At 43.5% G+C, this 144,179-nt stretch overlaps 2 protein-coding genes and 1 long non-coding RNA gene across 6 annotated transcripts; 2 read left to right on the top strand and 1 right to left on the bottom strand.

Annotated features, from left to right (window-relative positions):
• Positions 1 to 37,463: 37,463 nt before the first annotated feature.
• On the top strand, positions 37,464 to 83,338 carry SMPDL3A (sphingomyelin phosphodiesterase acid like 3A). 4 transcript variants are annotated; one of them, XM_069726130.1, is made up of 10 exons: positions 37,470 to 37,612; positions 38,372 to 38,591; positions 46,960 to 47,123; positions 50,848 to 51,061; positions 55,067 to 55,211; positions 59,361 to 59,457; positions 62,414 to 62,592; positions 76,416 to 76,596; positions 80,815 to 80,939; positions 82,606 to 83,338. In XM_069726130.1, the coding sequence occupies exons 3-10, from the start codon at positions 47,069 to 47,071 to the stop codon at positions 82,942 to 82,944; spliced, it is 1,335 nt and encodes a 444-aa protein (XP_069582231.1). In that variant the 5' UTR covers positions 37,470 to 37,612; positions 38,372 to 38,591; positions 46,960 to 47,068; the 3' UTR covers positions 82,945 to 83,338. The 4 variants fall into 4 exon arrangements, with proteins under 4 accessions (XP_069582230.1, XP_069582231.1, XP_069582233.1 ...); XM_069726132.1 differs by lacking the exon at positions 46,960 to 47,123; XM_069726131.1 differs by lacking the exon at positions 38,372 to 38,591 and having other exon boundaries at positions 37,476 to 37,612.
• On the bottom strand, positions 76,055 to 110,668 carry LOC138637435 (uncharacterized). Its single transcript, XR_011312396.1, has 4 exons — positions 110,488 to 110,668; positions 78,768 to 78,813; positions 77,564 to 77,668; positions 76,055 to 76,175 (listed from the first exon to the last, which is right to left on the bottom strand). It is a non-coding gene; the product is annotated as an uncharacterized lncRNA (long non-coding RNA).
• Positions 110,669 to 134,952: 24,284 nt separating this feature from the next.
• Positions 134,953 to 140,489, top strand: FABP7 (fatty acid binding protein 7). The gene is made up of 4 exons (XM_069726128.1): positions 134,953 to 135,130; positions 135,340 to 135,512; positions 137,025 to 137,126; positions 140,250 to 140,489. The coding sequence occupies exons 1-4, from the start codon at positions 135,058 to 135,060 to the stop codon at positions 140,298 to 140,300; spliced, it is 399 nt and encodes a 132-aa protein (XP_069582229.1). The 5' UTR covers positions 134,953 to 135,057; the 3' UTR covers positions 140,301 to 140,489.
• Positions 140,490 to 144,179: the final 3,690 nt, after the last annotated feature.

The following is a 144,179-nucleotide window of genomic DNA, read 5'->3' as shown; positions in this document are numbered from 1 at the left end:
GCCTAACATAAAAAAAATTGGGCTGTAGGCACTTTTGAATTGGTTCCAGGGGTACACGGGCAGCATTGGTCTGGTCAGTGGAGTAGTAGTAGAAAGAAGGGACCGCAGACAGGCTTCGAAGGCCTAACATAATAAAATTGGGATGTAGGCACTTTATAATTGGTTCCAGGGGTACACGGGCAGCAGTAGACAGGTCAGTGGAGGCCTAGTGGAAGGAGGGACCGCAGACAGGCTTCGAGGGCCTAACATAAAAAAAATTGGACTGTAGGCACTTTTAAATTGGTTCCAGGGGTACACGGGCAGCATTGGTCTGGTCAGTGGAGTAGTAGTAGAAAAAAGGGACCGCAGACAGGCTTCGAAGGCCTAACATAATAAAATTGGGCTGTAGGCAATTTATAATTGGTTCCAGGGGTACACGGGCAGCATTGGTGTTGTCAGCGGAGGCCGATTGTAATGAGTGTCTGCCAGTTAGTAGTCCCAAACAATAAATACATGTTAATCTCTCGCATGACAACAAAACGAAACCACCAAAGGGTGCAATCATTCGGTACTGGGGTGGGCTCCACTGCGTAGTTTCAGACCTAGTAATTTGGCACAAAGTATTTACTTGGGTAAATATAGGACACTGCCCCTGACTATGTTAAGTACCATCATACATGTCAACACAATGGTATTGTCAGTGGCAGGAATTTACGGATGTCAGCGCATAGACTAAACATTGGTGGAACTGTGAGAGATAATTGTGCAAGTGGTTTAGCAATGTTTGAGCTGGGCGTGGGGGAACTCTCTTGTGGCCGGCGGTACAGGCCCAGGGCCCCTCATGTTACAACAGTGTGTCTGACGTTGGGTGCGCACCACCACCGCCAGAGACACTTTATTGTACTATGAGGGACCCAGTGGCAGTGCCGTCGACCAAAAGCGGGCACACCCACCTCTTCAGACAAACAGCACTCTCACGGGTGCTGGCGCCAAGTGGCGATACCACGGCCCCGTGTGGGGAGTTTGGCCATTTAGGGATTTGTAAACATGTCGTATGCTGGACAATCAGGTGTTGCAAATTATGAGATTAGAAAAGTCATTCAGAATAGCCCACAGGCAAGACCTTTTCATAGGAAAGCTAGGTGTCGACCGGGCAAGGTGGGGCAAAAGATTTCGAAATCTAGTTGTGGTTCATTTTAATGAAGGTTAGATCATCTACATTTTGGGTAGCCAGACGAGTCCTTTTTTCGGTTAATATTGAACCTGCAGCACTGAATACTCTTTCGGATAGGACACTAGCTGCCGGGCAAGCAAGCTCCTGCAATGCATATTCTGCCAATTCTGGCCAGGTGTCTAATTTGGATGCCCAGTAATCAAATGGGAATGACGGTTGAGGGAGAACGTCGATAAGGGATGAAAAATAGTTAGTAACCATACTGGACAAATGTTGTCTCCTGTCACTTTGAGTTGATGCTGCAGTACCTGTCCTGTCTGCGGTCATAGCAAAATCACTCCACAACCTGGTCAGAAAACCCCTCTGTCCAACGCCACTTCTGATTTCTGCCCCTCTAACACCTCTGGTCTGCTGGCCCCTGCAGCTCGTGTGAGAACGATCACGGGCGCTGTGTGCTGGGAATGCCTTAAGCAAATGGTCAACAAGAGTTGATTGTTTGGTTGCTAATATTAGTTCCAAGTTCTCATGTGGCATTATATTTTGCAATTTGCCTTTATAGCGAGGATCAAGGAGGCAGGCCAACCATTAATCGTCATCGTTCATCATTTTAGTAATGCGTGTGTCCCTTTTGAGGATACGTAAGGCATAATCCGCCATGTGGGCCAAAGTTCCAGTTGTCAAATCTGCGGTTGTGCTTGGTTGAGGGGCAGTTTCAGGCAAATCTACGTCACTTGTGTCCCTCAAAAAACCCAAACCCGGCCTTGCCACGCCAGCAATTTCCAGTGGCCCCGGAAAAGCTTCCTCATTAAAAATATAATCATCCCCATCATCCTCCTCATCCTCCTCCTCCTCTTCGCCCGCTACCTCGTCCTGTACACTGCCCTGGCCAGACAATGGCTGACTGTCATCAAGGCTTTCCTCTTCCTCTGCTGCAGACGCCTGATCCTTTATGTGCATCAAACTTTGCATCAGCAGACGCATTAGGGGGATGCTCATGCTTATTATGGCGTTGTCTGCACTAACCAGCCGTGTGCATTCCTCAAAACACTGAAGGACTTGACACATGTCTTGTATCTTCGACCACTGCACACCTGACAACTCCATGTCTGCCATCCTACTGCCTGCCCAGGTATGTGTATCCTCCCACAAAAACATAACAGCCCGCCTCTGTTCGCACAGTCTCTGAAGCATGTGCAGTGTTGAGTTCCACCTTGTTGCAACGTCTATGATTAGGCGATGCTGGGGAAGGTTCAAAGACCGCTGATAGATCTGCATACGGCTGGAGTGTACGGGCGAATGGCGGATATGTGAGCAAAGTCCACGCACTTTGAGGAGCAGGTCAGATAACCCCGGATAACTTTTCAGGAAGCACTGCACCACCAGGTTTAAGGTGTGAGCCAGGCAAGGAATGTGTTTCAGTTGGGAAAGGGAGATGGCAGCCATGAAATTCCTTCCGTTATCACTCACTACCTTGCCTGCCTCAAGATCTACAGTGCCCAGCCACGACTGCGTTTCATTCTGCAAGAACTCGGACAGAACTTCCGCGGTGTGTCTGTTGTCGCCCAAACACTTCATAGCCAATACAGCCTGCTGACGCTTGCCAGTAGCTGCCCCATAATGGGAGACCTGGTGTGCAACAGTGGCAGCTGCGGATGGAGTGGTTGTGCGACTGCGGTCTGTGGACGAGCTCTCGCTTCTGCAGGAGGACAAGGAGGAGGAGGAGGGGGTGTGAACGGCTACAGCTAACTGTTTCCTAGACCGTGGGCTAGGCAGAACTGTCCCAAAATTGCTATCCCCTGTGGACCCTGCATCCACAACATTCACCCAGTGTGCCGTGATGGACACGTAACGTCCCTGGCCATGCCTACTGGTCCATGCATCTGTTGTCAGGTGCACCTTTGTGCTCACAGATTGCCTGAGTGCATGGACGATGCGCTCTTTAACATGCTGGTGGAGGGCTGGGATGGCTTTTCTGGAAAAGAAGTGTCGACTGGGTAGCTCGTAGCGTGGTACAGCGTAGTCCATCAGGGCTTTGAAAGCTTCGCTTTCAACTAACCGGTAGGGCATCATCTCTAACGAGATTAGTCTAGCTATGTGGGCGTTCAAACCCTGTGTACGTGGATGCGAGGCTAAGTACTTCCATAGTCTCATGTAGGGTGAGCTGGACCGGAGAGCTGGAGATCGTGGAACTAGCGGGGGTGCCGGTGGACATGGCAGACTGAGAGACGGTGGGAGATGGTATTGTTGCCGCTGGTGCCCTAGATGCAGTGTTTCCTACTACGAAACTGGTGATTCCCTGACCCTGACTGCTTTGGCCTGGCAAAGAAACCTGCACAGATACTGCAGGTGATGCGGAAAATGGTGGCCCTACACTGCCGGAAGGGATGTTGCGTTGCTGACTAGCTTCATTGGCCGAGGGTGCTACAACCTTAAGGGACGTTTGGTAGTTAGTCCAGGCTTGCAAATGCATGGTGGTTAAATGTCTATGCATGCAACTTGTATTGAGATTTTTCAGATTCTGACCTCTGCTTAAGGTAGTTGAACATTTTTGACAGATGACTTTGCGCTGATCAATTGGATGTTGTTTAAAAAAATGCCAGACTGCACTCTTTCTAGCATCGGATACCTTTTCAGGCATTGCAGACTGAGCTTTAACCGGATGGCCACGCTGTCCTCCAACAGGTTTTGACTTTGCCACGCGTTTTGGGCCAGATACGGGCCCGGCAGATGGAACCTGTTGCGATGTTGATGCCTGCTGCGGCCCCTCCTCCTCCGCTTCAGAACTACTGCCACCTGCACCCTGTTCCCCCAATGGCTGCCAATCGGGGTCAACAACTGGGTCATCTATAACCTCCTCTTCTAGCTCGTGCGCAACTCTGTCTGTGTCACCGTGTAAGTCGGTGGTAGAGCGTTTGTGACAGGGCAACATAGTCTCATCAGGGTCTGATTCTGGATCAGTACCCTGCGAGGGCAATGTTGTGGTCTGAGTCAAAGGACCAGCATAGTAGTCTGGCTGTGGTTGTGCATCAGTGCACTCCATGTCAGATTCAACTTGTAATGGGCATGGCCTGTTAACTGCTTCACTTTCTAAGCCAGGGACGGTATGTGTAAAGAGCTCCATGGAGTAACCCGTTGTGTCGCCTGCTGCATCCTTCTCTGCAATATTTTTTTTACCACGACCACCTGATGCTCCACCACTACCACTACCCTCATTACCAGCTGACAAAGAACGCCCCCGGCCACGACCTCTTCCACCAGACTTCCTCATTGTTTTAAAAACGTAACCAAACTAACGGTATTTGTTGCTGTCAAACAACTTACACGGTGAGCTATAACTTCAGTATGATTTAGATACCCCTTTACAGGTGGGTGACACCGCAAGGAAAATCAGGCACAATGTTACACACTCTGTTTTCGGTGGCACCAAATGAGAGAGATGCCACACACGCAGGACTGTCACTCAAGCACAAATGTCAATATTAATCTCCCACTGTTTGTTTTTATTTTTTCAGGGAGAATTTAGAAACCCCCCCAAAAAAAGATTTTTTAAGGAAGAATTTAGAAAACAAAATAAAAAAAGTGATTTTTTCAGAGAGAATTTAGAAACCAAACAAACAAAAAAAAAATAGGCTTTCTATGGCCCACTATCTGAGAGAGAGAGATGGCATACCCAGGAGTCAGGACTGGCACACAAGCAGAAAGGCCAATATTAATCTCCCACTGTTTTTTTTTATTTTTTCAGGGAGAATTTAGAAACCCCCCCCAAAAAATGATTTTTTAAGGAAGAATTTAGAAAACAAATTTAAAAAAGTGATTTTTTCAGAGAGAATTTAGAAACCAAACAAAAAAAACAAAACAAATAGGCTTTCTATGGCCCACTATCTGAGAGAGAGAGATGGCACACCCAGGAGTCAGGACTGGCACACAAGCAGAAAGGCCAATATTAATCTCCCACTGTTCTTTTTTATTTTTTCAGGGAGAATTTAGAAACCCCCCCCCAAAAAAAAAGATTTTTTAAGGAAGAATTTAGAAAACAAAATAAAAAAAAGTGATTTTTTCAGAGAGAATTTAGAAACCAAACAAAAAAAACAAACAAATAGGCTTTCTATGGCCCACTATCTGAGAGAGAGAGATGGCACACCCAGGAGTCAGGACTGGCACACAAGCAGAAAGGCCAATATTAATCTCCCACTGTTTTTTTTTTATTTTTTCAGGGAGAATTTAGAAACACACAAAAAAATGATTTTTTAAGGAAGAATTTAGAAAACAAATAAAAAAAAGTGATTTTTTCAGAGAGAATTTAGAAACCAAATAAAAAAAAATAGGCTTTCTATGGCACACTATCTGAGAGAGAGAGATGGCACGCTCAGGACTGGCACACAAGCCCAAAGGGCAATATTATTCTCCCACTGTTTTTTTTTTTCAGGGAGAATTTATAAAACCAATGAAAAAATAATATATAGGCTTTCTATGGCCCACTATTTCACAGAGAGATGGCACGCTCAGGACTGGCACACAAGCCCAAAGGGCAATATTAATCTCCCACTGTTTTTATTTTTTTCAGGGAGAATTTATACAACCAATGAAAAAAAAATAAATAGGCTTTCTATGGCCCACTATTTCACAGAGAGATGGCAAGCTCAGGACTGGCACACAAGCCCAAAGGGCAATATTAATCTCCCACTGTTTTTATTTTTTTCAGGGAGAATTTATACAACCAATGAAAAAAAAATAAATAGGCTTTCTATGGCCCACTATTTGACAGAGAGATGGCACGCTCAGGACTGGCACACAAGCCCAAAGGGCAATATTAATCTCCCACTGGTTTTTTTTTCAGGGAGAATGTATAAAACCAATAAAAAAAAATAGGCTTTCTATGGCCCACTATTTGACAGAGAGATGGCACGCTCAGGACTGGCACACAAGCCCAAAGGGCAATATTAATCTCCCACTGTTTTTTTTTTCAGGGAGAATGTATAAAACCAATAAAAAATAAATAAATAGGCTTTCTATGGCCCACTATTTGACAGAGAGATGGCATGCTCAGGACTGGCACACAAGCCCAAAGGGCAATATTAATCTCCCACTGTTTTTTTTTTCAGGGAAAATTTATAAAACCAATGAAAAAATAATAAATAGGCTTTCTATGGCCCACTATTTCACAGAGAGATGGCACGCTCAGGACTGGCACACAAGCCCAAAGGGCAATATTAATCTCCCACTGTTTTTATTTTTTTCAGGGAGAATTTATACAACCAATGAAAAAAAAATAAATAGGCTTTCTATGGCCCACTATTTCACAGAGAGATGGCACGCTCAGGACTGGCACACAAGCCCAAAGGGCAATATTAATCTCTCACTGTTTTTATTTTTTTCAGGGAGAATTTATACAACCAATAAAAAAAAAAATAGGCTTTCTATGGCCCACTATTTGACAGAGAGATGGCACGCTCAGGACTGGCACACAAGCCCAAAGGGCAATATTAATCTCCCAATGTTTTTTTTTTTCAGGGAGAATGTATAAAACCAATAAAAAATAAATAAATAGGCTTTCTATGGCCCACTATTTGAGAGAGAGATGGCACGCTCAGGACTGGCACACAAGCCCAAAGGCCAATATTAATCTCCCACTGTTTTTTTTTTTTCAGGGAGAATTTAGAAACCCCACAAAAAAAAACTGAAAAAAAATTTAGGCTTTCTATGGCCCACTATGTGAGATGGCACACACAGGGATGGCACTCGAGCAGAAATGCCAATCTTAATCTCCCACAGCTTTTTTTTTTTAGGGAGAATTAAAAACAAAACAAAACACAGGGACTGTCCTACAATTACTATCTCCCTGCAGTAATCTCAGCCAGGTATGGCAGGCAGCAATAAGGAGTGGACTGCTGCACAAATGAAATAAAAAGTGTGGACAAACAAACAAGATAGCTGTGCAGAAAGGAAGGAACAACAGGATTTGTGCTTTGAAAAAAGCAGTTGGTTTGCACAGCGGCGTACACACAGCAATGCAGCTATCAGGGAGCCTTCTAGGGCAGCCCAATGAGCTACAGCGCTGAGGAAAAAAAAATGTTGCTTCCACTGTCCCTGCAAACAAAGGTGGTGTTGGACAGTGGAAATCGCTACAGCACAAGCGGTTTGGTGGTTAATGGACCCTGCCTAAAGCTATCCCTGCTTCTGACGAAGCGGCAGCAACCTCTCCCTACGCTCAGATCAGCAGCAATAAGATGGCGGTCGGCGGGAACGCCCCTTTATAGCCCCTGTGACGCCGCAGACTGCAAGCCAATCACTGCAATGCCCTTCTCTAAGATGGTGGGGACTAGGACCTATGTCATCACGCTGCCCACACTCTGCGTCCACCTTCATTGGCTGAGAAATGGCGCTTTTCGCGTCATTGAAACGTGACTTTGGCGCGAAAGTCGCGTACCGCATGGCCGACCCCGCACAGGGGTCGGGTCGGGTTTCATGAAACCCGACTTTGCCAAAAGTCGGCGACTTTTGAAAATGAACGATCCGTTTCGCTCAACCCTATTGGTAACCGTGTCTCCTATCTTTTTCTTCTGCAAAGAAAGGTGGGCCAAAAATGGCCAGTACATATGTATGTAATTTCATTTTTTGTAATCCAAAACCAGTAGTGGGTGATAGAGGCAGAGGTATTAGTTATTATTTTATTATCATAATTGACCTCTTATTGTTTCACTCCCTATTTTGGTTTACAAATAAAGATATCAAACACTGGCCACATACCGTACTTCTAATAATGGCAAACATGCTGATTTATTGGTAACCTCGTTGACGTCATTGCGTCGACACTGTGACAATTCTTGTCACGCTATCTATACTCATCAAGTAATGTGTCAGAAATAATGAATTCATAATAAATATATACAGGCTCATGAATTCACTAATTCTTACCCCTGGGCAGGCGAGCATAGATATGTAGCGTGTAACAACAATTGTCACGTCAATTGGTGTGAAATACCATAGGTAGAAAGAAGAGAATATGGTGAATATATAAGGCAGTTATCAACTCAATAGGTCAGGTGTCCTAACATTAGTTTTTTTGACACCTGACCTATTGAGTTGATAACTACCTTGTATATTCACCATATTCTCTTTGTACTGTCACACTATGCATATACAAAGACAGAGTATGGAAATAAATGTTATATTTTTTGTGCCACCTCATATCTCCATACAAAAGACACACATATAGCTGCTGTCTAGTATTTATAACTACTGGAGATATGTTGTGGCCCAAAGAATACGTGTATGGCGAAATTTCGTGGTGCATGGTTTGGATTGCCGGGGGCGATAGACACAATAAACCAAACATAATTGAGGCAAATCAAACTTTTTTTATTTATGCAACAAATAGTAAAACTTATTTTTTGGTACCGCGACGGCTTGTGCCGCGACGGCTTGGGGTAGAGTGATGTAAACGGGGGGTGTGAAACACTGAGGCCTGGCTAACCGTGGACGACGCTGAGGTGGCAGGAGAATGGGCAATGAAACTGGATGGGTCTGGAAGCTCGGGGATGGGACTTGACACATGAGAGACTTGAGACACACTGGAAGGGTGAGACAAAACTGACAATACAGAGACATCGGTAGGTGAAGGGGGAGGAATACTAAGTGTTTTTTTTTAATTAGTTTTTGTTTGGGTTTGCCTGGTAGGGGGACATCTTGGTGGGCTCATATGCTGTACCGTGGTGGCGGGAGACACATCAGGGGCCAGCTGCACTGTGTCAAAGTCCATTACACTTGACGATCGCTCGGCCTCGCCAGAGTCCTGCTGCGTCGTAGGGGGGAACATAAAGTCCTGCCAGGGTCCTGCAGCATCGTTTGGGGGGAACATAAAGCACTGCCAGGGTCCTGCTGCATAGTGGTGGTGCCGTCCCGATAAGCCATGCCTGGGTCATGCTGCATGGGGGGGGCCTGCCCGGAAAACCATGCCTGGGTCCTGCTGCATCGGGGGGGTCCTGCCCGGAAAGCCATGCCTTGGTCCAGCTGCATCGGGGGGGGGGGGGGTCCGGCCCGGTAAGACACGCCAGGGTCCTGCTGCATCGGGGGGGTCTTGCCCAGAAAGCCATGCCTTGGTCCTGCTGCATCGGGGGGGTCCTGCCCGGAAAGCCATGCCTTAGTCCTGCTGCATCGGGGGGTCCAGCCCAGTGAGACACACCAGGGTCCTGCTGCATCGGGGGGGTCCGGCCCGGTAAGACACGCCAGGGTCCTGCTGCATCAGGGAGGGTCCTGCCCGGAAAGCCATGCCTTGGTCCTGCTGCATCGGGGGGGTCCTGCCCGGAAAGCCATGCCTTGGTCCTGCTGCATCGGGGGGTCCAGCCCGGAAAGTCTTGCCAGGGTCCTGCGGCCTCGTGGTGTCAGTGGAGGAGGTCCAAGCCGGAGCAGCGGTTGCCACGGTGGTGGCGGTGGGATGTCCAACAGCACTGGTAAAGGTGTTGCCGCTGTAGTGAAGTCCACCTGTGGAAGGAATAGAGGTGGCCGTGCAGTGGTATGCAGCAGAGGTAGGAAGGGATGTTAATCGTGACAGTGACGGCACAGTTGGATATGACGCCACTGTCTGCTGTAAATTGCGACTCTGCTGCATAGCCTGCACAAAAGCAGCATTGCAGGCCTGCATCACACTGAGCTGGAGATCAGGGCTAAGGTGTTCTGACATGCCCTGTTCAATTTGGTTGAAAAAATGATGAGCTGGCCTCTGGAGGTCGGCTTTAACTTGATCAAGGCTTTTGGTGACATCCTGGATACGGCAATTTAACAGATTATGAGACACATTCATTCGGTCACCTAAAGCCTTGATTGCTTCGTGTAAAACCGAGCTCAAGTGCAAAAACTCGGGCATGAGTGACCTATCCGCAGCTCTCTGTTGCTGCCGGGATGTGACCGCAAAAAAGGGTGCAGTGGAAGAGGACTGCGAAAGGGGAATACCTGATGGGCCAGCTCCCTGGTCTCCAGTAAGTGTGGAAGGCCCACCTGCTGCTGCGCTGCTGGGTGGCTGGGACTGGTCCGTGGCTGCCGGCTGAAGGACCACTCCAGAACCTGGGGCGACAGTCGTGCTGTGTGTGCTGTGAAAAAAGGAAACAGAAAATTAATACCAAAAAATAACCAGACGCTAAATCCTGTGGAATTTGAAAATACATATTATGTCAATGCAATACAACCGAAAGCATGTGAGAAATACTTACGTTCTCATGAGAAGGACCGGTCTTAAAAAAGACAGCACACGGTGGTACTTGTACGGTCTGATCCTTGCTGCAGAACCACTCTCTTCGCGCAGGTCCTTGTTGAAGCGGTCCTTCATGGAACGCCAACGTGTTCTTAGTTTTTCCACTGTGAAATAAAAATAAAATATAATGATCAGTAAATGGACTTTTGGCCGCGCAAGGACAACTATGTGTGATGAAAGAAACTACGCAGAGTTTCTTTCATCACACACAGTCAAGAGAGCACGGCCAAGGTCTCTGCTGCTTCACACTGCATTGCAATACTTACCAAATGCACTACGGACCCGTGGCGGGGCATTGTCTCAGCCATCCCACAATGCTTGGGCCACCTCACTCCACAACCGATGGAGCGTACTGTTCACTGCGTGCTGTGGATCCCGGTTGTCCCACAACGGGACTCGCTCCTGGACAAGGGTTATCAGGAGGTCATTATCAATCCTCTCATCGTCCCGTCGTGAAACCTATAATTAAAAGAACATAATTAAAGTTTGCTAAATCACATAAGGAAAAGAAAGAGAACAGATGCTGAGAAAAGGCATGAATATAAAAGTCAACATACAAAAGGATTCAAGATGAAAAATTAAAAGAAATACGAGTGTAAAGAAAGGAAGAATCAAGATTATAACAATGAGGACAGTCAGTCTTGTATACGTACCCGCTGCCGTTTTTCCACCGGACCTTGACTCCGCTGCTCCGGCCCAGTCTGTGCCTCAGTAGAAGTGCTCTAAAAAAAAGGAAAAATTCAAATTGTCACATGTGTCGGTGTGACAGTGAATACTTACCCAGCTGATGAAGCAAATACTAACCTCACTGACATGCTCCACTTCCGATTGGCGTTGCTCAAACTCTTCACCAGATGAAGACTCCGAAGAAGACATTCTGACGCATTTGAAAAAAAATAAATGGAAGAAATTAGGACATGTAGAGCAAAAAATTACAAAATAAAGGCATTGGTTAGGATATACTCACATTGTCCTGTGTATTGCCCTCTAAAATGCTGTCCGACAGTGTCTTGTCTTCTTGGGAGTCTGATGAGAAGTGTGCTTAAACTTCCCCCAAGCTCCCTTTTATCTTCTTGAAGCAAGGGGGTGGCTTATCAGTGTCTAGACATCCTTATCTTAATGAAAATGCATGCGTTCAAAAATGCATGCAAACACATGTACATAAAAAACGCATGCATTTCCATTTACTCCAATGCATTTTTTTCCGCAAAAAAAACCGCATACAAACGCATGCGTTTTTTTGTGGCAAAAAAAGCCTCTTAAAATTACTACACGTTGCATTTATGCAAATGAACGCATGCAGAAAAAAAATGCATGCGTTCAAAAACGCGACCAAACGCGTACCAAAAAAAGCATGTGCTTTTAATGTTAAACATAGGCAAAAAAAGCATGCGTTTTTTTTTAAGTACAAACACTGCAGATGAAAACGCAAGTGTGAAACCAGCCTAATAGAAGCAAAAGGAACCCCAACCAAGTATTGAGTGCATTTACTGAACACGCATTTCAGTAGGCCAACATTTCGGATTTTAAAATTATTTTTCAAGCTAGTGTTATAAAGTATTCTAATTTACTGAGATAATAACTTTTGGGTTTTCATTGGCTGTAAGCCATAATCATCAACATTAACAGAAATAAACACTTGAAATAGATCATTCTGTTTGTAATGACTCTCTATAATACAGTATATAAGTTTCACTTTTTGTATTGAAGAACTGAAATAAATTAACTTTTTGATGATTTAGTGAGAAGCACTTGAATAATCCTTTATTCGGCTTACAATCCAAGTTACTTGCAATGTAGTTTATTTTATTGGTAACAATCCTAAATAAAGCTCAAAGGAGCCAGAATGCAGTACCACATTGCAACTATGAAAGCTTACAAGTTAAGGAGCACTTTTATTGAATCAACACAAATGCAGATAGAAGCACAATTAAACAGGATCATATGACACAGGACTAAATAAATGGCTGTCCAATACAATATCCTGATACAAGATATAAGAGAATAGATCCAGGTGATCAGTAGTCTAATCATAGCTAAAAGGCAAATAAACAGATTAGTGCATTAATTTATTGTTTTTGGGCTATAACACACATTTGACCATAAGTCACACAAGTTATGTTTTGATCACACCAGCTCATTTATGATTGTAAGCAGCACATGGTAAGAGGATAGCTGTCGGAATACTCACTGCTCCCCATGTCTAGGACACTGGGCATGTGGTGCAGTGAATATTCATCTTTAATAGTGGTACAGTGTTAGCAGCAGCCGCCATCTTCCTGCAGCTGCTTGGCGATCACGTATGCGCGCTGTTAAAAAAAATAATATTCACTGCTCTCCACTCCTATAGGTGTGGAGAGCAGTCAATATTCATTGATCTTTAATAGTGGGCACAAGTGATCGCCTAGCAGCTGCAGGAAGCTGGTGGCTGCTAACACTGTGCTGCTATAAACCCCTTAACCCCTGGAGCTTTTTTCGGTTTTGTGTTTTCGTTTTTCACTCCTCTCCTTCCCAGAGCCATAACTTTTATATTTTTCCATCAATATGGCCGTGTGAGGGTTTATTTTTTGCGGGACTAGTAGTACTTTTGAATGACACCATTGGTTTTACCATGTCATGTACTAGAACCTGGATGATGGTGGTGTATCATGAGCATTTGATAAGGGAAGTTTGTTTACAGAGCTCAGAGGTGCAGCATTCTTGTAAACAGTCATTTTCTCCGCCTAACTTTATGTTTGCACATAGCAGCTAGCCAATCAGGGCAAAGGAAACACCCACAATGTCCTAACACAATGGCTTGTGTCATTGGCTGCTGAAATCACATGTCCCTCTCCATATAAATAGCAGACATCTTGTTTTAGCACCATTTTGACACTGTAACAGCACAGAGAGGGTACTCCGGATGCTGGCACTGTTAGCAGCAAGATTTTAACTTGATAGCTAGGCGGTTGTATATCAGTCAGATAGTGTAGCTAGCTAGTGTCCAGTGTGGTTGTAAAATTTACCTTTCAGCACTTTTTTGGCCATTACTGAGGTCCACAAACAAAGCTAGCAGGGTGCATGTCCTACAAGTGTGTTGTGCACTGCTTTTATTGTGCTCCATGCATGAGTATAGCATTCTAAATAATAATTATTCACTAGCTAAATGTGAAACAGCCTGTTGTATTCCACATTTTCATTTAATGCTGTGGTGATATGAACCTGTCTGCAGACCTAACGAGCATTAAAAAAAAAAAAAAAATTCTGTTGCTGAATGTGATACAGCCTGCCATATCCCACGTTGTCATTTTGTGGTGGTAATATGAACCTGTCTGCAGACCTTCTCACGCATTAACAAAAAAAGTTGCTGAATGTGATACAGCCTGCTGTATCCCACATTGTCATTTTGTGGTGGTGATAAGATCCTGTCTTAAGAACTAAAACGCATTAAAAAAATGATAATTTTTTTCTGTTGCTGAATGTGATACAGTCTGCTATATCCCACGTTGTCATGTTGTGGTGGTGATATGAACCTGACTGCAGACCTAACATGTATTAAAGAAAATTCTAATATTTTCTGTTGCTGAATGTGATACAGCTCACCGCAGTAGCTACGCTACCAGGGGGGCAGAGGGTGCGGTTGCCCCGGGCCCGGAGCTCAGAGGGGGCCCACCTGGAGCTACGCTACCCTTAACTATATATGCCTACTGTGCACGCCAATATAGTTGAGCTCTGCGGTAGAGCAGGGACAGAATCTCCCTGCACTGCCGCGGTCTGTTCTGTAGAGGAGCATGTGCTGGGGGACGCTGGGTGCCGGCACTGTACCTGCTGCCTCCAGCAGAGCATGCTGCAGACACACACACATTGCTGGCTGCGTGGACTGTCTGCTGAAGAGACTCCAGGACGCTGCTTCTTCCCTCCCTGAGCCCTGCACACAGGAGCAGGACAGGAGATGGGACGAGGTAGGAGCTCAGGCTGCAGGGGGCTGGAGGTGACTGCACTGTGCAGTGAGGAGGAGGCAGGACATGGTTCCCCTCCTGACAAGTCCCTGAGGTTTCTTGCAAAACGGATGTTTTGCTCTGTCTGTCAGTCTCCCTCGCTCTCTGTCAGTCTCTCTCAGTCTCATGCTCTGTCTCGCTCTCTCTCAGTCTCTCTGTCAGTGTCTGTCTCGCTCTCTCTCAGTCTCTCTCTCTGTCTGTCTCACTCTCTCTCTCTCTGTCTCGTTCTCTGTCTGTCTTGCTGTCTGTCTCGCTCTCGCTCTCTCTGTCTCGCTCTCTGTCTGTCTCGCTCTCTGTCTGTCTCGCTCTCTGTCTGTCTCGCTCTCGCTCTCTCTGTCTCGCTCTCTCTGTCTGTCTCGCTCTCTCTCTGTCTGTCTCGCTCTCTCTCTGTCTCGTTCTCTGTCTGGCTCTCTGTCTGTCTCGCTCTCTGTCTGTCTCGCTCTCTCTATCTGTCTCGCTCTCTCTGTCTGTCTCGTGCTCTCTCTCTGTCTGTCTCGCGCTCGCTCTGTCTGTCTCGCTCTCTGTCTGTCTGTCTCGCTCTCTGTCTGTCTCGCTCTCTGTCTGTCTCACTCTCTGTCTGTCTGTCTCGCTCTCTGTCTGTCTCGCTCTGTCTGTCTCGCTCTCTCTGTCTGTCTCGCTCGCTCTGTCTGTCTCGCTCTCTCTCTATCTGTATCGCTCTCTATGTCTGTCTCGCTCTCTCTCTGTCTCGTGCTCTCTGTCTGTCTCGCGCTCTCTCTGTCTGTCTCGTGCTCTCTCTGTCTCGCTCTCTTTGTCTGTCTCGCTCTCTGTCTGTCTCGCTCTCTGTCTCGCTCTCTGTCTGTCTCGCGCTCTCTGTCTGTCTCGCGCTCTCTCTGTCTGTCTGTCTCTCTCTGTCTGTCTGTCTCTCTCTGTCTGTCTCGCTCTCTCTCTGTCTGTCTCGCTCTCTCTCTATCTGTATCGCTCTCTATGTCTGTCTCGCTCTCTCTCTGTCTCGTGCTCTCTGTCTGTCTCGCGCTCTCTCTGTCTGTCTCGTGCTCTCTCTGTCTCGCTCTCTTTGTCTGTCTCGCTCTCTGTCTGTCTCGCTCTCTGTCTCGCTCTCTGTCTGTCTCGCGCTCTCTGTCTGTCTCGCGCTCTCTCTGTCTGTCTGTCTCTCTCTGTCTGTCTGTCTCTCTCTGTCTGTCTCGCTCTCTCTCTGTCTGTCTCGCTCTCTCTCTGTCTCTCTCTCTGTTTGTCTCACGCTCTGTCTGTCTCGCGCTCTCTGTCTGTCTCTCTCTGTCTGTCTGTCTCGCTCTCTTCCTGTCTGTCTCGCTCTCTGTCTGTCTCGCTCTCTCTCTGTCTGTCTCGCTCTCTCTGTCTGTCTCGCGCTCTCTCTGTCTGTCTCGCGCTCTCTGTCTGTCTCGCGCTCTCTGTCTGTCTCTCTCTGTCTGTCTGTCTCGCTCTCTCTCTGTCTCGCTCTCTCTCTGTCTGTCTCGCTCTCTCTCTGTCTGATATACCCATGATTAAAGTGTGCCACCATAGTTGTAATCAAGGTTTAGGGGCCCACTCAGATGGTTCGCCCCCCCTGAGCTGAACCCTTAGCTACGCCTCTGGCTCACCGTATCCCACATGGTCATGCTGTGGTGATGATATAAACATGTCTGCAAACCTAACGCGCTTTAAGAAAAAATTATAATTTTTTATGTTGCTGAATGTGACCAAGCCTCCATATCCCACGTTGTCATTTTGTGGCTGTGATATGAAGCTGTCCTCAGACCTCAAGCACATTAAAATATTTATTTTTTTCCTGTAGAAAAACATAATTCAGCCCGTGATATCCAAACTTTTCATTTAGTGGCATTGAAATTGTTCTGTGTGCAGAGCTGTTGCACATTAAAATTAATTTACTTTATTTTTTTTGCAAACGTGATACAGCAGCTGAGATCTGAGTTTGAAATTGTTTTGAGCCTATCTAGATTATGTGCATCTTTGGCATCCAATTTCTCATGGGCATCATTTATACATAGCTTGAGATGCGCTTCTGTTACACCTATCGTCTGATGAGCATCAAACGCTCTCTGGCAGTTGGTGTTGGGTAAATGAGTAATCATTGTAGGCTGGATCCTGGATCTCGTAATTCCCATAGCCACCCTGTTATTGATCCTGTTGTACTTTCCCATTCCCGCCAGCGTAATAACCCTTTTCCTGATGAGTTTATGTATCGACATGTCAGCCATATTTATCCAACAAAATGCACCTTACCAGCAGCAACTATAGGAAAGAGAGCGATCTAATGCCATGGAAATCTTTTGGATTATACAGGCCTCATCCATACTTTAAAAATATATATTTTATGCTACTAACTGAATACAGAAGGGGAGATCTCTGTTTGAAAGTGTTTTAAGCATCTAGTCAATGTTATTCAGGTCTCATCGACTGGCCCCCCCAAAATTCTACTGTCACTGACATAATACAACAGGGGAAATCTAATTAAAAAATTGTTTGGAGCATATCTTTGTCATCCAGTCCTCATCCACACTTAAACAATTCTTTCTTCTGTTACTAACGTAATACAGTAGGGGACATCTCACTTAGAAATTGTTTGTAGCATCTAGTCAGTATTATGCAGGCCTTATCAACAGGCCCCCCCCCAAATTATTCTGTTGCTAATGTAATACAGTAGGAGACATGTCACTTTGAAATTGTTTGTAGCATTTAGTCAATGTTATACAGCCCTCATCGACAGGCCCCCCAAAAATGATTCTCTTATTAACATAATACAGTAGAGGACATCTCACTTTGAAATTGTTTGGAGCATCTAGTCAATGTTATACTGGCCTCATCGACAAACCCCCCCCCCAAATTCTTCTGTTACTAACATAAGACAGTAGGGGACCTCTCACTTAGAAATTTTTTGTACTATCTATTCAATGTTATACAGGCCTTATCGACAGTCCCCCAAAAATTCTTCTGTTACTAAAGTCATACAGTAGGGGACATGTCACTTTGAAATTGTATGGAGCATGTAGTCAATGTGTCAATGTTATGCAGGCCTCATCGACAGGCCCCACAAAAATTCTTCTCTTACTAACGTCATACAGTAGGGGACATCTCACTTTGAAATTGTTTGTAGCATCTAGTCAATGTTATACAGGCCTTATCGACAGTCCCAAAAAAATTCTTCTGTTACTATTGTCATACAGTAGGGGACATCTCACTTTGAAATTTTTTTGCAGCAGAATTTCTTTGTCATACAGGCCTCATCGACATTGAAACAATTCTTTCTGCTGTCAGTAACGTGATTAATCACGCCATATATCACCTTCTAATTTTGTGCCTCTGAAATTCAACTGTAAATCTCCATCTCTGCATGCGCCGTCCCTGGCAGCCAATTTCCCGGAGTCCACCGCATAGTAAACCATGTAAGTGCAGGGGCTCTAGGCTTTCACAAAATGTCGGCAGAGCCCCCGCACCACCGAACACCCAAAGCGGCGCACATCCGAGCACCCCTGCATCCCAGCCTGCGGCGTGCAGCAACGCTCAACTCTTGCCTCCCCGAGCAGTGACCCTGGGACCCTCCTGCACAGCGGTCGGTAATTTATATCCACATTATAAGACGCACCCCAATTTTCACCCCAAATTTGAAGGGGAAAAAAGTGCGTCTTATAATCAGAAAAATGCAGCAGTTTCCCATCAAACTCAACCAGGTCATTCATGTAGTACTGAAATTATTTAATTTTCTATGTGTTTGTATGTGTTTGTGTTTGTTTGCCATTGGTTTCAATGGGGTTCGATGGTGTTCGTCGAACGTTCGACAAACATTCGTCGAACACGTCCCAGTTCGACGAACCGAACCCGAACACTAGGGAGGTGGCTCAACACTAGCGGGGATATGGTTTCAGCCCCCCCTTCTCCCCCTTTTTTACTTTAATGTGGTTTCAGCCACCGCTCTTTATGTACGAAGCAGTAAACTGAAAGAAGCTGCTGGAAGGAATAAAGGTCATTTCTAAAGATTAGCAAATTTTTCAATGTTCAGTTCGGATTATGATTGCCGAATTTGCAATATTCGCCAACTAATTCATCGAACATTCACCAAACATAAGCAAACGCCATTCAGGTCAATGGGAGGCAAAAACACATGCATGCACAACGCCTTATAACGGCCCCAAATGTTGCTAAAACACATCAAATGAGGGACAGACAAAAGTAAAGTGGCCTCAATTTACCCACAGTACAAATTTTTGCATTACCCTGCAACAATCAGCTAGGCATGATAACCCACGTCCAAATTAATAAAGCTGGCACTTCCAAATACACTATGAAAAACAACGGTCACCCAGAAAGGTAATCACAACGAAGAGATCCAGAATAAAGTGAATTAAAGCTTTTATTGGAAAAATTGTAAAATGCATAAAATGCCCAAGCACCCTAACATAAGGTGGAGGCTAAGTGCAGTACATCATTCAATACTCCGCATTTACCCACCCTAGAGACGCCCGCGGAAGAAGCTTGTTGCGAAACGTGCGTTTATCTAGAATTTACGTGGGAATCAATAGCAAACTCTGCTACCTGTTTCATAGCTTTTATTGTATTAATGACCCATACCCGTTAGTCAGAGGCCAAACTAGGATTTCCTGGGCCAGATGCCGTTAAAAAGTAGTACTTAGGTAAACAGGTGGTGTAGCTTGCTTCACGGGTAAAGTACGCTGCTGAGTAGCACCACATTCTACTAGGCCCAAAAGGATTTCCTGGGCTAGATGCAGTTACAAAATAGTACTTAGGTAAACATTTGGTGTAGCTTGCCTCATGGGTTCGGTACTCTGGTGAGTAGCACTAAATTCTACTAGGCCCAAAAAGATTTCCTAGGCTAGATGCCGTTACAAAATAGTAGTTAGGTAAACAGGCGGTGTAGCTTGCTTCATGGGTGGGGTACGCTGCTGAGTAGCACTAAATTCTACTAGGCCTAAAAGGATTTCCTGGGCTAGATGCTGTTACAAAATAGTAGTTAGGTAAACAGGCGGTGGGTGGCTAGGCTACTCTGCTGACTAGCAGACACTGAAGCTTTGGAGCAGACCTCTGAATCCCAGGCCATAGTATGAGTAAACAACTCTGCAGACGACCCCACCCACCTGGAATTGACGATGGCAACATCATGTAAAACTCAGCAAGGGGATTAAATAAAGAATCTCCATTTTTTCCAAAAATTTGGCCACAGACACACAGAGACACAGAGTTTTTTAAAACAGTTGGTGAGGTGATATTCAAAAATCATCAAGCTTTTAGTCTCCCCAAGATGACACAGGGATAGAAAAGTCCTTGCGGATCCAGGATTTGTTCAGCTTGATGAACGTTAGTCTGTCTACATTGTCACTGGACAGCCGCGTGCGCTTATCTGTCAGCACACCACCAGCAGAGCTGAACACACGTTCAGAGAGAACGCTGGCTGTGGGGCACGACAAGATCTCCAAGGCGTGAGTGGCGAGCTCAGGCCATTTTTCAAGATTGGAAGCCCAAAATGAGCAAGGGTCCAGTTCCACAGTTATGGCATCGATGTTAACTTGGAGATACTCTTGTACCATCCTCTCTAGGCGTTGGCTGTGCATCAGACATCTTGTCTCTTGTGGCCTTGCAAAGGATGGTCTAAAAAAATCTTGAAATGATTGGAAAAAATTGCTGTTACCACCAGATACGATGTTACTGTTACGGTTTGAGTGATGACTCAATATTCCCACGGTTGGCAAGTTAAAACTCAGAGATTCACTACGTGCACCACTGGTGTTTTGTGGAAAAGCAGATGTTAGATTCTGTAACAGTCTCTGCTGATACTCCTGCATGTGTGAATCCCTTTCTATGGCAGGAATTATTTCACCAAATTTACTTTTGTAGCGGGGATCTAAGAGTGTGGCAACCCAGTAGTCAGCATTACTTTGGATTCTGACAATCCGAGGGTCTTGTTGCAGGTAGTGCATCTAGAAGGCACTCATGTGTCTTGCGCATCCAGGAGGACCAAGTCCTTATTGTCTTGGTGGTGGTGAGGTGAGAATCATGCTTCCTTCATCTGCCCTCTCCCCCCAACCTCGCACAACAGAAATTTGATCAAGGGCTCCCTCATCTGATGAGTCTTCCATGCCCAGCGCCAGTTCGTCCTCCACTTCTTACGCGCCTCCTGCACCTTCCTCAACAGTTTGGCTGCTACCATGCGCCCTCGGTAATCCCTCTCCCCCAGCCTCCAATGCCAGCCGCCTTGGTGCTACCAACCTTCTTGACCTTGGAGATATTATCCCTTCCGCATACAACTCCTCCTGTTCCTCCTCCTCCTCCTCTTGTTCCACCACCTGACTCCGAACATTGTTTAAGGTGTGCTCCAGCATATAAATAACCGGAATGGTCATGCTGATAATGGCATCGTCAGCAATAAACATCTTCATTGCTATTTCAAAACTGTGCAGAAGGGTGCATAGGTCCCTGATCTGAGACCACTCCTGCAGCGTGATTTGCCCCACCTCTTGATCTCGTTGGCCCAGGCTATACATCATAACGTATTGCACCAGGGCTCGTCGGTGCAGCCACAGTCGCTGCAACATGTGCAGAGTTGAATTCCACTGTGTGGGCACATCGCATTTCAGCCGGTGAACTGGAGGGCCCAACGACTTCTGTAGAGATGTAAGTCGATGAGCTGCAGGATGCGAACGGCGGAAGTGAGCACACAGCAACCGTGCCCTCTGCAGAAGCCCATCTAGTCCAGGATAGTGGGATAAAAATTGCTGGACAACCAGGTTCAAAGCGTGAGACATACAAGGCACGTGTGTGACATTGCCCCGGCAAAGGGCCGCACCCAGGTTTGCAGCATTGTCGCACACAGCCTTCTCTGGCTGCAGGTTGAGTGGAGACAACCATTGATGGAACTCGGTCTCCAGAGCTGACCACAACTCCTCAGCTGTGTGACTCACATTTCTCAGACATTTCAATATAAACACTGCCTGATGCCGTTGAGCCCTGGTGACAGCATAGTGAGGAGGTGTGCAGGATTCCTCCTGCGCAGTTACAACGCGAGTGGCATTACCAGACAGGCTTTGGGTGCAGGTGGAGGACCGAGAGGAGGTTGAGGAGGCAGAAGCAGTGGAGAAACTTCTAGATCCAGAGGATCGTTGAGCAACTCGTGGGGATGGCAAGACTTGGACAGCAGCTCCTTCTCCTGATGTCGCCGTAGTTACCCAGTGCCCAGTCACCGACATGTAACGCCCCTGTCCATGTCTGCTCGTCTAAGTGTCTGTGGTGAAATGCACCCTGTCACACACAGAGTATCTCAAGGAAGCAGTGATGTTGTGTGCGAAATGCTGGTGTAGCGCAGGCACAGCTTTCTTTCAGAAGTAGTGGCGACTGGGCATCTGGTACTGGGGCACTGCGACAGACATAAGGTCTCAAAAATTCTCTGTGTCCACCAGGCGGAAAGCAGCATTTCTGTAGCCAACAGCTTGCAGATGGAGGAATTCAACCTCTTAGCTTTGTCATGGCTAGGAGGAAATGGTCTTTTACTTGTCCACATCTGAGGGACTGGCTGCCGTGCTTAGACGGAGTTGAGTAGGGTGTCCCCGGCAAACTGCTGGTCTGTGAGGAAGCTGCAGGTGGAGATGTTATGTTGCCTTCATCAAAATGTGGTGTCGATGTCGGAGAGCGCTCAGCAACAGCAGGTGTTTCCACTTGCAAATGTCCTGACGACCTGCCAATCACACTGGCTGTTGCGGGGAAAAAGGTATAAGGTCTGCGTCCAAAACCTTGTGCGACTGCTGTCCCCACAGTCACAGAGGATGAAGAGGGTGCGAATGCACTTGATGGGGCAGACGGTGGTTGACCTGGCCCACTAGGCCGCATTGTAGCACAGTGAGCTTCCCACTGCAAGTTATGACTCATATCCATGTGACGGTTCATGCATGAAATACTCACGCTAGTCATTTTTTGTCCTCTACTGAGATTTTGTTGACAAATCTTACAGACAACATGAGTTGGGTCATCCTTTGCAATGTCAAAAAATGCCCAGGCTATGCAAGGCTTAGAGTCCGGGCGACCTGAAGAGCCACCACGACTTCTGGTCTGAGGCACAGTTGGGGTTGAGGATGCAGTTGTTGATGTGCTTCCAGTACTCCGTCTCTGTCTTGGAAGGCGCAACGTGACCTCATCGTCAGACTCGTCACTAGCATCCTCCTCCACCTCCTCTGCTGACCTCATGGACTGCCAGGCTGGGGGTTGACAGTAAGTGGGGTCTACAACCTCGTCATCATCATCCTGTGTGTTCTCACACCCGTCGTCATCAGAGCCAACCTCTTCCTGCCCTGACCGAAAAGTCAAGTTTTCATTCCAGTCAGGTATCTCAGTCTGATCATCATCTTCCTCATTGTCTCCACCAACAGGAGTTACAGTTTGGGAACGAGGGTCTACATTACGCTCAGAACCTTCTTCATCTGGGCCTGGATCCGACTCACAAAGATTCTGGGCATCAGTGCAGATCATTTCCTCGTCTGGATTCACAGAAGATCTGGAGCAGACCTCTGATTCCCAGGCTATGGTATGCGTAAACAGCCCTACAGACTCAACCATGTGTGTTACCCCATGCTCAGACGGGCAGCTGGAGACTTGGGAGCTGTGAGGAAGCAAGTGCGATTGGGGTGACGACTCTGAGGACTGGAGTAGTTGTGATGTTGAAGTTGACATGGAGGAGAGTCCACTTGAATGAGCACTTGATATCTGTTCAAGCACCTGCTGATTTTGTGCCTCATCTCGAATTTTTGGCGATGCTTGTAGCGATGGTCGTAAGAAAGGGATCATATCAGATTGTCCACGAAAAGAAGTAGACATCTTACTTTGGCTGGAAGATGGTCTTTCTTCTGCAGATGTTACTGTTGCTTTACCACCTACCCCATGGACACAACCTTTTTTTCCATTTCCAACACGCCTATTCCCCTAACTAATTGGCAACTCTGTATCTGTAGTTGCTGGCACAACAACTGATGGATGAAAACCGTGCAGAACTGAGTGGCCAAACTGTGGTACTAGGCCCAAAACTATTAACTGGATTAGATGCAGTAAAAATTGAGATACACAGGCGGTATAGTTAGTTTCACAGGTGGGTTACTCTGCTGACGAGCAGACACTGCTCCTAGGCCCAAAACTATTAACTGGATTAGATGCAGTAAAAATTGAGATACACAGGCGGTATAGTTAGTTTCACAGGCGGGCTACTCTGCTGACATGCAGACACTGCTCCTAGGCCCAAAACTATTAACTGGATTGGATGCAGTAAAAATTTAGATACACAGATGGTATAGTTAGTTTCACAGGCGGGCTACTCTGCTGACGTGCAGACACTGCTCCTAGGCCCAAAACTATTAACTGGATTAGATGCAGTAAAAATTGAGACACTAAGGCGGTATAGTTAGTTTCACAGCAGGCTACTCTGCTGACGTGCAGAAACTGCTCCTAGGCCCAAAACTTTTATTTGGATTAGATGCAGTAAAAATTGAGATACACAGGCGGTATAGTTAGTTTCACAGGCGGGCTACTCTGCTGATGTGCAGCCACTGCTCCTAGGCCCAAAGTTATAAACTGGATTAGATGCAGTAAAAATTTATATACACAGGCGGTATAGTTAGTTTCACAGCAGGCTACTCTGCTGACGTGCAGACACTGCTCCTAGGCCCAAAACTATTATTTGGATTAGATGCAGTAAAAATTGAGATACACAGGCGGTATAGTTAGTTTCACAGGCGGGCTACTCTGCTGATGTGCAGCCACTGCTCCTAGGCCCAAAGTTATAAACTGGATTAGATGCAGTAAAAATTGAGACACTAAGGCGGTATAGTTAGTTTCACAGCAGGCTACTCTGCTGACGTGCAGAAACTGCTCCTAGGCCCAAAACTTCTATTTGGATTAGATGCAGTAAAAATTGAGATACACAGGCGGTATAGTTAGTTTCACAGGCGGGCTACTCTGCTGATGTGCAGCCACTGCTCCCAGGCCCAAAATTATAAACTGAATTAGATGCAGTAAAAATTTGGATACACAGGCAGTATAGTTTTTTTCACAGGCAGGCTACTCTGCTGATGTGCAGACACTGCTCCTAGGCCCAAAACTATTAACTGGATTAGATGCAGTAAAAATTGAGATACACAGGCGGTATTGTTAGTTTCACAGGCTGGCTACTGTGCTGATGTGCAGACACTGCTCCTAGGCCCAAAACTATTAGCTGGATTAGATGCAGTAAAAATTTAGATACACAGGCGGTATAGTTAGTTTCACAGCAGGCTACTCTGCTGACGTGCAGACACTGCTCCTAGGCCCAAAACTATTAACTGGATTAGATGCAGTAAAAATTTAGATACACAGGCGGTATAGTTAGTTTCACAGGCGGGCTACTCTGCTGACGTGCAGACACTGCTCCTAGGCCCAAAACTATTAGCTGGATTAGATGCAGTAAAAATTGAGATACTAAGGCGGTATAGTTAGTTTCACAGCAGGCTACTCTGCTGACGTGCAGACACTGCTCCTAGGCCCAAAACTATTAGCTGGATTAGATGCAGTAAAAATTGAGATACACAGGCGGTATAGTTAGTTTCACAGCAGGCTACTCTGCTGACGTGCAGACACTGCTCCTAGGCCCAAAACTATTATTTGGATTAGATGCAGTAAAAATTGAGATACACAGGCGGTATAGTTAGTTTCACAGGCGGGCTACTCTGCTGATGTGCAGCCACTGCTCCTAGGCCCAAAGTTATAAACTGGATTAGATGCAGTAAAAATTTAGACACACAGGCGGTATTGTTAGTTTCACAGGCTGGCTACTCTGCTGACGTGTAGACACTGCTCCTAGGCCCAAAACTATTAGCTGGATTAGATGCAGTAAAAATTGAGACACTAAGGCGGTATAGTTAGTTTCACAGCAGGCTACTCTGCTGACGTGCAGAAACTGCTCCTAGGCCCAAAACTATTAACTGGATTAGATGCAGTAAAAAAAGAGATACACAGGCGGTATAGTTAGTTTCACAGGCGGGCTACTCTGCTGACGTGCAGATACTGCTCCTAGGCCCAAAACTATTAACTGGATTAGATGCAGTAAAAATTTATATACACAGGCGGTATAGTTAGTTTCACAGGCGGGCTGCTCTGATGTCGTGTAGACACTGCTCCTGGGCCCAAAACTGTTAAATGGATTAGATGCAGTAAAAATTTAGATACACAGGTGGTATAGTTAGTTTCACAGGCGGGCAACTCTGCTGACGTGCAGACACTGCTCCTAGGCCCAAAACTATTAGCTGGATTAGATGCAGTAAAAATTGAGATACACAGGCGGTATAGTTAGTTTCACAGCAGGCTACTCTGCTGACGTGCAGACACTGCTCCTAGGCCCAAAGTTATAAACTGGATTAGATGCAGTAAAAATTTAGACACACAGGCGGTATTGTTAGTTTCACAGGCTGGCTACTCTGCTGACGTGTAGACACTGCTCCTAGGCCCAAAACTATTAGCTGGATTAGATGCAGTAAAAATTGAGACACTAAGGCGGTATAGTTAGTTTCACAGCAGGCTACTCTGCTGACGTGCAGAAACTGCTCCTAGGCCCAAAACTATTAACTGGATTAGATGCAGTAAAAAAAGAGATACACAGGCGGTATAGTTAGTTTCACAGGCGGGCTACTCTGCTGACGTGCAGATACTGCTCCTAGGCCCAAAACTATTAACTGGATTAGATGCAGTAAAAATTTATATACACAGGCGGTATAGTTAGTTTCACAGGCGGGCTGCTCTGATGTCGTGTAGACACTGCTCCTGGGCCCAAAACTGTTAAATGGATTAGATGCAGTAAAAATTTAGATACACAGGTGGTATAGTTAGTTTCACAGGCGGGCAACTCTGCTGACGTGCAGACACTGCTCCTAGGCCCAAAACTATTAGCTGGATTAGATGCAGTAAAAATTGAGATACACAGGCGGTATAGTTAGTTTCACAGCAGGCTACTCTGCTGACGTGCAGACACTGCTCCTAGGCCCAAAACTATTATTTGGATTAGATGCAGTACAAATTGAGATACACAGGCGGTATAGTTAGTTTCACAGGCGGGCTACTCTGCTGACGTGCAGCCACTGCTCCCAGTTCCAAAATTATAAACTGAATTAGATGCAGTAAAAATTTTGATACACAGGCAGTATAGTCTTTTTCACAGGCAGGCTACTCTGCTGATGTGCACACACTGCTCCTAGGCCCAAAACTATTAACTGGATTAGATGCAGTAAAAATTTAGATACACAGGCGGTATTGTTAGTTTCACAGGCTGGCTACTGTGCTGACGTGCAGACACTGCTCCTAGGCCCAAAACTATTAGCTGGATTAGATGCAGTAAAAATTGAGATACACAGGCGGTGTAGTTAGTTTCACAGCAGGCTACTCTGCTGACGTGCAGACACTGCTCCTAGGCCCAAAAATATTAACTGGATTAGATGCAGTAAAAATTTAGATACACAGGCGGTATAGTTAGTTTCACAGGCGGGCTACTCTGCTGACGTGCAGACACTGCTCCTAGGCCCAAAACTATTAGCTGGATTAGATGCAGTAAAAATTGAGATACTAAGGCGGTATAGTTAGTTTCACAGCAGGCTACTCTGCTGACGTGCAGACACTGCTCCTAGGCCCCAAACTATTATCTGGATTAGATGCAGTAAAAATTGAGATACACAGGCGGTAGAGTTAGTTTCACAGGCGGGCTACTCTGCTGACGTGCAGATATTGCTCCTAGGCCCAAAAATATTAACTGGATTAGATGCAGTAAAAATTGAGATACACAGGCGGTATAGTTTGTTTCACAGGCGGGCTACTCTGCTGACGTGCAGACACTGCTCCTAGGCCCAAAACTATTAACTGGATTAGATGCAGTAAAAATTGAGATACACAGGCGGTGTAGTTAGTTTCACAGGCGGGCTACTCAGATGACTATCAGACAATGCTATTAGCCCAAAAGGATTGGCTGAGCTAGATTACACCAAATGCTGTGACAAACACTTGCACAGCACTGGAACAGACCTGCCTGGCAAACAGTGCTATGAACTCATGTAACCTACCCTGAAAAGGGCTGATATTACAACTAGTCCCGACTCCTCCCGACTCCCTAAACCTATCTCTCTGAAAATTCGCTCCAAAAAAACACTCTTAGACTGTACAGTGCCCACAGCAGCAGCGGTGCCTTCTAACACTAAGCTGCAGCAGTGAGGAAATGGTGGCGATGGGGCAAATGGCTGGTTCTTATAGGCAAGGACGTGACATACACAGCCAATAACACATGCCCTTGCTTGTGTGCATCACATGCACATTGCTGTGTGTGTGCACTGCTGATAGGCTGAGAGACTTCACTGCTCCACTGTAAATGCGGGAAAGAAAAAAAAAATGGAGATCGACATTATTTCAGCACAGATCTATCCCCCGCCCACTATACACTGAAACAGTCTATTAACCCCTTTACCCCCAAGGGTGGTTTGCACGTTAATGACCGGGCCAATTTTTACAATTCTGACCACTTTCCCTTTATGAGGTTATAACTCTGGAACGCTTCAACGGAGCCCAGTGATTCTGACATTGTTTTCTCAAGACATATTGTACTTCATGATAGTGGTAAAAATTCTTTGATAGTACCTGTGTTTATTTGTGAAAAAAATAGAAATTTGGCGAAAATTATGAAAATTTTGCAATTTTCCAACTTTGAATTTTTATGCAATTAAATCACAGAGATATGTCACACAAAATACTTAATTAGTAACATTTTCCACATGTCTACTTTACATCAGCACAATTTTGGAACCAAAAATTTCTCATTTTTACAACACCATTTTTATTTTAGGGACCGCATCTCATTTGAAGTCATTTTGAGGGGTCTATATGATAGAAAATACCCAAGTGTGACACCATTCTAAAAACTGCACCCGTCAAGGTGCTCAAAACCATATTCAAGAAGTTTATTAACCCTTCTGGTGCTTCACAGGAATTTTTGGAATGTTTAAATAAAAATGAACATTTAACTTTTTTTCACAAAAAATTTACTTCAGCTCCAATTTGTTTTATTTTACCAAGGGTAACAGGAGAAAATGGACCCCAAAAGTTCTTTTACAATTTGTCCTGAGTACACCGATACCCCATATGTGGGGGTAAACCACTGTTTGGGCGCATGACAGAGCTCGGAAGCGAAGGAGCGCCGTTTGACTTTTCAATGCAAAATTAACTGGAATCGAGATGGGACACCATGTTGTGTTTGGAGAGCCCCTGATGTGCCTAAACATTGAAACCCCCCACAAGTGGCACCATTTTGGAAAGTAGACCCCCTAAGGAACCTATCTAGAGGTGTGGTGATCACTTTGACCCACCAAGTGCTTCACAGAAGTTTATAATGCAGAACCAAAAAATAAAAAAATCATATTTTTTCACAAAAATTATCTTTTTGACCCCCAATTTTTTATTTTCCCAAGGGAAAGAGAAGAAATTGGACCTCAAACATTGTTTTACAATTTGTCCTGAGTACACCGATACCCGATATGTGGGGGTAAACCACTGTTTGGGCGCATGGGAGAACTCGGAAGGGAAGTAGCGCCGTTTGACTTTTCAATGCAAAATTGACTGGAATCGAGATGGGACACCATGTTGCGTTTGGAGAGCCCCTGATGTGCCTAAACATTGAATCCCCCCACAAGTGACGCCATATGGAAAGTAGACCCCCTAAGGAACTTATCTAGAGGTGTGGTGAGCACTTTGACCCACCAAGTGCTTCACAGAAGTTTATAATGCAGAACTGAAAAATAAAAAAATCATATTTTTTCGCAAAAATTATCTTTTTGACCCCCAATTTTTTATTTTCCCAAGGGTAAGAGAAGAAATTGGACCTCAAACATTGTTGTACAATTTGTCCTGAGTACGCTGATACCCCATATGTGGGGGTAAACCACTGTTTGGGCGCATGGGAGAACTCGGAAGGGAAGTAGCGCCGTTTGACTTTTCAATGCAAAATTGACAGGAATTGAGATGGGACGCCATGTTGCGTTTGGAGAGCCCCTGATGTGCCTAAACATTGAAACCCCCCACAAGTGACACCATTTTGGAAAGTAGACCCCCTAAGGAACTTGTCTACATGTGTTTTGAGTGCTTTGACCCACCAACTGCTTCACAGAAGTTTATAATGCAGAGCCATAAAAATAAAACAAAAATTTTTTCCCACAAAAATTATTTTTTTAGCCCCCAGTTTTGCATTTTCCCGAGGGTAACAGGAGAAATTGGACCCCAAAATTTGTTGCCCAATTTGTCCTGAGTGCGATGATACACTATATGTGGGGGGAAACACTGTTTGGGCGCATGGGAGGGCTCGGAAGGGAAGGAGCGCCATTTGGAATGCAGACTTAGATGGAATGGTCTGCAGGTGTCACATTGTGTTTGCAGAGCCCCTAATGTACCTAAACAGTAGAAACCCCCCACAAGTGACACCATTTTGGAAAGTAGACCCCCTAAGGAACTCATCTTGATGTGTGGTGAGCGCTTTGACCCACCAAGGGCTTTACAGAAGTTTACAATTGCAGAGCCGTAAAAATAAAACAAAAATTTTTTCCCACAAAAATTATTTTTTAGCCCCAGTTTTGTATTTTCCCAAGGGTAACAGGAGAAATTTGACCCCAAAATTTGTTGCCCAATTTGTCCTGAGTGCGATGATACACTATATGTGGGGGGAAACACTGTTTGGGCGCATGGGAGGGCTCAGAAGGGAAGGAGCTCCATTTGGAATGCAGACTTAGATGGAATGGTCTGCAAGTGTCACATTGCGTTTGCAGAGCCCCTAATGTACCTAAACAGTAGAAACCCCCCACAAGTGACACCATTTTGGAAACTAGACCCCCTAAGGAACTCATCCAGATGTGTTGTGAGAGCTTTGAACCCCCAAATGTTTCACTATAGTTTTTAAGGCAGAGCCGTGAAAAAAAAAAAAAAACTTTCCCCCAAAAATTATTTTTTAGCCCCCAGTTTTGTATTTTCCCGAGGGTAACAGGAGAAATTGGACCCCAAAATTTGTTGTCCAATTTGTCCTGAGTGCGCTGATACCCCATATGTGGGGGGAACCACTGTTTGGGCGCATGGGAGGGCTCGGAAGGGAAGGAGCTCCATATGCAATGCAGACTTAGATGGAATGGTCTGCAGGTGTCACATTACGTTTGCAGAGCCCCTAATGTACCTAAACAGTAGAAACCCCCCACAAGTGACAACATTTTGGAAACTAGACCCCCTATGGAACTCATCTAGATATGTTGTGAGAGCTTTGAACCCCCAAATGTTTCACTACAGTTTGTAACGCAGAGCCGTGAAAATAAAAAATCTTTTTTTTTCCCACAAAAATTATTTTTTAGCCGCCAGTTTTGTATTTTCCCAAGGGTAACAGGAGAAATTGGAACCCAAAAGTTGTTGTCCTATTTGTCCTGAGTACGCTGATACTGCATATGTTGGGGTAAACCCCTGTTTGGGCACACGGGAGAGCTCGGAAGGGAAGAAGCACTGTTTTACTTTTTCAACGCAGAATTGGCTGGAATTGAGATCGGACGCCATGTCGCGTTTGGAGAGACCCTGATGTGCCTAAACAGTGGAAACCCCCCAATTATAACTGAAACCCTAACCCAAACACAACCCTAACCCTAATCCCAACAGTAACCCTAACCACACCTCTTACCCTGACACACCCCTAACCCTAATCCCAACCCTATTCCCTACTGTAAATGTAATCTAAACCCTAACCATAACTTTAGCCCCAACCCTAACCTTAGCCCCAACCCTAACTGTAGCCTTAACCCTAGCCCCAACCCTAACCCTAACCCTAGCCCTAACCCTAGCCCTAACCCTAGCCCTAACCCTAGCCCTAACCCTAACCCTAGCCCTAACCCTAGCTAAGGGGGTGATGAAGGGGGTTTGATTTATGTTTATAGCTTTTTTTAGTGGATTTTTATGATTGGCAGCCGTCACACACTGAAAGACGATTTTTATTGCAAAAAATATTTTTGCGTTACCACATTTTGAGAGCTATAATTTTTCCATATTTTGGTCCACAGATTCATGTGAGGTCTTGTTTTTTGCGGGACGAGTTGACATTTTTATTGGTAACATTTTCAGGCATGTGACATTTTTAGATCGCTTTTTATTCCGATTTTTGTGTGGCAGAATGACCAAAAACCAGCTATTCATGAATTTCTTTTGGGGGAGGCGTTTATACTGTTCCGCGTTTGGTAAAATTAATAAAGCAGTTTTATTCTTCGGGTCAGTACGTTTACAGCGATACCTCATTTATATGTTTTTTTATGTTTTGGTGCTTTTATACGATAAAAACTATTTTATAGAAAAAATAATTATTTTTGCATCGCTTTATTCTCAGGACTATAACTTTTTTTGTTTTTTTGCTGATGATGCTGTATGGCGGCTCGTTTTTTGCGGGACAAGAAGATGTTTTCAGCAGTACCATGGTTATTTAAATCTGTCGTTTTGATCGCGTGTTATTCCACTTTTTGTTCGGCAGTATGATAATAAAGCATTGTTTTTTGCCTCTTTTTTCTTTTCTTACGGTGTTTACTGAAGGGGTTAACTAGTGGGCCAGTTTTATAGGTCGGACCGTTACGGACGCGGCGATACTAAATATTAGGGTTGAGTGACCTTTACTTTTATAGGATCGGGTCAGGTTTCACGAAACCCGACTTTCTCAAAAGTCAGGTCGAGTGAAATCGGCGAATCCTATAAAAAAGTCGGGGTCGGGGTCGGCCGAAACCCGAAACCCAATGCATTGCAATGGGTTACTATGGTTCCCAGGGTCTGAAGGAGAGGAAACTCTCCTTCAGGCCCTGGGATCCATATTTAAGTGTAAAAGAAAGAATTAAAATAAAAAATATTGCTATACTTACCTTCTGACGCGCCCTGGTACTAACCGGCAGTCTTCCTTCCTTAGAATCAGCGCTTGAAAGACCTTTGGTGACGTCGCGGCTTGTGATTGGTCGCGCGACGGCCCATGTGACCGCTCACGCGACCAATCACAAGCCGCGACGTCACCGAATAAGTGTATACTCACCCTCGGACGCGCCCTGCTTCTTTCCGGCAGCCTTCCTTCCTAAGAATCAGCGCTTGAAGGACCTTCGGTGACGTCGCGGCTTGTGATTGGTCGCGTGAGCGGTCACATGGGCCGTCGCGCAACCAATCACAAACCGCGACGTCACCAAAGGTCCTTCAAGCGCTGATTCTAAGGAAGGAAGACTGCCGGTTAGTACCAGGGCGCGTCAGAGGGTGAGTATAGCAATATTTTTCATTTTAATTCTTTCTTTTACACTTAAATATGGATTCCGATACCGATTTCCGATATTGCAAACATATCGGAACTCGGTATCGGAATTCCGATACCAGATTCAGAAGATCGCTGACCTCATGGCCGACCCCACACAGGGGTCGGGTTTCATGAATCCCGACCTTGCCAAAAGTCGGTGACTTCTGAAAATGACCCGTTTCGCTCAACCCTACTAAATATGTGTACTTTTATTGTTTTTTTTAAATTTAGATAAAGAAATTATCTTTCACAATTGGTGCAGAATCCAACCAGAGGAGCAGCACTTTTAGACCTAATACTATCTAATAGACCTGACAGAATAACAAATCTGCAGGTGGTCGGGCATCTAGGAAATAGCGACCACAATATTGTACAGTTTCACCTGTCTTTCACTAGGGGGACTTGTCAGGGAGTCACAAAAACACTGAACTTTAGGAAGGCAAAGTTTGACCAGCTTAGAGATGCCCTTAATCTGGTAGACTGGGACAATATCCTCAGAAATAAGAATACAGATAATAAATGGGAAATGTTTAAGAACATCCTAAATAGGCAGTGTAAGCGGTTTATACCTTGTGGGAATAAAAGGACTAGAAATAGGAAAAACCCAATGTGGCTAAACAAAGAAGTAAGACAGGCAATTAACAGTAAAAAGAAAGCATTTGCACTACTAAAGCAGGATGGCACCATTGAAGCTCTAAAAAACTATAGGGAGAAAAATACTTTATCTAAAAAACTAATTAAAGCTGCCAAAAAGGAAACAGAGAAGCACATTGCTAAGGAGAGTAAAACTAATCCCAAACGGTTCTTCAACTATATCAATAGTAAAAGAATAAAAACTGAAAATGTAGGCCCCTTAAAAAATAGTGAGGAAAGAATGGTTGTAGATGACGAGGAAAAAGCTAACATATTAAACACCTTCTTCTCCACGGTATTCACGGTGGAAAATGAAATGCTAGGTGAAATCCCAAGAAACAATGAAAACCCTGTATTAAGGGTCACCAATCTAACCCAAGAAGAGGTGCGAAACCGGCTAAATAAGATTAAAATAGATAAATCTCCGGGTCCGGATGGCATACACCCACGAGTACTAAGAGAACTAAGTAATGTAATAGATAAACCATTATTTCTTATTTTTAGGGACTCTATAGCGACAGGGTCTGTTCCGCAGGATTGGCGCATAGCAAATGTGGTGCCAATATTCAAAAAGGGCTCTAAAAGTGAACTCATTTGTTCAGACTGGCCTACCGCCTCAATGCATTAATGTAAGGATCCCTGTGTGGCCTATTTAAAAAAAAAAAAAAATTGTTCTCATTCACTTTATGCAGTTAATAGCCCTCTGTGTCTGTACTGTTACATACTTAGGCAGTTAACTGGTTCATGCAGCTTTACATGAACACCCGAGCCTTACACTATGGCTGGTCCGAATAACTATAGCATTTGTTACCATCCACCTCTCGTGTCTCCCCTTTTCCTCATCGTTTGTAAGCTTGCGAGCAGGGCCCTCATTCCTCCTGGTATCTGTTTTGAACTGTATTCCTGTTATGCTGTAATGTCTATTGTCTGTGCAAGTCCCCTCTATAATTTGTAAAGCGCTGCGGAATATGTTGGCGCTATATAAATAAAAATTATTATTATTATTATTAACCTGGAAATTATAGGCCAGTAAGTCTAACCTCTATTGTTGGTAAAATATTTGAAGGGTTTCTGAGGGATGTTATTCTGGATTATCTCAATGAGAATAACTGTTAAACTCCATATCAGCATGGGTTTATGAGAAATCGCTCCTGTCAAACCAATCTAATCAGTTTTTATGAAGAGGTAAGCTATAGGCTGGACCACGGTGAGTCATTGGACGTGGTATATCTCGATTTTTCCAAAGCGTTCGATACCGTGCCGCACAAGAGGTTGGTAGTAGGTACACAAAATGAGAATGCTTGGTCTGGGGGAAAATGTGTGTAAATGGGTTAGTAACTGGCTTAGTGATAGAAAGCAGAGGGTGGTTATAAATGGTATAGTCTCTAACTGGGTCGCTGTGACCAGTGGGGTACCGCAGGGGTCGGTATTGGGACCTGTTCTCTTCAACATATTCATTAATGATCTGGTAGAAGGTTTACACAGTAAAATATCGATATTTGCAGATGATACAAAACTATGTAAAGCAGTTAATACAAGAGAAGATAGTATTCTGCTACAGATGGATCTGGATAAGTTGGAAACTTGGGCTGAAAGGTGGCAGATGAGGTTTAACAATGATAAATGTAAGGTTATACACATGGGAAGAAGGAATCAATATCACCATTACACATTGAATGGGAAACTACTGGGTAAATCTGACAGGGACAAGGACTTGGGGATCTTAGTTAATGATAAACTTACCTGGAGAAGCCAGTGCCAGGCAGCAGCTGCCAAGGCAAACAGGATCATGGGGTGCATTAAAAGAGGTCTGGATACACATGATGAGAGCATTATACTGCCTCTGTACAAATCCCTAGTTAGACCGCACATGGAGTACTGTGTTCAGTTTTGGGCACCGGTGCTCAGGAAGGATATAATGGAACTAGAGAGAGTACAAAGGAGGGCAACAAAATTAATAAAGGGGATGGGAGAACTACAATACCCAGATAGATTAGCGAAATTAGGATTATTTAGTCTAGAAAAAAGACGACTGAGGGGCGATCTAATAACCATGTATAAGTATATAAGGGGACAATACAAATATCTCGCTGAGGATCTGTTTATACCAAGGAAGGTGACGGGCACAAGGGGGCATTCTTTGCGTCTGGAGGGGAGAAGGTTTTTCCACCAACATAGAAGAGGATTCTTTACTGTTAGGGCAGTGAGAATCTGGAATTGCTTGCCTGAGGAGGTGGTGATGGCGAACTCAGTCGAGGGGTTCAAGAGAGGCCTGGATGTCTTCCTGGAGCAGAACAATATTGTATCATACAATTAGGTTCTGTAGAAGGACGTAGATCTGGGGATTTATTATGATGGAATATAGGCTGAACTGGATGGACAAATGTCTTTTTTCGGCCTTACTAACTATGTTACTATGTTACTATGTAAATGTATTTATGGGAATACTATTTTTTTTTTTTATTTAGGAATATTTTTTTTATTTTTTTTTTACACATTTGGAAATTTTTTTTTTTTACTTTTTTACTTTGCCCCAGGGGAACATCACAGATCGGTGATCTGACAGTTTGCACAGCACTCTGTCAGATCACCGATCTGACTTACAGCACTGCAGGCTTCACAGTGCCTGCTCTGAGCATGCTCTGTGAAGCCACCTCCCTCCCTGCAGGACCCGGACGCCGTGGCCATCTTGGATCCGGGCCTGGAGCAGGGAGGGAGGTAGGGAGACCCTCGCAGCAACGCGATCACATCGAGCTGCTGCGGGGGGCTCAGGGAAGCCTGCAGGGAGCCCCTTCCCTGCGCGATGCTTCCCTGTACCGCCGGCACATCGCAATCATGTTTGATCACGGTGTGCCGGGGGTTAATGTGCTGGTAGCGGTCCGTGACTGCTCCTGGCACATAGTGCCGGATGTCAGCTGCGATAGGCAGCTGAAACCCGGCCGCGATCGTCCGCGCTCCCCCCGTGCTATCCCGTCGGTGGTCATAGGGGCCCACCCCACCTTGACGGGATAGTACGTCTAATGTCAGAAAGGGGTTAACAATGATAAACAGTTTTAATGTGCAAATCAAGTTAGGATTTTGGTGAACGAACAGTTATCAAACAGAAACTAGAAGAGCCGAATATTAAGCAAATTGTTCGGGTTCGTCGAACGACTCGAGCACTGCCCAAAACAGCTCGAATTTGAAATTGGCGAACAGTTCGACTCGAACACTGCTCATCTCTAATCCCCGCAACAACCAACAGCCGATTGATGTACTGTAAAGCCAGTTGTCAGTCAGTGTGGGGACATGGCTTCAGCCATCGCTCACTATGTACGGAGCGGTAAGTGAAACTGGGCCTCTATGACTAAAAGTCTGAGGCTTCGAGAAGGAATAAAGTTAATTTCCTCCTGGCAGCAGGTATTTCAGTGCAGGCCCTGGGCAGCTGACATCGGCATGCCTGCTATAGGAACAGCAAGCTTGGCACGCTGGCCTCTGATTAGCCGGTGGGATATATTGCAGTGCAAGGATCCAGAGGTGAGTGCACATCCAGCTGAAGTAGGCGCACCCTCTCCGAATGCGATTATTATGCCCCTGTCTGTGTCCAGATTCCTGTACAAGGGTTAAATGGTGAAGCCCAGTGTAACTCTTGGTGTCTGGAAAATGAAGTAGCTAGCACCAAGCCTGTTTATGGTAGCCATTTTGGAGCTGGCCTTTGACCACAAACAGTGCCCTTGTGACACATGTATTAAGGTGGTGTGACCTATTAGGAATATGTGGGAAAGGGTTGTTGTTGCTTAAAATGAGATATTGTGCTCTAATATTTGGCCAAAATTTGAATTAACTTTGTGAACCAAAGTAAGCCAAATAGCAAATGGTATCAATTTAGACCAGACAATCTAAAGATGCTTGAAATTTACCAACCAACATGAGACTTAGAAAAATGTGATGTATTGTAAGACTATCTAGTTTAAGTTTCCAATGTCTAAAAATATTAGTAAAGTTAAAAAGTTGTTTAGTAAAAAATTAGACAGCGTTTGTTGCATGTTTCCTGTGGTTTCCTGCGTATCCTTGCTACTACACATGAAGAGGTTAATTGCTGTAACCTGATAAGTAACTCACGCCTATCATTGTGTAAACAAGGAAGTTTCTAAGTGTAAGTCTAGTGAAGGAATAGCCTCAGATCCCACAGCTCCAACAGAAGAGCAACATGGATTCTCTTAGTGTTTGGTTGATACTTCTTGCCCCTTTGGCCACCTCAGCTTTTCCAGTGAAGCCTGGAGATCACAGTACAGAAGTGTCAGGTCAGTAGAGCGGTGGCCAGTGTATAACTAATAGGCAGTATGCCAAGGGAACTGTGCACTCCGGTAATGGACCTTATAGCGTACAACTAAGGGAAAACATATTATCTACAGAAGGGTGATGGCCAAAGACAGAGCGGTCAATGCGCTATTTCCTAATGGAACATTTCTTGTGGCTTGTGCTTATAATCTGCACTGCTTTACTTGTCTGTAAGATGTAAACTGTTTTTTTGTGTCTTTTAGCAATTTTTTACTTTTTGTTTATCTGCCCCCTCCTCAACTTCAGCCATGTAAGGTCTAGATCCTATTTATTAAGGGAACTTGTTGCCTAATTCATGCTATCGGAATCAGTCTGGCTGGGCTATCGCAGCTATGTATATCTTATTCTGAAATACGATGGTGTCTCAGAATAAACTTACTTTTGAAAACTGTGCTGAGGACTGATATGAACTCTTCCTCTGCCTTGCTCTGCTATATTCACAGCTCTCTCCCTATGTGATTTTTTTTTTCTCAATGACCAAATTTGTGTGTTAAAAAAAAAATCACAGAATGGTCTAGTTTCTTCCGTAAATCCAAGGAGGCTCATTTGAATTCCGTAAGGAGCCACATTACAACATCCGATCTTTATGGATACATTGCAATATTGTAACATTGAAAATTTTTGAAAATATGTTTTCTTTGAAGTGTCACAATGTTTTAGAGTATAACATAAGCAGTTGGAATAGCACAGCCAGTACCTGATCCATGTTCCCTGTGGTTTAGGCGGTGTGAACCAGACGACAGGATCCCGGTAAATGAATGCTGCATGTGACTAAATATCTGTGGCTCAGTTTCATGCTTGGTATTGGTGAAATGGACAGTACACAGCTGATATACATGTCATTGGAGATCTACATTTTATGGAATCTGACTGACTGTGTGGATTGCCAGTAGACTCTTCCTAGTGTTTCAGCTACTTTAAGCCCTGTTTACTTCAATGAAGGTGAGATATAATGTCAGTCACAATTCATGGACAAATCTTACTGGAAAAAAACAACCTTTTACCCCTTTTAAATCCTTATTATATTTTGCCTCTGACATAGTTTGTATGTTACGTCGCTAATATCTTTAGTGCTCAGCATAAAGTTCCCGATCAGCTGTCTCCTTACTGACTCAGTGGAAACACAAATAAACACCAGTCATCATGAAACTGAGTGCGAATGTGAACTTCTTACTAAACTGTGTAGATAGACGGTCTGCAGTGCATATAAAATCTGTGTTCATGGCATGGGAGATGTATACTGGCCGTGCACATAGGGTAAATGACAGTCTGAGAGTATGTAGATAATACACAAAGTTTATTTTAGGTTACCATAAATAGGCAAATAGTCTGAAAAAGCTTGACTGTGTATGGCCAATATGGCTCCTTCTTACCCATAAAACCGTCACCCACTAACCCGTGTACACAAAACACCAAACTTTAAATAAAAACAAAACACAATAGCTTCTTTTTGGGTAATTTTGGCCACAGCGGCCAGTTTATTAACAAACAATAACAAACATTTACTTTAAGCATTAACATACATTTATGCAAAAATTCGAGGGGAGGGTTCTTGGAGCCCACCGGGAAAAAATTCTGGCTTAAAATATTTTGGCAAAACCAAAAACAGAACTTAAACACCTCAATTTACCCTCAACCGTACCACCAGCTCTAGGGCACCATAATTCCCGTTCCGGGAAAAAATTAACCACCACCAGCTCCCAGGGTAAAACCCCGTCCAGAGCCTGTAACCAAAATGCCAGAACAAGAACAACAAACCCATTTAACTGTCCGGAATTTCCTTCAAATTCCTTCCCCGCTGAATCCGCATCAACTCCAAGAACCCAACCCCCCGCCAAAATGCCACTATGACAAATTAATCACCAGCCCTCACAAAAACTGTCTGCCACCATCTATTCCTAAACCCAACCTACGGTTACCGCTGCCAACTAAATATGTAAATATATATATATATATATATATATACACATATATATATATATATATATATATACATCTAACAACATGTATAAAGGGAGGGTGGGTGGGTCTCTTCACTCTGGCTTTCCCGTTGCCAAGTGACACCTTTCCTGCACTTTTTCCCTTTATACCCATGCCCCCCCCCCCACTAAAACCCCTCCCTACACTCCCCCTTTTTCCCGATCATCTTCTCCTGGAACAAGTTTTAAAAAATGCCTATGACCAAGCACAGTCATGGGGGGCCTACATTGAGCTGTGCTTATTCCTGCCCCCTCCTGGAGATAATAATTAGACTTTCCATGTTCAGCAACATTGATAGACCCAGAACTAATGGGACTTGCAGTACCAGCATTATGCCAAAAATATTGCAAACTAGAAGATTTAACTTTAATTGCTTTTTATGACTTCTTAAATGAAATGAGATTTATAGTTTACACCCCAAACTATTTAAAAGCGCATGTAGCTCTTTCAAACAAAAGTCCAGCAAAAAACTTTTCATGGCCAAACCATTCCTCCATTACTCTGTCAGTCCAGCTCTATTCACTGTCCAGCACTCCCACCTACTGCCTGACTGATGGCTCCTTTTCCTGAAGTCACACAGCAAAGAGACCGTCAGTGAAGCAGGAGGAGGCAGCACTTAACGGAATAAATGGAGCTGGAGTGACAGAGGCTTTAGATCTTCAGCCTCATTTGAATATTCAGTTAAATGCATGTATACCAACTTGTACTCCAGTTCATTTTTTTTGTTTAGTTCTAGGTTTCTGCATTTAGTGCAGGTAAGAGAGTGGCCTCCTTTCCTTTGGGTTGTATTTTACATTAAAAAGCTGCCCACTAGCTGTGTGTCCATGTTTTGAGGCCTGGTCCTGCTCAGCCCTTAGTCACACAGGATGTCACCATGATGCATTGTAAGGTTTTAAGATTATAAGTTAGGACCATCCAGAACATGGGTACACCTTGATGTTGGTGAGATGGCTGTCATCCAGCTCTTCTCCGTGCCAAACGCTACTTCCTCCTGCCTGACTGATGGCTCCTTTGCCTGAAGTCACGCAGCATAGAGTCTGTAAGTCAAGCAGGAGGAGACAGGAATAAATAGAGCTGGAGTGACAGAGGCTTCAGATCTTCAGCTTCATTTGCATATTAAATGCTGATTTTTCAGCAACGGAGGAACAGACTGGCCATGTATAGGTATTGCTGAGCTTGTTTTTGAAAGAGCTAAATGTGCAAATAAATGGTTTGGGTTAGGGAAAAATCCTGCCGATATATTCTTTTCAATATATAAGCTCATGTCAGCAAGTTTTTTCTGAGTTTTCAGCAATGTTGAAGTCATCACGGAAGAAATAGTAAGTGTTGAGGCAATGACCCAAGAGAGCTATGCCATTTCCATCTACCATATAATTGTCTAAGGGTCACCTCCGTCTGTCTGTCTGTTTGTCTTTCTGTCTTTCTGTCACGGATATTCATTGGTTGCGGCCTCTGTCTGTCATGGAAATCCAAGTCGCTGATTGGTTATGGCAAAATGCCCACGACCATTGCCACGACCAATCAGCGACAGCCGCTGTCCGGCGGCAACATGGCCGCTCCTTCCTCCCCGCAGTCAGTGCCCGCTCCATACTCCCCTCCAGTCAGCGCTCACACAGGGTTAATGGCAGTGCTAATGGACCCCGTTATGCCACGTTGTAATGCACTCCATTAACCCTGCTATTAACCCTGTGTGACCAACTTTTTTACTATTGATGCTGCCTATGCACCATCAATAGTAAAAAGATCTAATGTTAAAAAAAATAAAAAAAATAAAAAATCATCATATACTCACCTTCCGGCGCCTTTCCCGCTCCTCGTGACGCTCCGGTGACCGGTCCATGCATTGCAATCTCGCAAGATGATGACGTAGCGGTCTCGCGAGACCACTACATCATCATCTCGCAAGACCGCAATGCACTCTTGAGACCAGAGCGCGTGAGCATCGGTAAATGCTTCCTGGATCCAGGGGCCAACGGAGGGTGAGTATATAACTATTTTTTATTTTAATTCCCTTTTTTAACAGGGATATGATGCCCACATTGCTATATACTACGTGGGCTGTTCAATATACTACGCGGGCTGGGCAATATACTACGCGGGCTGTGCAATATACTACGCGTGCTGGGCAATATATTACGCGGGCTGTGCAATATACTACACGGGCTGGGCAATATACTACGTGGGCTGGGCAATATACTACGTGGGCTGGGCAATATACTACGCGCGCTGGGCAATATACTACGCGGGCTGTTATGGACCTGGTGGTTAGGAGCACCCGGCACGACCTGATAGTTAAACTCACACAGGACAAGCTCTGGGATGTGGGAGCTCTGCTGACCGCAGCCCTTAATCCTATCACAACAACTAGAAATAGCAGTGGAGCGTTCCTGACACTCCCTAGACGCCTCTTCACAGCCTAAGAGCTAGCTAGCCCTAGAGATAGAAAATAAAGCCTACCTTGCCTCAGAGAAATTCCCCAAAGGAAAAGGCAGCCCCCCACATATATTGACTGTGAGTAAAGATGAAAGTCACAAACGCAGAAATGAAACAGGTTTCAGCAAAGGGAGGCCAGACTTACTAAACAGACAGAGGATAGGAAAGGTATCTTTGCGGTCAGCACAAAAAACTACAAAAGACCACGCAGAGTGTGAAAAAAGACCTCCGGACCGACTAACGGTGCAGAGATGCCACTCTGCATCACAGAGCTTCCAGCTAGCAAGTCAAAATCATGATAACCAGCTGGACAAGGAAACAATGAACAAATAATAACTAGCAGGAACTTAGCTTCTGCTGGAGAAGACAGGTCACCAGAAAGATCCAGGAGCGAACTGAACCAATGCAGGAACATTGACAGCTGGCATGGAGTAACGATCTGAGTGGAGTTAAATAGAGCAGCCAACCAAAGGATAAACCACGTCACCTGTGTAAGGAACCTCAGAAGCAGCAGCTCCACTCACAGCCACCAGAGGGAGTCCATGGACAGAACTCGCCGAAGTACCATTCACGACCACAGGAGGGAGTTCGACAACAGAATTCACAACAGCGGGCTGTGCAATATACTAAGCAGGCTGTGCAATATACTATGCGGGCTGTGCAATATACTACGTGACTGGGCAATATACTACGTGACTGGGCAATATACTAGGTGGCTGTGCAATATCCTACGTGGCTGGGCAATATACTTTGTGGCTGGGCAATATAGTACGTGACTGGGCAATATACTATGTGGCTGTGCAATATACTACGTGACAGGGCAATATACTTGGTGGCTGTGCAATATACTACGTGGCTGGGCAATATACTACGTGGCTGGGCAATATAGTACATGACTGGGCAATATATTACGTGACTGGGCAATATACTATGTGGCTGGGCAATATACTACGTGGCTGGGCAATGTACTATGTGGCTGGGCAATATAGTACGTGACTGGGCAATATACTACGTGACTGGGCAAAATAGTATGTGACTGGGCAATATACTACGTGACTGGGCAATATACTACGTGGCTGGGCAATATACTATGTGGCTGGGCAATATACTACGTGACTGGGCAATATACTACGTGACTGGGCAATATACTACGTGGTTGGGCAATATACTATGTGGCTCGGCAATATACTACATGAGCTGTGCAATATACTACATGAGCTGTGCAATATACTACGTGGACATGCATATTCTAGAATACCCGATGCGTTAGAATCAGGCCACCATCTAGTGTATCTATAAATATAATTGTCTAAGGGGAACTTCTGTCTGTTTCTAACTTCTGTCTGTCTTGGAAATCCCGGGTCGCGACCAATCAGCGACAGGCACAGTCTGGCTACGAATTGAGCCCTCCCTGCTCCCCTCCAGTCAGTGCCTCCTCCATACTCCCCTCCAGTCAGCGGCCACATAGGGTTTTAGCAGTCCATTAAACGGACTGCTAAACACTGTGGCATAACGCGGTGTAACGCAGTCCGTTAATGCTGCTATTAACCCTGTGTGACCAACTTTTTACTATTGATGCTGCCTATGCAGCATCAGTAGTAAAAACTTTTCAATGTTAAAAATAATAATAAAAAAAATCATTATATTCTCACCTTCCGGCGCTTTTCCCGCTCCTCGTGACGCTCCGGTCCCAAGAATGCATTTCGGCAATGACCGTGGTCGGCAATGACGTAGTGGTCTCGCGAGATGATGATGTAGCGGTCTCGCGAGACCGCTACATCATCACGTGTTATTGCCGCAATGCATTTTTGGGGCCGGAGCATCGCGAGGAGCATCGCTAAACGCCTGGCCTGGATCCGGGGGCCGCCGGAACTATTTTTTACTTTAAGCCTTTTTCGAACAGGGATATGGTGCCCACATTGCTATATACTATGTGGGCTGTGTTATATACTGCGTGGGCTGTGTTATATACTGCGTGGCCTGTCTTATATACATCTCTGTGCTATACACTACTTTGGCTGTGTTATATAGTACATGGCTGTGCAATATACTGCGTGGCTGGGCAAAATACTATGTGGCTGTGCTATATACTACATGGCTGTGTTATATAGTACGTGGGCTGTGTTACTGTATATACTACGTGGGCTGTGTTATATACTACATGGGCTGTATTATATACTGCGTGGGCTGTGCTATATACTACTATACATATTCTAGAATACCCCATGCATTAGAATCGGGCCACCATCTAGTTATGTTATAAGAGGGTTAGAAAATGAATGCAGGCTTGTTGCTATAGGCAGCACCCACCTTTTATACTTGCACTGGTTTCCTAAACACCATAAATTGCAATGTTTAATAAATGTACTCTTGGCACTAAACAAAAAGCAAGCTATACTTATATGCATATCATGTAGAGATAGTGACTCTTCTACAGAATTAGCATAAGAAGTATGCCAGAGCAATATACTGTGTAATATGTAGTGGAATTGTGTTACTAGAGCAACCAGTATATCCACATATAATCCTGGCACTTGACATTTCTCATTGTTGTGTCACCAGGAAGCTTTTTATACATAGAAGAAAACAACCTTATCAAAATTGAATATAAGCAAGCAACATCAAATATTTTTAAAATATATATGCATTGATCAGCATCGTTAAAGGGATATGTCCACTCTTGTGGGGAGCAGTTGGTGAATGCCAGTGTTATCAGGATTGTCCTACAATTTAACATTACAATTATTTTGTAATGTCTTAGCATACCATAGTCTCTGTGAGAAGAATTTGAAAACAATGCACCCATGACTACATATTTTTGTTACATACTTGGTTTGGCGCCCCTTGCTTTCTTTATGAGAAGTCTTGAATTTTACGCTTGTTAATCATTTTCTTCTTGAAGCTCAGCAGCCAGAAGATGGTGACTCCTGGTCTTTACCATTGGTAGAAATCAGAAGCATCAATTGAAGCATGTAAGTCTCAATGCAAAATCACCAACTTGACCTCACAATATCATGGATCTATAATAGTATTGGTTTTCTCATATAGGCCATAGGGACCCTTCAGCACACCTTGGTTCCTGGGCCTGGGTGTGACTGAAAACCCTGTACCCACCGTAGTTATGAAAGACCGACAAGATGAAGTTGTGGATAATGGTATACACAGAAGAAGATAAACAGTATCAATAGCTGAGGTATTGTGATGTAGTGAAACGCCTCAAGAAGCCCAGGTGGAATATAAAACGCACCAGCTACTGAGGGGTAAGGCCTTTAGGGAAACAGAAACAGTCATTGAACACATGTATGGGGCATCCTAGATGGGGGACTGTCAATGCATTGACCACTCCTTCCTATTATTGAACCTTTGAGCTGTGGGAAACCACTAATCTAACCCAAATCCAACATGCTTTCCCCAGATGTGCTTCAATGGCCCCACAGTATGCAAATCTTTTCATTGTGAAGCTTAAAAGCGACTTTTTGTCCTCATGTCCCATCAGGCCTTTGACCTGCTATCGCTACATTGATGATATTTTAATCATCTGGACGGAGTCTGAGCCACAGCTAAAGACGTTGCATGAACAGTTGTCATACCGGCCTCCTCTGACGCTGCGGCCGCTTCTCCTATCAGTCCCGCTCTCTCCATTTCTCCTCGCCGCTCTCAGTGTCGCGCCGGTTCCCCGCGTCCTCTTCCTGCTGCTCGGGGATTTCGGCGTGGGGTGCACGTTCCTCTTCCCTCCCATCCTGTACCTGCTCCACACATGCGCCTTAGGACGCGGGCGTGCACTTCTTCCTCCAGTTAACCATTTCGGACCCTCCCTGCTCCTGTCTCCTCCAATCAGGTACTTCTTTGGGCTATATCAGGCCTCGCCTCCATAATGGAGGTGCCTGATTGTTGTGTGCAGGTTGTACCTTCGTTTGGCCCTGTCTGGTTCAGATCCTTTTCTGCTCCGGTCTGGTCCGTTTTCTCAGGCTCATTCTCCTCCTGTCTTCCCTCCGTTTTCCCAGCCTGTCTCCCTTGGTTCGTCCCTTCCTCCCCTCTCCCTTTTACTTTCATTCCCAGGATTTCTCCTCCACTTCCGTCCTTCCCTTCTGTCTTTTCCAGAGCCGTCCCTCTTGGTGCCAGCTGTTGCGGTATTGTTCCCCTCGGGCCTGCTCCCCAACTATCCCTGTATAGGGGTTGTCATCTCGGGTTCGCTCGCCCCTGGCTGTATCAGTACCGTGACCCAGAGGGTCCACTCTCTGTCCGGTTCTTCTGTCCTCACGGTCACTATAGGACTGCGCTCAGATTTCATCAGAGTGCAGTCAGATTGTCTCAGTCTTCCGTCCTCACGGTCACTATAGGACTGCGCTCAGATTTCATCAGAGTGCAGTCAGATTGTCACAACAGTTTAATCAATTTCATCCCACCATCAACTTGACACTCAACTACTCCTGTACTGAAATTAACTTTTTGGACACCATCATTAAGCTGCAGAACAATAAAATAGAGACATCCCTGTATCAGAAGCGAATCGACCGTCCAACATACCTTAAATGGGATAGTTTCCATCCAAAACACATAAAAAACACTATTGTTTACAGCCAAGCCATCAGATACAATCGTATATGTTCCAACCCCATGGATAGAGATGAACACCTTGGTCGCCTCAGAAAGACCTTTTTGAATCAGGCTACCATCCAAGAACAATTCAGAACCAAATTACCAGAGCCACTAGAATATCAAGAAATCACCTGCTACATTACAAAGCTAAAGAACAAAATAATCGGGTGCCTCTAGTAGTCACTTACAATCCAAATCTGGAGGTGCTAAGAGGAGTTGAATGGAAATTACAGCCTTTACTACAAAAAGATGCCCGCTTACAATCCATTTTTACAGACCCCCCACTTCTCTGTTTTAGGCAGCCCCCAAATCTAAGAAGTATCATTGTCAGAATCTCCCTGTCTTCTCAAACTGCTGCAGGAATCCATCCTTACAACCACAAAAAATGTAAAACCTGTCCATTTATAATGACAACAGACAAGATAAAGATCCCCAACTCACATCAGGACTACAAGATCCCAGGTACTTTCAGCTGCGACACTTCTAATGTTGTGTACCTAATTATTTGTACTAAATGTCCAACTGTGGGTCTGTATGTTGGGGAGACAGGACAAAAGCTTAGAACAAGAATGAACTCTCATCGCCATTCAATAAGAGAACAAAGATTGTATCTGTGGCAATACATTTTTGTCTCTCTGATCATAGCATTATGGACATGAAATTACTTGTATTAAAAGGTATCTTCAAATCTCAGAGAGACAGAAAAGTCTGGGGATATAAACTTATGACGACCTTTGACACTCTCAGTGCAGGAATGAATATGTCGCATGGATTTATGTATTTTTACATCAATTAAGGAATTTCGTCCTCAGACCATGTGGGGGCATCATAACATAGAACAATACCCCAATCAGAGGACAATAAAACATTTACACTCCTTATCTATGAACTGTTCCAATATTTATGGACATAACTGTTTATCACGTACATAATGGTAGTTCAGCTTCACATCACCTCTCTTATCTATAGCATTATTTCTGTGCTGTGTTGTGCATAAATAAAGTATGTGATTCTACAGAATTTCTATTAGTCTATACCTGATGAAGAGACCTGAGTAGTCTTGAAAGCTTGCAATTTGTTACCATCTTTTCAGTTAGCCATTAAAAGGTATCAACCACTGAGGACTCTCAATTCTAAATATTTTTCTACTTTTGAGCAAATAACAGTCACTTGTTTACAGAGGTATTCTAGCCAGAAACTTGTATTCACCATTCACTTGAATAGGGGATACATATTAGACTGAGATTGATAAGGGGGGTGAGTGCTATCCATATTCATATCCTTATGAAGCATAACACTGGGAATTTGAGTGGAGCACTCAACATAAACACTAAAGTTATGGAAAGAATTGAGTGCTGTACCATCACAGGGTTTTTATTGAGGGGCAATATAGCATAGCATTATAAAGTATAGTAAACAATAAACTCATGTAATAAAGCATTTCAAACATTGTGGAAAGTGTAGCTTGCAGGAGTTAATTTGTAGATTCCTCTTTTGTGGGTTAAACATGACCCAATGCTTGCGGAACAATTTCCCGTATCTTTGAGCTTGAACGATCTAATAGCAGGAACGTGGCAGGTTCCCTCTGCTCCATGACATACTTGTCAACGCAATACTGACCATACTTACATCAGTCGGCTATTTTTTTCAGATCACTGTTTCTGACTAACGAACTGATTACAGTAATGAAACAAGGAATTTCTAAACATTTCCCAACTTACTATGCACATGTAGATTTATCTCTGTAGCCCTTTTTCTGAGGTTCTGAAATTTATCCAATTAAGAAACAACTCTTAAGGTACCGTCACACTAGACGATATCGCTAGCGATCCGTGACGTTGCAGCGTCCTCGCTAGCGATACCGTCCAGTGTGACAGGCAGCAGCGATCAGGCCCCTGCTGTGCTGTCGCTGGTCGGGGAAGAAAGTCCAGAACTTTATTTGGTCGCTGGACTCCCCGCAGACATCGCTGAATCGGCGTGTGTGACACCGATTCAGCGATGTCTTCACTGGTAACCAGGGTATACATCGGGTAACTAAGCGCAGGGCCGCGCTTAGTAACCCGATGTTTACCCTGGTTACCATCCTAAAAGTAAAAAAAAACAAACACTACATACTTATCTACCGCTGTCTGTCCTCCAGCGCTGTGCTCTGCACTCCTCCTGTACTGGCTGTGAGCGTCGGTCAGCCGGAAAGCAGAGCGGTGACGTCACCGCTCTGCTTTCCGGCCGCTGTGCTCACAGCCAGTACAGGAGGAGTGCAGAGAAGCAGAGCGCCGGGGACAGACAGCGGTAGGTAAGTATGTACTGTTTGTTTTTTTTTACTTTTAGGATGGTAACCAGGGTAAACATCGGGTTACTAAGCGCGGCCCTGCGCTTAGTTACCCGATGTTTACCCTGGTTACCGGCATCGTTGGTCGCTGGAGAGCGGTCTGTGTGACAGCTCTCCAGCGACCAAACAGCGGCGCTGCAGCGATCCGGATCGTTGTCGGTATCGCTGCAGCGTCGCTAAGTGTGACGGTACCTTTAGGATACATTCCCGCGATCAGGAAGTAGCAGCGCTTTGGGCGCAACGTATTTTTGCTTAATCCACGTGAGTTCACTGAATAATGTGGATTTACCGCATAAAATACATTCTATTGTGGAAATAGACTAGCGTCTCCACAACAGATTTTGTCATACTGTGGCTCTTAAACCAGAGCCGTGGGTGAATTTACGCAGTGGTAAATAGAAGCACAGTGAGCATGGGTGTCACTGACGTGGTTTGTGGAACCACTGTGCCACGGACCGTGGAGAGTTTTGAGGGGCATGACTAAGTGAACACCTGACTCATCACTAGAGCCTCGGATGGTGAGGTTAGACTTGGCTCCCGATGAATGCCAGATGCCACTACAAGACAGACCAACGGACAAGCAGCTGCTGGACCCAGAGTACAGACTGGAGGTAGCAGCTGGTAGAGTTTGATTTAGAATGCAGCAGAGTTCACACCAGAGTGCAGCAGACAGAGTTTGCAACAGAGTGCAGCAGGCAGGATCTGCATCAGAGTGCAGCAGGCAGGATTTAGACCAGAGTGCAGCAGGCAGTATTTGTATCAGAGTGCAGCAGGCAAGATCTGCATCAGAGTGCAGCAGGCAGAATCTGCATCAGAGTGCAGCAGGAACAAGTATGCAACCTTACACAACTTAGACTGCAAAACAGGACGCGCTGACTCTTTAAGAGGGTGGGAGTGCATGCACACGTGCCCTAAAGATATGGCTAGAGCATTGGCTAAAAGAATGCAGAACATGGGGAAGGGAAGAACTGACCGCAGCACGGGTGAGTGAAGTGACACTCCGGCATGGTGCTAACAATCGGATTTCTATAAATCCCATCCACTGTGCTTGTACTGTACAATGCAGCATTTTGAAAGCAGCGCAAGCGCGTTGCATCCAAAACGCTGCTATTCCTGATCGTAGGCACATACCCTAAATATGGATATGCTTAAGTTTGAAAATGGTGCTCTATCCCTTGGATAAGGAATAACTTACCGATAGCTGGGTGTCAAACCACTGGGACTGAGAGCTGAGTATCAAAGCTCCCATGTGAATGGAGCGGTGGTCGATCATGTGTACTGCATTTATTGCAGGATCACCAACAAGAATGAATGAAGCAGCAGGGCACATGATTGACCACCACTCCAACAAGTGTTCCGGGATAGATGATGGTAGGACCCACAGCAGTTGGGAAGTTATCCTCCATCCCATGGATAAGGGATAACTATGAAACTTGAGAATACACCTTTTAAAGATCAAAAATAGTTTCCAATCTTCAGTTTTGTACAGTTTCCAAATTCCTGTTCCCTATGTATAAAGGTGTTGTCGAACTTGTGTTATTCCCATAAGTGTTAGTGAGAATTCATATTGAGCTAAAACATCCTGTCCAATGTTTCTAGTTCTATTAGGGGCATAGCCGGGGTAGAGGGCAATGCCAACCCCTCACCATCAATAGCCAGCAGTCATGCTTCCTGATTGGCACAGATTTATTCTCCAGAGAATGATCCACCTCCAGAATATCTTTTATCATCTCTATGAATATAATTTTGAACACATTAAATCATAATAATTCTGGGATATATACCCCAAAATATAATTTACGGTAAATCATTTTGGGTCAAGTAAACGCTAACTTTTATTTTCTCCTTTACCTACAGGCCAGTTTTGGCATATTTCAGATCTTCATTTGGACTTTTCCTATCACCTTACTGATGACCATACCAAAGTATGCTTATCCTCTAAGGGTGTCAATGCCTCGAGTCCTGGAATTTTTGGAGACTTTATGTGTGATTCACCATATGAACTTATCTTATCATCAATCCAGTATATCAAAACATCTGGACAAAACGTTGACTTCATGATTTGGACTGGGTAAATAACAGCCACTGTTAACCCTGCTGTTTTGTTCGCATTTACTATACACTTGTAGTGTTCCGGGTCACTATGACCCGGCTTATTAAACCTTGATTTTAGACACTCTAACTCCATTTTTTTATACTTTTTGCTTACTAGACTGATTGTGAACATGTTTGGTAATAAAAAAAAAAAGAAAAATGAACTAGAAATCTTTTTTTTTGTTTTTATTCTGAAAAAACAGATCAATGAGCAAAACGAAAATAGCTTCAAAAACAATAGGAGCTTCTATACTACATCAAAGCATACCAGTGCTGAATATCCAGCAATCTATCATGCTAAGGGTAGAGCAGTGTATCACACAGTAATAACACTAATTACATGTAATAAAATAAAATAAAAGCATTCCTTTACAATATACAATCTATCAATAGAATTGATTAGTAAAAGCATAACAAGCAACATTCCTGTAGAAAACAAAGATACTGCCTGGAACAGAGATATCCTGGAACAGAGGTATGTACACAGCTGCTCTCCAAAGAAACTGAAAGGTAACATGTCTGGGCTAACATATGTGTACTGATAAGAGCAGAGAAGATAAGAACCCTTCTGAAAAAAGCAGATAAGCCAGGAAGACAGACTTACTTAGCAAAAAAAAATTATTTGCAAGACTTTACAGCTCAGCTTTACAAAAAAAAGTCTTAGTGATCTCTCCGGATGCACTCTACATTTTAGAATAGACTGTGCACCAAAAATAATCAATATAAAGCCATTTTTATGGTGCGCAGATCTCAATGCATACCCCCGGTAGAGCGCGTGTACGACCCCATTGAAATAATTTAGGAAATAAATCAATTGATATACAATAGTAGATGCAATAAAAAAAACCAACTGAGGTTATAACTCCTTTATTTCACTGAAAATATGGCCTCAGAGCTGTAAAAAACGATGTCTGGTCACTATGACCCGAACACAACAAGTGTAACTTTTGGCGTGTAGCAAAAAGTAAACGAAAAAAAAAAAAATACTCATAGGTAGGTCCCCCGAAATGAGGAAAAGTCAAGGAGTCTCAAGTTTTATAGACTTACAGAAAAAAATCTACAGGGCCGCAAAAAGTCTGTTCGGGTCACTATGACCCGAACAGAACATAAGGGTTAAAGAGATAGAAGCCTAACACATACCCCTAAATCCAACAGACGCTAAATATGTATAGTACCGCGTCCACATAAATACATAGTTTGCACATGTTCTACGCTATATGTACAGAAAAAAGCATATGAGAAAAATGCGTATTAAGAACAGATCTTTATTGAAAAAAATATATAAAAAAGTTTTGAGAACCATAGAAAAACATACAAATTTAAAAAGTCTTGTAGCCAACAAGATGCTCAAAATGTGAGCCAAGCAAATATATGCGGCACCCCTCCTGGATAAACAGCATTATAAGCGAATAATAATCCACATATCAATGTATTCATGGGACTGACACACATCCAAGTTGTGAGTTAAAGAGCAATACCTCAGGTAATCTATCAGGGACATCAAGCCATAGTAGCATATCTAACTCCTCTTACCCAGTAATGCCCATAGTCATAAGGACAGTGTATGTCAGTGTACTCACACGGAGATGTCAGTCCTTGCTGGTGTCCAGGAAATGGTGCCACAGCCCCTACGCGCGTTTCGGCGGCGTGCCTTCATCAGGGGAAGTGGCATCATACTCCCAGAATGCTCCTTATAAACCAAATTTGACCAATCACCATGTTACTCATGCGTATCACATGTTCCTATACAGAGAGGAAGTCATGGACATGTGATACAGACACATTGCATGTCGGTATTTGTAGTCCTATTTGGTTATGATTCCTCGCGTTGTACTTGCAAAAAGTGACGCACACACCATCAGCGGTCACAGAGTCGGTCGGAAAGGTAGGCGCGCCCGTAGTGGCTGATAACATAATGAGCACAAGGTCCCCGACCGCGTGGCCGCATATGGAGGGAGACCCGGCCCATCAGTCCACCCTCCACACATGACGCGCACCACCGCCGACCACTCCCCCGGAGCGCCTAAGCGCATGCGCCGCAGTCATAGCTCACCGTGCACGGACTACAAGTCTCTCTAGAGTGGTAATTAAGACATCTTTCGTCTCCACATATCAGGATCCTGGTAGGCTTCAGGCCCCATCTCATATAGATCCCGAACTTACTCTATATAAACATAGGCTAAAATACGTCAGTACAGTCAATAGGGCAACGTGTGAACATACAAATAACACCAAACGGTGTTTGTAGTACAGTCTATATTAGATGACCACATACAACGAAAATGTGAACAGGAAATAAAGAAAAGAAAAAGACAAAAAAAACAAAAAGTGCAAATAGACGTGCAGAGATATGGTAGATCCAATTCACATATAATTCTATTTCAGGATGACCCCCGACATTGTATACTGAATATGTAAAAAAGAAATGCGTACCTGCATATATATATCTACCCAAAATCTGCACATATGTATACGTGCGAAAACAGGACCAGTTATTATATCCAACTAAAGAAAAGATATATATATGCACGTAGAAACTTTTAAGAAGGGTTAAAGAGATATCTAGCTGTCAAAGTTAAAGGGGTTGTCTTTTTTTTAGTTTTTAATTATACTAAATTATGTTAATAGTTAAAGGGAATCTGTCACTAGATTTTTGCTTCACCATCTGAGAGCAACATACCGTAATATGGACATAAGATAGCGATATCATCAAAACTACAGAAAGAAAAGCACAACAAAATATATTTCACTGGAATCAGGGTCTCTGCCCCTACATTATGCTACTATCAGATTAGGTGGAAAAGACTTGTTGAAAGATTCCCTTTAAAACAATGTATCTGGGTGACCAGGGTGGGCTTTTGAACTTTAATAAGTAATCCATGAAACTAAGTGATTGGGCATGCTCAAATAGTTAGTCTAAGAGCACATTTACAGGTCCATGCAAATTATTCCTAGCATGGACGTTAGTGCTTAGCTGGCCATGGCGCTCCTGACCCCAGCATAGAAATATATGGAGCTGTCACTCTCGGGTGGCGAGTTTGGCGGTCAGTCCGAGATCAGATCGAGATCCACAGACGTTTGAATGAGCCATAAAGGAGCTGTCTCTTTTCTTTTTGTTGTCACTGAGCTTTTCCTCTCTTTTAGTAGACCCTTGTACCATGTGGGATTCTCAGGTGTTAAATGGGTTGTTTGAGAATTAAGAAAAAAATGCCTTCTTTTTGCACTCTTTTCTGGCATTACAGTTCAGCACCCATTCACTTCAATGCTACTCGGGACACAATCCATGGACAAGGTTCTGTTTCTGAAAAATAAGAAAAAAAACATCTCTTTACATCCTTACTGACAATCTGTCACATTATGTTTATTAGGTCAGGTCAGGGTATACAATCTTTGGTCATTCCTCTCCCTATTGACACAAGCAATGAACAATGAAGAAACAAACAATGCACCAAGAATGTGTGTGAGCTATTTACTAGGAGAAGGGCAGACCAGACATTATCTCTTATCCTAAGTGCCCAGACCTGATTTAAGATGGCCGGCTAACATTCTCTGGAGTTTTTCAATATTTCAGCTAGGTAAAAGAAGATAACTCTGCATAGGGTTCCCAAGTGCCTCAAAATTCCAGGACGGTCAATAAGAATAGGGTCTTTTTTTTCCATTATCTTTTAAAAAAAAATGAAGCTGGAGCAACAACTTGAACCTGGAGCAACTTGTACAAATGTTTATTACTGTAATTAGCATTTTACAATTCACAGTGAATGCAGCTAATGGCTTTGAAACATGATGTTTCTGAACTGCAAACATATTGTCTGTCTGATTTTTTTTTTTGATAAGGTGTCCAGAAAAACTAAAAAATCAAGTGACAACCCTGACTGTGCTTTCGTAACAGTAGCTTTTGTAAAGTAGTAAAACATGAAAAATCCACAATAATATAGAAAATTGTTTAATTCAGACAAATCTAACTTATATTTCTCTTCCACAGTGATAGTCCACCTCATGTTCCTGTGAACGAGTTGTCCACAAAAATGGTGATAGATGTAATTGGGAATATGACCTCTACTATTCGTGGCCTTTTACCTGATATACTTGTTTTTCCTGCACTCGGTAATCATGACTACTGGCCTCAGGTATTTTTCTACTGTTTCATTCTGCAATAAAATGTTATTCCTGACTCTCAATCTGTCCTACTCCCTTTCCACCAATCTTGATCCCATTGTCAGTGAAGTTCATAAAGCTGCCATCATCCCATATGCCATGTGCAATAGGATCTCTGGCTCCATCAGCACTTTCCAGGCTCTAATACTCACACAAAACATATTATTTCTATCAGAAGTGCTGATTTCCAAGAGTCGGCACTTGTAGTCGCACCCAAGGAAAACTTCTTAATACCAGAGTGGCACCACCTACAGATTTACCGACAGCCCCAACAAAATGTCCAATTGATTGTACTTTGGTTGCAATTGACCCTTATATATAAAAATTCTTCAAGTTTTTTAAACGATTGTCAAGTGTATACTATCAGGGGTTAAAAACAAAAAAATTGCTTTCACTATATATATTTGTATGTGCTAAAGTTAAAAAGTCTGAGTTAAAGGTAACCTGTCAGGTTCGATAACGCCATTAACCTGCAGATATAGTTGTAATCTGCGGATGATTCTGCAGATTACTGGCATTATGAAGGTGTCTGACCTCCGTATTGAAAGTGCGGCACCCGGGAGAAAATGTACTTTATTCTCCCAGGAGCTGCTGACTTTTAGTCATGCAGGTGTGTCCAGAGCAGTTGCCGCTCACAATACTGAGAGCTGTGATTGTGTGGCTGTAGGCACGCCCCGGGATCAATACAGATGCGGCTGTCAAGTAATAAACTGTGAGGAATCAACCGCACTCAAACAAAAATCTTGAAACTTTAATGCTGTTTTTTTTGCTACAAAATAATTCACGCTATGTGCTGTAGGCAAAGGAGGAGGCATATCTTGAAGCTATAAGACACTGCAGAGTAACAGAGTAATCCTTCTACGCTTCAAAGATCCCAAACTATTGTGTAGCACCTGTAGCCAGAATAGGATGATATCTCTACACCTCCAGAGCCATTTTCAAACGTTGTCAGTAGCCCAATCCACACCACCTTCCTACTGGAATCATGCCTCCGTCAGCTCTATAGCTCCACTTCAGGTACTCAGTAAATGGGTGAATACCCTCTATATAAGTCCCATGGGTCAATGTTTGTCACTGTGACTCCTTTTCTGTCTGTACTCTGGCCATAGAGATGGTAGTAGGTTTCTTTCACACTGTTCTGAAAGTTGCTCTTGGCTCTTAGTCGCTGCACACTCCCCACTTGTGACAAACTATTCCACAATGCTTCTTATTGTCATGATCCAGTTCTGAGTTTATGTTCAGCTGTTTTATCTCTGGACTGGTCATGTTGGAGTTAATTCCCTCTGCCTCACTTTGAAGCTGGCTGAGCTATTTAAGTCCTCTGCAGCCTGTGGGCCAGTGTCAGCTATAGTTCATGCTGCACGGTTTGAGCACCTGACCTGGATCCCTGTACTAGTGTTCCTCTTTGCCTCTGACTGCCTTCATCCGTTTATGACTTGTTACGACCTTTGGCCTGTACACCGACTTTGTCTTACATCTCACGTTTTGGTTGCAACGTTCCCGGTAGGCTCTGACGTCTTGCTTGTCCCCGACTATTCTCTGCTCGCCCCTTCTGTACCACGCTGCTATCTCCGTGTATGACCTTGGCTTGTCTCATGTCTCTTTCTTTACCTGTGACACCTGTGTTGTTGTTCAGTGTTGCTGCGCTGTGTGTACAACCTCCTTTCCTTAACCAGCACCCCCTGGTGGAGGTTGCTCTATACTGCACTGCAGCAGCACATTACACTTATCTTCTTCACAATCTCTCCATCAACTAACAGGAAGTAGCTTCCCATACAAAATGCCCCAGTAACGCCTCCACACCTTGGCTGCTACTACCTGTTAACCCTGACACAGCCAAACAACCTGCTGCACACCAAAGTACATGTAAAATCACTTTCAGAACAGCAAATCCACACAATAACATTAGAGAAGTCTTCAGACAGGTTTGGACGTCTTCTCCATACTTACACACATAGATGTTAGATGGTCACCTGGTCCCATTATATATCGGTGGGTTCATCCAACTTTTTTCTAATGTGTAAGGTGACCTTAAACTCAAAAAAACTCAAATTCTCAGATCCAATTGAGTATAACATGGAGGATGTGGGACACTGGGGTTTTTGGTGGATGAATATGCAGATCTTAAGTGAATCTAAGCATTACACCAACAATACTAAACGCTCGCATGTACGAATAGTAAAATTTGCTCTTTATCTTTATGTTCTATCACATTATACTTGCTGTGTTTGCCATTCCAATGTCTTTCTTATGTTTTATGACACGCCACTTCTGCTTTATGTAATTATATCGTCTAACCATTTAGTGAATGAAGATGAATAATGCTGAAAGATTCTCACTAGTCTATGGCAGATTGATGAGGGCGAGGTTTAAAAAATGTTAATATATTTCTCATGTAAATTAAATATTGTTATTATATAGACGAACAAAAATCGGGTGAAAGTAAAAGGGTAAGGCAATCTTTTGCAATCTTTTGCCTGCTGTACGGCTAGACATGAGGGAATTCTCGCATATGTGTTTCTAATGAGATCCCAAAGGGCAAAGCACAAGGAAGATCTGTTAGATTATAAATTATACATTGCTGAATCATGTCCTTCCTTTTTTTTACACAGAGTAATTTCACACAGCTTATTGATGGCATTTTTACGCAGTTTTTGAATGTCAGGAGTCAGGAGTGAATTGTGAAGGGAAGAGAAGTGGACGTATAAACCAATGAACTTCTCTTTTTTCATTGTCGAAAACTGCAGAAAAATCTAAATAGAATCTGCTCAATTGACCGTTTTGGTAACTGTGCTTTTGTGCTCTTAGCTCTGAGTTACTAAAACATAATTATCCATCTCTATTTTTGCTTAATGAGAATTTCCATTAATCTTTGAACACCACTATTTTCATATCTAAATACGTTCATCTTTTATAGGGGTTGCCTTCCATCTGTTTGGGTATCCCGTTGCTTGACAAAGACCCATACAGGGTTGAAACGTTGCCTATGCTTGGGTGTTACTAAACACATATGGTGGAATTATTAATTATAGTTCTCTCGAAGTTATATATATATATATTTATTTGATTGCTTACATAGTGCCATTAATTTACACAGTGCTAAACAGACATTATCATGACTGTCCTCATTGGGGCTCACAAACGACACCACCTATCAGTATATCTTTGGAATTTGGGAGGAAACCGGAGAACCCAGAGGAAACCAATGTGAACATGGGGAGAACATACAAACTCCTTGCAGATGTTGTCCTTGGTGGAATTTGTACCCAGAACCCCAATGCTGCAAGGCAACAGGGCTAACCACTGAGCCACCGATCTGCCCCATGCATGTCATAGATTGATGTCCCTTACTCTATATTCTCTATATAAGCTAGAAAGACGCTTCGTAAGCCACTCTTTAATTTTTGGTGGACTTGTGATGTCAGAAAACTGTGCACCTGAATAGCCATTATGTTATACATTTCCCTAGACATGTCAGCAAACACATCGGAGCAGTGGCAATATTAAAGGGGTTGACTCTGATAATAAATCTTCCTTTAATTCTATGACTGTGAAGGGGATTTGAAGTATGATTTCAATGCTAAGGCTAGGTTCCCATTGCATTAATGGGACTGCGCTAACGGACAGAGTTGCACAGTGAAATTAACGCCGTGCAACGCGTCCGTTAGCGCGCCCATTGGCAGCAATGGGAACGCGCATCGCTAGCGCGTGCCATTTTTGGCATGCGCTAGCGATGTGCCGGTGTTTTGTGACGCGCCTCGAACGCTGCTTGCAGCCTCGGACGCGCCCGAGGTCCACTCCCCACTCTAGCAGATCAGGGATCTGCGCTAGCGGGGACGTTAAACGCGACCCCGAAAAAGACATTGCGTTAGCGCAATCCGCTAGCGCTTAGCGCTAAACGGATTGCTCTGACGCAATCTGAACCTAGCCTAAGACTGCTTTAAGGCTACCGAGAAAAAAGCAGCTCAGAATTTTGGAGATAAACGCAACATATAATTCAAATTCTATATAAATTCCCTATAAACTACATAGTTTAAAATGTCTATATTACATTAAATTTTCTTTATCTACTGCAATTGGAGCCACCAAAGCATGTCCACTGTTGTCGTTATGTATTTCAGGACCAGTTGCCTGTATCAGGAAGTGAGGTGTATACAGCAGTGGCCGAATTCTGGAAACCATGGTTATGTGAAGAAGCTCTCAATACATTTCGGAAAGGTATTTTTGTACTTCCTACGTGTACGCGTTGGTTTACTATTTTTAAGCATATGATTTATTTGCCAAAAGAGGAAACAAAAATATATATAGAACTTATGAAAAATGTCTATGTTACTGAATAAAGTTACACAACAAGCAATGCTATTCTTCTTGGCCACACTTAGAGCAATGGTTGGTCAGCAATAAATTACCGCTTCTGTTTAAAGAGCTGAATCGCTTATTCCGAAAAAGTTTTCCTTTCTTTTTCTATGTCCCTGTATTTCAAAGTTATGTCACCCCACATCCTATCCCTGGAAACAAAAAAGCTAATTTTTCCTTCAACATCCCACAGCGAAGTTCTGCAGTATACCGTCAGTTGGTTGAAGGGAAAATTTAATCCTTAACTTCTCAGGGGCATAACTTTGAAAGGGAAAGTCACAATAAAAAACGAAAAACTGTTCCAGAATCAGTGGACTGGTACCAAGTGCAGCACATACTCAGTTCAAATAAAAAAAAAATCCAAAGAAATTCCTGTTTAACTATTTCTGGATTTGGATGACCCAAATACAGTAAATGTCTTGGTGGTCCTCTTTCTACTCTGCAGTGAAGTTCTAAAAGATCACTGCATAGTAGAGTAGCTTCACGTGATCCACATAGAGAAAGCAGAAACAGCTTATTGCCACCTTTGCCTTCCCTGTGTGTACTGTACACAGCATCAAACAAGCGGTGTATACAGTAATAGGAAGCGCTAATGGTGTTTCCACCTCCGGACCCATTGGTCATGTGATAATGCTGGGTGTAGGAAAGGAATAGAAGTTACTGGGTCTTAGGAGCGCTAGTCAGCTTTGCTATGCAGCCAGGAGGCTGAATGTCTCTTTTAAATGGGCATAATATGCCAACCCAAGTTACAGGGGAAGTCAGTCAAAAAAAGTGTTTAATGGTTGAAATGCCCCCAAAAGGCTTTTTACGACCTTATGATGAGCACAAAATGTGAAAAAAAATGAAAAATGAATAATTAAATGGATGAATAAATAAAAAGCTGGAAAACAAATCAATCAATTAAAAAAAAGCTGCTACATACCAAATTATGGTAACTAGTCCCACTCCCATAGAAAAAGCAACATGTCCGATATTTAAAAAGAATTATTTTTGAAAAGGGAACAGAATATAAAATGTGTTTCAATGGTATTTTGTAGTTATAAAAAAAGTGAACAATAGACATGCAGTTCCTTTATTTTCTCTCTAAAAAATAAATATGAAAATAAGATATAAAAATGACGCCCCACATATCAGTAAAAAAGGTGCACATGTTATTTGAATATCAAAAAGAGAAAAAAATGTACACTTCTATAAATCACATGTACTAAAAAAATGTGCGTGGCCTGGTCTTGAACTACTTAACACACCATAAGAATAGGGATAATAAACTGAACTGTATAATGACTTTCCAGGTAAGAATTTTTAGGAATTTCAGCAAAATATGTGTTGTGATGCAGTGACCTCTGTGACAGCTAGGGGGCGCTGTGAGTGCTCCTTGGGATGTGCATGGAGGCATATCTATTGTGATAGTCATGATGAAACAGTGACTGGCTGTGTTGTGAATGGCCGATATGTGTCGCAGAGGGAGTCTGCGTAGTAAGTCTGATGCAATGTTGTTGTTGTTCTGGGACCTGTAGTCCCTCAAGAGTGTATATGTATGGTGTAGCTGTAAGGGAGACTTACTAGGCTAGTTGTGTGAGCTGGGCGGGACAAACTAGCCACACATCCACACTCCCACCCAGGGGAGTGGTTAAGGATATATATAAGGTGACCAGGGTGTGGGTCACATGTTCCTCGGTGGTTCCAGTGGGAGGTCCTGGGAGTAGGACCGGATCCCTGAATAGCACACTGTTGGATTTCCTGGGAGTAGGAGTCCTGAATAGCACAGGGTGGGTTTTTTTTTACCTGGTCAGCCTGGTGTGCTGGATTTCCTGGGAGTAGGAGTCCTGAATAGCACACTGAACAACCTGTGTTGTATTTCCTGGGAGTATGAGTCCTGAAGAGCACATGGTGGGGCTTTGGACTTGCGGGTGGCCTGGGGTGTTGGACGAGGTCCTGAATAGCACCTGGACAGGTCACATGTGCGGTTCATGTGGGGAAGCTACCGTCCTTCGGTGGGTCTGGACTGACTAAGATATGCCGCCCAGGCAAGTTGGTGATCCCTGTGAGGCAGCTTTCCCGGAGGAGTGGACTGACAAGGAGTCAGCAGGTGGAGCAGGAGCTCCCGTCAGGTACCTTTACAGACTGTTGGTGCTTGTGATGTTCTATGAACTGTGTGGTCTCCCACGGTGACTGAACGGAGTGAGGTTCGGCGTGTTTAGAGACCGCGACCCAGTGTCATATGCGCTGTATGTGACTTGGGACATTGGTGAACTGAACGGCGTACGGACACCCATGGTAACTGGGTGAAGTGAGAGGTCCAGCATGTTTAGTGTCCGTGAGTCAAAGCCGTGTATGAAGTGTGCAATATAAAGCTGCAAGTTAATATCACCAGTTGGTGCCTATTGTGTTCTATGGAATGTATAATATGGACTGTGCATAACCCGGTTTATGACCTTTAATAAACCGCATGGACTGTTTTGTGTTCAAAAATCGTGCCTGACTACGTTAATCCCGTGCCAAGCGAGTGTCCCCCAATACACTTAGTGAGAGCAATCTTACAGTGTGCAATGTTAAAGTGTAGAAAATAAGTCTAAAATTAAAAAATATAATCTAAAAATTATTGAAAATTTTTAAAAATATGACCTCTAGTGAGCTCTCTAATACCCTATCAATATCCTCACTTCTACTTATAGCTACAATGAAACTAAAATGTTGTCACACATTAAAAACAAAAAAAAACAAAATCCACTAGTATAGATAAAGAATTTGCCCTTAAATAATACATATAAATTGTAGGATTATTTAACCATAGCATCTTTTCCATTTTTTGTTGCAGGCGGGTACTATTCTCAGATCTACAAATTGAATGAATCTTCGCCTCCTCTTAGAATCATCAGTTTAAACACCAACTTGTACTATAGTCCAAATAAAGAGACGGTTAACATAACAGACCCTGCTGATCAGTTGGAATGGCTGGAAGAAACCTTAAAATATTCTCGCCAAAACAATGAGAAGGTAACAAATGAGTGGACATGAGAGTTCCTTAGGCTCAATGCACACCATGTGTATGCACTTAGCCTAAAATATACAGTATGTTGGGTGGTTTTCCCAGTGTATACTATAACATTGTAATAGGCCCCCATTCACCAGACAGAGGGCAAAAATGTGTTCTTTCATCCTCCATCTGGCATAAATGCATTTGTATACCGTAAGCTTTGTGTTCTATCAAAGTTCAGCAGATTGTGCTTTCCTTTACAGTGGGACAAAGTAAAAAGACATCTATATCATGCTGTGTATGTTTTTTATTAAATGAGTTGCTATTAGGGGCGTAACTAGAATCCTATGGGTCCTAGTGCAAAATTTGCATTTCAGACCCCAGTAGGATGTTGGTCAGATGTATGGGCCCCAGTAACGTTTTAGATCATGTTCCCTTTTCTTCTTAATCCAGCACATCCCGCTATGGCTTCTTCCAGTCAGGAATTGCCTCTGCAGAAAGTAATGCACAGACATTTATGACTGATCACTTGTACAGCACCTTCCACTTGAACACTGCTGTAACAAATTTGTGCAATGGTACCACCCTTGTGCCCTGCACAGTACCCATACCTCTCTTATGTTCCCCACATGATAACAGTGTCCTCAAACGTAAAATATGTTACAGTAGTGATGTTTTCCTATGTGATCACCTTAAAGCAGAAATGTCCTACTCTATGGCTCCCATAACATATTAATGCACAATTCCTGTTTTGTGCCACCCGTTTAAAAGAAAGTTTCCTCTTTATGCACCGGTATACAGTTATGCTCAAAGTTTACATACCCCAGCAGAATTTTTGTTTTCTTGGCCTTTTTCCAGAGAATATGAATGATAACACCAAAACTTTTTCTTCCCTCATGGTTAGTGGTTGGGTGAGGACATTTATTGTCAAACTATTGTCCTTGCTCTTTTTAAATCATAATGACAATCCAAAACATCCAAATGACCCTGATTCTCAAAATTCACATACCCTGGTGATTTTGGCCTGATAACATGCACAGAAGTTGACAAAAATGGGTTTGAATGGCTACTAAAGGTAACATCCTCACCTGTAACCTGTTTGCTTGTAATCAGTGTGTGTGCATAAAAGCTGAGTGAATTTCTGGGATCCAGACAGACTCTTGCATCTTTCATCCAGCCACTGATGTTTCTGGGTTGTCAGTCATGGGGAAAGCAAAAGAATTGTCAACGGATCTACAGGAAAAGGTAGTTGAACTGTATAAAACAGGAAAGGGATGCAAAAAGATATTCAAGGAATTGATAATGCCAGTCAGAAGTATTCAGACTGTGACTAACCCCATTCCGACATCGGCGTAATAGTATGCTGATGTCGGACTCCCTCCCTTTTGATGTGGGCTCCGGCGGTGAGCCCATATCTTTCCAGGGACATGTCAGCTGTTTCGAACAGCTGACATTTGCCCGCAATAGCTGCGGGTGTAATCGCGAGCCACTCGCAACTATTAACCAGTTAATTACTGCTGTCAAACTCTGACAGTGGCATTTAACAAGCGCTTCTGGCAATCGCGCTGGAAATATACACAGCGGTGACCCCTATCACGTGATCGTGGGTCACCGAAGTGTTGGCATGACAACCGGAGGTCTCCTGGAGACCTTTATGGTTGTCAGCACCGACTTGCTGTGAGCGCCACCCAATGGTTGACGCTCATAGCAAGTGAGTAAATCTGCTATATAGAGGTGATCTGATCTATATGTAGCAGAGCCGATCGGGTTGTGCCAGCTTCTAGTTTCGTATGTAAGCATCTTAAAAGTAAAAAAATTTTTTTTTTTTTAAATATTAAAAAATATAAACATTCCAATCACTCCCCTTTCCCCATTCAAAATAAAACAATATTCCATCCAAAATAATAACATATTCCATCCTGTACTAATGTTCCCTTTCATATGCCCCTTTGAATAATGTCCCTTGTTCTGGGCTCCATCCTGTAATAATGTCTTCCATTCCATTTGGTCCCATTCTACAATAATATCCCTATCCTATAATAATATGCTCCATCCTGTAGTAATCTTCCCTTTCATAGGCCCCTTTTGATAATGTCCCCTGTCCTAGCACACATCTTGTAATATTGTCCTCCCATCCTGGCCTCATCCTGTAATAATGCCCCCATCCTGTAATAATGTCCTATATCCTGTAATTTCCTCCGTCATGGCCCTTATCATGTAATAATGTCCTCTGTCTTGGTCCATATTCTATAATATTGTCCTCCCTCCTGGCCTATATCCTGAAATAATGTCCCCCATTCTGGCCCCTATCCTGTAACAATGCTCAGTTTCCTTAGCCCCTTCTTTCAGTATTGTCCCCATCCTGTAAAAACGTCCCCCATCCTGGGCCCCTTTCTATAATATCCCTCATTCAAGGTCCTTATCTTGTTGTAATGTTCCTGCAATCCTGTAATAATGTCCCTCATCCTGTCCCCTACTTTTGATTCGGGTTCGCCAAGTATTCAGCCATCATCGGACTCTGCCGCTTAAATGCCGCTGTCAATCAGTGCCATTAACCTGTAAACGGCAGAGGGCGTATCGTTCCATCTCCTCATTGGTGCTCCTGTGACGCAATCGCAGGATTCCGATGTGTTGCTTTGAAAGCCAGGGGTCTGTGTCTGTCATCACAGTACTTCTGTGAAAACCAGCCTGTGGCTGACGATCATAGGAGACTGTGATATTAGCTATACATAGAAGGGCTCCAGCCCTGCTATGTAGAGCACAAACGATCAGAGGATCGCAGGTTCAAGTTCTCTAGTCTTAACCCCTTCACAACATGCGCCGTATATATACTGTTCTGCGGCAGCTGTGTTCCCGCAAAGAGAAACATATGTACGGCGCGGTGATAATGTGGGCTCACTCTGAGTGCCGCCGTGAACGGGTGCAGGTGTCCACTCTATCCTGCAACAACGCCTAAGATCGGTGCTAGCACAGGTCCTGGGTATTTAACCCTTCTGATGCCACTATCAATAGTGACAGCAACATCGAGGAGCATTGCATAGGGAGTGAGTTCCCTGTGTGCTTCCAACATCACAACGCGATGCAATCACGTTGTGCTGATGGTCTCCATGGTTGACCCTTGGCCGCAAGATGGCCATGGGGTCCTGCAGAGGTAGTGGCTTGTGAGCACCTGCTAAGATCAGGAGCTGACACGTCTCCTCCCTTGCCTGTCAGACGCTGCTCTGATGCCCTGCAATGCAGAAGCATTGCAAAGTATCAGATCAGTAATCTGATACTATAGAGTGATGTCCCTTCCTGGGACAATGTAAAAAATAAAAAAAGTTATTACAAGTGTAAAAGTATTAACCCCTTCCCGACCTGTGAAACAGCATATGGGTCATGAAAGTCGGTGCCAATCCAACCTGGATCTTCCCACACCTTTCCCCTTGTCACGCTCAGCCCTGTCATCTTTGGAGCCGCACTCCACCTGCATCTTTTTCTGGACATTCGTGCAGACTCTGCCAATCTTCAGGTCCAGCTATTTGCACCACGCTTGGGGTAGACTTATCATCTTTTGGGCTGGGCTCAGCTATTTTTACCTGGCAGGCTTTCTAGCCATTACCCTATACGTTGACACTGCCTGGTCATTTGGCTGCAGGGTTTCTTTATTGTGACAGGGCCGCACCGCACCCGCCTATTGTTTTACACTACACATGTGATGGGCATTTGTTTATGACAGATTTGGGGATACCCACTTTCTGTCTCACTATAGTTATATCAAAACTATGGTCCAGTGTTATATAGGTTTCTATCTGCTATATGTGTAGTGTTTTTTTCATACATGATTGCTGTAATTTATGACAGTCCAAATACGGTTCTTTGTCACAGATTGTCGGGTATGGTTGTTTAGCCTAATACATGTGCATCATTCTTTATATGTACAGTCATGGCCAAAAGTATTGACACCCCTGCAATTCTGTCAGATAATACTCAGTTTCTTCCTGAAAATGATTGCAAACACAAATTATTTGGTATTATTATCTTCATTTAATTTGTCTTAAATTAAAAAACACAAAAAGATTTGTCCTAAAGCCAAATTGGATATAATTCCACACCAAACATAAAAAAGGGGGTGGACAAAAGTATTGGCACTGTTCGAAAAAACCATGTGATGCTTCTTTAATTTGTGTAATTAACAGCACCTGTAACTTACCTGTGGCACCTAACAGGTGTTGGCAATAACTAAATCACACTTGCAGCCAGTTGACATGGATTAAAGTTGACTCAACCTCTGTCCTGTGTCCTTGTGTGTGCCACATTGAGCATGGAGAAAAGAAAGAAGACCAAAGAACTGTCTGAGGACTTGAGAAACCAGATTGTGAGGGAGCATGAGCAATCTCAAGGCTACAAGTCCATCTCCAAAGACCTGAATGTTCCTGTGTCTACCGTGCGCAGTGTCATCAAGAAGTTTAAAGCTCATGGCACTGTGGCTAACCTCCCTAGATGTGGACGGAAAAGAAAAATTGACAAGGGATTTCAACGCAAGAATGTGCGGATGTTGGATAAAGAACCTCGACTAACATCCAAACAAGTTCAAGCTGCCCTGCAGTCCGAGGGTACAACTGTGTCAACCCGTACTATCTGTCGGCGTCTGAATGAAAAGGGACTATATGGTAGGAGACCCAGGAAGACCCCACTTCTTACCCCGAGACATAAAAAAGCCAGGCTGGAGTTTGCCAAAACTTACCTGAAAAAGCCTAAAACGTTTTGGAAGAATGTTCTCTGGTCAGATGAGACAAAAGTAGAGCTTTTTGGGCAAAGGCATCAACATAGAGTTTACTTGAGAAAAAAAGAGGCATTCAAAGAAAAGAACACGGTCCCTACAGTCAAACATGGCGGAGGTTCCCTGATGTTTTGGGGTTGCTTTGCTGCCTCTGGCACTGGACTGCTTGACCGTGTGCATGGCATTATGAAGTCTGAAGACTACCAACAAATTTTACAGCATAATGTAGGGTCCAGTGTGAGAAAGCTGGGTCTCCCTCAGAGGTCATAGGTCTTCCAGCAGGACAATGACCCAAAACACACTTCAAAAAGCACTAGAAAATGGTTTGAGAGAAAGCACTGGAGACTTCTAAGGTGGCCAGCAATGAGTCCAGACCTGAATCCCATAGAACACCTGTGGAGAGATCTAAAAATGGCAGTTTGGAGAAGGCAGCCTTCAAATATCAGGGACCTGGAGCAGTTTGCCAAAGAAGAATGGTCTAAAATTCCAGCTGAGCATTGTAAGAAACTAATTGATGGTTACCGGAAGCGGTTGGTCGCAGTTAATTTGGCTAAAGGTTGTGCAACCAAGTATTAGGCTGAGGGTGCCGATACTTTTGTATGGCCCATTTTTGGAGTTTTGTGTGAAGTGATCAATGTTTTGCTTTTTGCTTCATTCTCTTTTGTGTTTTTTCATTTAAGACAAATTAAATGAAGATAATAATACCAAATAATTTGTGATTACAATCATTTTCAGGAAGAAAATGAGTATTATCTGACAGAATTGCAGGGGTGTCAATACTTTTGGCCATGACTGTACATATGGGGAAGGGTGTTTTTGTTATATTTTTAATTGGTTTTATATTGATGTTTGTGTCTTTGCTGTTATAATAAAATTTGTATATATTTTTTGGTATCTCGTAGCAGGTGTGCACATTTATACGCATTGGCCTTTTTTCTTTGTTCCAATCCGACCTGTGACGCATATGCTGTGTCACAGAATGATGCGTTCCTGCAGATTGGGTGAAAGGGTTAACTCCAATTTCACCTGACCTACAGGAACAGGGGGAGTGGCACTTCAGCCCAGGTGGGTGGCTTTGTCCCCACATGGCTACGATCGTTCTGATTGGCTGTTGAAAGTGAAACAGCCAATCAGAGCAATTTGTAATATTTCACCAGTCGAACTGCTGAAATATTACAATCCAACCATAGCTGAGGCTGCAATATCATCGGCCATGGCTGGAGACCCCGATCCACCCCCCCACTGACTGACAGCAGCTGCCGCTGCCGTTAGCCCTCCTCTCCCCTCCGTCCTGTCCTCTGTCCCCCCTTCCTGTCCTCCATCCCCCCGCTGTCCGCTCACCCCTTCTGTGCCTCCCGAGTCCTGGCGTCCCTCCCGCTGCCGGCGGTCTTCAGCGATGGGCGCCGCCATCTTCCAAAATGGCTTGCGTATGCGCAGTGCGTCCGCCGAATCTACGGCCAGCAGATTCATTCATTCAATGCCGGTACATTTTGATCACTGTGATACAACCTATCACAGTGATCAAAATAAAAAAATAGTAAATAACTCCCTCCTTTATCTCCCCCACAGGTAGGGAAAATAAAAAAATAAAGAAAATATTTTTATTTTTCCACTAGGGTTATTGTTAGGGTTAGGGCTAGGGTTAGGGTTAGGGTTAGGGCTAAGGTTAGTGTTAAGGTTAGAAATCGGGTATGTACACATGGTGCGGATTTAGCTGCGGATCCGGAGTAGATTGGCCGCTGCGAATTCGCAGCAGTTTTCCATGCATTGTACAGTAACATGTAAACATATGGAAAACCAAATCCGCTATGCCCATGGTGCTGAAAATACCGCGCGGAAATGCTGAGTTGTATTTTCCGCAGCATGTTAATTCTTTTGCGGATTCCACAGCGTTTTACACCTGCTTCTCAATAGGAATCTGCAGGTGTAAAACGGCAGGAAATCCGCAGGTAAAATACAGTGTATTTTACCTGCGGATTTTTCAAAATTGGTGCGGATAAATCCGCACACAAATCCACAACGTGGGCACATAGCCTTAAGGTTAGGGTTGGAAATAGAGTTAGGGTTGGGATTAGAGTTGGGGTTAGAATTAGGGTTAAGATTAGGGGTGTGTTGGGGTTAGGGTTAGGCATGTGGCTAGGGTTGGGATTAGGGTTAGGGGTGTGTTGGGGTTAGGGTTGTGGTTAGGGTTATGCTTAGGGTTGAGATTAGAGTTAGGGGTGTGTTGGGCTTAGGGTTGTGATTAGGGTTATGGTTAGGGTTGGGATTAGGGTTAGGGGTGTGTTGGGGTTAGTGTTGGAGTTAGAATTGAGGGGTTTCCACTGTTTAGGCACATCAGGGGGTCTCAAATGCGACATGGCGCCACCATTGATTTCAGCCAATCTTGCATTCAAAAAGTCAAATAGTGCTCCCTCCCTTCCAAGCCCCGACGTGCGCCCAAACAGTGGTTTACCCAAACATATGGGGCATAAGCATACTCAGGAAAAATTGCACAACAACTTTGGGGGTCTAATTTCTCCTGTTACCCTTGCGAAAATAAAAAATTGGGGGCTAAAAATTTATTTTTGTGGGAAAAAAGTGATTTTTTACTTTCACGGCTCTACGTTATAAAATTCTGTGAAGCACTTGGGAGTTCAAAGTGCTCACCACACATCTAGATAAGTTCCTTGGGGGGTCTATTTTCCAAAATGGGGTCACTTGTGGGGGGTTTCTACTGTTTAGGCACATCAGGGGCTCTGCAAACGCAACATGACGTCCGCAGACCATTCCATTAAAGTCTGCATTTCAAAACGTCACTACTTCCCTTCCGAGCCCCGACGTGTGCCCAAATAGTGGTTTACCCCCACATATGGGGTACCAGCGTACTCATAAAAAACTGGGCAACAACTTTTGAGGTGATCCCGGCCTAAAGGAGAGACTTTCCAATGTAGTAATCTATCCTTTTAAATAGCCAGAACTGGATCACATATTTTAGATGTGGCCTGACAAGTGATTTATAGAGGGCTAACAATACATTGGAAGCACAGAATTTAACCTCTTTTTAGGGTAAGTTCAAATAGAGCGTTTTTGCTGCATTTTTTTTTCAGCAGCAAAACCTGATCATCTTGGCAGATAAGAAGCTGCGCCAAACATGCAGGTTTAGGTGCATTTTTTGTGCACTTTGTGTCGCGTTTTTACAGCAATTTTGGTGCGTTTTTTTCATGCATTTTTTTCTCTTTGTGCATGCCAATAAAGTTGAGTGCACACAGAGAAAAAAAACCCAACTTCCTGTAGATAGAATGAATAGATAAAATAGATAGATTGAAAGAATATATAGAATGAATAGATAGAATAGATCGATTGATAAAATAGATAGAGTAGATACATTACCTGCGGTATCCTCTTCCCTGGCATTTTCCCACGGTGTAGAGGTTACCTCCGGTCAGGCTGTGAGGGAGCGCAGGCTCGATGATGTCACCGCTCGTTACTGAGCCTGCGCCCGCTCCGTCTCATTCATTCCCCAGTCACTTACAGCCGGGAGCAGTCACATTAGCAGTGCTCCTGGTTGTAAGCTTTATCTCTCCCAGGTAATACATGGGACACTCGTTATATTGGACTATGACAGATCAGGGAGTATACTTTTGCTTTTTTATTTTATTTTTATTAAAAAGAATGAGCGCGTTAAGGACCTTCGATGACGTCGCGGCTTGTGATTGGTCGCGAGAGCGGTCACATGACTGCTCAGCGACCAATCACAAGCCGCGACGTCATCGAAGGCCCTTAATGCGCTCATTCTTCGGAACAAAAGCAAGGCGGTTGCAGCGGTGACGACCAGGGCGCGTCAGAGGGTGAGTATATCAACATTTTTTATTTTTATTCTTTATTTTACACATGAATATGGATCCCAGGGCCTGAAGGAGAGTTTCCTCTCCTTCAGACCCTGGGATCCATTACAGGATACCTTCCGATATTTGTATCCCATTGACTTGTATTGGTATCGGATATCGGTATCGGCGATATCCGATATTTTTTGGATATCGGCCGATACCATCCGATACCGATACTTTCAAATATCGGACAGTATCGCTCAACACTACAGAAGATCGATGGCTTCACTTTCGAATGGCAGAACAATAAAAAGATGGTCAAAACTGTGTGGTGTTTTAATTCATTAAAATATTTTTTTTCTGCATGTGTGTTTATTTAACCCTTTAACTACTATAGGATTAGTAATGGATAGGTGTCTTATTAACACCTCTCCATTGCTAAGCCGGCTTAATGTCACCTTACAATAGCAAGGTGACGTTAACCCCTCATTACCCTGCTTGCCACCACTACAGGGCAGTGGGAAGAGCCAGGCAAAGCACCAGAATTGGCGCATCTAATAGATGCGCCTTTTCTGGGCAGCTGCCATCTGCTATTTTTAGGCTGGGGGCCTATATCAATGGCCCCTTGCCAGCCTGAGAATACCAGCCCGCAGCTGTGAGCTTTAGCAAGGTTGGTTGTCAAAAATGGGGGGACCCCACACCATTTTTTAAAATTATTTATTTAAATAATTTTTTTTAAAAAGCGTGAGGACCCCTCTATTCTTTATAACTAGCCTTGCTGAAGCTGACAGCTGGGGGTTGCAGCCCCCAGCTGTGAGTTTTTTCTGGCTGGTTATCAAAATTAGGGGGGAACCCATGCTGTTTTTTTTTAAATTATTTATTTATAGCGCAGGAGCGGCAGATGAAAACTCCCATCCGCAGCTCATGCTCTCACTGTAATTAGCAGCTGTAGGTGTCAGATGATGGGAGCAGTTGTCCCATCAGCTAACTCCAGTGATCGGAGGTGAAGTTTACACCTCCAATCACAGCTGAGCACTCTTGCTGTCTTCTGAAGATTTCCCTGCTGATCAGAAGCTGTGTTTGACGCGCTGTCATGTATATGACAGTGTGTCAAACACTAATGTCGGACCCTTCATTCAAGCGAATGGGGGGTCCACTGCTGGATGACAGGCTGCATGGACGAATCATGCAGCCTGCCTTCTAGATGTAGCAGAGCCGAATGTGACATCACATCCTGCTGTCCTTGACTTTTCTGCAGCAAATACAGAACAAGAAAAGTCAACCTGCGTATTTACAGCATTTTTTCATCACCCATTCAAGTCAATGGGTGAAAAATGCTGAAAATAACGCTGAAAGAAGTGACATGCCCTATGTAAAAAAAAAACGCTGCAAAGCACAAAATACTGATCATCACACGAAAACCCAATGTGTGTGCATGAGATTTCTGAAATCTCATAGGCTTTGCTGGTACTGTAAAAAGCAGCTGAAAATTAGCAATAAAAATGCAGCAAAAACGCCCAGTGTGAACTTACCCTTAAACATCCGTAAATGTTGTTTGTCTTTGCAGCTGCTGCTTGGCTGAGCACCACTGCTTAGCTTACTTGTGACAGAATACCCAAGTCCTTCTCCTGTTCTGTAGTCCCTTGTATATTTTAATTTAATGTATATGCAGCAAAATGATTACTCCAAACTAGGTGCATTACTCTACATTTAAACTTCATCTCCCATGTGCTTGCTCTTGCAGGCAACTTATCTAGATTGCTTATCTCAAACATTCACACTTTAACAATTCTTCAAAAATAGTGATTAACAAGTCGACATGAATTGTGATAAATTCCCTTTAAACAGTAGAAAAACTGAATAATTGAAAAGTTTATGTAAATGGTTATTATTAGTTATTATAAGCAGTAATGTCCAATTTTGTGTGAATGTGTGGCATTGAGTCTCCCTCTAGTGGCTAGTAGTGATGGAAATTGAATTTTGTGGAAACTGATAGCTGTTACAAGTGGTTCACATTGTGTTCAGTGTCTCCGTTTAACAAACTACGTTACACCACGACATAACGCGGTGTAACATAGTCCGTTAACGGCACCATTGAATGCAATGTCGGGCGCATCGCTAGCGCACGCCCACAATGGGAGTGCGCTAGCGATGCGTCCGACATTGAGTGACGGACCCGAGACGCGGACTGCAGTGTTTCCGGGTCCGTCACTGCTAGCGCAGATGGAGCTAGCAGAAGCTCCATCTGCACTAGCGCTGTGCAAAGTCGGCACTTGCGTCAGCGCAGTCCGTTTAACGTATGCGTTGAACGGACTGCACTAACGCATTGTGAACCTAGCCTAAGGGTATGTGCACACATAGAATGGTCCACTGCGGATTTTTCCGCAGCAGATTTGATAAATCCACAGGGCAAAAACACTGCGCTTTTCCTGCGGATTTACCGTGGATTTACTGCGGTTTTTGTGCGGATTCCACTGCAGTTTTACACCTGCAGTTTTCTATTATGGAGTAGGTGTAAACCGCTGCGGATTCCGCACAAAGAATTGACATGCTGCGGAATGTAAACCGCTGCGTTTCTGCACTTTTTTTTCCACAACATGTGCACTGCTGATTGCGTTTCCCATAGGTTTAGGCTGGAGTCACACTCAGCGTAAGACAATACGGTCCGTATATTACGGCCGTAATACGCTGAAAAGTCCCCAAAAAAGTGGTCCGTAGCTCCTCCGTAGGCAGGGTGTGTCAGCGTATTTTGCGCATGGCATCCTCCGTATGTAATCCGTATGGCATCCGTACTGCGTGTTTTTCTCGCAGGCTTGCAAAACCAACATACGGCTATACAAGGGATCCATGTGTAAAAAAAAACAAAAAAACATATATACTGTATATATATATATATATATATATATATATATGTCAGTGAGACACATATATGTATATATTATTACTTCATACAGCGCTAGATAGCTTTAAAGCCGGTAATTCAATTACCGGCTTTGCTATCTCCTTCTCAAACCCGACATGATATGAGACCTGGTTTACATACAGTAAACCATCTCATATCCCCATTTTTTTTGCATAATCCACACTACTAATGTTAGTAGTGTGTATATGCAAAATTTGGCCATTCTAGCTATTAAATTAAAGGGTTAAATGGCGGATAAAATTGGCGTGGGCTCCCGCGCAATTTTCTCCGCCAGAGTAGTAAAGCCAGTGACTGAGGACAGATATCCCATTTAACCCTTTAATTTAATAGAATGGCCAAATTTTGCATAGACACACTACTGACATTAAAATATAGATACAAAAAGCATGAATAAACAGTCCCAGCCAGAAGCATCGCTATACTAGCTTCTCCAATACTATACTTATTTCAAGAAAAGTGGACAAGCCAATATGCAGGGATGCAGCGGCATCTATTATGGGTAAGCATTACATTGTATGTACTTGTCACTGTGCCACATAGGTTTAGGCAAATTTAGCTCGTTTTTTGTCCGGGTTTTCATACATTAGATTAGGACCTTAAAGGATACTTTGGATGAGCTTCCTTTGTTGGACGGGAGAGAAATATATATTGATATAACATTAATATGCTTTCCATAAGACATATGTATATATTGTTTGCTGCAGGAATTTTTCTGAGTCTTTTTGACATCCTCACTTTGTATTTTTTTGTATTGTTTTTAATGGCTTTTCAATAAACTGTATTGATTTTATTACATTTTTTGTGTGTTATAGTGGTCTGTGAGTGCTTTGATGCACTCATATTTTGGTAGTAACACTACTGACATTAGTAGTGTGGAATATGCAAAAAAAAGGTGATATGAGATGGTTTACTATATGTAAACCATGTTTCATATCATGTCGGGTTTAGGAAGGAGATAGCAAAAGCCGGTAATTGAATTACCGGCTTTAAAGCTATCTAGCTCTGTATGAAGTAATAATATATATACATATATGTGTCTCACTGACATATATATATATATATATACCTATTCTATGTGTACACATTTATTCTACCTATTCTACTGTAAGCTGTCAGTGTGATTTTACTGTACACCGCCCTGAATTGCCGGCTTTTCTCTCTAACACCGCTGCGTATTTCTCACAAGTCACACTGCTGGTCCGTGTGTAATCCGTATTTTTCTGGCTTCCATAGACTTTCATTGGCGTTTTTTTTGCGCAATACGGTGACAAACGCAGCATGTTGCGATTTTCTACGGCCGTAGAAAGCCGTATAATACTGATCAGTAAAATACGGCAGATAGGAGCAGGGGCATAGAGAATAATTGGGACGTTTGTTAGGCGTGTTTTACGGACATATTTTTTGCACTTATATGTCCGTAAAACTCGCTAGTGTGACTCCAGCCTTACATTGTACTGTAAACGCATGGGAAACTGCTGCGGATGCACAGCAAAATCTTCAGCGTGTGCACATAGCCTAATAGGAGCAGTAACATTGCTTGTTTCTGATTACTTGAGTAAAATGCTGCTTGGAAATGCATACAGCTTGGGCAAATATTAAGAGACCACTGCAACATTTTCAGTTTGTCTGATTTTTCTCTTTATAGGTATATTTTTGAGTAAAATGTAAATTTTTCTGTTATTCTATAAACGTCTGACAACATGTATCCTAATTTCCAAGCAATAAATTTTGTATTTTTTCTGAAATGAAGAAATGGTCAAAATTTAAAATAACCCAGTGCTTTCAGACCTCAAATAATGCAAAGAAAACACATTCATAATCATTTAGAAACAACAATACTAATGCTTTAACTCAGGAAGAGTTCAGAAATCAATATTTTGTGGAATAACCATGATTTTTAATCACAGCTTTCATGCGTCTTGGCATGCTTTCCACCAGTCTTTGACACTGCTCCTGGTGCAAAAATGTAAGCAGCTCTTCTTTGTTTGATGGCTTGTGACTATCCATCATCTTCTTGATTACATTCCAGAGGTTTTCAATAGGGTTCAGGTCTGGAGATTGGGCTGCCCATGACATGGTTTTGATGTGGTGGTCTCTTAATTTTTTCCAGAGCTGTAAAATAACTTTATATAGTTATATTAATTTTATTTATATACTATATAAGTAAACAAACTAAATACACAATTAAATAATACATTTGTATCAGCTTTAGAAGGAAAGTAGCTGAAATCCAAATCAGGTCAGTGTAAATGTTTTTACGTTTAAACACTTTTAAATCTAATATTACAAATATTTTGTATGTATCATCTTTACTTAACTTTTCTGATGTCCGTGTCCACATTATTTTTGTAGGTTTACATTATTGCTCATGTTCCCATTGGATTTCTTCCATTTACTATATTGACAACAGCAATGAGAGATGGATTCAATGAAAAACTCGTGACAATCTTCCGCAATTATAGTGATGTTATTGCTGGACAGTTTTATGGACACACTCACCGTGATAGTATTATGGTTGTTTTAGATGAAAAAGGTAAGATTATTCCAGTGGTACACATAGAACACATGAGGCCCCAAAGCAAAATTGGTCCCCCTCTCAGCACCCACCCAAAGAAAAAAAAATCTATCAAGATTAGGCAGGTTGATGGTGCACAGTGGCAGTCATGGATGGTCCAACCTTTAAGGATGCTGCATGAACACCGAAATTGTGCCCCTCCTGAAGTTCCTTAGTGTAGTCACCCACTAAGGCCGAGTTCAAATTTGCGTCTGTGTGCGCAGCGTATGATCTGCATCGATCCGCATGCGTCACGCGTGCATATCTTCAACATTGTTTACGCAGGGACATGCTTTTGCAAGCGTTCGCTTGCGGATGCGTACGCATGCATCGTTTTGAGCTGTGCGGCGGGGTCCAGCAAACGCAACATGTTACATTTTTTGAGGCATCAAATATTGTGCGATCTTCTGCTTGCGTACGATTGCAGATGATTGCATTAAAACGCATTAGTGTCTATAGGAACGCATTGGTACGCAATGACATGTGTATGAATGCATTCGATACGTATGCATACTCTAGACTGCGCATGTCCTGAAAATGATGTCACCGCCTTCACCATGTGCATAAAAAATGCAAACGCATGCCAAAACACATTTAAACGCATGCATATGCAGCATTTTTGTTTGCATCATGCGTAAGATGTTGTTGAAGCGCAATGTAAGCGCAATACGATCGTCGCCTGTATTTGCTCCATTATTTTATCTGCCTGCTGTTGGTATGATGCCACAATAAAGGCTTTTGTTGCACGGGACGGTATGTGCCTCTCCGCTTTCTTTTTAATGGGTAAGCATGCTTTTGCATGTGTTTTGGCATGCGTTTGCACATGCAGATGATACTCTGCGCACAGAAACGCTAATGTGAACTTAGCCTTAGGCTCACCTTTCATACACATTATATTCAAAACACATTAATCACGGTAGTACCAATGTGAAAAATATTCACTCACCTTCCAGTAACCTATGGTTCATATTCGGCTGCAGAGTCAGGACGTTCTATATGGGCAGAGCTAGTGCGCGATGTGCTCCCATCCCACAGTCGATGAAGACAGAAGCTGCAGCAAAATAATCCATAGTGTATCATATGTGATGTTTTGGTCTACTCTAGACCTTCATTGGACATATAGTACAATGATAAAGTATAATAAAATATATAAGACAGAAGTCTAAAAATGTATACATCAAATGATAGTTTCATATGTATATAAGGTATACTGATATATGTGGACAACTAGCATTGTAATTATACGCAGAATGAGACCATGCATTAAACCAAGGTAGCAAAATTAGAATAATCAGGTACCATTTGCTAATGTATATCTGGGGTAATATCTGCTAATTGGAAAATTAATAATAACGATGACAATTGATGGTTCAGAGGGAGTCAAGATTATAACAGTATAGAAGGAGAGAGGATCCTAGAGACTCTTTTTAACATGCGATAAAACATATATAGGTCCAGGTGTCAATCACTGGAAAAGAACAACACAGAGTTAAAATGAAGCTGGATAAAGAAGAATAGACTGGATGGCAATTTCTAAAGTGACGAAAGAAGTAATGCAACGGCTGCCACTGTAGTATAGACATCTATATCCTTAATGATACTAGGCAGCTATAAGGAGAACCGTAATGTCACTTCCTATCGTGATCCCAGAAGTGACGTGAAACTGGATGACAATGGAACGCACATTATGCACCAGTTGACAGGAAAGCGTAGTGCTGCCTCATTAGTTCCAGTGGATGCATCGGTGGTGGTGTGGAGCTAGATGGCAATGGTGGTTATAGTGGGAGTGAGTAAACGTGTACCGGAAGTACCAGGAAGGAGCCATATATGAAATGGGAGTGAGGGCAAGAGTCACCACTGCAACTATTGACCTTGGTAACTATATGTAAGAAAAGTCATGTTAGAGAAATACGCAAGTGAGAGAGTTAATGTATAGATGATGCATGTAATTAAACCATGGAGGGAATTGAGATAAATATGAATAATAGAACTGGTGTATGTAAAGATAGGAAATAGGAAGGTGGAGGGGGTAGAAACAAAGAGGAATAGCATAGAAGGATAAGTAGAAGGGATAGTGAGATATGCTTAATAGATAAGTAATCACAGAAGATAAAATAAAATAAGAAAAATTAAGGAATGATAAAACAAACCCTCTGATTGATCTAACCATGGAGCCAGTAGGTGATGAAGATGGTCCTGTGAAGAGAAAGGTCTGATTAGAAAACAAGATATAAATGATGCAAATACAATTGTGTGTCACAGTTAAAGGCAATCTGTCACCACATTTGATCTATCTAACTATTAATATGAAGAGAATGACACGTATATGTCTCATATCAGATGACTTGCTGTTGAGAAATCCACTTTTATCCGATTATGTAAATGAGCTCTTCCAGGCTATGGTATATATAAGAAAAGCATGGATTTCTCAGGAAGACATCAGATTGCAGATGTCAAGTTATTATTTTATTCAGCTTCTTATGACCTTCACTAGACGGTGGCCCGATTCTAACGCATCGGGTATTCTAGAATATGCATGTCCACGTAGTTTATTGCACAACCACGTAATATATTGCACAGCCCACGTAGTATATTGCCCAGCCACGTAGTATATTGCCCAGCCACGTAGTATATTGCCCAGCCACGTAGTATATTGCCCAGCCACGTTGTATATTGCCCAGCCACGTAGTATATTGCCCAGCCACGTAGTATATTGCCCAGCCGCATAGTATATTGCCCAGCCACGTAGTATATTGCCCAGCCACGTAGTATATTGCCCAGTCACGTACTATATTGCCCAGCCACGTAGTATATTGCCCAGCTACGTAGTATATTGCCCAGTTACATAGTATATTGCCCAGTCACGTAGTATGTTGCCCAGTCACATAGTATATTGCCCAGCCACGTAGTGTATTGCCCAGTTACGTAGTATATTGCCCAGTGACGTAGTATACAGCACAGAGCTACGTAGTATATTGCCCAGCCACGTAGTATATTGGCCAGTCACATAGTATATTGCCCAGCTACGTAGTATATTGCCCAGCCACGTATGTCACAGGTTAAAAAATAAAAAATAAACATATACTCACCTTCCGAGGGCCCCTTGTAGTTCGGTCACATGACCGTGACGTCACGGCAGGTCGTTCTCGCGCAGGTGTGCAGGCACTGTGATGAAGTCGCGGTCATATGACGTTTCGTTCACATGACCGTGACATCATGGCAGGTCCTTCTCCCATACCATTCTTGGCACCGGAACCTGCCGGAGGTTACCAGAGCGCCGCAAAAGGTGAGTATATAATGATTTATTTTTTTTTATTATTTTTAACATTAGATGTTTTTACTATTGACGCTGCATAGGCAGCATCAATAGTAAAAACTTGGTCACACAGGGTTAATAGCGGCAGTAACGGAGTGAGTTACCTGCGGCATAACGCGGTCCGTTACCGCTGGCATTAACCCTGTGTGAGCGGTGACTGCAGGGAGTATGGAGCGGGCGCCGGCACTGACTGCGGGGGAGTAGGGAGGGACTAATCAGACTGTGGCCGTCGCTGATTGGTCGCGGCAGCCATGACAGGCAGCTGGCGAGACCAATCAGCGACTTAGATTCCATGACAGACAGAGGCCGCGACCAATGAATATCCGTGACAAACAGAAAGACAGAAGGACAGAAAGACGGAAGTGACCGTTAGACAATTATATAGTAGATGCCCATATAAACGGCTTAGGAGTGTTGATCCTACTGACAGATTCCCTTTAAGATTCCAAGCATTGGAAAAGGTTCCCCGATTTAAAAAGGGAGGTGACTGTATTTAGCAATTGAAAAAAAGAAAGTTGATTTGGATCCTAGCCTTCAGACTTTAGAGCCGAAAGGTCTAAGTAGGTCCTGTAATCTTACTGTGTTTTTGTAAGTACATTGTTATTCTGTATATCTTATTGTGATATTCTGAATTCTAGAGTAGACCAAAACATCATAGTGATACACTGTGAACTGTTTTATGCAAAAATGAAAGCTTTTATTTTCATTTATCTATGAGTGCGATATGTTTTCTACATTATTAAACTACTGGGTGGGACCCTATTCAAGCACCAAACTTTTCAGGAATGCCAACGTTCCAAACGTAATGCCATGATTCTTGAGCCACACAGAACTGGACAATTTCTGGACACATTCATCAATGATTCATTGTTATTTTTCAGACAAGCCAGTTGGAACTGCATTTGTTGCACCAGCTGTAACACCTATTAAGTCCGCCAGTGAACAGGATTCAAATAACCCAGGATTCCGCTTGTATCAATATGATACTAATAGCTACAGCTTAAAGGTAAGTGGTTACCTATACTCATAATACAGTGTTCAGCATAAATGAGTACACTCCAAGAGATTTGTCAGAAAACCTAGTTTCCTTTCAGAATTAAAATTATGTATTGTATGGGATACTGTGTCACAACATACTCCCACAAATGTGGGTCATTGATTACTAACAAGATTTGTTGTTCTGCAAACCCAAAAAGGTGATTTTCCTAGCAAATTCATTCAAGACCATGTTGCTAAAATTAATGCACCCCAATAAAAATCTTAGAAGCAAAACTTAAGTTTAGACTACAAAAGTCTAATTATCAAGAATTCAACCTCAGCTAAATCTAATTATTCAGAAAACACGTGTCAGTCAGACAGTTGACTATAAATTGATAATAAAAAAAATCTTCATATTTCATGCTGTCAGGAATAGCACCACATGAAAGAGAAATGTCACAAAACCTGAGAAAGGAAATATTTTTTTTTACACAAGAATAGAGAAGGCTACAAGAATATCAGCAAATCTTTAATTATCAGACAAAATTTTGTAGCAAAAAGTGATATAAACATATAGGAAAGATGTAACTCGAGCATCACACAGAGTTTCAGGGTGACCTCGGAAGGTATCACCTTAACAAGAGAGTCTTCTGTTAAGAAGGATTGAAGAAAATCAATATGCAAGTTCACTGCTTAGCTAAAGAGGTAGAAATCCAAACTGAGTTGTGTGTTTCTCGTGACACAATATGGTGTCAACTGCTGAGGAATTGCATTCATGGATGTTGTCCATGAAGAAAGCTTCTCCTAAATGTCATGCACAAAAAAACCCTTACAATATACCAGGGCCCATGCTGAAAAATATGAAGACTACTGGGGAAATATATTTTGAAGGGATGGGACCTAGATAAATTTTTTTGAAGCTCATGGCTTCAAAACTGTATGGTGTCGCAAAGGAGACAATTTCTAATTTATTTATTTATTTTAAAATGAGAAAGAAAGTGTTGATTTTCACCTTCTAGTGTGTGTTGTTTGTTCTGTTGTGAATAAAATATGGCTATAACAGATTTCCAAATTACTGCATTCGTGTGATCTTTACATTTTACACAGCATCCCAACTTTTTGGGATGGGGTTGTAGAATTTTAAGTCATGAAAGTTCCTGTAGATGTTATGTGTAGGGATCTCAATACTTTTGTTCATATAGTGTATTTTGTTAAGTTTGAACTAATTCTTATCTGTCATATTTCTTGGGATTGTCCTGAGATAAAGCAATTTTCATTCCCATAATTAATTTGTCTTTTACTTTCACACATGACAAACATTCTTATACTACATTTCATGACCCAACTCCCAAACATATTAGGTTTTACCATCTAAAATATTAATAGCAGACCGATCATTAATCCTTAAATGTATAAAACTTTGTAGTTCATTTGATTAGTTGAAGTGACATCTGCTTTATGGAAATGATCAGCAACCCCCACCAACCTCCAATTGCGAAATATTGTATAATGGAAGTAGAGGGAGGAGGGGAGTGCAGCCTCACACTCATTGTGCAAGTGAAAGTGCATTAATTGAAGGGGTGCCAGGGGGTGGGCTCCTTTGATTCATCAGAGCAATCAGCACTGCTATTCATATCAGTATAAATTTAACAGGTCAGCTTTAACCTCCTAAAAATTGTATTACTGTGTTTTAGGACCTCTGGCATTACTATTTAAATCTTACTGATGCAAACCTAAGAAAAGAAGCCATGTGGAAACTGGAATATATTATGACCAAAGAGTACAACATACCGGATCTACGTCCTGAAAGTTTGCAAGAACTTATTGGAAGATTTCAAAAGCCAAGAAGCGTTGACTTCCATAATTACTGCAAGAATTACGTAGTGAACTTTGATACCCCAGAAGGTTGTGAGAAATTATGCAAAAAAAGACAAGTTTGCGCAATACAACATGTGGATGCCTCCTCCTACATACGCTGCATTTCGAACTTTAAAATACATAATGCGATGAAGGACACCTCAAATTTTCTTTAAGGAGAACTGTGTTTCAAAATGTGACATCAAGGAGTTAGAGGAAAAGATGATTTTATTATTCTAAATTTTATTTTCCCACATAAAAGTATAACAGTTGTGAAGTATCTAAAAACAGTTCTGAAAAAGTCTGTCCACTGATCTCAGAAAAGGAAGAGATCTTAAATGAGCAAAACTAAGCTCGGAGTTGATAGATTCGTTAACATCAACCAAAATGGGACCAAGTCATTTTATGTATGGGAAAAGTTTGTTAACGTCAAAGAAAATGTAAACTAATTAACAAGAAAGATAATCTCTCACCTTTTTGTTGACTTTATTATTACAGTATATCTAGATACAGATAACTCAGAGTAATTCCATTTTTATTACATCAGTTAATAAACAATAATGTCTAGTACATTTGGCCAACTGTGTCATAAGTAAGAATAAACTATTTAAAATGCATTGGATGCATGTAATGGACTTGAAGTTTTATGAATTGATACAATTAAAGGGACTCTGTCAGCACAGAATGACTCTTCAAACTAAGTCCTGCCGTTCGATGCATCATGGCGGGGCCAATCATTTAAATACGTCTTCCCACCTGATCGTTTTTCCTCTATCTCCACCCTTTTCTGGTTCTATAAAGCCAGAGTTATCAATCAAATAAGGAAGGAGGGTGGAGATAGAGGGACAATAAGCAGATGGGAAGGTGCATTTAAATCATTTGCTCCGCTGTGAAAACCCCAAGTTTTCGGACTTAGTTTGAACAGTCATTCTGTGTTGATAGAGTCCCTTTAACCTCTTCATGACCTTAGATGTATCCATATGTTCTGGCTGGGAAGAGATCCCCTACCTAGGATCACACAGGGGCTGTGCGCATGGGATCGCCGCCGCGTGTTAAGCTAACATGAAAGCTGACACCCAGCTCTCACTGCAAGGAGCGGTGCCCGCACAGACCCTGGCTGTTTAACACCCTAAATGCTGCCATCAATATTGATTGCAGGATTCGGAAGTCAGGGAGAGAGAGGGGGCTCCCTCTCCCCTCCGTTCAGTGCCACCACAACGTCATTGTGAGGGGCTGATCGTTGCTATGGGGACCAGAGGTCGTCACGATGACATGTTGTCACAGGCTACAGAAAGCCTGTTAGGACCATTCTCAGAGCATGATCTAAGAGGGTTTTGTTTCTGCAGCACTGACAGTTATAAAGCATTGCAAAAAGTATGTAGGTATGTACACTCTGCACCCCATCTTGACTGAAAAACAGAAATGTAGAAATTTTTGAAAATTTATTAAAAAAGTAAAACTGAAATATCACATGGTCATAAGTATTCAGACCCTTTGGTCAGTTTTGAGTAGAAGCACCCATTTCAGCTAGTGCAGCCATGAGTCTTCTTGGGAATGATGCAACAGGTTTTTCACACCTAGATTTGGGATCTTCTTCCATTTTTCCTAGCAGATCCTCTCCAGTTCAATCAGGTTGGATGGTGAACATTGGTGGACAGTCATTTTCAGGTCTCTCCAGAGATGCTCAATTGGGTTTAGGTCAGGGCTCTGGCTGGCCCAGTCAAGCATGGTCACAGAGTTGCTCTGAAGCCACTCCTTTGTTATTTTAGCTGTGTTCTTAGGGTCATTGTCTTGTTTGAAGGCGAACCTTTGGCCAAGTCTGAGGTCCAGAGCACTCTGGAAGATGTTTTCATCCAGGATATCTTTGTACTTGGCGCATTCATGTTTCCTTCAATGGCAACCAGTCGTCCTGTCCCTGCAGCTGAAAAACACCCCCATAGCATGACACTGCCTCCACCATCTTTCACTGTTGGGATTGCATTGGGTAGGTGATGAGCAGTGCCTTGTTTTCTCCACACATACAACTTAGAATCATCACCGAAAAAGGTCTATCTTCATCTAATCAGACCAGAGAATCTTATTTCTCATAGTCTGGGAGTCCTTCATGTTATTTTTAGCAAACTTTATGCATGCTTTCATATATCTTGCACTGAGGAGAGGCTTCCATTTGGCCACTCTGCCATAAAAGCCTGACTGGTGGAGGGCTGCAGTGATAGTTGACTTTTGTGGAACTTTCTCCCATCTCCCTACTGCATCTCTGGAGCTCAGCCACAGTGATCTTGGGGTTTTTCTTTACCTCTCACCAAGGCCGTTCTCCCACGATTGCTCAGTCTGGCTGGACGGTCAGGTCTAGGATGACTTCTGGTGGTCCCAAACTTCTTCCATTTAAGGATTATGGAGGCCACTGTGCTCTTAGGAACCCTGAGTACTGCAGAAATTCTGTTGTAACCTTGGCCAGATCTGTACCTTGCCACAATTCTGTCTCTGAGCTCCTTGGCCAGTTCTTTTGACCTCATGATTTTCATTTGGTCTGACATGCACTGTGAGCTGTGAGGTCTTATATAGTTAGGTGTGTGCCTTTCCAAATCAAGTCCTATCAGTTTAATTAAACACAGCTGAACTCCAATTAAGGAATAGAACTATATCAAGGAGGATCACAAGGAAATAGACAGCATGTGACTTAAATATGAGTGTCTGAGCAATTGGTCTGAATACTTATGACCATGTGAGGTTTCAGTTTTTCTTTTTTAATAAATTTGCAAACATTTCTACATTTCTGTTTTTTTCAGTCAATATGAGGTGCAGAGTGTACATTAAATGAGAAAAAAACAAACTTTTTTGAATTTACCAAATGACTGCAATGAAACAAAGAATACAAAATTTAAAGGGGTCTGAAAACTTTCCATACCAACTGTATACTACACAAGGAATGACATAAAAAATAAATTTAAAAAATTCTTCACCTGCTGTTGGTTTGTTCATTCTTCCTCCCAAAGATTGCAGTAAGGCTCAGCTCACATTTATCCTGAGCTCTACTTTGAGCATTTATACCTGGGTTTTCCATGTAAATGTCTCAAATACGTGATTCAGATGGAACACCTGGTGGAGGATTCCCTATAATGAGGCACATGGAGACACTGTGGACTTTGTCTGGCCTGTGATCTGGTGGTATCTGTCTTTTTAGGCGTGTATAAAAGTGCAATCCGCCACAATTTGGTGCACTTCATAGAAGAAGAACAACGTTGAACAGATACCAGACACAGTTTAAAGTAACTTTGCTGCCTCATTATAGTGAGTGGCTCCCTCTGGGGTTTCATCTGAATCATGTAACTCAGAGATTTAAATGAGGAAGATGGAGGCACAGTGGACACTATCTGACCGATGATCCGGTGTGTTTTGAAGCATATATAAAAGTGCGGTCAACCACATTTTAGTGCACTTCTGCAAAAAGGACAACGCTGAACAGAGGCCAGATGGAGTCCAGACTAAGTCTGCTGTTTCATTATAGTGAATTTAGCCCTCAGATGTTTCATCTGAATCACATCACTCAGAAATTTGGATGGAAACCCTGATGTAAGTGCTCAGCGTAGAGCACGTTATATATGTGATGCTTCAAAATGTTATGTAAAATGCTCCCAACAAAAACTTCAAATCTATCCACAAAAAAGTACCCACTCAGGTCCATCATCTGCTAACACAAATGTAGGGGGCTTCCCTTTTATGGTAGTACAAAGGCTTTGGAAAAGTGAAAAGGCTCTAATCCCCCAAAAAGAGATTCTGCAAATTTTGCACTCCCAAATACAAATGCTCCGCTTGTTTCTGAGCCCCAGCGTGCTTAAACTTCATTTATCATCCATATGTTTGGCATTTTTGAGAGCTTGTAGGGAGGTGGACCAGATTGACGGTCCCTCCTGCTTGTTTGGGCTGGAACTGTCAGGACTGTCACCATTATTCTGGTGGTAAGAGATTTCTGACGCAGCAGGCTAGGACACCTGACTGGTGGGCGTGATTCTGACTTAAATAGCAGTGCGTGCGGGAAGATGGGGCTTTTGGTGGGGAACCAGTGTGTGAGCACAGAGACGGTTGACTCCCTCTCGACTTACCCATGCCAGCCATTCGTGCCATCATACCTGGTTAGCAAAACCATCTTGACTTATGACACACAGCTCAGAGAGACCTCCACACCATACACTGACCAGTACGGACTGCACAGCATCGTTCCGCTGACCACCGCAGAGGCACCGCTTAGTCATATCCCTGCAGTGGCCACTGAGAACTGGCCTGCTCCTGTGGCTGTGACAGCTGGACTTTGTGCTTCTTCTGCAGCCTTGTCTGCTGAACTGTTTGCTATGTCTGCTGTGGCACGGACCTACACCTCTACCACATCTCGTGACCCCATACCAGGAGACCACGTGTCGAAGGCCCCAGAGGATTCACCCCAACAAGAAGACAGTGCATAGCCTTTCTGCAGGACTGGATCGGAGACACCTCGCGCCGCCTGCAGCACCACCAAGGGATCTTCCTGCCACCTTCCACCAAGGCCCAGAGACTGATAAGGTAAACTGTTGTTACCTTTATAATAGTACCCCCCTGCTTTACCTACTATTGTTTTACATAAAATACCTATTAACCCTTGCTCTGCCTCCTGTGTGTCACTGTGTCCTACGCACCTGTTAGCATCCTACAAGCTCGTATAATTTACATGTGCATGTCTCCAGAAGCACAAACTGGCCAAAATATACTAGGTACTACAATGTACTGAGCATTACAAATTAAGAGCTCTACAATAGTAGATTTGTAATTTTCATTCAGTAACATCCACTGCTGCTTGTTTCTGGAAAACACCTTTGGAGTAAAAAATGTCACTATAGCTGTACTTAAATTCCCAGATGGGTGCATTTTCCAAAATGGGGTCACATGACGGGTTACTCTTCTCTTCTAGCACTTAGGGGCGCTGTATATGGAGTCAGCAAACTATCTAGGAAAATCTTTGCTCCAGGAGGCATATAATGCTCCATCTGTCCCAAGTCTCGTGTGGCTAAGTAGTACTGTACAGCCATATGTAGTGTATTTCTTCATTCAGCAAAAATTATGGGACCGAATTTTGGGGCCATTTTTACCCATTTCCCTGTGTGACAATGTAAAATCTGGGACTAAAACAAAATGTTTATGGTAAAAATGTCATAATTTTTTCTTCACTGCCCAACGATATAAAATTCAGTGACACACTAGTGGTGTCAATATGATCACCGCACCCCTAAATGAATTTATTGAGAGGTGAAGTTCGTAAAATAGGGTCACTAATGGGAGTTTCTAGTTTTCTGGCACGCGCCTCAGGGGCTCTCTCAGTGGGTCACGGCACCCGCAAATCATAACAGTAAAATCTGCACTATAATATGGCTCTCCTTCCCTTCTGAGCTTTGCACTGTGCCTAAAAAGTAGTTTCCTATTACATGTAGGGTATTGGCATGCTCACAAGAAATTGCACAACAAACTGAGCTCCATTTTTTCGTATTAATCCTTATAAAAATTAAAAACTTGTAGCTAAAACATTTTAGGGGTAAAAATGTAATTTCTCTGTCTACAGCCCAATGGTATACAATTCTGTGAATCACAAATGGTGTCAACATGCTCAATGTACCCATAGATGAATTAATTGGGGTGTGTATTATGCAAAATAATTTCTGCTGTTTTGGAACCTCAGGGGCTCTACTAATGTGACATGGCACCTTCAAACCATTCCGGGAAAATCTAAACTCTAATATGGCGCTACTTCTCAATTTTGCACAGTGCCTCAAAAAGTAATTTTCAACCACATATTGGATATTAATATACTCAAGTGAAATTACACAACAAATTTTGGGGTAAATTTTCTCCTGTTATTCTTATAAAAATGAAAAAAAATTGAGGCTAAAGCAACATTTTTGTGGGAGGAATAAAATGTTTAAATTCAATGCTGTAAACTTCTGTGAATCACTTGGGGGATCAAGCTGCTCACACATGTCTAGATAAATTCCTTGAGGGGCCTAATTTCCAAAATGGGGTCACCTGTGGGGGTTTAGACTGTTTAGGCACAATAGTGGCTCTCCAAATGTGACATGACTTCCTCTTTTGATTCCAGCCAATGTTGCATTTAAGAAGTCGACTGGTGCTCTTTCCCTTCCGAGCTCTGCCAATACACCCAAACAGTAGTTTTTCCTCCACATATAAGGTATCAGAATACTCAGGAGAAATTGTACAAATAATTTTGGGTTCTATTTTCTCCTCTTACCCTTGTGAAAATAAAACAATTGTGGCTAAAGTAACATTTTAGTAAAAAAAAAAAAAGTAAAATGTTTGTTGTTTACTTCCACATTTCTTTAATTCCTCGTCAAAACACTTCATGAGAACAAAAAGAAATCACAGTAACTATATCAACTGGATCAATTGTACATATATTGTGATACTAAATTTGTACGAACATAATTAGGGAAAAAGTCGCAAAAAACAAATTCGTGTGAAGCATGGGAATGTTTAATTATCTTCTTGAATGTGGTTTTGAGCACTTTGATGGGTGCAGTTTTTAAAATGGTGCTGTGGCGCCCCTGCAGTTTGGCTGCCACAATGGTATCACCTTCCTAGCCAGTGGTGGTATCATGTCTGGAATTAAATGGAGCTCCCTACACTGAGCAAACCACACATCCACACACATTGCTGATCCCTGACCAGAAGGGGAGCACAAACTCCTAGTTTGTAGGGTGACTGTCCTTTCTGGCTGGGGGGGAGGAGTTAGAGCAGAGTAGTGCAGTGTAGTGCAAGGAAGGGAAGGGAGAGCACATGGAGTTTCCAGGAGTTGCAGCTATGGAAAGCTCACCCTAGGATTACAAAGAGAACAGGGCGCCAGAGCCCTAGGCCACCAGGGATTGCAAATCCTAGGAGCAGAATCTGAAGACCGGGGAACTGCAGGTTCTCTGGCCACCCCTGCAGCACCAGAAGCACCATATTGTAGAGAGTTCAGAGCTGGGACTGAGAGGACAGCTTCCAAAAGGGGCTCACAATGTATGCTGGCTGGAGCTGCTTCAGAATAGACAAGCAGGGAGTACAGATCAGCTCACAAGCTGCTGAATGTCCAAAGAGACAGACACAGAACGGAAGGATCATTCTATCCACTTAGTGGAGTGAACTCCAGCTGTGTCCAGATCGGATGGAGCTTGTACTTAGTGACCATGGATTCAACCTGCATCCATCAGTAAAGGTAAAGATTGAATTCTTTATTCTCCTTGCTTCTTTCTGCTGCACTACCCACTACAACCCCCATCATTGCTCCAGGGACATTCTCCTGCTGAGGGGAGTGATCCATCTTGCTGCATTACCATCTATCTGGGGACCCCACTTGCAGTGCTGGCCATCACTGGCCAGACACCTCAGCTGGCGTCACAATACAACCATAAGCTATTATCCCCTGTAAATATTTCCTTTTCATTTGCCCAGTCAGGGCCACTGTGCTGAGCAATCGCCACTGTGACATCCCTGATAGACTGCCTGCCTGGCTACCGAGTACCTCCTAGCCCGCGCAACCGCGGAAGTGTGACTTTTGGGTATTTTCTGTCATATAGGCTCCCCAATGTCACTTCAAATGTAAAAAAAAACTACAGAAACTCTCAGGTTGGCACTGTAACATTGATTAAAATTATACCTTGGTTGATGAAATCTGTCTTGTGGTTGTTGTTTAATCTGTATTTGCAGTTTTCAGTTAAAGAGATTTTCGCGCTCTGGGCGGCCTGTGTGCAAAATCCTGATGAAAGGCTCGCTTTAAGGTGAAAACTGGCATGGAGGGTGAAGAGGTTAAAGTGGTTATCCAAAACCTAATAGTCAGTGTCTATTTCATTTAAAAAATGAACCATTTTTGTAATTTATATCAATTGAAAATTCCTATTGTGACGCCCAGGAGACCGGGGTACCCAGCACCGGACCAATGGGGTCTGTCTCTTGAGGGAGATGCCTCAGGCAATGCACAGTGTAAGGGGTATCATGAGGGAACAGGCACTTACTTGATCAGCAACAGGTTCTCCCAGCGGTGATGATCCTGATCCTGGATAGATACCTATTGTCCAAATGAAAGTCTGAGGCACTGAAACGTTTAACCAGTTTACTTCAACATAAAGGGATTTACAACCAGTCCTGTCACCGGAGTCTGTATGGGAACTCTGAGTTACTTTGACCCTGCCGGGGTCTTCGCCTCTTATTGTACGCAGTTTCTGTGTGGCCCTGCTGCTGTATGTGAACTGGCTGCCGGCCCAATCTGTCCCCTCCAAGTCCTGGTTCGACGGGCAACCCGAGTCCTTTTATCGGCTTACCCCCTCCAGGAGTACCGCTGAACTCTGTGTCTGTTGCTGCGTCCGGCCCTAGTGAAGCTGATATCACCTCACGTTTTTCCGGTTGCTGTATTATATATAATGAATACAGCCACGGATCCGGTATCCGTCTTTGCGCCTGTTCTGGGTAGTGATTAATGCTGCCCGGTTCTCACAATGTCCTTTTTCTCCGTCCCTTTTCTCCTCAGGCCGGTGATTTGGGCCTGGAAACCGTCATAGGACTGTTAGAAATTCAGTTGTATGACCTCTCACTTTCAGCTCCTTAGCCCAACTGCCAGTTCTTCTCTCAGACCAGAATAGATCAAGGGGAGTCTCTGGAGCTCCCCCTTCTGGCCGGAGGTGGTAGTGCAGTCTTGCTATTTTAGTATTTGTATCCAGTGTCAGTAACTGTTTTTGTGGCAAATACCCCTAGGGGTGCCACATTCCCCCTTAGTTAAGAACAGTACTCCGGGACTGTGGGACGATAACATTTTGAAATAACAATTAATATGTACAGAGTCTTAAAAATGAAAAGTTACAAAAACCACTCAAGGAAACAAAAATAGAGTTCTGTAAAGAGTCACTTCAAATAGCGTCCATTAATACAGTTCTATCCTTGAAGGTACTAGGAAAGGCACTGCACTTTGTGTCCAAGAATTTAGTTCCATTTTTCCAACGGAGTTACCAATATAAAGTCTAAAGAAAGTTCAAAAAGAGCAAAAAGCAAAGTTCAAAAAGCAGTCTTTCCGGAGCTTTGATTTAGTGCCTCCGGGCTGATAAAAAGTTCAAGAATGTGCAATAAGTTCATACAGACAAGTCTCTGTAGGTACTGGGCTTAAACGTTGCAGAATGATAACAATGACTATAGTTTTATAGTTGGTAATCCGCATACCTGTCCGGTAATTGACCCTGGGTACTACGCTGTGATCTACGTAATAGCGGTGTCTCTTCATGTGGTGTACTACTGTCTACTGTGGATGTAGTATCTGCCCGCTCTGCTAAAGATAATTCCACGACTATGGAGTTGGCAAGTCCACCGTGAATGGGATTACTCTGATCAGGAATCTGTTCTTCCTGGCCTGGAACCTCCTGTAGTACGGGGTCAGCCTCTTCCTGTCTTGGGACTTCTGGTATTGGGTTCGGTGTTGGGTAAAAGGCCACCATGGGAACCACTACTGCACCATGGTATGTTAGTAGGATTTTGGGAAAGTCTCCTATACAGGTGTGATACATTTCCTCTTCTTTTTCCTTTACTGGTTGGACCTGCATGGGTTGAATAACTTCTGGTTCTGGCTGGACAACTTCTGGCTCTTTCAATGCTTCCGGACATAATTTAAGATTGTCTCTTGACACTAGTACAGATGTTAAGCCTCCGTTTTTGCTAATGAGACACATTTTAGGATTATCCATTCTTGTTGGTAAAACTGTGTAGGGTACGGCTTCCCACTGATTGTCTAGTTTATTGGTTCGACGGTTTCTCTTGAGCACTTGGTCACCCGGTCTTAATGGGGTCGCTAGAGCATTCTGGTTGAAAGTTCGCTCTTGTCTTTCTCTAGTTTGCTGAAGGCTTCTTTCCACACTCTCTTGCACTTGGCGATATTGCTTTTGCCGTATGATATCCCAATTGGAGTCTTGAACTTCTGCATCTGGTTTCAGAATTCCCATTTCTAGATCGATTGGTAATTGGCCGGGTTTTGCACGCATAAGGTAAGCTGGGGTGCAGTTGGTGGAGCTCACCGGGACATGATTATACAGATCCACCAAGTCAGGCAATTTCTCTGGCCATTGATTCCTTTCTGTCTCAGGTAAAGTCTTTAGTTGTAAGGTAAGCTGGGGTGCAGTTGGTGGAGCTCACCGGGACATGATTATACAGATCCACCAAGTCAGGCAATTTCTCTGGCCATTGATTCCTTTCTGTCTCAGGTAAAGTCTTTAGTAGGTCTATTACAATATGGTTCATCTTCTCGCATAAGCTGTTTGTTTGTGGATGATAGGCCGTCGTCCGGATCTTTTTGCAACCATACATATTACAGAATTCTCTGGAGATCTCTGATTCAAAGGCTGTACCTTGGTCGGTGAGAACCTGTTCCGGATATCCATGGGGTCTACAAAAGTACGTTTGGAACGCTTTGGCCGCTGTTTTTGCTGTCAGATCTTTTACGGGTACTACTACCAAGAAGCGTGAATAATGGTCCACGATGGTCAAGGCATAGACATAGCCGGACCGGCTTGGTGTCAACTTCACGTGGTCTATGGCTACAAGTTCAAGTGGTTGTTTGGTGATTATGGGCTGCAGTGGTGCTCTTTGGTTCTTTTGATTGTTTCTTCTGAGGTTGCACGGGCCACAGTTTCTGCACCACTGTTCGATTGATTTTCTCATCCCGACCCAATAAAATCTTTCTCTTAGAAGTACTTCTAACTTTTTCCAACCGAAGTGACCAGCACCATTATGGTAAGCTTCGAGGACCATCTTGACATCTTGTTTAGGCACGATAATTTGCCAAACCAATTCATGTGTTTTCGGATTGGTGTACCTTCTACAGAGCTTCCCTTGATACAGGAACATTTTGCCTCTCTCTTTCCAGAGTTGATGCGTCTCTTCTGGGGCATCCCCATCGGGATACGCACTTTGCTCTGTCAGCAGTTCCTTCACCAACTTCACAGCCGGATTGCTGTCTTGGGTGTCAGCCCATCTATGGTGTGCTAACGGATTAAAATTCACCTCTTGTTGTTTCTGATAGGTACTTGACTGATGATGTTTTGCCTTGGGACGATGGAAGGCTGGTAATTCAATTTCTTCAAGCTCCCCCGTTTCCTCTTCTACATCTCTCAAGTGTGGCATCCGGGATAGGGCATCGGCATTTCCATTCTTGCGACCTGCTCGATACTTGATTATGAAGTTGTAATTAGATAACCGGGCTATCCATCGCTGTTCTAACGCACCTAATTTGGCTGTGTCCAGGTGGGTCAACGGATTGTTGTCAGTATAGACAATAAATTCTGCAGCGGCCAGATAGTGTTTGAAACGTTCAGTCACAGCCCAAACTACTGCCAGTAGTTCCAATTTGAAGGAGCTGTAATTTTCTGAATTTCTTTCAGTAGGCCGGAGCTTTCTACTTGCAAAGGCGATTACTTTCTCCCGACCTTCTTGCTTTTGTGACAGCACCGCTCCTAGTCCCACATTACTGGCATCGGTGTAGAGAATGAAAGGTTGATGGTAATCTGGGTATGCCAGAACCTCTTCTCCGGTTAGTGCCTTCTTTAGTTGTTCAAAGGAGTCTTCCCTTTCGTCGTTCCACTGAAAAGGAGGGTTTCGGTTTGAAGGTTTCTTCGTCTGCCCTACCAAGGTGTCTTGCAAGGGTGCTGCCAACTTGGTAAATCCTTTTATAAATCTGCGATAGTAACCCACCAATCCCAGGAATTGTCTCACTTCTTTTGCGCTGGTAGGTCTTGGCCAATCCCTTATGGCGCTTATTTTCTCGGGATCTGGTGCTACTCCATCCGAACTCACGATGTGTCCCAGGTACTGTACCTTTGGCTTGAGAAGGTGACATTTGGATGGCTTGACTTTCATGCCATACCTGGATAAGGCTTCGAACACTTCTGCCAGGTCTATTAAGTGTTGTTCGTAAGTCTTTGAGTAGACGATCACATCATCTAGGTACAGGAGGACGGTCTCGAAGTTCTTGTGTCCGAGGCAGCATTCCATCAGCCGCTGGAAGGTACCGGATGCATTGCAGAGTCCGAACGGCATGCGATTAAATTCACATAGACCCATTGGTGTGGTGAATGCCGTCTTTTCCTTATCTCTCTCAGCCACAGGGACTTGCCAATACCCGCTTGTTAAGTCTAAGGTGGAAAAATAATTAGCAGATTTCAAAGCAGTCAAGGACTCTTCTATCCTAGGCAAGGGGTAGGCGTCTTTATGGGTGATGTTATTAATCCGCCGGTAGTCTACACACATTCTCATGGTTCCGTCCTTCTTTTTGACAATCACTAGAGGGGCCGCCCAGGGGCTACAGCTGTCTCTTATTACCCCGGCCTGTTTCATCTCCCTCAGCATATCTTTTGCACATTGATAGTGAGCGGGCGGTATGGGTCTATATCTTTCTTTTATTGGGGGATGGTCACCGGTGGGGATTGTGTGTTCTACCCCTTCTATCCGTCCGAAGTCCAATGGGTGTTTACTGAAGACTTGTTCATATTCCGTCACTAGCCTATACACCCCTTGTTTTTGATGGGTAGGTGTTGAATTTATGCCCACGTGTAGCTGTTGGCACCAATCCTCCAATTCTCCATCTGAGCCGTTGACTTCCACCTGACAGGTTGGTTCTAAGGGCTCAATGGTTGTGATGGGATTGTTGTCAACAGTAAATAGCTTTGCCACTGTAGCATACCTTGGCAAAGTGACCTCTTCCTCTCCACAGTTCAAAAGTCGTACCGGCACTCGTCCCCGGTGTACCTAGACTACCCCTCGTGCTGTGAGTATAGTGGGCCTGCTGTCGGTGTACACTGGTTCTATTAAGGCTTGATAATCTCGTCCCTTAGTACCAATGGCTGCTCTACACCATACCAGCATTTCTGTTTTTGGTGGGATTACAATAGACGTTGGATCACTTACCCTCACACTGCCGATTTCTCCACCTGCAACTTCTACCTGTTGCCTTAACATCAATACTTTTATTTCCCTCCGGAGAACTCTCTGCTGGTAGGATTGGGCAGTTTCAGCAATTTGCTGTAAGACTGAAATAACTTCGGAAAAGCAGTTCTCTAACACATTCATTCCTATCAATACAGTGGGTTCACAGTTCCGCCGGTCAATATCAACAACAATTATACCCTGTTTCTTCAATTCTACTTTACCAATCTTTATGGTCATCTCCCTGAATCCTAGTTTCGGTACCAACTTACCATTACTGGCCCATATATCTAGTTCAACATCAGAGGGCCCTTTATCAATATCTGCATCAGCCCAGTACCTCTTATAAAGGATATACGGTATAGATGAAATCTGGGAACCTGTGTCCAGCAAAGCGTTGAGGGGAATTCCGTCCAGCACGATAGGGATAATGGGTCGTCCTCCGATGTACCTGTCGTGACAGGGTGTTGGGCCTTGAAAGTTCATTCCTGCGAAACGGCCCGCATTCCCAGGGGATTCCCGTTTAAATCACAATCTCGTGCAAAGTGGCCTGGCTGCTGGCAACGGCGGCAAATGGGCTGTCCATCCGGTTGGTAGCGGTCGCGGGGTAGTCCTCTCCATGTCGGGTATCTCCGGGGTCTCATCCATGGAACATCCTCTCTACAGTTTGCCAACTCCATCTTGTGTCCTCTCATCTCCTGCATGGTTTTAGCCATTGAAGCAACAACATCAGCTAAAGAGTCAAGCTTTTGTTGAAGAGCCTCATTAGTACTGGGCCCCAGGGGCTTAGCAATGGCCCCAGACATAGCTGATGTCACTGGCACTCCCTGTTGTTGAGGTGCCTCTGCCATGGGTTGCGCAGGATCCTGATCCCGAGGTGCCTCTGCCAGCTGGAGACGTATAGCGCTCTCCTTTAATTGGGCAAATGTCAATTCAGGGTTCTTAAAAACAAGCATGCTCACATGCCCCCGGTGAGAAGGGGTGTAGAGTCCCTCAATAAATTGATCTCTTAGCAGTTTATCCGCTCCGATGTTAAAAATGGGTTCAGCCAGTGTAAGTGATTTAAGGGCTTCCTGCAGGTTTAAGGCAAAGTCTCTCACGCCCTCATTAGCTTTTTGTTTGCAATTAAAGAATCGTATTTTAGCTTTGCTGCTGGCCGTGGTTTCAAATGTAGCTTTTAATCCAGCAAATATGCGTTCAACAGTGCCTTTTAGATTAGCTGCCCATGCTGTGACTTCTTGCTTAAGGTACCGTCACACTAAGCGACGCTACAGCGATACCGACAACGATCCGGATCGCTGCAGCGTCGCTGTTTGGTCGCTGGAGAGCTGTCACACAGACAGCTCTCCAGCGACCAACAATCCCGAGGTCTCCGGTAACCAGGGTAAACATCGGGTAACTAAGCGCAGGGCCGCGCTTAGTAACCCGATGTTTACCCTGGTTACCATCCTAAAAAGTAAAAAAACAAACGCTACATACTTACCTTCCGCTGTCTGTCCTCGGCGCTCTGCTTCTCTGGTCTGGCTGTGAGCGCCGGGCAGCCAGAAAGCAGAGCGATGACGTCACCGCTCTGCTTTCCGGCTGACTGACGCTCACAGCCAGAGCAGGAGGAGAGCAGAGCACAGCGCTGGAGGACAGACAGCGGTAGGTAAGTATGTAGTGTTTGTTTTTTTACTTTTAGGATGGTAACCAGGGTAAACATCGGGTTACTAAGCGCGGCCCTGCGCTTAGTTACCCGATGTTTACCCTGGTTACCAGCGAAGACATCGCTGAATCGGTGTCACACACGCCGATTCAGCGATGTCTAAGGGGAGTCCAGTGACGAAATAAAGTTCTGGACTTTCTTCCCCGACCAGCGATCTCCCAGCAGGGGCCTGATCGCTGCTGCCTGTCACACTGGACGATATCGCTAGCGAGGATGCTGCAACGTCACAGATCGCTAGCGATATCGTCTAGTGTGACAGTACCTTTAGCATGGCCACTTAACTGCATCATCAGGAGACTAACACGCTGAACTTCACCCACGGGGAACATGTCAAAATGGGCCAGCATCTTTTCTCTGAAATCGTCAAGGGTATTAGGCTCACCTTCATACATTGGAAGCCACGGGCCACCCGGGGTATATGGCATCAGCACCGGCATGATGGGCGCCGCTCCTTGCAATGCTGCGCTACCGGACTCTCTATCGACACTCTGTCTTTCAGCTGCATTAGCGTCGCCGGGTGCTGCGGCGTCTCCGTGCTGCGACATACTGTGCCCCCTTAGTTAATTCGGACCCTTCCGGTCCTCCGCTTCCGTCGGGATAGTGTAGATTCGTTACGCTGCGCAGCAGGATTGGTTTTTCCCTTGCTCTGACGTCAGAGCGCTCAGCTAGGTGCCGCCCACAATGACACGCCCCCTGCTGCTCCCGCCCGCCACGCGCTCTGTAATGGCGGATTCTGAAGTTTTTCAGTCAGACTGGGGCTCAGGTAATGGCATAGCTCAATTAACAGTCTCGTGCCTAACGGTTATGAGGTGATGGCGGCCATCTTTACTCCATTATAACCAATGGGGAAAAGTCACTTTCAATAGTTTTTAATGGGAAATGGAATTTTCTTTAATAAAGTCAATTTTCAAGATTTTTCATCCAAGTTTTCACAGTTTTGGACTCCAATCACGGCACAAAATACCCGGTATACGGGCTGGCTGAATCCTGTTCGTGATGCCAGTTGTGACGCCCAGGAGACCGGGGTACCCAGCACCGGACCAATGGGGTCTGTCTCTTGAGGGAGATGTCACGGTTGGCTTGACCCGGTGCTGTGGCCTCAGGCAATGCACAGTGTAAGGGGTATCATGAGGGAACAGGCACTTACTTGATCAGCAACAGGTTCTCCCAGCGGTGATGATCCTGATCCTGGATAGATAGCTATTGTCCAAATGAAAGTCTGAGGCACTGAAACGTTTAACCAGTTTACTTCAACATAAAGGGATTTACAACCAGTCCTGTCACCGGAGTCTGTATGGGAACTCTGAGTTACTTTGACCCTGCCGGGGTCTTCGCCTCTTATTGTACGCAGTTTCTGTGTGGCCCTGCTGCTGTATGTGAACTGGCTGCCGGCCCAATCTGTCCCCTCCGGGTCCAGGTTCGACGGGCAACCCGAGTCCTTTTATCGGCTTACCCCCTCCAGGAGTACCGCTGAACTCTGTGTCTGTTGCTGCGTCCGGCCCTAGTGAAGCTGATATCACCTCACGTTTTTCCGGTTGCTGTATTATATTTAATGAATACAGCCACGGATCCGGTATCCATCTTTGCGCCTGTTCTGGGTAGTGATTAATGCTACCCGGTTCTCACAATGTCCTTTTTCTCTGTCCCTTTTCTCCTCAGGCCGGTGATTTGGGCCTGGAAACCGTCATAGGACTGTTAGAAATTCAGTTGTATGACCTCTCACTTTCAGCTCCTTAGCCCAACTGCCAGTTCTTCTCTCAGACCAGAATAGATCAAGGGGAGTCTCTGGAGCTCCCCCTTCTGGCCGGAGGTGGTAGTGCAGTCTTGCTATTTTAGTATTTGTATCCAGTGTCAGTAACTGTTTTTGTGGCAAATACCCCTAGGGGTGCCACACTTACCAATCACTTATTACATCTGATTCCTGTGTGAGAATATTCTTTAACTTTCAAGTTGCATGCTCTGGGGAGTCTCAAAAGGAGCATCATCAAGGGACCAAGGCTACAGTTACTTTCCCTTCTTTTAATTGAAGTGGTACATCAGCAGGATGTCATCAGGGCCTGGCACTATATTCACTCTCCACAGCGGCTTTTCAGGCCCTGAAACGGGACATCATCAGTGATATCTGTTTAGTGTCTGGTCTTGTGTTTATTATACTGAAGGTGAGGCAGGTATAAATTGTTATGCGTGCTCAGAATGCTCGCTCCCTTTAAATGTGCCCAGCGCCTGAAACAAACGTCACTGATGATATCCTGTTTCATTGAAGTGAAAGCAGCTATGGGGAGTGACCGTGGCCATAACCCCTTGATAATGTCCCTTTTCATGGAGGTACAATTAGAAGAAGGAAGTGACCGCAGCCTAAGCCCCATGACAAAGTTCCACTAGAGATTTTCCAGGGCTGGAAGACTCAAATGTAACTAAAGAGTAGTATGCAAATTGCCTCTTCTGAGAAAAAGAGGACTTAAACTCTATAGCGCCACCTGTTGGAAGTAGCGATCCTACAAGTCACAATCAACCCTTTAACGAGTCGTGCAACCCTTTAACGAGTCTTAGGATAAAAGCCAAATCAGTATCTCAATTCGCAGACACGGTGTTTCGGGCTGTTGGCCCTCGTCAGTGCGAAGCAGGAGAACTGATATGGCTAGGTGAGAGGCTCTGGACTGGGGTCTAAGGGGTATCGTTTCTCCTTATGGAGAGTGACATACCATCTCTGGCTTGTCAAGGTAAGGAGGCTTATTCGCCGTGCAATGCTCCTCTGGGAAATATAATATGCAAATTGGGGAATTTTCCATTAATGTAAACTACAAAAAGAGGTTAGTTTTTAAATTAAATAATTAGACATTGACTATTAGGTTTTAAGTTGAAAGTATTGTGAGTTAACAGGGTCCAATTCAGTACAAGACATATTAAGTATCACCTTGTTCACATACGAATTGTGTTTGCATTATGAAATCTGCCCACTAGATGTCATCAGCAATAAAAGTTTTGCAATCTCTATTCCATCAAGCAGTGAAGGCGCAGATAAGACTATTCTTTCTTTTTTCTATGTCAAGCTAACAGAAAATAAATCTCAGTTCTGTTGTTTATTCGTACTTGTTTGCTCTTAACCCCGGCTATTATATTTTTCGGTCCATGCAGATTCGGTGTCATATTTCATCTTACGAGAGATTATACTTGTTGAAGTGACTGCAGAGTCAACAAAGTACATTTTACCTCTGAAAGCACAAAAGCATTTTATCCACTTGAAGAAAGCAAACTTTACCACTCTAGGATTAAAAGAAAAAAAAACAAAACTGGAAAATATAGTTAAAGGGGTATTCCCTTTGCCAAGATCCTATCCCAATATGTAGTAGGTATAATAATAATAGTATTAGCAAATACCTCCAATTAGAAATTTACCATAGTTCTTCATATTCGCTATGTTGCTTACCTCATGTGTGGCATTGCAGCAGCTTAGGAATCTATGGCTACGACCACTCATATAGTGACAGACAGCTCTTAGTGGTCGTAACCATGGATATCTAAGCTACTGCAATGCCTGCACATGAGGTAAGCGACATAGAGAATTAGATAAACTATACTACATTTATAATTAGAGGTATTTGCTAATATTATTACACCTACTACATATTTGGGTAGGATTTTGGAGATGGGAATACCCCTTTAATGCCTTTTAAAAACTCAGTCAACAGATTATTAATATGAATAGTGTGCTCTGATATTAGCTACAGTATTTCAATACAGTTTTAACTCAGCTGTACACCATGACATAAGAGTATATGACATTCTGGCTTTGCACTCCACTCTCAGTGGCTACACTGGTATTGGTACATTGTACTGGGCACCTTTTATCATGTAGGGCATAATATCCCCTTTCACCATTGTGCCGATAAAAGGTGACTTTGTCTCCTGGAAAAAGGTCATGGTGAGGGTGTCCCTTTAAGAGGTGTGACTCCACGTCTCTGCGGTTTACAAACAGTTCTGCAGTTTCACCATGTTTCTTTATGAATCCAAATCCTCTGTCCAGGTTAAAGGTGACAACAGATCCTGATCTTATTGGTCCTCTATCCACAAGTCTAGTTTTGCGGGAACGGGCTTTAGCCAGCACATTGCATTCCTCCATCACCTCCCATTTAGCTCTACGCTGCTTTTCTTCCGCAGCAAGTTTTAAAATTTGTTGTATACTGTACTCCTCTTTCTCTATCATTTGTACACAGTTGGCTGCTGCTTGGGCCTCTACTGGGAATAATATTAGGTCAGTTTTAGGGTGCCTCCAGCGTATGGTTTCTTTTGATCTGCACGCCTTCAGGAGTGAGGGTTCTGGTACAATTGGGTCAGTAAGCTTATCCCCCATATCTGTCATTCGGTCCCAGGTTACTGTAGTGGTTATTGCTGCCTGGCCGGGCGTTAGCATCGGCGGGGATGCTAGGGGTCCCACCAGGGTTTCCTCAGCTACCGTGACAGTTTGCGCACTTGTTTCTCCGGTTCCGGTGTCCTTTCCCACCTCCCCTGGGGTCAGGTGCACTGGTTACAGGGCCTGGTGCTGTGACGTTGTCATCTCCATTGGCAGCATCTCCCTTTCCGGCTCCACTGGGGTTAAAGGTGCAGGCTCCCGGTCTTTCGTCGGCACCACTATCTTTTTCAGCAGTGCCATTCTTTCTGGCTCCACCGGGGTTGTGAGCGCTGGTGGGTAGGTCTGAGGCTGTGTGGTCGTCATCCTCCTTATCAGGAATTCCTTCCATGCGGCTACCGCTGTCATCTGGGTCCACAGGAGTCGTCAGGCCAGCTCCTCCATCTCTGCATCAAGGAGCTCTGGATCCAAGGTCGTCATCAGGTCTGGGGTTTCTTGTTGCTGACCGGGGACATCCTCTCTCTTGGCAGGTCTTGGCGGCTCTCCACTGCTGCCCGCCATCGCTCTCACCGGGTAGCATGCAGCCATGCTGTGGCCACGCTTTCCACCATCCTCTTCCTTCTCTTCACTTCGTGGGCAGTCTCTGCTCCACTTTCCCACCAGCCATCTCTGGAGGCGGATCCGTCCTCTTGTCTGTCATGCTCTTTTGGCATTAAAGTCTCTGTAGGGGGTGAGTCCAGATTTTGCGCAGGTTCTTGAACTCCACCCATGGCAACACATCCTCTTTGTTCTTTATCCACCTCGTGGTGCAATAATGGTGGCCATTAAACAATTTCACACAGTCCATTACAGTCCATGACACACAGGACCCGATTTTTCGGGTCGGTCCATCCTGTTCGTGATGCCAAGTTGAGTCGCCCGCCAGGGCCATGGGGTACTCGGTACTGGGTCCTGTCTTCATTAAAGGGGATGTCACGGTGGCTGCGACCTGGTCCGTGGCCCAAGTAAAAGGGAAAGGTCCTTCAAAGGGATTTGTAATAAAGTTTGTGTTCGTGATGCTACCTGTGGTTCTTGGTCAGAGAGGAACGACACTGCTTAAAGCGGTTCTCTGGGGTGATGTTAATGCAGCAAAGATGGTGATGCTTCCCACAGGTGAAGCGGGGTCCCCAGGGCTCCCAATGTGTATGGCAAGGGTGTTGAATGCTGGCAAATAAATGGAGGACACAAGGTTGCAACGTCTTTACCTGGTTTACTGGTTGTAGCAGGCCACAGTCCAGGGTACCAGGAACAGGTGGTGATATGGTCCGGCCAGCCTGAAGGCAAAGGTGGATCCCTTTCCCAGGTAAGGTCTGTAAGCCTTCCTACTCGCGCTAGTGTGGCGCCCCAGGGTCCTGGTCATCACAGTAGCATTATTTCCCTCACGGGGAGGTGATGTTACACTTGAAGGCAAGAAGAGAAAGCTGTAACCAGGTAAACACAAGCATGCAACACATTCACACCCCAGGCCACCAGGGGGAGCTTTTGATCCTATTTACTAGGTGAATCCCCATAAATAAGGTAGCTTTGGAGGGAAAGTAATTAGTCAGAACTGAGAACAGTTTTTGCCAGGAAACAGACTGGATCAGTCTGAGGCAGAAGAGCGTTTATAGAGCTGTGTAGCCGCAGTGCAGCAGTTCCTGGAAAGAGACATACAGAAAGCCGAATTGATTGCAGTGAATGTGCAGGAGAGCAAGCACAGGAGACGATACCAGGGGGAGACCAGCCCCAAGCAGGCTGCTTGTAAGGCCCTCCACGACTTACAGCAGAGACCGGCAGGACAGTTGAACTTCACGTTACCTGTCCGCCTTAATACCCAGAAGACACGGTGACAACTTTAGAGCCCGGGGCATGCTAGAATCCCTATAAACAGACTCAAAAAGAAAAAGATGGCTAACAGCACTTCACAAGCCGGAGCGCCTGTCCAGGTCCAGGGAACCCACTAGGACCATCAGAGACTTAAGGCAGGAAAATGCAGCTGTTTGCTGTTTTATGGCTTGAATACATTTACCTATAAACAGACTCAAGGCACCAGTCATATGGGTTATGTCCTCTCCTATACCAGGGACAGAGAGAGAGACCATCTGTGAGTACCTTATCTGAAGCCATAGGCAGTTAGGGACTACAACACCATGGCACTAGAGGAAGGCTTTAATTTCCACCTGGATAAGGGGACTCCGAACTTGCCTCCAAACCGGCCGGACCCTGCCTGCCCTGTGATCTGGTGCCCTGGACTGTGGCTGCCTGAAGTCAACAATAAACAAGGTAAAGAGACTGCAACCCTGTGTCCTCATTTTTTACTGCACCATTCACCATCTACCATCTACACAGTGGGAGCCCTGGGGATATACTTCACCTGTGGGAAGTTATACCATCTAGCTGCCATAACATCACCCCAGAGGACCCCTTAAAGCAGCGTCGGTCCCCACTGACCGAATACCACAGGTGGCATCACGAACATAAACTTTATTCCCTTTAAAGACCTTTCCCTTTTACATGGGCGCCCAGGGCCACGGACTGCGTCGCCACCGTGACATCCCCCTGTAAACGCAGGACCCGGTACCGAGTTCCCCACGGCCCTGGCGGGTGACTCACTAGTATGCAAAGTCCATGCTGCCTGTGGCTTGCTGACAAATTCCTCTCTCTACTGTTCCAGGACAGTTACCCATATGGTGGGCAGTACAAGCCTTTTTATAGGGTCTCTATCCCGACCTGGGCTCTTTGCGTACTGCTGCACCTTCAGGTGTGGGTGCGGACAAGTTACATAAATTCCTTTGCTCTCAGGTTCTGCTGTGTGACATGGAATACAACACAGCCTCGGGCTCCCAGTGCCTGGATCCTGCGCTTCGGCTCAGAGGGTGCCCGATCACAGCTCCCCTCTAAGCCCTTTCCTGCTCCTGTGCTTCATTCCTCAGATGCTCACTACATTCCAACCTTTCAGGTGATCTTGCTTTCCTGGAGCTGCAGCTCACATGTGGCTGCACAGCCCCACTCTCTGCTCTCACTCTTCACTCCTCCACTGTTTCTCCAGACTGATCTAATTCCTCCTCCAGACCAGACTACTTAAAGCTGGGGAAGTTCCCCTGAATCTGGGTTCAGAGCTCCCCCTTCTGGCCTGGATTCAGAATGTGTTGCATGTAGGTGTTTTATCTGATAAAGGGAATCCTCCTTGCCTCCAAGCACGATATTGCCCTCCCTGAAAGGAAGACAACATCACTGTAACAACTGGTTACCTGGGGTGTTACACATGCATGATGTCTCCTCCATGCAGGAACACTGGTGTACTCACCACCGTGGCACTCGGGGCGGTCCCCTGTGTGCTCCCAGTTTCATGGTTACCAGGCACAGAAGCAACCTGTGGCATGCCTTGTACACACATGCAGAACCTTGCTCTTAAAGGGGCAATGCACACATTTTGCTAAATGCCCTCAGCCTGTTGCTAAGAGGCATTTAGCATAATACAGACACCTAAAAAGCACCAGAAAGCCAAACTGTGGTAAACAATTGCCCAAAGAGATCCAAATGTAACATTTAATTATTTATTGAATATTGCATATAATTGAAGTGAAACTGTGCATCAGAGAAGAATATTCATCCATGTAATGTGACAGCTTAGGCCTTGTAAACAGAGATATAAAACAAAAAGTCGCATGCATCATTCTTGCATAATATATTAAAATAAAATAATATACAAAAGCCCTTATAAATAAACTGAAAAATAAAAAAATGAAAATATTGAAAACAGAAGGCAGAGCCATTGGATTCAGACAAAAGTCCAGGATGAATGTGACAGCTCCAAAATGATTCTACACATCAGCTTCAGTTCAGTAATAACTGCATAGTCCCAATAGTGATCCAAAAGTGGAAAACATGGGGAGGATGATCCTTGGTCTCTGTATATCTTCTGACAAAATGAATTGCCCTAAATATATGCTTAGTTGAATGTAATGCATGTACTTGAATGCAAAAGAATACTTCAGAGCAATTCTCTCCGAACAAGTAAAACAAATAAGTCAAATATGAGCAGCAGTTCAGAGCTGATACTCACAGTAGCTAAGCTGAACAGTGAGAACTATCAGTTATGGAAGTTCAAACTGGAGATGTTATTGTCTAAAGATGATGTATGGGAGGCAGTCACTACAGACAGACCCAATAATATTAATAATCAGACATGGGATAAGAAAAATAGACAAGCAAGAGCTATTATCAGCTTATTAGTGGATGATGATCAGTAAACCCACATAAGGATTAAAAGATCCAGCTTAAATCAAACTATTCCTGCTAAGAAAACTTTACAAGATGAAATTAAGTGCAAGGAAAGGCATGCAGGAGCATATAAACTCCATGATGGGGGTGGTAACACAGCTGAGATCAGTTGTTGAAGACATTAAGGAAAGTCATATAGAAGCAATATTATTGTGCAGTTTACCAGATTCTTACACTGCTCTGACAAGACCTGAAGCATACATTACACTAGAGTTTGTAAAGACCAGACTTATAGATAAATGTCATAGAAGGAAAGAAAAAACAAACAATTCCACTGAAAGGGATTGTGAAAATGCTCTTAAAGCAACAGACAAGAAGCCCCATAATACAGAGACAAGAGAATGTTTCAGATGTAAGAAAATGGGACATTTAAAGAAAGACTGTACTATATTGAAAGCAGAACAACAGCAATTACACCAAAAGGAGAATAAACAGAAAGTAAAAAGCACAATTTCTAACCCACATGCAGATCACTGGAATGGTACATTTAAAGTAACTGATAAAGAGTCATCATCAGGCTGGTTTATTGACTCAGGAGCAACATATCACACGACTAGTGATAAAAGCTTCTTTACTGAACTTGATGAAAATAAGAGGGAAGCAATTTATCTTGCAGATGGGAGTAAAATAACCACAGAAGGTATTGGACAAGGAATGCTAATCTGTCCTGATAGATTTGGGCATAATTCAAAATTACTAGTAAAGGATGTGTTATATGTTCCAGGATTAGAAGGAGGATTGTTATCCGTAAAGCGTCTGACAACCAAAGGACATACTGTAACATTTAAAGATGATAATTGTACAATCCTAACGGGAGATAAGATAATAATTAATGTCAAAGCAGGTGAACAACTATATAATTTAGACACATTAAAGGAGCTGATGAAGTTACGTACACAAGGTCACAAGAATTGTATTCACATGTGACCTAGATGTCTAAGACCCAGACATCCTGAGAGTATAATGGCATTACAAAAGAAGAATTTTACAAAAGACCTATTGATAACTGATTGTTCAATTACCATAAAATATGAATGTTGTAAAAAATCTAAAGCTACAAGAGTATCTATACCAAAAGAGAGTGAGACAAAAGGCACAAGACCATGTGAGTTGGTACACACTGATGTATGTGGACCCATGAAAGTGACCACATCAGGAGGTAATAGATATATGGTGACCTTCATAGATGACTACTCAAGATACACAGTCACGTACTTGATAAAGAACAAAAGTGAAGTTTTTGAAAAATTAGAAGACTATCTGACAAAGTCAAATAACAAGTTTCAAAGTAAGCCAATCATCATCAGAAGTGATAATGGAGGTGAATTTACAGGACAACAAAAAGAGTAACTACTTAAGACAGAATGGAATAGAGCATCAAAAGACTGTTTCATACACACCTGAACAGAACGGGGCAGCAGAAAGGAAAAACAGAACTCTGACTGAAATGATAAGATGTATGCTCACAGACTTCAAACTACCTGAGAAATACTGGGGTAAAGCAGCAATAACATCTACTTATCTGCAAAACAGACCTTTTTTTCAAGAAAACTGAAAAAAAAACATATGAACTATGGCAAGGTAAAAAAACAAGTGTGAATAATTTAAGAGTTTTTGGTTGCAAGTTTTTGTGTTTATTCCAGAAGAAAAAAGCTCCAAACTTCAAAACAGAGCCACTGAAGGGATATTTGTCGAATATAGTGACAATTGCAAAGGATACAGAATCCTAGATCCCAAGACAGACATAATTACAGTGTGTAACAGTGTAGCATTCATTGAAGATCTAAACGATGACTTAATAACATCACTGGAAATGGAAAATGAGAGAAATGAAAGTGATATAATTGTAGCAACATCTGATGAGAAAGAAGTGAAAATCAATGAAAATCAAAAAAACTGAAAGTTAAGAGATACAGCTCCATACAGACTTAGAACCAAGACGCTCAATAAGAGAAAACAAGGGAAGACCACCTCAAAGTCTTTCACACAAGAACAAGTACAAATAAAACTTACGAAGAAGAGGCCAACAAATGTATAAAGGATGCAGAAACTGAAATAAGATCCATGCATGGATCAAAGACATGGACACTGACAGAACTACCAAAAGAAAATAAAGGCTATAGGATGCAAAATGGGTTTTTAAAGCAAACTACCAAGAAGATGGCACAGCTGATTGATACCGAGCAAGACTCGCAGACATTTGCTCCAGTTGTCAAACACACCACAATCAGAACATTGTTTGCAGTTGCAGCAACTAAACAAATGCAGTTGAAACATCTGGATGTAAAGGCAGCATTTCTGAATGGAGACTTAACAGAAGACATTTACATGGAACAACCCCCAGGATTCAAGGATAAAATGAAAACAAACATGGTTTGTAAGCTACAGAAAAGTATACGTTAGATGATTTAAAACAAGCCGCTAAAGCATGGAATGATAAAATCACAGAAGTACTTATAAATGAACATTTGCAAAGAAGCAAAGTGGATCCTTGTATATGTACAAAGAGACTGACAGACAGATGGATCTATGTGCTGACATATGTGGACGATATTTTAGTTTGTTTTGAAAAAGAAATGGATGAAGCGGAGATAGTGAAAACTTTGTATCAACACTTCGAGATCAAAGATATGGGAAATGTGAAAAAGTGAATAGGAATACAGATAGAAAGAGAAGAAGACGGGAGCTTCCTTATCAAAATAATAATAATCAAAATCACATGATTGAAGACATAATCAAAACATTTGGATTGAAAGATGCAAAACCAGTAAAGTTTCCAATGGAAACCAACTATCTGAAGGAAATACATAGTGAACAGAATCTGTTCAAAAAAGAAGAGAATGTCCAGCTTCACCGAATCCATAAAAAAGAGTTTTCTTTATTCACAAACTTTAAACAGAGGATACAGACTTCAGCACAAACCATATGGGTAAGAATCTCAATGTGTTTCTGGAGACTAAGCTCCCTTAATCATGACATGAGACGCCTCTCTTCAGCTGCCTCACCAGCCCTCCCCTGACTGCACCTAACTGGAGGTCATGCTGCCCCTTCTATTACCACAGACCCGTGTGCAGGTGCTCAGCCAGAACCACCCTAGAGTGGGTCTGCTTTCTGAAGATAATACTGCCATAGTGTTCTCACATAATATCGCCATATAGATCACACATAATACCACCATATAGATCACACATAATACCGCCATATAGATCACACACAATACTATCAAATAGATCACACAATACTGTCATACAGTTCCCACATAATACCACCATATAGATCGCACATAATACCGCCAGTGTTCTAACATACCACCATATAGATCACACATAATATCGCCATAGTGTTCTCACATAATACCACCATATAGATCACACAATACCGCCACATACTTCTCACAATGCCGCCACATAGATCTCACATAATACCGCCATATAGATCACACACAATACCACCATATAATTCTCTCAATACTGATCAAGCATAATACCACCATACAGATCACATAATACCGTCATATAGATCTCACATAATGCCATAATACAGCATGACCCCTGCAGCTCCTGTTATCGCACACATTGAGTTGTGTGTGCAATGGGGAAAGACATGCAGGGGGGAGAGGAGTGCATAGAAGAGGATTAGATACACGTTTCACCAGACAGTATCACGCAGGATAGGATTAGATACACGGATCAGCAGTCAGTATCACACTGGAGGATTAGATACACGGCTCAACAGTCAGTATTCCACAGGAGGATTAGATACACAGGTCAGCACAGTATCTCACAGTATAGGATTAGATACACGGCTCAGCAGTCAGTATCACACAGTATAGGTTTAGATACACAGCTCAGCAAAGTATCACACAGGATAGGATTAGATAAATGGCGCAGCAGACAGTATCATACAGGATAGGAGTAGATACACGGCTCAGCAGACAGTATAACACAGGATTAGATACACGGCTCAGCAGACAGTATCACATAGGATAGGATTAGATACATGGCTCAGCAGTCAGTATCACACTGAAGGATTAGATACACGGCTCAGCAGTCAGTATTCCACAGGAGGATTAGATACACAGGTCAGCACAGTATCTCACAGTATAGAATTAGATACACAGCTCAACATAGTATCACACAGGATAGGAATAGATACACGGCGCAGCAGACAGTATCATAAAGGATAGGATTAGATACACGGCTCAGCAGACAGTATCACACAGGAGAGGATTAGATACACGGCTCAGCAGACAGTATCATACAGGAGAGGATTAGATACACAGCTCAGCAGACAGTATAGTGATAGATACACAGTCTGATGTCCTGATGAGGAGCTACAGAGAGAGGCAGGGTCGGTGCAGCACAGAGAGCCTCCCCCATCCCCCTCTGTTACCTCCCTGCAGCTCTTGATAAGAGGACATCAGATCGCAGCACTTCATCCTCTCTAGCGATTCTAGAGATTAGATCCAGGGCACCAGGTAGCATAGAAGAGGACAGGGAACGGCCGCTGCTGACAGTGTGAAAGGAGAGACAGATGGAGCTGTCCCTCCTATAACAGCACAGCTCTCGCAGCTCTCAAGTCACAGTGGAGTTCACAGATACACTCCATGGGCTGAAGAAAGATGGCGTCGATCTCCTGCCTCTGCTGTGATGTGAAGACAGCCCAGGGGGCTTGGCCAGATCACAGCAGGGAGCAGATCAATGATAGGTATGGGGTCGGACGCCGACCGCAGTCTCTTATGCCCAGGGCTGCCGTATTTGCAGAGTGTAAGTGTCGTGCTGGGACTCTTACACTCCTGCAAAGGAAAATGGCGGCGCACAGTGGCTGCAAAAATAATTAATAATAAAAAAGATATTAAAGTTAAAAAAATAATTTTGTATTAAAAATAATTGTTTATATAAACAATCATTTTTAATACAAAAACAAAATTGCGGCACCTTCCCTTTAAAGAAGATAACGGACCAGCAGCTAAACCGAATAGAAACCATATATGGTAAAGTGCCATTTTTGGTTAATTTGGACATTATTTAAGTTGTTTCATACATTTACTGTTTTCTAACAGATTGTCCCTAAAATGGACTTGAAGGCCAGGGAAACTGCCTGACCGTCAAAGGCTATAGACATTTTTGCTCGAAATGCCCCAGTTGTTTCGCAAGATGCCTCCTTTGAACTAAAGCACCTTATGCATAAATATAGAAATGCTCTACAGCGAAAAACAAAATTATGATGAAATAGATAGTCATTGGCTAATTATCATGATAAAATGATTATTCCTAGTGGACTCAGGATACAGCTCTATCCCACATATGAACTAGGAGAGCTAGATCTTACTAAAAGATGGATGTCAGCAGCTTCAAAGTGCTCCCTGGAATTCATACAGATACTCATTGATAAGAACACTCTGTCCCTACACTAAATCAATAAAGGACTCGATACGTTACACAAATCCTTAGTTAAGGACTTGTCAAATGACTAATTCACAAAATGGTCCAAGAGAATAGGAAACAAACATCACCAAATGGGAGGAGAATGTCAGTCAGGAGAAACTTAAAAAATTCCAGCGTGATGTTGGGGGATTATGATACCAATAGAGTATATAGATGGGAAGAAAATAGAATCAAACCTACTGACGGACTAAGAATAAGGGCAAAAACTGAAACCTCAAGTATACCTGGCATTGAAAGTAACACTTCTACTAGCGAATATGAACCTTCTTGTGATTTTCACCCAAGGATTGGTGGTCGTAGGAAAAAATTCCCAGACATGTTCAACAAAGCTCAGAAGGGACATAGAAATAAAGACCAGTACCAGGTAGTGAATCTCTCTGATCATACTTTAACACTAGTCCAACTTAAAGTGTTACAACAGGGTTTAACTTTCCTTCACATTATTTAGATGCATTCACATCACAGTGAAGGACACTCACCTCTTCGCTAGAAAACTTATCTAGAAGAAGCTTCATTCTAAAAATATTTTACCGGATCAACCATTTACCAAAGAGGAAACAGAGGCACTGGAAATTTTGATCTCACTAAAAGAAAAGAGTACCCCCCAAGAGGTAAATGTAATCCCACAGCAATTGTTTATCAAATCCACCAAATTCCCCTTGCTAGGCCTGTATCCAGCAATTTACATTTTTACTAGGCTTATAACCCAAAACATTGAAGCATTGGCCAGGTACCAAAAAGGCCCATCTAATTTAAACATTAATGAGCGAACTGCCCTTAATAAGCTTAAATCATGGAAGGATGTTGTATGCAAGCCAACGGATAAGGGTGGAAACTTGGTCATCTGACCTACAGAACAATATGAACGGCAGGCTAACAAGCTACTGTATGACACCAAATGCTATCGAAAACTCTCTTTTAACCCCTTGTCATTTCAGAACCAATTGTTAGGGGTCGAGTTCCCGATTCTGCACAGGGGGAATCTCGGGCCGTTTCTGCTGCGGTCTCCCATTCTTCTCCTGCCGCAGTGAAACCTGCTCAGCGGAGACGTCGGTCCTTGTGTCTGGCTCAGTCTCACTCTGTGCTTAGGCTTGCTGTGGCTTTTCCAGCTTTTGCCATTAAAGCCAGTGCTGGGCAGCAGCGAGCGGACGCATTTGGGACTAAGTCCTGCTTTTTCCCTTCTGAGCGTGCCCAGGGTGAGATCTCCTGTTGGAGATCGAGGGTCACATGCTCAGATGCTGCAGCGGTTCCCATTGGTCCTCCTGGAAGGTCCTGAAGGTGCTAACTTCTGTGGCAGCTTCCCATTGGTCCTTTATTGGAAGGTCCTGAATGTGCTGCAGCTATATAAGCTTCGCATGTCCACACGGCCATGCGCTAGTGTACAATTGTATACGTGTGATTGTTGTGAGTGCAAGTCATTCATTAAATACCCCTACCCTCTTGTATGACTGTTCGCGTAAGGAGGATGGCTGCTACCTAGCGCCTGACTAACCACTCAACGGGTTACACTTGAATCGGCGTCTATTGCTGTGACCGCCAGTGCGGCGCCATGCGCCAGTAGTGCGCTTCCTAACCCACGTCCGGGTGCTTAGTGGTGTCTGCCAGCATTGCACAATTCGCACTTCGGTGCTCTAACTATACCTAACACACCCAGTTGCGGTGTTGTGCGCAAGTAGTCTGTACGGACTTCAACCCTGAGTCTTGGGATTGAGTTTGCTGACTGCTTGCTTGCACTCATTAGTGCGGTATTGCTGACCTGTGGCTTTACAGGGTTCGCTTCCACCGCCATATAGCGCTGCCATTTACTAGCAGCAGGTTTTCACCTGCACGGTGGACCCCAGACTGCGAACGCACCAATATTATTTCACCTTATACTTGGTGCGTTCCGCCAGTCCTAACGCCAATTGATGGACATTATGGAAAAGGCCTTTACCCATGGCATAGTCTGCAAAAAACTCCTTGACAATATCCAAGATGGCCACCCCAAGCTCCCAACTTTCTATCTGATCATGAAATTGCACAAAAACCCTATGGATCCTCCAGGTTGCCCGATTGTTGCAGGTAACAAAGGACCTTGTGAATTCATTCCAGAGATTGTGGACCATTTTCTGAAACCGTTGGTTATTACTTTGTCATTGTACATCAGGGACACCCCATCTGCCCTACAGCGATTAGACCAGCTGCATCTTGATGGCAGACGTGGAGTCCCTTTATACTTCCATTCCTCACAGAGATGGATTAGAGGCTGTATGATGGTATCTTAAATCTAGTACACTGCATGGTCCCCTTGCTGAATTATTCTTGATCCTTTTGGAATTTCTTCTGATGCACAATGATTTTACCTTCAATAACCAAGTGAATCTCAAGCTACAGGGTACCGCCATGGAAGCCTCCTGTACCCCTTCTTATGCCAACATATTTTGGGGGGCGTGAGAGAGGGATGTCTTTCATAGTGACCTCATCCAGGAAATGTGGACAAGGTACATTGATGACATCCCTTTTCTATGTGATGGTAATTTAGAGGGTCTGAACAAATTGATGTGTCATCTTAATGACAATGACCATAACATCAAATTAACATTTAAATTTGGCTGGAGAATCCATTTCCTTGACATCAATATCTCGGATGGTCCAGATGATCATCTAAGCACACATATTTTCAGAAAATCTACGGCACAAATTCCTTTTGTGGCCACTGATTCTTTCCATTCCAGGTCTACCATCTGGTGGATCCGCGTAGGCCAATTTCTCCACACCAAGAGAATCTGATGCAATGCAGAGAACTTCAATATTCAGACTGCGGATCTTACATGAAGATTCATCAAAAGAGGATATAGTAAACAAACTATCAAAAGAGGCTATCTTAGAGCAACAAGATGATGCGTAATCAACTTTGTTATGGACTTTCAACGTCCAGGAACCAGGATAACTCCAATCAGGTGCAATTAATCTCTGCCTACAACAAGCAATGGGATAATTTGACTAATATTGTCAGAAAACATTGGTGGTCTTGTTGGTTGATCCCACACTATTAACACCTATACTATTGCCTTTAATCAAAATTAAGCCAAGTGATAATTATTACTAACACCAAGAATGAACACCAAGCCATAACATATGAAAAAATACAAACTTTATTTTGAACATATCTAAAGCCATATACCACACATAAAATTATGGAGCAACCAAAATATAGAGACAACAGACAGGTATGACTGGAACAGTGGCAAAGAACTATATATGTATAAAAGGAGTAACCTTCCAATCAATCATATAGTGCGTATATACACACCCGCAAGAAAGAAAAAAAAAAATCCTGCAGGTGTAGCCAGTAGTATCCCCAATGCAGCGGTCATAGATGACAATGCACAAAGATTATTTAAATAGAATATAAGAAATATGTATGTATTAATGTTAAATGTATTAAAAAACTATTAGGGAATAAATATATCTTAGTAACAAGTGCAATGTCACCGACAGCCGCAGCATCATGGACAACCACCATACGGTCACCAAAATGTTCACAGTACATATAGAGGAAGGACCATAGTTACCAAATGTAAGCCACCAGTCAGGGACCCACAACACCCGACGCGGGTTTCTTTAGTACCCTCCCTGTACCTAATGCTTAGCTTATGGCATGCGGCATCCTTCTCCGATCCCAACAGAAGCTTCTAGGTGCTACCTATTCAGCTATATGATTGCTCCCTCAGATTAGATCAGATGAGAGTTTGTTCAGCTACCTTCGAGGAAGGAGGCGGAGCCACGATGTCGGCGCGAGAAGAGGTTTCTCCTCTGCGGAGCGCGGCAGGACTTCACTCTGGATCTTCAGTCACTGAAGATCCAGAGGTGAAGTGGTTCACTCATCAGTGTCGTGTGTTGGGTGAATATGATCTCTGTCTGTCTGTGTGTGTCTGTCTATCTGTGTATCTTTCTTGCAGCTCCTGTCCTACACAGTACCATACTGTATATACAGGTCCACACTATATCCTGCATTACAGTGTGTCTGTGTATACTGTATGCACAGTGCCTTGCGAAAGTATTCGACCCCCTGGAACTTTTCAACCTTTTCTCATATCATGCTTCAAACATAAAGATACCAAATGTAAATTTTTGGTGAAGAATCAACAACAAGAGGAACACAATTGTGAAGTTGAACAAAATTTATTGGCTATTTTAAATTTTTGCGGAAATTCAAAAACTGAAAAGAGGGGCGTGCAATATTATTCAGCCCCTTTACTTTCAGTGCTGCAAACTCATTCCAGAAGTTCATTGTGGATCTCTGAATGTTCCAAGGCAGGTCCGTGATACTGTTGTAGAGAAGTTTAAAGCCGGATTTGGATACAAAATGATTTAAAATACTTTAAACATCCCAAGGAGCACTGCAAGTGATCATATTGAAATGGAAGGAGTATCCTACCACTGTAAATCTACCAAGACCCGACCGTCCCTCTAAACTTTCATCTCAAACAAGGAGAAGACTGATCAGAGATGCAGCCAAGAGGCCCATGATCACTCTGGATGAACTGCAGAGATCTACAGCTGAGGTGGGACAGTCTGTCCATAGGACAACAATCAGTCGTACACTGCACAAATCTGGCCTTTATGGAATAGTGGCAAGAAGAAAGCCATTTCTCAAAGATATCCATAAAAAGTGTTGTTTAAAGTTTGCAACAAGCCACCTGGGAGACACACCAAATGTGGAAGAAGGTGCTCTGGTCAGATAAAACCAAAATCGAACTTTTTGGCAACAATGCCAAATTATATGTTTGGCATAAAGGTAATACAGCTCATCACCCTGAACACAGCATCCCCACTGTCAAACATGGTGGTGGCAACATCATGGTTTGGGCCTGCTTTTCTTCAGCAGGGACAGGGAAGCTGGTTAAAATTGATGGGAAGATGGATGGAGCCAAATACAGGACCATTCTTGAAGAAAACCTGTTGGAGTCTGCATAAGACCTGAGACTGGGACGGAGATTTGTCTTCCAACAAGACAATGATCCCCAACATAAAACGTATCCAGGTGTCGGCCAAGTCAAAGTCCAGACCACAATCCAATCGAGAATCTGTGGAAAGAGCTGAAAACTGCTGTTCAAAAATGGTCTCCATCAAACCTCACTGAGCTCGGGCTGTTTGCCAAGGAAGATTGAGCAAGAATTTCAGTCTCTTGATGTACAAAACTGATAGAGACAGACCCCAAGCGACTTGCAGCTGTAATCACAGCAAAAGGTGGCACAACAAAGTATTAAGTTAAAGGACCCAAATAATAGTTTGATGGTAACAAACTGCAGTGGTAAGTGTTCCTTCTCAAAACTCAAATTAGTTGAAAACCGATTAAGGACATCCATGAAGCAGGAACGACTTGTAAATTTGGCTATCATGAGCATCGAGTCAGATCTACTGCGTGAATTGGACTTTAGTGACATCATTAGTGATTTTGCAGCACAAAAATTAAGGAAAGTGCCTGGATTGTAAAAAATGAATGATTTTACCTGAATTACTCTGCGTAAATGTTTTTTGTAAATAAACTTTCGTTTGTTTCATTTTGTGCTTTTGCATTACATATTGCAACACCTTCAAAAATGGGCCTCCCTCCAAAATGGGCCCCGGGCCACCCACCTCTTAAATCCGGCCCTGAACTGTCAACTGAACGATAGGCCGAACCATAATTCAGCAGATAGTTTCCTATTGTGAATGAAGCCCGCAAGATTACATTTTACCATTCATCTGATTGGAATCAGCCCCACATCTGTTGGTGCCTTTAAGAGAAGAGAATCTTACTACATTTTGTCCTCAGTCTGGTAAAATAAAGGTAAAGCCTGCATCCCTGTAATACTGAGCCAAAAATGTCTGAATCGCCAATAATATGAGAAATGTCTTATTGGGGCCCAGGGCAGTAGCTGTGGGCAAAGTACTTGTTTTCCCTACTCCGGCCTGCTACAGAAAAGTGGGATCCTGTTTTAGAGTGTGTCTGTGTGGCAACGTTTCAGTTATGGACACCTCCCAGCTCTGGTCTGCCATGCAGAGAGCAATATCGGCTCCCTGTAACTGTGACTCTCCAGGGTCCTGGTCGTCACAGTGGCATTGCTTTCCACACCTGAAGAGCGGTGTCACGCTTGGAGGCAAGGAAGGATAACTTTCAACAGGTAAACACAAACCTGCAACATAACATATTCACACTCCAGGCCACAAGGGGGAGCTTTTGATCCTATTCCTAGGTGACTCCCCTATATATACTGTATACATTGTGGTTTGGAGGGAAAGTTAGTCAGTTCCAGTCAGAGAGACAGAGGGGAAGGAAGTATAGGGGCCATGCAGCCACAAAAAAGTGCTGCAGCTCCTGGACAGAGATAACATCGAAAGCAGAACAGATTGTAGCGAGCGTGAAGGAGAGAAAAGCACAAGCGAGGACACTAGGGGGCAGACAGTAGCGAACAGACTGTCTCCCTGGCAAAGCGCAGACACAGTAGCTGGAAGACCGAGACTTTTGTGGGACTCTAAGACACATAGCTGAAACCAGCAGGACAGCTGGATTATATATCACCTGTTCGCCCTAACACCCAGAAGACACAGTGACACATAGAGCCCGGGTCGTGATAGAGACCCTGTAAAAAGGCTCGAGTCACCTGTCATACGGGTTTGTGTCCCATCCTATATGGGGGACAGAGAGAAGAACTGTGAGGACCTTATCAGAAGCCATAGGCACTAAGGGACTACATTACCACCGCACTACAAGGAAGGCTTTTAATCTCCACCTGGAAAAGGGAACTCCCAACTTGCCTCCAAGCCGGCCAGACCCTGCCTGTCCTGTGATCTGGTGCCCTGGACTGTGGCTGCCTGAAGTCTTCAGTAAACAAGGTAAAGAGACTGCAAACCTGTGTCCTCGTTCCTTACTGCACCATTCACCATCATCTTCCATCTACACACCAGGAGCCCTGGGGATATACTTCATCTGTGGGAAGTTATACCATCTAGCTGCCTTAACATCACCCCAGAGGACCCCTTTAAGCAGCATTAGTCCCTTCTGACCGAATACCACAGGTGGCTTCACAAATATAAACTTTATTCCCTTTAAAGACCTTTCCCTTTTACATGGGCGCCCAGGGCCACGGATCGGGTGACCACCATGACAACCCCCTGTGAACTCCAGACCCGGTACTGGGTTCCCCACGGCCCTGGTGGGCGACTCATTACCCCATGACAAGGAGACCAGACCAGAACATCAAAATAAAACCTTCTTGACTAACAGTTTGGCTTGTACACAGGTGAAGCAGATGTCATTCTCTTGGTTAAAGTACAGTACCATGTCAATTCAATTCAATTAAAATTTTCTGCTGTACAGTTGGTGAATTTCAGAACAAGTTAGAGACCTTCAACCTTTCTGGATACAGAGACACTTTATCTGAGCTTTTCCAATTACCTCTTTCCTTTAGCCCACTATTCAGGAACCATGTAAAGATCTGCCTCTGGCTGCCACCTTACTGAGTATGCCCCCAGCCTTCATAAGTCATCTCTTCTCGGACCCGCAGCTTCTAAGACCTGGCTGACACTTTTCCGTTCCCTAGAGACCCATTGGGAATCTAACAAATTTTCCTGGCCATATGTCGCCTTTCCAAACTCACCTGATAAGAGTATTCCGCTGCCACCAAAAAAGTTCTTCTTAGAGGCTTCCTCCTCTCTCTGCTTTTCTGCTCTCCTCATCCACACACACACCCCAGATGATGATCCCCTTGACCATAGGGGGTCCTTTCTTTTCTACTCTCTATCTCTTAACTAGTTTCCTGTGCAACTAACCCACAGATTCCCAATCCTCCTCCCCACTATGGGCCAGTCCCACAGATAACCCTGTGAGACCCAACTAAGCAAGAACTAAAGCCACAGGAGGATAGCAATAAAAATACAGTACAGTAAAATACGTTTGCAGCGCCCCAGAGTCCTTGTCATTGCAGTAATGTTATTCTTCCACCAGGAGGAGTGATGTTACGTTTGAAGGCAATGAAGGAGATCTTTTGTCCAGGTATCACAACCACAAAACACACTTCACACTCTAGTCCGCCAGGGGGAGCCATGCTTCTATCTATTAGGGCACTCCTCACACTTGGGTAAAACTGGTGGGTTGGTTAGGAAGTTAGACAGAAGCTGACTGGAGGGAGTAGGAGATAGTCAGTGAGTCCCGACCGAGTTTGGCAGAGGCTGGTTGGAGTGGGTTCCAGCCAGCTCCAGACTGCGGCCTGCGGAGGACAAGGGTACACGAGCTGCGCCTGCATCCCATGCGGCAGCATCCCAAGAAACAGACTTTGAAAGGAATTGTGTTGCAGTGAGTGAGCAACGAAGTCATAGCAACAGGAGAGGAACATCAGTGGGAGACCAGCTAGAAGCAGGCTGCCTCCTTCTGAAGCGCACTACCGGTAGCCAGAACACCGAGGGAGTAAGGATCTCTATGCCGTTAATTCAGAGACTGGCAGGACAGTTGATTCCACGTTGACTGCCCAACCATATACCCAGGCGGCAGGGTGGCAACTTGTGGGGGCCGGGGCGTCTCTAGGGTCCCTATAAAAAAGCCTTAGACCATCAGTCATACGGGTTTGTCCTATCCATCAGGAGGACAGAGAGAAGAAACTTAACATCTACAATAGTTGTGAGGACCTTACCGAGTTGCTCAGCAGGGAGGGTAAAGAGACTGCAACCTTGTGTCCTCGTTATTCACTGTGCCTTACAACATCCACCATCTACACTCTGGGAAGCCCTGGGGACATACTTCACCTGTGGGAAGGTATACCATCTAGCTGCCATAACATCACCCCAGCGGACCCCTAAGCAGTGTCGGTCACCCTGACCGAATACCACAGGTGGCGTCATGAACATTATCCCTTTAAAGACCTGCCCCCCTCATTTATCAATGGACGTTCCCCTAGGGCCACGGACTATGACATCCCCACTGAGAACCTAAGGACCCGGTACCGAGTAACCCCTAGCCCTTGGGGGCGCCGCACATTCTCATACATTTAAATGTTAGGAGTCACCCTCACAATTCTTTAATGAAGGTCTACAGAATGATGTTATGGCTTACAGGTATTTTCTCTGACTCACGTCAGTTTTTTCTGTGATTTAACCCTTTATTTTAACACCTTGAGCTCCCAAATTTTACACACAGACACTTCTAACATTATTAGTGAGGAATATGTAAAAATATAAGGAATATGAAATTGTTTACTGTATGTAAACCATGTCTCATATCCTGTTGGGTTTCATAAGGAGATAGCAAAAGCCAGCAATTAAATAACCAGCTTTTCCGCTATCTAGCTCTGTATTAAATATAAATATATAAATATATATATGTGTCTCACTGACATATATACATATATACAGAGGTTTACATCTGCAAAATACGCAGCCACACCTTGCCAACGGATGACATACGGATCACTGTTCAGGAAACATTTCTGCGTATTTGGTCCGTAAAAAAATAACCATATTTTTATACATTGTGTGTGACTCCAGCCTTATTCTTACTCTTTTAAATATTGAATACATAGAAAGAGCTGCTTTTCACCTATTAAAAAGGCATTCAACTTTTTCCACACATGCCACACCAATACAGTACAATACAGTACTTTTGCAGATGCTGGCTTTTGGACATCTACTTGCCTAGTATTTCTAATACACTGGATAGAGTGAAGTATGCAACTACCAAATGATCTTAATGAATTAAAGAGTGTAACAGTACAACAGTAGATCTTCCCAAAATATATGGAGGTGCACTAAACTACTAAAACAGTTCAAATAATGCAATATGAATTCAGTGAAATAGTGGCACTCACCATAAAGAAAAAAAAATATCTTTATTTCATGACTTAAAACATCTTTGCTTATCATGCAGGCGAGTTTTGAACATCTGCACACTTTGCTAGTCTTCAATTTCAAATCTTTGCAGGCGGAGCAAGTTGAGATGAAGCAAGAAACTATACTGAGTGATGCTACTCAGCCCATTCTCATACTATCTTCTCAACTTCTGGTGATGAGGAGGAACAGTAGCTGGTAGCCTGTGCTATAGATGGTAGCACTCACACCACCTTCATCCAAGTCAGTTTGGTGTGGATGGCCTGAAGATGAGGAGAAGAAGGAGGATGAGGAGGAATACAAGGAACACAATATGGACAGTCGCCCTTTAGGTGGGAACAGGGAAGTCTTGGCTGTTGGCAGTCTGGCACACATGGCTGAGTTTATGTTCTGCTACTTTTCCTGTGATCCTCACATTGTATGCATTTTGGCCAATACTAACTATTGGCTGTTCACCCTTCTATACCCACACTACAAGGAGAACTTAACATCTCTCCTTCCCTTGGCGGAGAGCTCTAATAAAATGTTGCAGTACCAGAAGGCCCTAGCTGAAGAATTATTTAAAAATTCCCATATGACAACACAGGGGGCAAAGGTCACAGTTCCTTGGACAACCAAGGAGTAGAGACTAGAGAGAAACACACCAGATGCAACAGAGGCAGGGTACACTCTCAAAGGTCTGGGACAGTTTTATTAGACCCTCCCAGTGCCCAAACCCTAATGCACAGGGTACTCTAACAAAGAGGGAAAAGTTTTGGAAGATGCTGAAGGAGTACCTTGCTGACCATCCCATTGTCCTCTGTGATTCCTCTCTGCCTTACAACTATTGGGTATTTAAACTAGAAACGTGGCATGAACTGTCTCTCTATGCCTTGGAGGTCCTGGCCTACCCTGCCGCTAACGGTTTGTCAAGAGTGGACGTTTAGTGTCGCTGGGAGTATTAGAACTGGTAGGTGTATCACCCTGTCAGCTGACTCTTAGCAAAATTAACTCTTATCAAAATGAACAAGGGCTGCATTGGGCCACACTTCTGCGCACCACTGGATGACAGCAGCACCACTGGATGACAGAACATAAACTCTAATCCAGTGTTTGTTTGCTTTTCTGGTCTACTTCTGTGCACCACTTTTCTCCCAACCATGGGTATATGCTTCAGGATATAGCCTTTTTTGTGTTGTCCTCCTCTTCCTCTACCACCATATCAAGTGGCTGATTATGCTACCCGTACAATAAATTTTTTAAAGGTGTTTATAATGTACACATTAACAATTTTTAGAGGCATACCTCGAACATTACCAGTTTAAAATATCCACTCCTTAATAATATGAAAAAAAATTCTGAGGCTCTCCACTATGTCTCTTCAAAGGGGTATTGGAGTGACTCCTTCTAATTTTTGGCATCCTTTGCACTTAGTGCATGCGCTTTGCCAGTGAAAGAGACCTATTCCTTAGTAATGGGGAAAATATGTTTCTGTGAATCCACCTTCTAGTTGAGCAAAAATATTTTGAACCAAATGAGCTGATGGGTTCTATTACTATATGGAATTCTCACACTACATACAGGATTTCACAGCCGGGACAGGAGAGTTTGTACAGTAAGTACAGGATATGATAGTGTTATCCATATCAGGCTTAGTTAATGCAAAAAGCTCCACTATATTCCCTAGCAGGGTTGATGACATAACAGTCCTTGAAGCTGCTACATTAAACTAATCGCTTTTTTCAGGACTAATGCAAATAGATTTTATTCTGTTATAATAATACCGCTCTTTTCAGAAATTTCTGTAAGATGAGGTGTGGCAGTAGGTTTAGCGTATGACAGCCATCTAGTCAGGGATTATTGCCTTAAAAATTCTAAGCCTTCCTGATGCTGCTTTTTTTCCATGAACGCATTGACAAATTTGTTTTTTACTCTGATCTGTACTTGAGATGTGTTGCCAGAGAGCTGAAGAAACAGGAAGCAGAAGAAAATGCCAGAAATGGAGATGCTTAGGGGCCTTGTTACAAGTACAGACAGGGAAGACTGAAATATACTCCAGAATATCCTTTCACATCGTAGGCCACCAGTAAGGGCTAGAAATGAACTGAATAGTCTTCCTCTGCCCACCATGACCAGCCAACTTAGATGAGTCCCTCCCCCACTGAAAAACTTGCTTCTTATCAGGTTCTGACACTAAAGTCTTCCTGGGAGGAATATGATACAAGTTCACTGGAGCCACAGTCACCATCCTGGAGGGTTCAATAATATGCAGGGGACTTTAATCTTGGTCTGGAGACAGAAAGGACCTAGAGAGGTCATCTGTCTTGACGTTCATCTATGTTGGACTGAAAGGTAGGACAAAATAAAAAATCAAAGCTGGAAAAGAACTGTAACCACTTATTTTAGTGCGGATTCAATCTTTACACTGACTGTAGGTAGACCAAATTCTTATGGTCAGTGTATATGATGGCCAAATTGACTGCTCATTCGAATAAGTAGCACCATTCATTTAGGGCCATCTTGATCGCCAACAACAAAGGAGCCGCAAGTTACTATACAACAAGGGAAAGACTTCTGCATGAGAACTACCACTGCTCCAGAGGACAAAGCATCCACTTTCAGGTGAAGCACAGGAGCAGAAGAGTAGGCCTATATTAATGAGAGAAATGCCTTCTCAGCTCAGCCTCCTGAGTACAGATTTTGGGATTAGCACCCTTGAGGATCATAGGAGAAATGAGGGCTGTTCGGGATGAGAAATGAGGAATGAACTGGTAATAATCATTTTCAAACCATAGTAACCGCTGAATAGCCTTAACTCGATCTAGACATAGCCAATTGAGAATGGAAGACACCTTCTCCAGATCCATTTTCAGACATGATGATATATGATCTATCCTTTAAAAACTTTAAAAACACATTTCTCATACTCAGCATACAGGCTATTCTCTCTGAGTCTTTGCAAGGTTAGATGAATGTTTTTCATGTGGAAGGGCAGATCTGTAGAGAAAAACAGGATATTGTCCAGAAACACCACCACGCGGGAGTAAAGGAGATCTCTGAAGACATCGTTCAGAAATAGAGATGAGCGAGCACGTAAATGCTTGGGTGCTCATTACTCAAAACAAGCAATTTCAAATACTTGTATGCTCGTTTCGAGTAACGAGTATAACGGAGCTCAATGGGAAAGCCAAAATGTTTTTCCGGCAGACCCTTACATAGAAGTCTGGGGGCAGTGAAAATGGATGGAAAAAGTGCTGAACAGAAGGAGAACAGTATGGGGAAGACCCATGGAAGCATCTCTGACTTCCAGATCGCTGCTGAGAACAATGGTGTCACACTTTTACTCCACTTTAAGGACTGACAATAAAACATTCCAAACATTCCAAACAAATGAGAAATTGCATTTTGCAGGGAAAAAAAATGTCAAGAAACATTTTTTACTGTATAATGATATAATGACTTATATATAAGGCAAAATGTTAAAAAATATATAATTTAAGTAAACCAGACAGCAGCTTGCCAATTTCTCTTGCAGAGATGCGAGAAATTTCACCAATGGAATGTATTGAACGTAGTGAATATGCATGGTTCAGTGTGCTACATCCAAAGGGCTGCTGCTTCCGGATCATGTGCACCTGGCCTCAATGGTGAAACACACAGGGTAAAAAAACGCTCAGGGAATTGACATGCAGCAGATTATTTTTTGCACCAAATCTGCAAGTCAAAAATACTTTCAATGTGCGCATGACACATCAGGTTTTTCATTCACTTTGCTGGCATCAGGTTTTGCTTCAGGTTTTGTCACAAAGCCAACAACAGAAAAATTGCGACAGACCACAGAATAGTCTATGAATGAGCAACGTAATACCTAACTTTTGAACCAGTTTTTTGAGAGTTAAGTATCAATGAAATGTACTCCACACCAAGGAATAATCTAAGGATGCGCAATGTAATAGTGATAAAATTTTGAACAAGTTTTTTGCGGCTTTTATAGCAATGAAATGTACCCAAGAAGATGTAATACCATATGTGTGAACAATATAATACTGATAAATTTTGAACAAGGTTTTTGAGGGTTGATATTCATAGCCTAGAGAGGGGCCATGGATATTGCCCCCCCCCCGGCTACAAATACCAGTCCGCAGCCGCCCCAGAAATGGTGCATCTGTAAGATGCGCCAATTACGGCACTTAGCCCCTCTCTTCCCACTCCCGTGTAGCGGTGGGATATGGGGTAATAAGGGGTTAATGTCACCTTGCTATTGTAAGGTGACATTAAGCCGGGTTAACAGCGGAGAGGCGTCAATAAGACTCCTATCCATTATTAATCCAATAGTAATAAAGGGTTAATAAAACATGCACACATTAGGAAAAAAGTATTTTAATATTCCTCATTTAACCATACTTACTGCACTTCAGCGCCTGCAGAAATGTAAAATAATAAACCGTATACTACCTGTCCACCGTAGTCCAATTAATAACGAGTGTCCCACGACGATCTCCCCTATAGAACAGTGACATCGGGTGATGTCGCTGCTCTATAGGCCCCTCAGTGACACACTGACAGGAGACAATGGCTCCTGCAGTGCATCACTGAGGTTACCTTAGGACAAAGTCTTACTTTATGGCAATTGCTGCGTGGGAAAATTTCTCATACAGAAATGCCAAAAGTGAGACTAGGGAGTATTTTTTTTTTAACAGTGGCGGAGGAATACAGTGCGGAAGGTTACCTTCCTCCCGTCATTATGTTATGGTATGTATGTTTTTTTTTTTTCATTCAACACTTTAGCCGGATGATGGGACTACTACTGTCCCATCATTGGCTAATGTGTCAATCACTGTCACTGTAGTAGGCATCGTCCGATGGGATTTGTAGTCCCATCGGATGATGCCTGCACACAGGCACAGACCCCGGCAGCCGGCACAGGGCCTCGGCATGCCGCACAGAGCCCCGCACGCCGCACAGAGCCCCGGCACGCTGCACAGAGCCCCGGCACACCACACAGAGCCCCGCACGCCGCACAGAGCCCTGGCACGCCACACAGAGCCCCGGCACACACGCACAGAGCCCCGCACACCGCACAGAGCCCCAGCATGCCGCACAGAGCCCCGGCACACACGCACAAAGCTGCGCATGCCGCACAGAGCCCCAGCACGCCGCACAGAGCCCCAGCACACACGCACAGCTCCCTGCACGCTGCACAGAGCCCCGGCACGCCGCACTGAGCCCCGGCACACATGCCCAGAGCCCCGCATGCCGCACAGAGTCCCGGCATGCCACACAGAGCCCTGGCACGCCGCACAGAGCCATGCATGCCGCACAGAGCCCCGGCACACCACACAGAGCCCCAACAGGCCCATACAGACCCCCGGCAGGCCCGCATAGACCCCCGGCAGACCCACGGCAGGCATGCAGACCCCTGAGAGGCCCGTACAGATCCCCATCAGGCCCGCACAGACCCCGCCCGCACACACAGACATGCACAGTGTCCGCTCACGCACCGCCCACACTCTTCTCCCCTCTGGAACAGGATGTAGAAGGACAGAAAGAGCTTATTTACCTTCCAATATTTCTGTCCCATTGACTTGCATTGGTATCGGGTATCGGTATTGGCGATATCCGATATTTTTTGGATATCGGCCTATCCAATCCGATACTGATACTTCTGGATATCAGAAGGTATCGCACTAGATGTGACAAGACTGTCCCCATCGGAGCACCTCACCAGATCTCCAGTCTAGAATGGGTTCAAGAACATGTAGACATGTAAGGACCAGTAGAAGTGAGTGCAACAGCCCAGGAAGCACATTCAAGACAATCTTGTCCATGTGTAGCTTTCCTATACAGAGCTCTACTTTGTCGATGAGCACATAGACGGCTCGGACCGGATCCTCTCATCGATTGATGGTACCAACAAAGGATTCTTGAGGCATTGATGAATTTGGTACTGATCTACAACTCCTTGCTGCATGAAATTTCCAGGCTCACCAAAATCTAAGTAAGCTGTTGAGAAAAAATTATATTATTGCTCAGGCATTTCCCTACAGGTGGAGGTACCTTAAGTACTAAATATCTCCCAGCTGTCGGCTGAGGACACAGTAAAATTGTGTGTGATGTCTCTTTAAGAGACTGGAAGTGTGTGAGCATGCACCCTAAGTGCATCTTAAGGGGAGCTATGCAGAGCATTCTGAGACTGGGATGCAGCAGCAGTAGACAAGACAGAACGGCCTACAGTATGAGTAAGTAGGCATCCCTTCCAGGAGTGAGGAGAGGAGACATGCAGGGATGCCGTTGTTATAAGGGCCATGGAGGTTCAGTGCACTACTTCTCTTGGAAACAATTGTGCCTGCTGATTTCAGGTCTTTCTGTAGCTCTCCACAGGTGGTCCTTGGTTCTTGGGCAACATGTCTTATAATTTTTTTTCACTACTCTATCAAAAATCTTGTGGGAAGCACCTGGTTGTGGTGGGTTTAAGGTGAAATTATGTTCTTTGAACTTTTGTATTATGGTCCCAACAGTACTAACTGTAACATTCAGTAGTTTAGAAATTCTTCTGTAAACAATGCCATCAGTATGTTTTGCAACAATAAGGTTGCAAAGGTATTGAGACAGCTTACCGGTTTCACCCATCATGAGATGTTTCTTGTGTGGCACCTTGGCAGTGAAACACCTTTTTAAAGGCCATCAGTTGAACCAGCTGATATTATTTTTCACAAAGTGGCAGGATTAATTTCTTATTACTGATAGATTTCAGCTGGTGTCATGACTTTGCATGACTTTTTGCACCTTTCTCCGTGTTTACAATACTATTTATGTGTGTCATATTTCATTATTACACATAACTTAATTTATGTCTATGTATGGTTTGATTTCATTGCCTGTGTGGATTGGATGGATTGTTGTTACCAACATTTCGTGAAAATTTCATGTCAATAGCACCTTTACTTAAATATATTTACTAAGAAAATTGGTGACGTGTTTAATACTAATTTCACCCACTCTATATTAATGTGTTACATGTTTGTTTTCAAGGAGTGCAGTATGGGGGATTTTTTTATTCAGAAAACAAATATATTTATACAATATTTGTGACCTTGTTTTTTTTTTAGGGCTGCGGTGATTAGTATGACAAGATGAGTTGTGGGTGGAAAATGTCAACATGAAGGTCTGACCAGATGGAGAAGAAACAATAGAAAATCGCTTTTTGCTTTCTTCACTAACTATACTGTATGACTTGGAGTAATTCTGTTATGTGTAAAGCAAACTCCATTAGGCTACACTCACATTTACAAGAAATGTCCATGTGCTGACAGATTTTTTTATCGGACGGCAAACGGACTTGGAATTTCTAGATTCATTCACAGATATGTGAAAATCACGGATCCAAGAACGAGATCTGCAAGAATTAGAGTATGTTTATTTCTGATATGATCAGGATCATTGAAGATCAGAATAGGACACACTCGATGGATCTGTGTGCTGTCCAAGAAAAAAAATTGGCAGCTCACCAACATATCACATGGATACAGGAATGTAGCCTTATTATGTGTAGCGCAGTCCGTTAGAATATAGTGTATTTTTTGTTACATATGGTGCCGTTTCTTAGTATACAGTTTACATTCTTGTTATGTATTGCACTGTACTTAATTACATAGTTTCCTCTTTTATGCTATATAACACTGTCTATTATTAAGCAGCATCCTCTCTAGTTACAGTATGTATGGGAGGGTCATATATTATACATTGCCCTCTGATGTTATACAGTGCCATCCCATTATTGCATAGCATTATCTGTTGTCATATAGATTGTTGTCCCTTACATAACAAATTCTTGTTATTTTTGTTATCCACAATGCTCTTTCTTTATTACGTACTGCCGAGTCCTTACTTGTTAGATATAAAAGGACTGCTGATGGAGCATCATTCGACCAGAAGATCAGTCCATCAATCTCCTCCATTAGGCCGGGGTCACACTAGACCGTATTACGGACGAGTGCAGTGCGCTAAAAAATCGCATAGCACTCGTCCCAATGTTAATCTATGGGTCAGCTCCCATCATCCGATATTTTCTCGGCCGTATTCCGGATCCGAGTGAAATCGCAGCATGCTGCGATTGTCAGCGTATCTCAGCCGAGAATCGCCAATGCAAGTCTATGGGTGCGAGAAAAAATCGGATTACATACGGACCATGCGTGTACATTGCGAGAAATACGGAAGACTTCTCCAGGTGACAGGAAATTGAATCATCCATTATCAGGAAGCTTTGGCATGCTAATTTCTGGCCCACGCTGGATTGCAAACCAGGAAGCACGCCTCCACGGAGTGTTCTGTTGTAGCAGCATGGCCAGCATGGGACCAACGCGACGCACATTATGCGGACCGTGCACGTAAAGACGCAGCATGGAGGTCAATATGTCGCCACATGTTCCCCGATTTTGATGAGCGACCTCAAGAGGTTCAGCAAGAAATATGTAAGTACCATTCTTCACCAAAAAATGTTATTTATTATTAGTTTTTTCCTGACAAAAAAATAAGCCTCAAACCATCATATGTGTTTTGTTTATGATGGGAGTAAATCATCCATGCTCTTGGTTGAAGATGCAAAAACATTACCAAGAGACACAAATATGGATTAAATTTATTTAAGCTATAGTCCGTTAATATAGGGCCAAAGGAATTTTATGTCCCCCTAGCCTCCTGGGCCCATGTGTTATTGCAAACTCTGTAACTGTTTGTGTGTGATATTTATATTGAATATTTTGTATATTTGCAGTCAATGATGTCAATAGACGCTGGCGGAGTTGCCGGGACCAATACCGGCGTGAGTGGGCGGAGTGGTGATGCAGCCCCCAAAAAAGGAAATATCTTTATTATGATCGGCTAAATTTTCTTGCCCCGGTGATGGAGCTACGACCGTAAGTGCATGCATGTCTACAAATATTTTACACATCTTATTATGTGAATATGTATGTATTTTTTAATATAAATAATCTTTTGGGAAATACAGAACAGAGTCAAATCTGACTGAAAGAGAGACTGGATCTGACTCAGAGTTGCTGATTGACCCTGTTGCTGAAGATGCAGAAATGGCTGGACCATCTGGGCAAGCAACAGGCAGCAACCACCCACCACCACCACCACAACCAGCAGCAGCGTCTTCTGCCACACATGGGGCAAATCCTGAGGTTGATGAAGGAGCCCAGTCCAACATTGGCTCTGGATACGTCACCACAGCCTACTACCAGACCAAACCGTGGTCGTCGCAGAAGGGTGGCTTTGAACATTGGCACCAGGAGGCAAGTTGATACCGGGGTGTTGGACTATTTGTCCCGAGCTGCCAATGACGATGGGGAGGAAGCTTACTTCCGCAGTCTTGCCCGCTATTTACGGCCCATTCCACGCTTGCTCAGGCTGCGGACCAGAGGTTGCATCCAAATTTTGCTAGATGCGGCAACACCCCCAAACAACCCCACTAATATTTTTAATTATCTTGAACGGTGGCAAATGTCATCTACAAACCTTCTGGCGGTGCAAGACCTTCCACAGGACCAATCACAAACTGTGTCAGCACCACCCCCGCAACCTATAGCTCCCCAACAACAGCCTGCACAAAGCACACAACAAGCCCAAAACAGGGGTATTTATGATTTTGTAGCACATCCCCAATCTGACCACTTGAACAGACATATGTTTGGAGGCTGGTCCCAACATGTGTCTGCTCGACATGGCCATATTGGGGTTCTGACCAAATGGGTCAATCCAGTACCCAGGACTTGATGCCCTTCTACCCTCCACATCAAGTGTTAGCTCATACACATGATCGCAACTTGCAGCAACACCCTCAATTTATATCTGCACTAACACAGGTAGACAGAGTGGTTGGTCAACCACCCAGGCCAAGTTCCGCACATGCTGGACACCCGCCATCACCATCACCACCCCCAACCTACCATAACCTGTAATGTTTTTGATGTTATATTTTGGCTTTCATTTGGGCTTTTTGTTGGCCTAAGTTTTTTGTGACCTTGGCATGTAAAGCTGTGTTGTTTATTTTGCTCAAATTACATATGAGAATGGAAATATGTTTTTTGAATACATATATATATGCGCTGAGCAGTAAAAATTTGTTCTGAAAACAGAGTCTTATGTATTGGTCCAGCTACATACATGATTTATCAACTTTACACACTTACATCTTTTCATCATCATATACATATTACACCAATTTCTGAAGCAAATTATGTGATTTATTAACTTAGAATCTAAATCAAAATTAAGGCAAAACAGCATTGTCTTGCCAAACCGTAGATCCCTCTGGTGACACAAAAAAATTGGTTAAAACATCACGAACTTTTAGGCCAGAGGGCTGACGACGTGAAGGACGAACACGTGTAGTGGTCAAGACAGTATTTGCATAATCAATGTCATCTGCAGCAGATGATGGGCAATCATGGTCTCTTGTAAAGTTGTGAAGAACAACACATGCTTTAATCATGCCATTTACATTGCCTTCACTCAGTTGGATTGCAGACTGAAGGACCCGCCATTTTGCACTGAGAATGCCGAATGAACACTCGACCAGACGGCGGGCACGGGAAAGACGCAAATTAAAGATTCTGCGCCGGTAGTCCAGGCCTCTCAGTGGATAGGGTCTCATGACGTTCCTTGATAATTGAAAGGCCTCAGCTGCTACCATCATGTAAGGGACCGCATCCAAATTAGCCCCTGTTATGTGACTTGGGGGTGGGAGATCCAATTCATTGTTGAGCAGCCGCCGACCCATAATGGAAGAACTGAAGACTCTAGAGTCTCCAGTTCTCCCATAGGCCCCAATATCTACAATTAGAAACCTGTAGTTGCTGTCGACTAGGGCCAACAGCACTACAGAGAAAAACTGTTTATAATTATAGAATTGGGTCCCTGAACCTGGCGGCTTACGCACACGGATGTGCTTTCCGTCAAGAGCCCCAATACAGTGCGGAAACTGGCAGGTGTCCTGAAATCCTTGAGCAATACGTAACCAGTCTGCAATTTTGGGTTCAGGCATCACCTCTTGATGGAGTCTTCTCCAGATTTCCGTGCATGTATCCCGCACAATCCCAGAAATTGTAGATTTGCCCAATAAAAACTCTAAATGCAGGGCCGCATATGATAGGCCAGTGGCAAGGAAGCTAAAAGACAAAAGAATATTGTTTTCAAATCTAAAATTAACACAATACAGGGTTATATGGGGCAATAAAACACTTAAAAAAAAAAAAACATTAAGGACATGCTATGGCTTTGATCTTTGCAAAAATTTAATGAAAGAAAAGAAGGACAAATGATGTTGAAGTTACTTAACCATTTAAGTATCTAATTTGAATAAGGGGGATCGACCAAAAAATGTGTAACAGATTGGGTCAATTAGTATTAAGGCATACCGCAAGCTAAGGATAAGGATAAGGCGCTCCTCTGCTGAAATAGATTTGCGCATTCTGGTGTCCTTCTTTGTGATCCCTGGACGCAAAATCTCCAACAAAATGTCAAAGGTTTGAATCCTCATCCGACAATAGTTGAAGAACTTAAATAAAAATAAATCTTTATTTTTATATAGCGCTAACATATTCCGCGCTTTACAGTTTTGCACACATTATCATCACTGTCCCCGATGGGGCTCACAATCTAGAATCCCTATCAGTATGTCTTTGAAATGTGGCAGGAAACCAGAGTGCCCGGAGGAAACCCACGCAAACACGGAGAGAACATACAAACTCTTTGCAGATGTTGTCCTGGGTGGGATTAGAACCCAGGACCTCAGCGCTGCAAGGCTGCTGTGCTAACCACTGCGCCACAGTGCTGCCCGTTGTCCGGATTAGTCCTCAGAGCAGCATACAGACGGCTGAAATGGCCTTTAGTGATACGTTGCTTGATAAGTGGATGTACCCACATCCGTCTCCGCCTCCTCGGATCTACAATAACTGGGTATGGCTGGCCAAAACATTGGGAAAGTACCCAGTTGAAAAGCACACGCTCTGTGGTGTTGAAAGTCAGTCGATCAGACATGTTGCTCATCAATCCGAAGTGCACCAACACAAGCAGGGACTCTACTGCATAGATTGGTGTGTGGCACCTGTGTTTAGGGCCATTAAATAATGTTCTTGGTGATGATTTAAATTTTTTCAGGTGGAAAAACCGTTATATGTCCATTTTGCAAGCCTGCGAGAAAATCTCGCCATACGGATGCCATACGGATGTCACACGGATGTCAAACGGATCATTTGAGGCGAGAAAATCGCATCCTCGCACTGCACACGGATCACTGTTTTGTTAAAATTTGTGCATTTCTCGTCCGTCAAAAACGGACCTTTTTTTTTATACGTTGTGTGTGTCCCCGGCCTTAGAAAGGAAGCTTTACCATTTTTCATCAGCCGTCATTTCAGTTTATATCTAACAAGAGAGGACGCTGTGGAATAAAGATAGGATGTTATAAATAACAAAAGTAACATAAGAATCTGATATGTAAGGGATGATGCTGTACATAACAAGGGAGGACACTACGTTATAGGGGAACAATATACATGATGAGAGAAGACTGTTGTATATATATAATCTGTAGCTTAGTTGCCTTAAATTAGAGGGGTCAAAACACATTTCTTGCTCAGTGTCCGCCCCTGTAATATATTCATAATGCTCCGTTAGATGCATGATTGATGACATTAATGTTAGTAATTTCAGCATGCTGACATAAACGCTATATTTATCTGGTTTGGTAAACATCATTATAGATGTGCAGTAATTTATGCTGCTTAGAATAATTTGCCAAAGTCATCCTCAAAGGAATAAAGCTGCTCATTGTTCTTCTGTTCAGGCATTGCAACAATTGTATTACATTCAGAAACCTTACTATTTACTCAGCAGACATTCTCCCAGCGCTTAGCGCTGTCTCTAGGATGGGGGGCGGGTGGGGGATGAACTGCAGTAACCTCATGTCACTCACCCAGCACGAAACCAGCTATTGTGGACCAAAAATCAGCACTGCTGAACATCTCTAGTGAATATTGCCGGGTTAGCGTATACAACGTACATCATGCATTCTATCTGTATTAATGTCCACATATGTATATTTAGCAATTTAGCACATAAAAAAAAAAACTAAGTGACTGTCTTTCTGGACTTGCAATATTACATGTATAAACTTGTTTGTATTATTAGTATAACATATATTTTATATTATGTATGTAGATTTTGTTTTTACATTTTTCTCAAAAAAGTGTCAGCATATAATACTGAGTTATGCTTATTGTAGGTTCCAAATTAGATTTTATTAATTTAAATAATTTAAAAATATTAAATAAATAGATGATAGACTAGTTCATAGATAAATGTGTTTACGTGCGTGTATTGTGCTTCGTGATGGAAAATGTTCCATTGAAATATCCATTCAGTTCCTTTTTCAGCTGAAATTAGTTCAAGTGCATTGGGCTACGCTTTCAGCCTGAAGTATTTCTGAAGTATTATCCTTGCCACACCTCTTGCCAGTCTATTGGTGTGTGAGACTGTAAAGGGTTGGACCCCTTTTTTATTCCACTAGTCCAGCCCCCATCACCAGTTGCAAGTCTCCCAATAAGTACAGGTCCCACGTAAAAGAGCATAGAGCATCCAACACCAGCATCTTATTCTTCACTCTCCTCTGGACCTTCCATTCACTGACAAAATGGTAGATGCTTTCTGTGCCACCTGGAAACTGGTAGACAGTCAGAACTTTGATGAGTACATGAAATCCCTGGGTACGTGCACATGTCAAAATTTCCATTGCATCTAGAATCTTCAACTCAGCAAGCATTTTTTGACTAGGGACCTAGAAAGCTGGTCAAACAGGAGATGATGGAATCATAGTAGCATCGCAAGTTTTGGCATTTTTCTAGTGAGGCATACATTCCATTAGTAAATTGCCTGTAACATTACTGTTCTGATGATTATCTGTTGCTTTCCCCAGGAGTTGGCTTTGCTACCAGGCAGGTAGGAAACGTAACTAAGCCGACGGTCATCATTAGCCAAGAAGGTGACAAAGTGGTGATTAGGACTCAGAGCACATTCAAGAATACCGAGATCAGTTTCAAGCTGGGAGAAGAATTTGATGAAGCCACCGCTGATGACAGGAACTGCAAGGTGAGTAGACTGTAGAGTCAAATAATCCCATTATGTGAAGGATTGTATGTTTCTTATTGCACTGTTTCATTACTGCACATCAAGTAAAACGAGCATCAGTTTGAGAGATAAAGTCAGGGAGGGATCAGCCTTAGAGCTGTAGATTGTGCAAAGAAGTGAGATCTAATAACCAGAACACATTCTTGATCATACAAGATAAACTTGTTTCCGTTATGAGGACACTGATACTGCACAAAGAGTCTGTAATGACCGTACTGCAGACATTTCTTCGACTGAAACACACATTCCATACATCTGGGTTTTTTTTTTTTTTTTACAGCACATGCATATATTTCTGTAAGACTCATTCATATGAGTGGGATCTCTAACAAATCTGCCACTAGAAAATATATTGATAATTACAGCACTGTCAGTATTGTCAGTACGGTTGTACATATGACCATATTTTCGGTCCGAATGCGACCCGTCAAAACATCAGATCAGACCAATGATAGTCTGCGAGGCCATGCACATGCCAAATTTTTAATTGGACAGAGTCTGTACGAAGAAAAAAATCATAGAATGCTCGATTTGCATCAGATAATCGGATCGCACTGAGCCATGCAAGTCAATGCTTCCGTGGAAAAAAGTGGACTCAACTCAGATGACATCCAAGTAAAGTCTAATTTTCTCATACTGATAGAATGGGGAGAGATGGAAAAAATGTTTTTCCATTTTCTCCTCATCCGAGAAAATCGGATCACACAATACTCACACTCTGGAGTCAGAGTGTCAATAGAATAATTGGCCTTATTTTCTTGGACGAGAGAAAATACAGTGGTGTAGCTTAGCCTATAGATGTTCTCAATTACTCAACTAAGACTTAATTTGCATCATCTAAATAACACAAGTTTGTTGAACAAGGGGAATTGAGTTTGATAAGTTGTAATGAAATCATCTTGTACTTTTCTATTTGAAAGACTAGTAGACATAATATAATATGCTTTCAGTTATTGTAATATTGATAATAGACTGCATAAATGCTAAGAAATTCCCATCCCGTTATAATGATAGACAATTCATTCTCTGTGAAGGCAGTGAAGAATTTCAGGCAAAGGCTGCATGCAGGTAGGAGATGTTAAAAATAAAGAAATAATATTTCTGAACTATCAAAATCATCCAAACCTACTATATTGGCACAGCAATAGTTGCAGCTACGTTCGGAAAGTTTTGTGTATTTTTTTGATCAAAAAAACAAGATAATGTAATAGACGGTACTCGAGGAACTCGTGCTTTTACATACAATGCTACCAACGGAGTTCCCAGAACTTGTCATGAAGCCTCAGCACTCCGGCCGTTGTGAGTGAATGTGGTTTTTTCACATATGAACACAGCGACGATTCAGCTCACTCCAGGAGCTGTTTTCAAGCGTAACTAGTTTATTTAGCTATTTTATATCAGTAATAAACAATGTAAAAAAATAATGGGAGAGAGCTAAAATATTTAATTTTCCAAACCTTCTGCTTTTCTCAGTCCACTGTGAACCTGGATGGAGATAAATTGGTCCATGTACAGAAGTGGGACGGTAAAGAGACTAAGTTTGTAAGAGAAATAAAGGATGACAAAATGGTTATGGTAAGTACCGAAGGAGGTATGGAAAGGCACACATACATATATACTACATATACTTCACAAAGTTATATATATATCTACTATATAATTGTCTATGGGTCACTTCCGTCTTTCTGTCTGTCTTTCTGTCTGTCTATCATGGAAATCCCAAGTGGCTGATTGGTCACGGCAAAACAGCCACGACCAATCAGCGACGGGCACAGTCCGGCAGAAAAATGGCCGCTCCTTCCTCCCCGCAGTCAGTGCCTGCTCCATACTCCCCTCCAGTCAGCGTTCACACAGGGTTAATGGCTGCGTTACACCGCGTTATGCCGCGGTGTAGTGAACTCCGTTAAAGCTGCTATTAACCCTGTGTGACCAGCTTTTTATATACTTTTTATAATGATTTTTTACTAGATCTTTTTTATTAGATCTTTTTAATATTGATGCTGCATAGGCACCATCAATAGTAAAAATATCTAATGTTAAAAATAATTAAAAAAAATAAAAAATCATTATATACTCACCTTCCGGACCCAGCCCAGGCCTTTCCCGCTCCTCGCGACGCTCCAGTGACCGGTCCATGCATTGCGGTCTCGCGAGACCACTACGTCATCATCTCGTGAGACCGCAATGCACCGCGTGACCAATCAGCGACATTGCCGCGGGATTTAAATCCCTCTTCGCTGATTGGTCACGCTCAATCAGCCACATTGGCGCGGGATTTAAATCCCGCTTTGCTGATTGGTCGCGCCCAGCTGGCGCGCGCGACCAATCAGCGACATTGGCGCAGGATTTAAGTCCCGCTTTGCTGATTGCTCACACTCAGCTGGCGCGATGAATCAGCGACATTGGCGCGGGATTTGAATCCCGCTTCGCTGATTGGTTGTGCCCAGCCGGCGCGTGACCAATCAGCGACATTGGGGCAGGATTTAAATCCCGCTTCGCTGATTGTTAGCGCCCAATCAGCAAAGCGGGATTTAAATCCCACGCCAATGTCACTGATTGGTCGCGCCCAGCCGGAACGATCAGTGAAGCGGAATTTTAATCCCGTGCCAATCAGCAACGGCCACAGTCTGATTAGTCCCTCCCTACTTCCCTGCAGTCAATGCCCGGCGCCTGCTCCATACTCCCCGCAGTCAGCGCCCGATCCATACTCCCCTCCAGTCACTGCTCACACAGGTTTAATGCCAACGGACCGCATTATGCCGCGGGTAACTCACTACGTTACCGCCGCTATTATCCCTGTGTGACCAAGTTTTTACTATTGATGCTGCCTAAGCAGCATCAATAGTAAAAAGATCTAATGTTAAAAATAATTAAAAAAAAAAACCTGCTATTCTCACCTTCCGTAGTCCGACGGTGCGCTCGCGCCTGCCGCCAGCTTCCGTTCCCAGAGATGCATTGCGAAATTACCCAGAAGACTTAGCGATCTGGCGAGACCGCTAAGTGATCTGGGTAATTTCGCAATGCATCCTGGGAATGAAAGATGGTGGCAGCTGCGTGCGCATCCCCAGAGATTCGCTGGATCTACGCTGGATCCCGGCGGGTGAGTATATAACTATTTTTTATTATATATATTTTTTTTTAACAGGGATATGGTGCCCACACTGCTAAATACTACGTGGGCTGTGTTAGATACCGCGTGGCTGCTATATACTACCTGGCCAGTGTTAGATACAGTACTATGTGGGCTGTGTTCTATACTGCGTGGGCTGCGTTATATATTACATGGGCAGTGTTGTATAGTACGTGGCTGTGTTCTATACTGCATGCTATATACTATGTGGCCACTGTTAGATACTGTGTGGGCTGTGCTATATACTACGTGGCCAGTGTTACATATCACGTGGGCTGTTATATACTGTGTGGCTGCTATATACTGCGTGGCTGTTATATACTGTGTGGGCTGTGTTATATACTACGTGGGCTGTGTTATTTACTGCGTGGCCTATATATGGCTGCTATATACTGTGTGGGCTGTGTTATGTACTACGTGGGCTCTGTTACTTACTGCGTGGCCTATATTTGGCTACGATATACTGTGTGGGCTGTGTTATATACTACGTGGGCTGTGTTATTTACTGCGTGGCCTATATTAATGCATCGGGTATTCTACAATATGTATGTATGTATATAGCAGCCACAGGGTATATACCACAGGCCACGTAGTACTCCTATTTACTACGTGGCCTGTGCTATATACTATGTGGCTGCTATATACATACATACATATTCTAGAATACCCGATGCGTTAGAATCGGGCCACCATCTAGTATATATATATATATATATATACATATATATATATATATATATATATATAGCACTGCAGGAATCAAGTGTGGAAAAGTAAGAACTTCTTCTTTCTCTTCAAGGCAACATGAGCACATTTGACATATGGTTCAGATATTCTGCCTCCATTCCTTATTACTCCTATATCTATACTGAGTAATGGCGACTTTGGGATTATATAGCATTAGGAGATAATGAGCATATAACATAAACCTTGACCATTACCCAGTTGTATTTCCAGAAGGCTTAAGGCTCAATAATCTTATCATTCTAGTGGTGATGCCTTTAACATCCTATTGATCCCTTAACTAAATGCAAATTAGATAATTGCTGTATTAGTAATTATGAGAATGCCATCTGTCATGAAACAGATACCGTATGTTTTACCATTAAAACACATTTACTGCATCAATTACATCAGTGTTTCAGTAGATATCAGTTCTCAGGTCCTTGGTTTGATTCCATCCAAAGCAAACAAGGAATTTGTGTATTTCCCTGATTCTAAATTACATATAAATTATGCTATCACCATTACACACCTCATTTATAAATTTAGTATACCTCTGTATTAAAATATAACTACCTTTAAAATAAATACATATGACCTATGCATTCACTTTTCTTTGTGTTTTATCATATGTTACTTATATTTTTACATTTTCATTGATATGTTTCTCAGGGTAGCTACTATGAAATAAAAAGAAAAGAGTAGTTTTGATTAATGATAAATTATTGCTTCCCTTGTCTACACATTGTTTCCTCTGTCTCTAAGCTGTGGCAGAACTTCTTATCAGCTTTAATCATGAACATAGGCAAATTTAGAGAATATGACATTTTATCTCCTCTTTGCAGACTCTAACCTTTGGTGATATTGTTTCCGTCCGTCAATATGAGAAGGCATAGTCACTGAAAACCTGGCTCAGCATCATTTCTCAGCAGTGTTCCCTCCAATGGATGAGCTGAAAATTGCAAAAATCCTACTGAACATTTGTATTCCTACTTGAAAACTATCCAATTTATGTAAACTATCAAAATGATAATGTAACAACTTTTTATGAAAATTAAAAAAAAAAAGTATTTTTATGGATGGAATTGACTGTTTCCTAATCAATGGGCTCAATAAAGTGGTGCTTGTTAAGGTTGAAAACATATTTTTTTAGACTATAAGACGCATAGGACAATAAGACGCATCCAAAATTTTCAGAAGGATAATAGGAAAATAATGTAATGCATCAAATGGGTCTCCGTCTTACAGTACGAGTTCAGGTTACTGGCACGGGGGGGGGGGACAACGGTGGTGGAGCTGGGTCACAGGAGGTGTTCGGACTGAGGTGCAACACTGTGGGGTGATGCTATGAGTCCCATCCCAGACTGGTAGAAAGGGGGTGTTCGTCGGTGCTCAGCAGTACTCGGTGGTGCAGGGGCTCTGCCACATATTGTGAAATCTCAGCCTTTGCACTTCCAAGGTTTCAATGCGGTGTACTCTGGGAAAATGGCCGCCGGAGGCGGCACATATGCAAACTAATATCTTGGAAGCTAACATCTTGATGCTGAGATCTCATTGTGGGCATGCGCAACCTCCGGTGGCCATTTTCCTGGAGTCTACCACATTGAAACTATGGAAGTGTGGGGGCTACAAACGTTCACAAAATGTCGGTGGAGCCCCTGCACCGCTGACCACCAGCCTGGAACTCACAGCATCGCACTTCCAAACACCTCTTCCTCACAGCTCAGGGCCTGTAGCATTGCCTGTGGTATCTCCTGACCCCTGCAGCCATTGCCCTACCAGTAAGCTACACTCGGACTATAAGACACACCCCCATGTTCCCCAAAATATTTTCAGGGAAAAACTGCATCTTATAGTCCAGAAAGAACTGGTATAAAAATATAGAAGTATCATTTATAGAAATTATATTGCCCCAGAATAGCCACTTTTGGGTAGGGCTTTCATAAAATCAACCCCATTTCAGACCAGGTGTCCCAGTAAATCCTATGCAGTTGGAAACTATGAAAGTGTTACAAATATGAAGATAAAGACATAATGTAAAAGTGATATACTATATTTTCTTTTGGAAGTGTCTAAAATATAATTAATGTATACCACAGTCTAAGGACTGTGTTAATTGCTTGACAGAGTATACTTAACCCTGCTGTTCTGTTGGTCAAAAATGACCGACCTTGAACTTCAATATTCTTTAAAATATTCAAGATGCGGCTCTGAAACCCGTGGCCGACCGACCCATCCTCATTTAAGTCAATCAACCACAAGTTTCAGAACCGCATCTTGAACACCCCAAAAAATACCAAAGTTCAAAATAGGTCTCCCCAGACCGAACAGAACAGCAGGGTTAATCCAAGCAGTCTGAGATATCATAGAGGCCCACACTGTTCTGTAGGATTTTGGAAATCTTGCTAAAAGTTAACCACTTTTCACTTACATACGTCAACATTTGGTTGGCTTAATTTAGGTTAATATTCTGTGATTAATACATTTCATGCAGTAATGGGGACCACAGATCAATAAAACTGGTACAACTTTCAAATGATAAATACTGCACTATGCTGATGAACATAGCAATGCCTCATAAATATGCAGTTCACGCCTTCATCTCTTCCCATTTGTTCAGAACAGTGCCATGTTTTGCCCATTTAAAAATAATGACACATAATGCCCTAATAAAATGTCTTCAAACTGTCTGCCTGTCCTAAAGTCCTTAAATAATGCTTCTAAGAAGTGGCACACAATTGTTGAACACTAGTGTCTAAATAACAATGCTTATAGTATTCAGATAATATTGCCAAAAAGTAAAAACAAGTGTTTTTACATTAAAGAATTAGAGCCCTCAATTAATGACACATTTTGTTGCCAACATAAACCAAGATGCAATGTCAATGACTGATAAATGCTATAAACATAGCATTGCCAATAAATAGTACATTACAGCCATTACAAAATCTGCATTTAAGTGCCAAAATGACCATTATCATGTCTAACAGCCTAATTCTTAACAATCCAAAATTGGAGCATGAACAATATTTCAGTCTTGACAAACAGACCTTCTTCAGGCTAGGGTAGGAAGGAACAATCAGTAATATATATACAGTATATATATATTTATATATATACTAGCTATTGAACCCGTTCTACGCCCGGGTGGCAAGCATTTATATTGGTATATGGTCTCCATCCTGGTATGTGCTGCTCCATCCTGCGTCCCCATCCTGTCATGAGCTGCTCCATCCTGCGTCCCCATCCTTTCATGTGCTGCACCCATCCTGCACCCCCATTCTGACATGTGCTGCTCCATCCTGCGTCCCCATCCTCTCATGTGCTGCACCCATCCTGCGCCCCCATCCTGCCATGTGTTGCACCCATCTTGCGCCCCCATTCTGTCATGTGTTGCACCCATCCTGCGCCCCCATTCTGTCATGTGCTGCTCCCATCCTGCGCCCCCATTGTGACATGTGCTGCTCCCATCCTGTGCCCCCATTCTGACATGTGCTGCACCCATCCTGCGCCTCCATTCTGACATGTTCTGCACCCATCCTGCGCCTCCATTCTGTCATTTGCTGCTCCCATCCTGCGCCCCCATCCTGTCATGAGCTTCTCCCATCCTGTGTCCCCGTTCTGTCATGTGCTGCTCCCATCCTGCGCCCATTCTGTCATGTGCTGCTCCCATCCTGTGCCCCTGTTCTGTCATGTGCTGCTCCCATCCTGCGCCCGTTCTGTCATGTGCTGCTTCCAACCTGCACCCCCGTTCTGTCATGTGCTGCCCTATTCTGTTATGTGCTGCTCCCATCCTGCACCACCATTCTTTAATTTGCTTCTCCCATCCATATGCCCCATACGCTGCTCCATTATGGTTGATGGCCCCCATAAGATGCTCCATAGTATATGCCCCGTACACTGCTCCATTATGGTTTATGGCCCCCATAAGATGCTCCATAGTGTATGCCCCCCGTACACTGCTCCATAAATGTTTATGGCCCCCATAAGATGCTCCATAGTGTATGCCCCATACACTGCTCAATAAAGGTTTATGGCCCCCATAAGACGCTCCAGTGTGTATGCCCCGTACACTGCTCCATAAAGGTTTATGGCCCCATAAGACACTCCAGTGTGTATGCCCCCGTACACTGCTCCATAAAGGTTTATGGCCCCCATAAGATGCTCCAGTGTGTATGCCCTCGTACACTGCTCCATAAAGGTTTATGGCCCCCATAAGACGCTCCAGTGTGTATGCCCCCGTACACTGCTCCATAAAGGTTTATGGCCCCCATAATACGCTCCAGTGTGTATGCCCCCGTACACTGCTCCATTATGGTTTATGGCCCCCATACGATGCTCCATAATATATGCCCCCGTACACTGCTCCATTATGGTTTATGGCCCCATAAGACGCTCCAGTGTGTATGCCCCCGTATGCTGCAGCGATATATAAAAAAAAATACCATACTCACCTATCGTCGCTGGGCGCCGAGTCCTGGGGGGCCTGAGCAGGCGGGGACACCGGCGCGCTGTGGGGGTCAGATGCCGGTATCGCCGCTAGCTCAGGCCCCCCAGCACTTGCTATAGTCACCTGTCCCCCATTCCAGCGCAGTCAGAGGGCGGCGCCGGCGCGCATTAAGCGCGTCATCGTGCCCTCTGAACTGTGAACGTCACAGCAGAGGACCCGGGAGACGGAGCCGCACGCAGAGCTGGAACGGGGGACAGGTGAATATACTTACCCTCCTGGCGCGTCCACGGTCCCTGCCTCTCCGGTGGAGATCGCGGTGTGCGTT

The sequence above is a fragment of the Ranitomeya imitator genome, chromosome 5 (assembly GCF_032444005.1).
Source record: "Ranitomeya imitator isolate aRanImi1 chromosome 5, aRanImi1.pri, whole genome shotgun sequence".
Classification (NCBI taxonomy): Eukaryota; Metazoa; Chordata; class Amphibia; order Anura; family Dendrobatidae; genus Ranitomeya; species Ranitomeya imitator.
Note: the sequence above shows the minus strand (reverse complement) of the source record. Positions and strands in the feature narration are given on the sequence as shown.

Excerpts from the sequence above, each read along its gene's own strand:
- FABP7 (XM_069726128.1), top strand. The coding sequence starts at position 135,058 with ATGGTAGATGCTTTCTGTGCCACCTGGAAACTGGTAGACAGTCAGAAC. Across the intron at positions 135,131-135,339 it reads TGAGTACATGAAATCCCTGG|GAGTTGGCTTTGCTACCAGG; the intron begins GTACGTGCACAT and ends TGCTTTCCCCAG. Across the intron at positions 137,127-140,249 it reads AGGATGACAAAATGGTTATG|ACTCTAACCTTTGGTGATAT; the intron begins GTAAGTACCGAA and ends TCCTCTTTGCAG.
- SMPDL3A (XM_069726129.1), top strand. The coding sequence starts at position 37,519 with ATGGATTCTCTTAGTGTTTGGTTGATACTTCTTGCCCCTTTGGCCACC. Across the intron at positions 55,212-59,360 it reads ATCATGACTACTGGCCTCAG|GACCAGTTGCCTGTATCAGG; the intron begins GTATTTTTCTAC and ends TATGTATTTCAG. Across the intron at positions 80,940-82,605 it reads CTAATAGCTACAGCTTAAAG|GACCTCTGGCATTACTATTT; the intron begins GTAAGTGGTTAC and ends ACTGTGTTTTAG.